The 144,179-nt window shown below is 39.4% G+C and overlaps 6 protein-coding genes and 1 long non-coding RNA gene across 11 annotated transcripts in view; 4 read left to right on the forward strand and 3 right to left on the reverse strand.

Annotated features, from left to right (window-relative positions):
* The window catches only part of LOC311294794 (uncharacterized protein), a gene marked incomplete at its 3' end in the record, with an annotated part of 1,456 nt that extends 578 nt beyond the window's left edge, over positions 1-878 (forward strand). Inside the window, exons 2-4 of the mRNA XM_084415822.1 lie at positions 1-60; positions 297-599; positions 754-878. The exon at positions 1-60 is cut by the window's left edge and continues 273 nt beyond it. Coding sequence (XP_084271948.1) covers positions 1-60; positions 297-599; positions 754-878 — 488 coding nt within the window. The remainder of the gene's footprint in view (positions 61-296; positions 600-753) is intronic.
* A 12,925-nt stretch (positions 879-13,803) lies between these two features.
* On the reverse strand, positions 13,804-78,349 carry LOC311296046 (uncharacterized protein). Of its 2 annotated transcripts, XM_084417707.1 has the most exons (7): positions 78,213-78,349; positions 76,048-76,157; positions 35,765-35,880; positions 16,032-16,340; positions 15,356-15,658; positions 14,846-14,962; positions 13,804-14,748 (listed from the first exon to the last, which is right to left on the reverse strand). In XM_084417707.1, exons 3-7 carry the CDS (start codon positions 35,844-35,846, stop codon positions 14,669-14,671), a joined length of 891 nt encoding a protein of 296 aa, XP_084273833.1. In that variant the 5' UTR covers positions 35,847-35,880; positions 76,048-76,157; positions 78,213-78,349; the 3' UTR covers positions 13,804-14,668. The 2 variants fall into 2 exon arrangements, with proteins under 2 accessions (XP_084273833.1, XP_084273834.1); XM_084417708.1 differs by lacking the exons at positions 35,765-35,880; positions 76,048-76,157; positions 78,213-78,349 and adding an exon at positions 17,807-18,026.
* On the forward strand, positions 76,663-78,688 carry LOC311296047 (uncharacterized protein). 2 transcript variants are annotated; one of them, XM_084417710.1, is made up of 6 exons: positions 76,663-76,779; positions 77,005-77,331; positions 77,416-77,457; positions 77,488-77,574; positions 78,039-78,148; positions 78,229-78,688. In XM_084417710.1, the coding sequence occupies exons 1-6, from the start codon at positions 76,758-76,760 to the stop codon at positions 78,316-78,318; spliced, it is 678 nt and encodes a 225-aa protein (XP_084273836.1). In that variant the 5' UTR covers positions 76,663-76,757; the 3' UTR covers positions 78,319-78,688. The 2 variants fall into 2 exon arrangements, with proteins under 2 accessions (XP_084273836.1, XP_084273835.1); XM_084417709.1 differs by having other exon boundaries at positions 77,416-77,574.
* Positions 78,689-86,793: 8,105 nt separating this feature from the next.
* LOC311295404 (uncharacterized protein) lies at positions 86,794-88,738 on the forward strand. The gene is made up of 4 exons (XM_084416765.1): positions 86,794-86,948; positions 87,174-87,500; positions 87,585-87,743; positions 88,203-88,738. The coding sequence occupies exons 1-4, from the start codon at positions 86,927-86,929 to the stop codon at positions 88,283-88,285; spliced, it is 591 nt and encodes a 196-aa protein (XP_084272891.1). The 5' UTR covers positions 86,794-86,926; the 3' UTR covers positions 88,286-88,738.
* A 17,305-nt stretch (positions 88,739-106,043) lies between these two features.
* LOC311296048 (V-set domain-containing T-cell activation inhibitor 1-like) lies at positions 106,044-110,650 on the reverse strand. The gene is made up of 6 exons (XM_084417711.1): positions 110,519-110,650; positions 110,189-110,339; positions 108,095-108,141; positions 107,663-107,989; positions 107,443-107,547; positions 106,044-107,344 (listed from the first exon to the last, which is right to left on the reverse strand). Coding segments are annotated over exons 2-6 (510 nt in total). The 5' UTR covers positions 110,218-110,339; positions 110,519-110,650; the 3' UTR covers positions 106,044-107,342.
* A 3,181-nt stretch (positions 110,651-113,831) lies between these two features.
* LOC311295819 lies at positions 113,832-115,215 on the forward strand. Its single transcript, XR_014628392.1, has 4 exons — positions 113,832-113,938; positions 114,026-114,358; positions 114,758-114,904; positions 115,042-115,215. It is a non-coding gene; the product is annotated as an uncharacterized lncRNA (long non-coding RNA).
* Positions 115,216-122,398: 7,183 nt separating this feature from the next.
* LOC311295351 (semaphorin-3D) overlaps positions 122,399-144,179 on the reverse strand; it is a 56,115-nt gene continuing 34,334 nt past the window's right edge. For all 3 annotated transcript variants that reach the window (XM_084416683.1, XM_084416682.1, XM_084416684.1), the window contains 16 exons: positions 135,846-136,006; positions 133,361-133,423; positions 132,914-133,033; positions 132,628-132,721; positions 131,890-132,018; positions 130,146-130,288; positions 129,277-129,391; positions 129,111-129,180; positions 128,520-128,664; positions 127,437-127,659; positions 126,706-126,794; positions 125,753-125,794; positions 125,463-125,620; positions 125,228-125,292; positions 123,964-124,097; positions 122,399-123,849 (listed from right to left, as the gene is read on the reverse strand). In XM_084416683.1, coding sequence (XP_084272809.1) covers positions 123,436-123,849; positions 123,964-124,097; positions 125,228-125,292; positions 125,463-125,620; positions 125,753-125,794; positions 126,706-126,794; positions 127,437-127,659; positions 128,520-128,664; positions 129,111-129,180; positions 129,277-129,391; positions 130,146-130,288; positions 131,890-132,018; positions 132,628-132,721; positions 132,914-133,033; positions 133,361-133,423; positions 135,846-136,006 — 2,165 coding nt within the window. In that variant the 3' untranslated portion in view covers positions 122,399-123,435. The remainder of the gene's footprint in view (positions 123,850-123,963; positions 124,098-125,227; positions 125,293-125,462; positions 125,621-125,752; positions 125,795-126,705; positions 126,795-127,436; positions 127,660-128,519; positions 128,665-129,110; positions 129,181-129,276; positions 129,392-130,145; positions 130,289-131,889; positions 132,019-132,627; positions 132,722-132,913; positions 133,034-133,360; positions 133,424-135,845; positions 136,007-144,179) is intronic.

A 144,179-nucleotide genomic window follows, 5' to 3' on the forward strand; every position in this document is an offset into this window, starting at 1 on the left:
ATAAACTAGACATAATCACAAATACAGTAGTAGTCAAAATGTTCAGAGTTACAGTCTATGGTAAGTACAGCAGTAGAATTGGGTCTGTTCTTTCCAAATTTGATTTTGACATGATCAATCTTTGTCACATTAACTCACAGAATTAAAAATACTGTATATTTAAGCGAATTAGATATAGTGAAAAAGTGTTAGTAATGTATCCCACTTTGTGTGTTGACTAAGCTTTGACTGAGAATATAAATATATATATTTTTGATTTGATTTACTCTGATTTCTTTTGTTCCTCATATATCCAGCTTTTCTCCCCATTCCTGTCATCATCAGACACACGTCACAATGTTCTTCATCATCTGAAAGTTCATCAGTCTCTAAATGTGTGCTGCAGTGTTCAGTGGTGAATGTGAGTGATGTGACTCTCTCCTGGTACAGAGGAATCAGTGTATTGTCCAGCATCAGTGTGTCTGATCTCAGCATCAGTCTCTCTCTACCTCTGGAGGTGGAAAATCAGGATAACAACACATACAGCTGTGTGTTGAACAATCCCATCAGCAACCAGACCACGCATCTGGACATCACTCAACTCTGTCCGCCTTGTACAGGTACATCAGTGATATTTGTGTTTATTTCTTGAGCCACTCTGTTGATCGTGTTCAGGTGTGTGATGTAAGCAGTGATTGGACGCAGTGTAAATCCTTATGATATGTGCCCTTGAAAGACTGGCCGATACAGTTACACTAATGACTGTCTCTTCAGGCATTACAAATCACATAGTGCTGATACCTGCTGCTGCTGGAACTCTGTTGATTGTGGCTGCAGTTGCAGTGTTCTGGATCTGCAGGAAATGCAGAAAAACAGATCAAGAAGGCAAGTGTAACTAAAGTGCAGTTAATACATCTGTAAAAATTTTTTTTTGAAAAATACATGAAGAAACATAATTTTACACATCTGTCATCACTGTTAAAGTAGTCCAGGCCCCTGAAAAAGAGATAACTTATGCTGAGCCAACATTCTGTAAAAGAAATGCACAAAGAACGGTAAGAAAAAAAAACATTTACATGTCTTTCTGCCTTATTTCTAGTGAGTTTGTTTTGTGTTTATAGAGATATTACTTACACAGCAAACTCTACAACAAATGTATTTTGGACTTTTTTTTTTTTTGCCAACTGCTGTAAGTCTAGGTGGCCACTGGCCAGATATTTATGCTATGATACTGAGTGTTGCAATTGGAGGATTTAAAAAATATATATTATTTAACTTTAAAAAAAAGTTAATTCATAATTATTTTATGTAATATCTGTATTCAACACTACATGTCAGCATTGTACAATGCAACATATTTGTGCACTATAGAGGTCGATTACATCACCAGTTGAGACCATGTGACTTTTTAGCAGATTCACAGCAGTTTCCTGTCTGTTAGTGGTAGCTTTTCTGTGTTAAAGGTGAACTAAGTAACTTTTTTACCTTAACTGAACAGCTTCGGAGTCATTGGAATGGTTATATTACTTATTTCGGGTTGAATGGTGGTCGTTTCGCACCCCCCTGGTGCCCGTGAGCGGAAAATACGCACTTGCAACTTTGAGGCGGCGGGCCGCCGCGGCAGGAAGTCTCGCGTGATATCAGGTCTCGCGATGTAAACAATTGCTTTACGGCCAAAAGAAATCTGCTAAAATGCCGTCATTATTGCGCTCCCTCACGCTGTTTGAACCCGAATGAAGAAGACGTTTTAAAGCATGTCCCATCTGCTTTGATGTCGTTGATCTGCTAGCCTCTGGTGTCTGAGAATCACCAACGAGTTTTTACAACAGTGTTGTCAAATATCTATTCCGAAGCTGTGGGGGGAGCTCTAGAGAGAAACCTGCGAGCAAAAAGCGAGAATACAGCGAAGAAATCCCGAAGTTACTGAGCCCCGCTTTAAAGGACTTGGCAATAATGCTTGTCTGCTTGACCAGGGCAAGTGAATTTTTGAAAGAGAATTTTACTCGCCCGACCAAACTAGTAGCCTGATTATAATGTATACTGAAAAAATAACTAGAAACAAGTTGACCAACAAAATTTTAGATTTAGCATTAACATTAAATTTAAATGTAAACTGCAACTGATGCTTAAAGTTAAGGTACTGCATGTAAGACTCTGTAGAGAAATCAAAACAAAAGAGAAAGTTTAAATCCCGTCTGGCTAGTGCTCTTTCCATAATGTTTACACATTAGGTCAGTAGGCGGAGAGTAAATGGTCTTTTGCGGCTGTTTGAACACATTTCACCACATGACCTCCGGAAGTGGTCGAAAGTGGACAAGATCAAAACATTTTAGAACCCGTTTACACCTGTATTTAGCGTCGTCCAGTTGTGATCCGATCGCGACGAAATTCTGCTATTGTCAGAAGTCAGCATATCAGTTTCCGGTTTACGACTGTCTTCATCGGCATCCGCTATAAACAAACAAGATGAGTGCTGCTGTTGTACGAAAAAAAGAGATATAATCTGCGTGACACATCTAAGTTTCTAAGAACTGTAGGTGGATCTAACGCCCGTTTCACACATCTCCATGTGCAGTGTGTGTGCAGTGCAAGAGCAGCACGCGCTATAGTGCTTCACATATGATGCGTTTGCAGTAAATAACTGATTCACGGCTCTACCACAAACACTTACTTACTATTTTTATTTAAAATCCAGAAGTTATGCTCCAACTTTTATTTAACATTTTTTTGGTCAGCATTGCAATTCTCTTTGTACACATATACACTCTTTAATGGACGCATGCACGTTTAAACACAATGTAAACAACGTAGGGTGATTATTCCATGCATTACTTATAGGCTACTTATATTAAGTTGCTCAAGCAAGTGGTCAAATATTTAACTGTAAATTGACAAAAACAGCCGACTCTAATGCCTTTTCTTTTGCATTTAAATTTTAATAAAATAAATCTTGCATGTCACAAAGAACTTGTTTTTCCACCTCCACGAATGAGACGAGTGTTGATCATTATGTCGCCTTGTTAAAGTAAATTGTAGTTTTCCTTGCTTTACCCCGGTCTTCTAAAAGTAAAAAGATGACTGTGAAAAATAGTAGTATATAATTAAATGCATTTATGGTGAGATTATTACATTTTATTTAATTAAATGCATTTATGGTGAAATTACTACATTTTCAGGCCAATCTTTGTTCATTTTGACCACGAAACATGCGCTGTCACTTTTTAATTCAGCGTTTGCAGCACAGCAAAAATAGACAATATTAACAATCTCTGGATCGACGGACTGCAACCGCGTGCATTGTGAAAGCTCTAACCTGTTAACATGGGTACGTAAGGAGCACTACTCTGTGCCACTTTGCTCTGCTTCAACAAGTCGCTAACAGCCATTTGAGCTTCAATTTCGCTGCACGAAATAGACATTTTGGGCGACGCGCAAGTAAACTGGAAACAGATATGCCGACTTCTGGCTACAGTGGAAGTTCGTTACTACGCTTGTGCACAGAGGCTATTGAACAAAGCACATCCTTATACCAGATGTAAACAGGGCCTGTGTGGTTAGTTGGATGACTTATGGTATATATATATATTTTTTTTTTCTGTCTGGACAAGGCCCATTTACATCATGGACGATAACTACAGTCTCACGATAAAGATAAAGACATAGTTTTAAATATCATTCTCATTCTCAATATTAAAGAATAGCAGAGTCCACACCACAACTATAATGATAACGGCAATCCGAATCCATTCTTGAGCATTTAAAGCAGCAGAAGACAAAACTGCAGCATGCGCTTAGAATAAACAGAACATTATTGTGCGTTAGTGTGGATGCTAATATAGTTATTATATTGACATCTTTAAAGTAAGCGTTCTTGGTGTGAACAAGCCCTAACTTTTTTACTCTTTATAGCATTCTATTATGGAAATGACATTATAAAAGAAAGTTTTGATGTAATACAAATTTCATAGCTAGCATGTTATGTATACAATTACTTTCTTTAGACTTTTATTTTGACAAAATTACAGAATGATTGAAAAAGACACTATAAAACCTATACTACCTTGATTTCTCAGATAACACCTATTTAATCTCAGTACTCTTCACATGTTGTCTTCTTGACAAACAAATACACTATAAAAAACTTTATTTGTTGAAGAATTACAGTTGATTAATTAATCTGTAATTTGTCAAAATTATACCATTTTCTGTTGCTATTTTTGTGTGAAATTGTTTTATTTTTCTTTCAGAGAGTTAAACAAGAGGATGAGGTGGTGTACGCAGGTGTCGTGAGATGATCACATTCTGATTCCTGAAATTGTTTTGATCATACATCATATGTTTTTGTCAGTATTATTTTTATTTCAAATATGCTTTTATTTGAGTTTTGTGATATTTAAATATTTACTTTGGGGTGGAGGGGTGATAAGTGAAGCTCAAGTGAAGTAACATTTTACATATATGCTGGGTATGATTAATGGTATAAGTTTTTATCATCTCATATATCTATTTTGTAACTATTTTTAAGTGTAACCATAACCATATATTGTCATTAAACCCTTTTAATTACAAATGATGTGCTAACTAGTTTTGGTTTGGTATTAACATTAATGTGCTACCTATTGCAATACAATATCGTCACACTATAGCAACGCTCTCCCACATATTTTGCTATTATAACTGCTTATTTGTGTCGTTGGTAGAAGTACAAGTGGTAGGAACCACTGTAGGAATGTAATTTCCTACAGCAACTGTAGGGAAAATTCTTAACTTACTGAAAAAGTAAGTTTTTTAAATGGCTGTCAAGCAATTATAAAAACATGATCATGATTGATCGCATGACTTTGTGTTATTGCAAATAATCACATCATAGAGCAACTCACTTGAAGGCCAGAGTGGCGGACATTCAATGAGCAGTTTGAACCGGTCTGCCTGGGGGTATTTTAGAAAGAATGCAACATTCCTGGGTAAATTTACGGATAGGTAAACAGATAACCTCAAATTTCCATCCATCCATCTTCTACCGCTTATCCGGGGCCGGGTCGCGGGGGCAGCAGTCTAAGCAGGGATGCCCAGACTTCCCTCTCCCTAGACACTTCCTCCAGCTCTTCCGGGGGGACACCGAGGCGTTCCCAGGCCAGCCGGGAGACATAGTCTCTCCAGCGTGTCCTAGGTCTTCCCCGGGGTCTCCTCCCGGTGGGACATGCCCGGAACGCCTTCCCGGGAAGGCGTCCAGGAGGCATCCGGAAAAGATGCCCGAGCCACCTCAACTGACCCCTCTCGATGTGGAGGAGCAGCGGCTCTACTCTGAGCTCCTCCCGAGTGACCGAGCTTCTCACCCTATCTCTAAGGGATCGCCCAGCCACCCTGCGGAGAAAGCTCATTTCGGCCGCTTGTATCCGGGATCTTGTCCTTTCGGTCATGACCCACAGCTCATGACCATAGGTGAGAGTAGGAACGTAGATTGACTGGTAAATCGAGAGCTTCGCCTTGCGGCTCAGCTCCTTCTTCACCACGACATACCGGTACAGGGACCGCATTACTGCAGAAGCTGCACCGATCCGTCTGTCAATCTCCCGTTCCATCCTTCCCTCACTCGTGAACAAGACCCCAAGATACTTGAACTCCTCCACTTGAGGCAGGAGCTCTCCACCAACCTGAAGCGGGCAAACCACCCTTTTCCGACTGAGAACCATGGCCTCGGATTTGGAGGTGCTGATTTTCATCCCAGCCGCTTCACACTCGGCTGCAAACCGTCCCAGTGCATGCTGGAGGTCCTAGTTTGATGAGGCCAACACGACAACATCATCCGCAAAGAGCAGAGATGAAATCGTGTGGTCCCCAAACCTGACCCCCTCCGGCCCCTGGTTGCGCCTAGAAATTCTGTCCATAAAAATTATGAACAGAACCGGCGACAAAGGGCAGCCCTGCCGGAGTCCAACACGCACCGGGAACAAGTCTGACTTACTGCTGGCAATACGAACCAAGCTCCTGCTCCGGTCGTACAGGGACCGGATAGCCCTTAGCAAAGGGCCCCGGACCCCATACTCCCGAGCACCCTCCACAGGCCGCCGCGAGGGACACAGTCGAATGCCTTCTCCAAATCCACAAAGCACATGTGGATTGGTTGGGCAAACTCCCATGAGCCCTCCAGCACCCTGTAGAGGGTATAGAGCTGGTCCAGTGTTCCACGACCGGGACGAAAACCACACTGTTCCTCCTGAATCCGAGGTTCTACTATCGGCCGGATTCTCCTCTCCAGTACCCTGGCATAGACTTTCCCAGGGAGGCTGAGAAGTGTGATCCCCCTATAGTTGGAGCACACCCTCCGATCCCCCTTCTTGAAAAGAGGGACCGGACTCTGGTCAGACTCTGGACTCTGGTCAAATTTCATTTTCAAAAATGTAAGTAACTTTCAGGGTATGTACTGTATATAGCCATACCAACTTACTCTCTGAATACAACCTGCTGCTGAGCTGGGTTAGTTTACTACAGGTACACGACCTCTTAGCTTCACAGCAATTCAGCGCAAGTGTATGCTTTTGGTAAGGCTCCAGTGGGCTTGACGGCACACATTATGGATATAATGATTTTAGAATTATAAATGTTATAACTTTATAATATATGTAGTGGGATTGCTGTGTTTTTCATGTCAAATGGGGTAAAGTGTGCATGGCGTGGTGCAGCGTGAGATGCGAACCTGACACCAAGAAACAACATTGACAAAATATTTTAAATATTAGTTTAATGGCATCTATTAACTGAGCACTATGAATGAAGGCCATTATCACTGATACCAATACTGATCCTGTCAGAATGGGACTCAGACACAGAGTCTGCAGGCACCAAAAAATAAAAATAAATATTGAGAATAATTTAAACACAACACAAAAGCCTGTCAATAATACCTTCTGGTATGGCCCAAAGAACCTGGGCGCTAAATAGGCCATCCGGAGAGGTAGGTCTTTGGTAGACAGCCATACCTTCTGACCACATATGTAGCGGGGAGCAGGAGTTGACGGTCCAGTGACGGTCGGCAGCTGCCTTGGTTTGTCTGGAAGCCCGGGCCAAGGCTTCCCCAGCCTTCTTTCCAGGTGTAACGACACCAGCGGATGAAGGCTAAGGCATATGGAACAGCGGCATCGAGCTCCTGTGAGGGGAACAAAGTAAGTTGAAACACAAATGAGGCCTTTGGTCTCATTAATCTATAGTTTGTTCCATGGCAAATCGTTTTGGCAAAGTGAAGTTTCACAACTTTATATATTTATATATTTAGGACGGAGTGCGCATACTGGACAGAGCAGTGCCAAGGCTGGGTCTGCCTCCTCCAAGGGCAGCGCTTGCAGGTTCACTACCTGGTCTCGAAAGGGAGTGGTAGGAACCTTGGGCACATATCCAGGCCAGGGTCTCAGGATCACGTGAGAGTTAGCCGACCCGAATTCCAGGCACGCTTCGTCAACCGAAAATGCCTGCGGGTCCCCTACCCTCTTGATGGAGGCCAATGCAACCAGGAGCGCTGTCTTAATTGATAGGAACTTAAGCTCCACTGATTGCAGAGGCTCAAAGGGAGCACTCTGCAGGGCAGTTAGTACCACTGAGAGGTCCCAAGAGGGAACGAGAGGAGGGCGAGGAGGATTCAGTCTCCTTGCTCCTCTCAGGAACCTGATGATCAGGTCGTGCTTTCCCAGAGACTTACCATCAACTGCGTCGTGATGTGCGGCAATGGCGGCAACATACACTTTCAGGGTGGAGGGAGACAGCCTTCGCTCCAATCCTTCTTGCAGGAAGGAAAGCACGACACTGATCGGGCATTTCGTGGGTTCTTGATGTTTAGAAGAACACCAGTTGACGAAGAGGTTCCACTTCAACGCATAGGCATGTCTCGTGGACGATGCTCTAGCGGAAGTGATGGTAGCCACCACCGCTGGTGGTAGGGTACTCAAACCTGCCTCGTCCCATCCAGGAGCCACACGTGGAGGCTCCAAAGATCAAGACGAGGGTGCCAGAAGGTGCCCCGTCCCTGAGAAAGAAGGTCCTTCCTCAGAGGGATTGGCCAGGGAGGTGCTGTCGCGAGGAGTATAAGTTCTGGGAACCAGGTGCGGTTGGGCCAATACGGGGCAACCAAAATGACCTGCTCCTCGTCCTCCCTGATCTTGCGCAAGGTCTGCGTTGAACCATCTGGGGATGGAGTCTCCATTCTCCAGAGAGAGGCCGAAGCCGAGACAGCTCGTCGGCTGCACGGTTCAGGTCTCCCGGGATATAAATGGCTCGAAGCGACCTCAGATGCTTCTGACTCCATATGTGGAGGTGGCGGACGAGTTTCGACATACGTCGAGAGCGCAGACCACCTTGACGGTTGATCAGATAAGCAGGGCACGCTACTGTCGCGGTATTGTCTGATCGGACTAGTACGTGCTGGCCCCTGAGCAACGCATGGAAGCGGTGCAGGGCGAGACCTACGGCCAGCAACTCGAGGCAATTGACATGCCAAAGGCGCTGGGGTCCTGTCCAGGAGCCCGCGGCAGCATGTCCATTGCACATGGCGCCCCAGCCCGTGGTGGAGGCATCTGTTGATACAACAACATGCCTGGAGAAGAGGACACCTGTCAGCAGCGGGCCGTCGGGGGCAGGACATGTTTTAAAGCCTCAGTCTGCTTCTGGGCAGTCGAGAACTGCTGGGCAAAGTCCTCGACTGCCCCGCCTAAGAGGCCAGCCTGGGATATGGGGGTGTTGAGGAAACGGGTTCGCTTGGCCTCCCTCATATCGGCCAGGTTTAGCCACAGGTGTCGCTCCTGGACCACACATGTGGACATCACCTGACCCATGGAGCATGCGGACACCTTCGTCGCCCGGAGAGCGAGGTCGGTGGCGGCACGCAGCTCATCGAAGAGCCCAGGGTCAGTCCTCCCCTCGTGCATGTCCCTGAGCATCTGGGCCTGGTAGACCTGCAGAGTGGCCATGGCATGCAGTGAGGAGGCTGCCAGCCCCGCAGCTCTGTAGGCCTTCGCCACAAGCGTGGAGGAGAACCTACAGGCCTTGGAGGGGTGCTTTGGGTCGCCGCGGGAAGAAGCACTCTGAGGACACAGTTGCATCGCAACAGAGCGTTCAACCTGGGAAACCCCAGTGTACCCATTGGCAGCCGCCCCATCGAGAGGAGGCAAGGCGGAGGAGGTCGCCGAGCGATCGAGGGAAGACAGGGGTGCCTTCCAGGACCTCATGACCTCCTCATGCACATCCGGGAAGAAAGGAATTGGGGTTGGACGCTGACGTGGATCAGCGGCCGCACCCAAAAACCAATCATCTAACCGCGAACGCACTGGCCCGGGTGGAGGAGACCACTCGAGACCAATGACCGCGGCTGCCCGGGACAGCATGGCCGTCAGCTCGGGATCAGACTGGGACAATGCTGGCACACCTGAGGGTGGCAGCACAGCCGAGTCCTCACTTCCCGAGGACTCACGCCCACCTTGTGATGCCGCGATCGACATCTCATCTTCCTCTGGGGCGCCGAAAGAGACCCACGGCACACCGAAAGACGAAACCGGGGGCTCAGTCGGCGCACTCACGGGTTGCATTGTGCTAGAGGGGGGTGTGGAGCGTGGAATAGTCGGCGCTTTATTCCACACCGTAACCCTCAGGTCACCCTGGCCGCCAGCCGAAGTACAAGCTCTCGTGGAGCTCGTAGATCGGGGTGCGGATGAGGGGACTCTCCCTCGAACGAGATCATTGAGTCTAGACCGCAACAATGCGATGGTCATGTTCCCGCAATGGGAACATGACTCATCCACAAACGCTGCCTTAGTGTGGTCAACACCCAAACACGCAAGACAGCGATTGTGCCCATCAGAGTCAGATAAAAAGCGACCGCAACCAGAAGTGCACGGGCGAGACATCTTTAAAAAGACGTGCCACGCGCAAGCTCTATTTGTGAAAGGAGATTTTCTCTGCAGAGTGTTGAAGCGACGAGATGAACACACAAACACTGGCAAATCACTGCACAGATAAGCAGGGAATGTGCACTCGCTGGAACTCGCTGTCACACCAACACCTGGAGAGAAGGCTCGTCTCGAAGAGATACAGAGATGAACTCAGATTTGGCTGTGGAGTGAAGTAATCTAACACTTGGCTCCGAAGCGAAAACATATCTGCATGTTGCCGGCGTACTTCCTTATATACCCCCAGGGTGGGGCGGAGATACGCTATGCAAATTCCGCAGACCCATGGCATTTCTTTGCCATTGGCTCGTTTTCTATACTCGAAGGTGATAGGCTTTCTAAGCGAAACCCCATTCGTCGTCATCCAACGTAACTCGGAGTGACTACGAAAGGGCACTATCTTGTTTTCTTCCACACAGCTCTAATATCAGCTGAACATGTCAACACATCAGTGCCACCTAGTGGACATTAATATTATAGCAATGCAATGGAGAAGAGAACACAACATCTTCCCCTTTTCAGAAAGAATACAGCTGTATGTATATCACAACAGAAATGAACAAAATAACAAGAATAAACAAGTATTTTGAAACAACTTGTGTCTTTTTCATTCAAATATTAACTCCGTTATCTCAAGTTCTTCATTTCCTTACATATCTAAAACATAGTCCTTGGTCCAGAAGTGTTTTTGTCTAACTCTAACAGACCTATTCAACGGACTTGATGTTGTTCCATGTTGTACCTCAGTAGTAGTAACACTTTCACTTGATTTCGGCATTTCAGCAAGACGTGAGGCATTCCACACCTTACTATCATCAAGCAGGTGAGAATCTTCACCTTCCTTCTGTACAACAGCTTTTGGTTGTGTGAACTTCCGATCGCCCTTCTTTACCATCCAAGGTTTCTTAACTCGAACTAGATCACCAGGTCGGAATCTTGAAGGCAATGTCAATGGAGACCTTTTCCCATGCAACAGAAGGCAATTCAACAGGGTTGAGAGGAGCATTATGTGTCACAGCAGACTTGTCATTTTGTTTGAGTGTCTGACAGTTGCATATCAGGGCTTCAGTCTGGTTGTCCATCTTTGGCCACCAGTACAATTGCCTAAGTTTGTGCTAAGTCTGTCCATGGAGGAGTCAGAAAATATCCTAATTTGTGTTCCAAAGATGAACGAAGGGCTGACGTGTTTGGAGTGAGGGTGGGTTTTTGGGTAAACTATCCCTTTAATTTGTTCTACGAGTTTAGACAGACTGCAAAATGTGTAAAATTCATTGTTCTTACGTTTATTTGGATTAAACATTCCTTTTCAATGTTATAGGTTATTGATGGGTTAGAATAAAAACGTCAAATTTACCACAGTACTTTACAATAATTTTAAGTGTAAATTTACATCACATTACTGGCTACTGAGTTGCATTACTATGTACACATGTCATGTAATTTTTGCTTAACCTCAGTCATGTTACTTTCAGTCCTATTAGGCTACTCATGAAAAATAACAGGACTGAGCAAAAGTAACATGAGTGAGTAGAGTCCTCTGGCTTGTTGATTTAATATTAATTGATATTGTACTATTCACATGATTTATCATGACTTTTACAGTTGTAATCACTTAAATTGTAGACATTTTAGGATTATTTTACAATGCGAGTACCATACTTACAGGTAGCCAGTCCACCACAGAGTAACTTCAACTTTTTGTCTTTCTTATCTTTTGTAGATAGTGGACAGAACCCATACTATGCAGGTGCCAGCTGCAAGGGAAGGAGCGAGACACCTGCAACCCTCTCTTTTCCCACCTTTTTGTCTTTTCTTCCCCCTCTCTCTCTCTCTCTCTCTCTCTCTCTCGTCTTTCTCCTTCTTTCTCTTTTCAGCTCCTACGTTGTGAAGTACTATCATATAGTAAACACATGCACACACATATTGACAGACATTCATGTTACCCAGTGTTAATTCATTCATGTTATTAAAATGTATTTTTCTTCTAAAAAATAAAAGGTAAACCATTGTTTTTATCAGTTTTGTTTGGTCCATCATTTATGCTAAATCACAGTAATGTATAGACATTCAGTACTAAATACAGTAATTCTACAGCAGCTTACTGCTAAATCACAGTAATATGACAGCATAATTATTGTGAAGTCACAGTAAACAGCTGTCATTTCACTATTATTTACTGTAAAAAAGTACTGTGGAAGTCATGCAACTGGTAACCTGCAATTTATTGTAAATTTACAGTCAAATAATTAACAGTGTAGTTATACAATTTTTAAGATAAGACGTAGACATACAGGTATAAAAATATGATCATTAAAACTACCATAACTTTGATGCATGCTAATTAAGATCCCAAGCTAAATGGGATAATTTTAACCATGTTATTAAAGTCTATTATGAAAAGCCAAGCACCCATAGGCTAAAGTCAAGTCAAGTCAAGTTTATTTATATAGCGCTTTTCACAATGCAGATTGTATCAAAGCAGCTTCACAGTATTAAATTAAAATAATACATCAATGTTTATTTCTGGAAAACGTCCACGTTTGGTAATGCTGATCAATAGTATTGTTGATTGATTAATTAAATTAAATATCCCCAAATATCCCCAATATTTTTGTCTTATTTTCTAAACCTAAACCACTATTCCATTATAGTGTAAACATGTCCATAAGTTTAAAAGTAAAAGCTTATTGTAAAAACTGTACTGTACAAAATTCCCTGCAAGACACTTAATGGTATTTTGTTTAATGAATTTTTTGGTGGTGTTGTGTATTTGTGTGTATGACTCTGTGCACCTTCTATATATTAGTATTTATATCTGTATAACTAATGTATTTTTTCCAGACTTGTTTTCAGTTATTTTCCCCAACCCTCCCCATTAATTCGGGCTTGGGACCGGCATGGCAGAAGAATCAACTATATGGCTGGGTTAAATAAAAAATATGGGGATGCAGGATTTGATGGAATGACTGCAGAATAACTAAAAACCAGTGCTAGTCAGTGTCATTGAAGCCTTGTACCAAAAAAACATTAATCCAGACAGGACTTCCTTATTCTGGGATGGCAGAATTAAATGCGATATCAAGCAGCTTGCATTTTTGTCTTATTTTCTTTTTAACCTGAGACGGGGGATAAGTCATATTAAATAAAATCCATAATTCAGAGTCCAAACTAATTAATCAATATCTGTTCAAGTGTCCCGCAGCTGCATTGCAATGCATTTGGTAACACTTTACAATAAGGTAACAGCAATACATTTTATACAATTATAATATTTAAAATAATTTGTTAACATTAGTTAATGCATTAACCAACATGAACTAACAATGAGCAATGTTGTCACAATTATGTTCTGTCTTGTCTGCACCTGTTCTCGTTGTCCCTGATTAGTTAACCTTCATCCACCTGTGTCTAGTTTGTTCCCTCGTTTACTCTGTGTATATAGTCTCCCTGTTCAGTCCAGTCTCTTGTCGGTTATTGTTCATGTTTTGTGGATACGCTGTTACATTCTGTTATGCCTGCTTGTTACATTAACTTATCGCCGTTGGAAATTACCTTCATCTGGCAAGCTGTGACAAATATATTTTTACAGCTTTTATTAACCTTTGTGAATGTTATATAATAAAATATTCATTTTAGTTCATAATGCATTAATAATTATTGTTAACAGATACCAATTTTGATTTTAAAAATGTATTCGTTGAGATTAACATTAAGATTAATAAATGCTGTAGAATTGTTGTATATTTTTAGTTCATGTTAACTATGTAATTAATGTTACAAATCAGAAAAAAAAGATCTGCACATAAAGAAAGTGTCCAAAAGCTTACAAAAATGTACTGTCCTGAGGACACAAATAAAGTGCAAAAGTGCAAAAAGTGCTTCTTTTTTTTTTGTGGCAAATTTGTGTGCAGATTTTTTGGGATCTACGCACCACAAGAAGTTGGCTCATTCTTCCGTTTTGGACTAGTGTTTGGCACTACGCATTTCCGTTCTCTGTAAACTAATGTTAAAAAAATTAAACCTTATTGTAAAGTGTTGCCGGGAATACTGTTGTAAAGTAAGCAGGGATGGATGAAATTAAAGTTTCTATGTTTAATGAAATTTTTATGCTGCCTTCACATGCTATCAAAATTATCATAAATATGAGTTTCCTAGTTAAAACTTAGACATGAACACCCTCTCAAATCATATTTACCACTGGGAAGCTCGGGAATCATTTTTATACAGTTAGCGAGTTAGGCGTACCATAAACTTTAAACATGGCAGAGGGGAGAACGATTGCTGCTGACTGTGACTGCTGTTCTTCGGTTTTCCACAAAAGTTACATTGCCTTGTCTTATTAAAGTAGTTCATATTTACATATATGAATAATGATTTGAAGAGTATTGTATATTTTATACACAGCGAAAAAAGCCTGTATATTTGACCGAAATTCCAGAATCTTCAGCAAGCTCACTAGAATATTTATATGGTTGTCAATGGATGGGCTGCTACATTTTATTCAAAACTACATATCTTCAATACATTTATTTTGACTTTAATAAGATTTCCTTAAGAAATTTAGTGTCCTCCATGATTTACTATTCTTTGGGACAACAAAGCAGTTGAAAGCGACAAGCTCATAATCACGATCAGAAGTGGGAACTAACATTTCTCATAGCATGTGAAAGCAGCATTAAACTACTACCGGTATATTACTGAATATAATATGCACATAATGACTTTAAGAGAGATTATTCAGGCATGCGTTTGCATCTTCAGACTTGCTCCTGGATTTTATGTCCTCTTTCTTTGGTCTTCAGAAATGTTTCAGCATGCCCAAATTTCATCAAGTTGGCTGAAAAGCAGAATAAAGCATAAAAATGTTTCCATTTTCACTCATTATGATGAGGAGAAAGTCATGAAAATGATTTTGTTTTCTGTATAAGACCTGCCTTTTTGATATCCTCCTCTTTTTGTTTTGAAGAACATCACTCCGACTATTAATAGGATTACTGCAAAGAATGCCACTGGAATCAAACACACTGGAAGAATTATGGGTCCATAGCGATCTAAAAAGACAAATAAAGACAAAAACTACTATCAAATACATTTAAGGACCTAAAAGTATAGTGGCCATTAGGGCTGGGATTGGTCACTGATTGGACTCAGCTGATAAATACTTCAGGTTACAGGTTTTAAGGTGATGTTACAGTGTAATTACAAAAATAAGTACTCAGTAAAATGAAGTACGAAAAGAATAATTGAAATTATTCTAGCAACAGCTATCATACCTTATATTCAGTTAACAGTGATGAGCTTAATCTGATCTTGATCAGAAACATCCCTTGTAGACATATAGCAATTTTAAACCTTTGCCATGCTAATCAATCAATGAGTTCTGATCAATTATAATGAATTATATAAAGACATGACTGAGAGATACATGAATATCACTGACGTACCTGTACAAGGCGGACAGAGTTGAGTGATGTCCAGATGCGTGGTCTGGTTGCTGATGGGATTGTTCAACACACAGCTGTATGTGTTTTTATCCTGATTTTCCACCTCCAGAGGTAAAGAGAGACTGATGCTGAGATCAGACACACTGATGCTGGACAATACACTGATTCCTCTGTACCAGGAGAGAGTCACATCACTCACATTCACCACTGAACACTGCAGCACACATTTAGAGACTGATGAACTTTCAGATGATGAAGAACATTGTGACGTGTGTCTGATGATGACAGGAACGGGGAGATTGTCTGAAAAACAGAAGAGAAAAAAGATTGTCTCCCCAATTTGTATTTTAGACTGCAAACAGATAGTAAAACAGAAACAACTGGAATCTTTCAGTGTATCGCTTTCTATATGTAGAAATACTTTTCTTATTCAGAAAAAAAGAAGCAGTTGCGGACAAGTTACATTATTGAAACCAAAAATTAATCAAAGACTAAAGTTTCTGAATCTTTCCATTTCAATAAACTAATTTGACGGATTTAAATATTTTTTTCATTGTGTTTGCTGCATGAAAGAGCCTTTATATACTGTTAGTAGGAATTATGACAGTAGGTTCATGCAGAGCTGCTGCCCCCTAAAAGTGTAATGTATCAAGGTTGCTGAATTTAGAATACTCACCATAGACTGTAACACTGAATCTCTTGTATGAAACTCTTTTTTTGCTGGTGATCTTAAGATTATAAAGTCCAGAATCTGCGGTTGTGATGTTTAGGATAGTGAGAGACCCGTCATTATCTAGCTGCATTTTCCTAAAACTCTCATGAATTATGATGCTATTGGCCTTTCCATTGATTTGGGCAACAAGAGTGTTGGCAGGTCCAAAATACCACACTATCAGATCATCATTCTGTTTATTAACACCTGTTTGTAGAGTGACAGAACTCCCCTCCATCACTGCCATTCCTTCTGTCTCAACACCAAACACACCTAGAGAAAAAAATACTATTATTTTTTTACTCACACTATTCCCAGTACTCTCATTATTGTCAAATAACATTAACATAATGTTTCAACTACGGATAAAGACTAACAATGGACATAAAAACAAGTGTTCAAGAATGTCAGTTTGCTGGACATTGAAAATTCACATGTCGTCTGTGTTTTGGTTCTTTGAATTTAGTTTTTTGGCCTGTGTTTAGTTCCTGTGTCTATGGTTGCTTATTAGTTGATTGATCAATCCAACCTGTGCCTTCTTTTAAATGAAAATGAAATGAGGCATTTATGTAACGCTACCACTGTACACCCAAAGCACTTTTTGTTTTACCACTTATTATTTTGTGTAATTATAGTCCCTTGTCTGGTTCAGTTCTTTGTCTCTTCTCTTCAGTGTTTTGTGGTTTGGTGTTCTGTTACCCATTGCATTCTACATTTTAGAGCATTTACTTTAGTTCAAAATAAATATTACTGCAACTAAATCCTCTCCTCAAGTTTTTATTAAATTTTTTATTTAACCTTTATTTAACCAGGAAAGTCCCAAGTTGTGGCAACACACACACCCACATGACAAATAGCATCCTCACCCAGTAAAACAAAAGAACCTGCTTTCCTGCTCTGGTTTGTAGGTATTCTGAGAAATGTTTAAACTGTCCACATCCCTAAACCACCCACCACAGAAAACGTTCTGCACTTTTACAAGCTGTTTTCAAACATAATTTATAAGCTGATTTATAAGCCGTTTTCCTCATTGGGACAAAGCAAGTTGTTAATTGTAATAAAGTAGGGTTTACCAGGACCACACACAAACATATTCAAAACAGATGATATAGAGGAAGAGCAAAAAAATGTAATCTAGACTAAATAGTCTAACATTTTTAAAAAAAGGAAAGAGGGTTTGAAAAAGAAGTCCACATTTCACTCTGCTTATGCAGTTTATGCAAGTATTTTGTTTGAAAACATTTCAGTCATATTGTTGTTGCTTTATATGTTTTGTTTTAAAAAAGAATATGTCATTTTCATAAATTTAGAGTGTTTTGAGCAGTCACAAGTTAGAAGTTCAATGAATTGAATTAAATCATTGAAATCAATGGAGTTCATATTGGTAATTATCATATTGTATGTTCTTATACATTTAATATAATGATATATTCAAATAAAATTTCTCATAAATATCGATGAAAATAAACATTGTGCATTCACTCATTAATGAGAAGTCACTGATCGGACATGATATGGCTTTAATTTAAAAATATTAAGACGAAATAAACAACTATGAAAGTGACATTGAAGTCACTTTAACAACTATTTCACTGTACAATGACAGAAATTGTATTTGTCTCAGTGGCGGTTCTAGCTCATATGGTGCCCTAGGCGAACCACCCTTTCTGTACCAACCCAACTTTTAAATCTACTGACAGAATGATCAAAACTGAAATGATGAAGCTATAAAAACATACCATTTGTGAGCAGTAACGATAAAGAAAGAAACTTGAAGTATCTTTTCATATTCCCAAGACAATGAAGCCGAACCATGAAGCTGAAAATGATGTGGCAGTAGTTCCTGTTTTAAGTCAGGTGTTTATCTGCATAGATGTATTGTGAGTTTGGAGCAGCTGGTGGCATTGTGAGTGGAAAGGAGAACAGACTCCTTTTGTAAGAACAGAAATTGAAACACCTTTTCATACTGTACGTGTTGGGGATTGCCCCACTGAAAACAGGTCAGGCAGTGCCGTTTATTGCACAAGAGTGACCATATACACATAATAGTGTACTTCAGGTAGTTTCTGAAATAAATAATATAACAGAAATAAATATTCACTGTCTAAACTTATTCAACAACTTAAGAGATTGCAAACTCAAATATAAACATCTCTGTAAAGTGTACTGAGACATGAAATATAAATCGAGAAATATATTAGTATGAGTCTGTAATTGTAACGATGAGGTAGGAACGAAGCGGAGAGAGAATCCACATGCAACCACTACTTTAATAAAACAAACAGGTAATCCAGGCCAAATAACAGAACAACGGAACTCAGGACAGGAACAAGAAACAGGAAACAGCTACAGCAAACAGTAATAACAAAGTGCATAATGCAATTGACAAAAACACCAAAATAAGGATTATATAAGTTGGACTGTCTCATTAGGCAGTAATAAATGACAACCAGTGAAAGATAGGCTATTATCTACGGAGAAAGGCACTTCAAGGTAATATCTAATATTACACTGATATTACACTATTATTAATATCAAAGTAATATTACACTTAGAAAGATCGCTAAACATCAACTACACCACAAACATGCTCTAAATTAACGCAGTTGGGATACAGTGTGACAATCTGTGTTATTAACAATATACATAGAAGGAAAACTTACTTTGTCACAAACTTTCTCTTGCACATAAACACTGCACATGTATGCTTGCACGCGATATGATGAGTCCGTACGTGCTGAGAACGCTTCCATTCAGCTTGTTTTTAAGCTAACAATGAATATCCTTCATGCTATTTGTTTTTAACTCACATGCACTTTGCACTTTTTCCACAATGCAATTTATTAAAAATATATATAAATAAATTGTAGACTTTTCCAGTCTTGAGTGGGTCAGTGTGTGGTCAGCCACCCTTTTTGTTCATTCTATGCAAATGCACAAAAATTCCAACCAGCACGCAATGTGCTCTGCTTAAGTAAAACATTTTTGTAAAAAGATGAAGCACTTCAAAAGCTTTTAGGGTGGGGACATAAAAACAGTAAGTCAGGAACAATGTACTATTTTAACACAAGCAGAGTTACTATATACATATATACATTTATGGTAGGAAATTTACAACATATCTTCATGGAACATGATTTTTGGCATGAAAGAAAAATCGATAATTTTGACCCATACAATGTATTGTTGGCTATTGCCACATATACCCGTGCGACTTGTGACTGGTTTTGTGGTCCAGGATCACATTTTAGGTACAGTACAAAAAAATTATTTTAAGTCTCTCTCAACTACTGCTGTAAATTATAGGCCTACAGACCTTACTGTCATTCGGAACATTACTGTAATTTTAAAGGTTAAAATAAATTTTTTTGTATACAAACCTTTAAAATCACAGTAAGTTTTATAATAATAACAACGCTTTAAATCACAGTTATGTTTCTACTCTGTTATGGATTTTTTTTTTTATTAATCATAACTAGCATTTCTTAAAAAAAAAACTTGGACCAAAGGGTGTCTGAATCATGTCCGTGTCATGTGTTATGAATCATCATAACAAGAGGAAATGAAACTAGACAGTCATCTAAATATATAAATCCGTGACTTTGAATAACAAAGTGAAGTAATTCAGATTTGCTGAATTAAACTAGTCGATCTCCGAATGCGAATGAACTGACTCTGAATTTCAGTATTGTTTCTTATATGAGGATCCTTTTTCAAATACAAGGTCAATATTGATTTTCACTAACAACAAAACATCAAAATATCCGTGAATTTATATGGAACTAAGCTTTAGGGGCTTTCCATCTTTACTCTCTATATTTTATTTTCAATTTTACATAGTGTACATGTTACACTTTTAGGAATGAAGCGATGTCACTTCCTGGGGCAACACATTTATTTATCTGTATAAAACACATAGAAAACACTGTTCAAACAAGGAGCACATTTCTCTGCACTTGCGCGCTTCATCTCGTGCTGAATACTACTTCTATGCTCTTATGCTGTGATACCTTTACAAATTATCATAAACAATCACATGTCTGATAGTGCAAATGTCTAAGCTGGTACGTAACACTAGGCGCATTACTCTTTATACAATACTCATTTCTCAAGAAATACATGCTCTAAATACATAAACATTAACATAGATCTAAACATGTGCCGTGCCTGCTATAAAACGACATAAAAGGAAAGGTCTGACGAATACCATCATTAAAGTATTACAAACTCTCTTTTTAAAATGAATACAAGTGAATCATTAAACAGAACCATGAAAATAGCATTTGGAATTAGTAAACAGTAGATATTCAGATCTCAGTAATAGTTAGTCTACATTCACATTACTCTAGCATTGATAACTGCACACATATTTTAATACTCTTTCATATCACTGTTTAAATGATCTTTTAATCCGTTTTACTCCTTCATGAAATATGCTAATGAACTGACTATATCATGAACTATGTTTCAACCGTTTAACAGTTACTGTGTTCTCACTATAAACTCACAAAATGATTAATAAAAGTGTTTTACCTCTGAATCTGACTGGAGTTCTTATTTAACAGTACTGAAATCGTTTTTTACATGTAATGGCTGACAAAGTAATGCTAAATGAGGGTATCAGGTCTATGTGCGTGGACTAAGAACAGACACGTGTGCCTCGTTAACTCAGACTGCCCAGACACGTCTCTACACACGACTTAATAATGTTCGTACACGTCTATTTGGTTAATTATCCCTCGTCTCACACTCACGTCGAGTATATATCTTTTTAAGCCTTTATTCCTCCGTTTTGTTCACGTTAAAAGTTACTAATTTTCCTGTTGAGTTAACACTATCGTCCGCCATTTCACGCACGACACTCGTAATCACAGTCAAAACTCAACTTTTCTTCACGTCTCAGGCACGAACTACAACTCTATAAGAATACAATACTGTTATGAATTTACTAGTATAAAGATTATTGTCAGCTTACCTGTATAAAACACATAGAAAACACTGTTCAAACAAGGAGCACATTTCTCTGCACTTGCGCGCTTCATCTCGTGCTGAATACTACTTCTATGCTGTCTAGCTAGTCAGCCACTCATGCGCCGCGCAACTCCCGGGTGCCCCCTGCTGACGACTCCGAGTTTCACCAAATTGAACACAATGCAATAAAGTAATACAAGTAACTAACAATAACTTTAATAATTCGAAATTTAAAGGGGGGTGCACTGATATCTGTCCTGTTTTACACTCTTAGTGCTACACTCTCCCCCACAAAATTAAATGTCTCCTGACATTTCTGGGAACAAGTGAACATTTCTTTAGAACACCTCAGCCATCCAAGGCCTCCAGTAACCCTTAGTTTGTGTTACCTGACTCTCTGTTACCTTACAGTCTCTTTTAACCAAGGACGGTTGACCCAATGTATCATAACTCAGTACAACAGGCTGATGTCTCAGTCTCTGGGGTCGCGGTCCTACCGCCTGTCGCTCTCCTAGCGTCCGAACCAGCGGGTCGGCCTCTGATTCAACATTCTCAGACCTGTCAGAACTCACATCAGGTCTCTGAGATTGTAGTGGCACATCCTCTTCGCTTTGTAGTGGCACATCCTCTTCGCTATGTAGTGGCACATCCTCTTCGCAATGTAGTGGCACATCCTCTTCGCTTTGTAGTGGCACATCCTCTTCGCTTTGTAGTGGCACATCCTCTTCGTGACGCTGAGGACTCTGCTGAGGCTGGAAAGGCTCTGCTAGAGGATTCAGTGAACCCTGTCTTTGCCGTCTCCCTCGGCCAGGTCTGAGATGCCACTGGTAGTTGCCACTGTATTCGTCACTGGAGGTGTCACTCTGCTCTAGCTGTTGCCGATGCTGTCGTTCTGGCTTGGTTCTTTCCTTTGGAAAACTCTGGGAGTCCTTCTGTGGCTGACGAATCTCTGCTGGTGGCTGGTCAAGGGGAAGGAAATCACAGGGCAGCAGAAGATTTCTGTGAACCACTTTGTCTCTTCCTTTACCATTTTCTGGACTGATCTCATAAACTGGACTGCCATCGGCTTTTCTCTCCTTCACCTTGTACACTTGGCCCTCCCAGTAGGACTGGATCTTTCCAGGACCCCCTCTGGGAGTGAGGTTTCTGAGGAGAACTCTGTCGCCGGGGTGAAGGTCTCTCCCCTGGACTTTTCTGTCATAGAGGACTTTTCCCCGAACCGCCCCCTTGACAGCTGTTTTTGCCGCAATCTGGTATGCCTCTTGCATTCTCGTCTTCCAATGACTCACGTAGTCATCATAGGTGTCATGGGCCTCATCTCTTTCCAGATTGAATAAAAGATCAATAGGCAGGCGAGGAGAACGTCCAAAGGTAAGGAAATAAGGCGCGTAACCCGTTGCCTCATTCTTTGTGCAGTTGTACGCGTGGACAACTTTCGCGAGGGACTCCTTCCAATCCTCCTTCTCCTCGTCCTCCAAGGTACGCAGCATGGACAACAGGGTACGGTTAAACCTCTCCACCTGCCCGTTACCCTGGGGGTGGTATGGTGTCGTGTGTGAGCCCTGGATGCCAGAGAGTTTTTTCAAGCTAGCCATCAGTCTGTTCTCAAACTCTTTGCCCATGTCGTGATGTAGTCTGCTTGGGAACCCGAACTTGAGTGCAAAGTCGTTGAAAATCTTGTCAGCTACTGTTTTGGACGATTTATTCCTTGTCGCGTAGGCCTGCGCAAACCTCGTAAAATGGTCCATGACCACTAATATATACTCATAGCCATGCTTGCATTTCTCCAAATGCAGGAAGTCTATGGAGACGAGCTGGAAGGGATAAGTGGTCTGGATGGGCACCAGAGGTGCACGGCTCTGCTTACTCGGTTTCTTCTTCTTGAGACATTCGCACACATTACTGACAAAATGTTCAACATCTTTGCTCATCTGTGGCCAGTAAAACCGTTCTCGTATCAGGTCAAGTGTCCTTTCGACCCCCAAGTGACCCATGTCCTGGTGCAGTTCTTTAAAGACCAGCGGATGATAAGCTTTGGGGAGCAGCAGTTGTTCTCGACGGGAAGTTCTGCGGCGCAAGACACCATCTGGACCAACTTGAACCTTGAGCCATTGTTTCAGCAGTACGGCCACTGCAGGGTTCTCTGCTTTCACTTCAGTTCTACTTGGCCTCCTGCTCTGTGACTTGTACCAAAGGACTCTCGACAGGATTTCATCCTCCTCCTGTGCTTTGCGGATTTGATCTGTGGTGAGAGGTTGGCTGGTTCCACTGTCCTTCACCATGCTCAAAGCACTGACCTGAATCAACCCCACACCCCGGCAAGGGTTTCTCCTTTCCGTTATGACCCTCTCCATGGATGCACTGATTACATCTTGACTGGCCTCAGCCGTACAGCAACTCATGTAGTCCTCAATATCCAAGGGCATCCGTGACAACCCATCTGCATCGGAGTTGTTCTTGCCTGGGCGGTACCGGATGGTAAAGTTATAATCGGCCAACTCCGCCACCCATCTGTGTCCTGTTGCGTTGAGTTTTGCGGTGGTGAGTACGTATGTTAGTGGGTTATTATCTGTATATACCACAAACGATGGGGCATGGTAAAGATAATCCCGGAAACGTTCGCAGATGGCCCACTTCAACGCTAAAAACTCTAGCTTTCCAGAGTGCAGATGGTACCTCTTCTCTGCTGGACTCAGGGTGCGGGAGCCATAGGCGATCACTCTCATCTTCCCCTGCTGTCTCTGGTATAACACCGCGCCCAGACCAACTTGGGATGCGTCACAATGTAATACGAATGCCTGGGTGAAATCCGGATATCCAAGGACAGGGGGCTTCGTGAGTACATCTATTAACTGGTTCAACACTTCCTGGTGAGAGTTGGTCCACTGTACAGGTGTCTGCGATGGTAAGTGACCCTTGTTTTTCTTTCCTGTTTTACGGGGCTTCTTCACAGTCGGGTCTGGAGTGCACTTCTCGGGGTTGGGGACACTGAGTAAGTTATACAGCGGGTGGGCCACACAGGAGAAATTGGGGATGAAGGGTCTGTAGTAGGAGAGGAACCCAAGGATCTGGCGCACATCACCCACTGTGGCAGGGGTCTTCTCTTTTAACGCCTGCACCGGAGCCATCTCTGCAGGGTCCATTGTGTAACCCTCTCCTGTCACCAACTTGCCAAGAAACCTCACACTCGATCTAAACAGCTCACATTTCTTTGGGGTCAGCTTCACACCATGTTCCTTGTAACGCTGGAGAACAAGACGGATGTGCTCCAAGTGCTCCTTGAAGCTCCTACTGTGTACCAGGTTGTCATCAAGGTACGGGAGGCAAATTGTGTCCCTCAGGTCTGCCAAACAGTGCTCCATACTCCTCTGAAACTCTGCGGGTGCCGAGCTCAGGCCAAAGGGTATGCGCACCCATTCATAAAGCCCCCAGGGTGTGATGAAAGCTGTGAGAGGGCGGCTCTCCTCATCCAGATAACCCTGGTGGTACGCTTTACCCTGGTCTAAGACCGAGAACCATGAGCTCCCACCCAAAGCATCCAACATATCCTGAATCCTCGGTATCGGATGGCGGTCGGGGACTGACTTACGGTTGAGTTCTCTGAAGTCAACACAGAGACGAAGACTGCCGTCTTTCTTGCGGACACACACCACCGGTGACGAATAAGGGGATCGAGAGTGTGTGATCCACCCTCTTCTCAGGAGATCCTGCAAGTACTCCTTAACCTCATTGTGAAGAGGCTTTGGAACGGACATGTAGGTCTTTTGGACAGGGCTGGTATCTTGGAGGGTTATATGCATCTTGAGGGATGGTATACAGCCCACATCATCACTGTCAAAGGAAAAGGCTTCACATTCCTCCCTCAACACCCTCCTTACCGCCTCCTGCTGTCCTTCTGGGAGATGACAGAGATCTACAGGGGGGTCCCATGACATTGGTCTTCCTGCTTGCTTGTTATCTGGCTGTGTTCTACTTGCTTCGCTAGACTTTGTCTCTCTGTTGTCCTTCATTACGACTGTCGTCTCATTCGCTTTCGTTCGCACCGGTGCTGTGTATACGGTCTTGATGGGCTCCAGGTGACCAACCACTCTGTGACGGTCGAGATAGATGGTGCGATCCGTAGTGTTGGTCACGGAGATGGGTATGTATGGCACTCTTTTTTCTGGGATCTGCACCAGTACATCATTGTATATCACGCCTTCTGGTGGAGGATTAAGCATGTCAGGTGAAAAGAACATCTGTTGGCCTTGGGCTCGTGAACTTACATGCGCTCTTATATAGACGGTGGTGACTTGTTTTGCTGGTATGGGTACTCTTTTTCCGCCAGTACGAACTACTCCAGTCTCTGAACCAGCGTTCTGCATCAACTTCACCACACGATGAGCAGTCTTCACTGTTATCGCAAAAGCTTTACTCACTTTGTGTGCCAGCTGCTTCCTTTCACCTTCAGTGCCTTCCTCTTTTCTGTTGAGGATGGCCTCAATGACGTTGTAACCGATAATGGGGTCACTGGCAACTGCTGGGTCGCTTGACACTAGTACTGGCACTTGTAAATCATTTGTCTTGGTGTGGTCACTGCCTATTCTGAAACTGACTTCAATCCAGCCGATATATGGAATGGGTGTGTCATTAGCAGCAAAGACTGTCAGTGTCTCATCCCCCAATAACTCTGAAATGGGTTTGACAACAGTGTGGGGTAGGTGGTTCAGTCGCCAGAGGTCATTCACAATGCTGGATTGTGCTCCCGTGTCCCACAGGGCTCTAACTGGGCAATTGTCCATAACGCAATCCACAATGCATCGGCTACCCACAAGGCTTATCAACTGTGGCTGGTGTCGAGGCGGTATGTAGTTAATCACACTTACAGCTGATGAGGCTCCAGCTGCTCTCTTTTCAAAGGCTGTTGTTGGTTGCATGACTGGGCTGGGTGGTGGCTGCTCGTTTCGGGGCAATTGGCTTTGGACTACTGCTGGCCCCACCTCAGTAGTCCCTGCCCGTTTCCCGATGTGGTTCTGCACCCGCGAGAGAAGTGGCCCTCCTGCCCACATTTGAAACAATGCGAACAGTTCTCACCTGTTCCTTCCTCCTTGCACTTTTTGCAGCCTCTCCCTCCCGGCTTCAGTCCAAGAGGGCGGGGACTTGCCTCCATTACAGCCCGAAACATCTGCTGCATTTCCTTGCGAAGCTCTTCCATCATCTGCTGCGCGTTTATGCTGTCAGGCTTAGTCTCATTCCGCTTTACTGTTTTAATTGACGCTGTTGAGTCGGACTCCATGTGTTTAGAGGGACTCTGGCCAGGCGTGGATTTTACCTGAGATTCTGCTTGAAGCTCTTGTACTTTGGGAGTTTTACTAGCAGTGGATCTTTTTCGTTTCTCTTGTCTCTCACTTTCGACTTTGGCCGCCTCATCCACTTGCTGTATCAGTTCCTCATCTGTTATGCTCACATCGCTGAGGTGGGGTAGAATTTGGAACTTTACAGAATCGCTCAGCAGTCCAGTTTCGATCGAGCGGAGGAACTTGCGCTGAATGACGGCTCTGCTGTACTGCTCATCGGTGTCTTCGTTCGCGGCTTTCCATAACAGTTTCTCTTTCAGCTCGATCGCACGGAATACAAAGTTCAGGGCAGTCTCTTTGGGCTCTTGGGAGATGTTAAGAAGCTGGTGGTAAAGCTCTGTCGAACTGTCTACTCGATAGTGGCCCTTCAGGATGGTGAGGAGTGCATTGAGGGTCAGCCCACGCTTGATCTCTAACATGTCTCTCAACGGCAGTCCTGGACTGACAGCCCTGATTACAGCCTCAACCACTTCAGTCTGTGTGTGCCCCTTTTGTATTCCCAACTCAATCTGGCGGACTAAACTGAGATACGACAATTTGTCCCTCTGCCCACTCTCTCCAATTTGCCCACAAATTTTAAACTCCCTTCGCATCGTTACCTCCGGCAATGGGCTAACTGGCTCTAGCCGGCTCTCGAATGGTGAATCAGTCTTTAAAAGAGAGGTGTGTGGTGAGAAATCTTTTTTTAGTTCTTCTTTTGTAGCCGGCTTCTCTGATGGGTACACTTTATCTGACTGACTACGCCCCCTACTTTGTCTTTCAATGAATGATAATAAATCAACACAGTACTGTTCACCTTCATCACCATCTAGTTTCTCCTCAAGCTCATCCAATTGACACTCGGCCATCCTGATGAGCGCCCTCCGTGTCCTGCTGCGGGACTCTCCACTGTCCAGGCTATCACATTTCAGGTACCTGCAGACGTCAACGAGAGAATCTTCCCCTAGCTGCCACAGAGCTGCACTCACTTTATCACGTACGTTCTGACTGGCGTCCATTTTGTTCAAGGTTCGACTCGTTGGGAAGGAGGGGGTTAATGGTGCTGGTCACTCTGTCGCCTCCTCCTGGCTGGCTCGCCAAAATATGTTACACTTTTAGGAATGAAGCGATGTCACTTCCTGGGGCAACACATTTATTTATCTGTATAAAACACATAGAAAACACTGTTCAAACAAGGAGCACATTTCTCTGCACTTGCGCGCTTCATCTCGTGCTGAATACTACTTCTATGCTCTTATGCTGTGATACCTTTACAAATTATCATAAACAATCACATGTCTGATAGTGCAAATGTCTAAGCTGGTACGTAACACTAGGCGCATTACTCTTTATACAATACTCATTTCTCAAGAAATACATGCTCTAAATACATAAACATTAACATAGATCTAAACATGTGCCGTGCCTGCTATAAAACGACATAAAAGGAAAGGTCTGACGAATACCATCATTAAAGTATTACAAACTCTCTTTTTAAAATGAATACAAGTGAATCATTAAACATAACCATGAAAATAGCATTTGGAATTAGTAAACAGTAGATATTCAGATCTCAGTAATAGTTAGTCTACATTCACATTACTCTAGCATTGATAACTGCACACATATTTTAATACTCTTTCATATCACTGTTTAAATGATCTTTTAATCCGTTTTACTCCTTCATGAAATATGCTAATGAACTGACTATATCATGAACTATGTTTCAACCGTTTAACAGTTACTGTGTTCTCACTATAAACTCACAAAATGATTAATAAAAGTGTTTTACCTCTGAATCTGACTGGAGTTCTTATTTAACAGTACTGAAATCGTTTTTTACATGTAATGGCTGACAAAGTAATGCTAAATGAGGGTATCAGGTCTATGTGCGTGGACTAAGAACAGACACGTGTGCCTCGTTAACTCAGACTGCCCAGACACGTCTCTACACACGACTTAATAATGTTCGTACACGTCTATTTGGTTAATTATCCCTCGTCTCACACTCACGTCGAGTATATATCTTTTTAAGCCTTTATTCCTCCGTTTTGTTCACGTTAAAAGTTACTAATTTTCCTGTTGAGTTAACACTATCGTCCGCCATTTCACGCACGACACTCGTAATCACAGTCAAAACTCAACTTTTCTTCACGTCTCAGGCACGAACTACAACTCTATAAGAATACAATACTGTTATGAATTTACTAGTATAAAGATTATTGTCAGCTTACCTGTATAAAACACATAGAAAACACTGTTCAAACAAGGAGCACATTTCTCTGCACTTGCGCGCTTCATCTCGTGCTGAATACTACTTCTATGCTGTCTAGCTAGTCAGCCACTCATGCGCCGCGCAACTCCCGGGTGCCCCCTGCTGACGACTCCGAGTTTCACCAAATTGAACACAATGCAATAAAGTAATACAAGTAACTAACAATAACTTTAATAATTCGAAATTTAAAGGGGGGTGCACTGATATCTGTCCTGTTTTACACTCTTAGTGCTACATACAAATTTAAGAATACAAGGAAAACAAAACAATACAACCATAACAAAACAAAACAAAACAAAACAAAACAAAACCAAGGGGAGTTGGACTAACATAGACCAGACTTAATCCTAGATGAATTATTACAGTGAGAACAATAAATATACACTATTCCGACTTGAGGAAATCTACGAAGGGCTGCCATATAGTTTGAAATTGGCGATGAGATTGGGACTCCAAGGAACGTAACCTCTCCAGTTGTATGACATGAAACAATTCACATAACCAAGCTTTGAACGATGGAGAGTCTGAAGATTTCCAGTTTAAAAGTATTCTTTTTTTCGCAAGAGTCATGCCCATCAATAGAGGTCGTTGCTGCGATCTGGGAAGAGTATTCAATGTCTCAGAGGATCCAAGAATTGCAAGACCATGGTCTGGCCTAACCTCCTTTTGAAAAACTTTTGAAAAAAAATCTAATATATCAGTCCAAAAATTAAACAGTTTGTGACAAAACCAAAACATGTGTGACAAAGAACCCTCCTCTATTTTACATCTGTCGCAAACTGGAGAAATAGAATTGTATATTTTACTCAACTTCGTTTTGGAATAATACAATCTATGCACCACTTTAAACTGAATCAACCTGTGTCTCACATTTATTGAGCAATCTTGGATCTTTTTGAGACTGTCATTCCAGGTTTCATCGGACACTTCTTCATCAAAATCCCTAGTCCAGGCTTCTTTTATATGATTGGTGTTCACAGGCAGTTGGAAAGAATTAACACAGCGTGACACCAGATGTCTAGAGCTTGGATTTACCAAAAAAAGTGTGCTCAAATGTGTTAAACTCTGGTTTGTCAATAAATTGTGGAATAACCATTTGAACATAATGTCTCACTTGTAGATATCGAAAAAAAAGGACCTTGGGAGATTAAATGCATATTGCAGTTGGCTAAAAGATGCAAATTTACCATCTATATAAAGATCCCCAATAGACATCAGACCTTTACTTTTCCATTCAATAAAACCTCGGTCTAGCTGAGAGGGTCTAAACATCTGATTGTTAGCAATGGGTGTGAGGATCGAGACGTCAGGTGATTTAAGATGTTTCCTTATTTGATTTAATATTCGTATTGAATTTTTAACAATTAAATTAGTACCAATTAGTTTTGTTGAAGGAGAGACTTTTGAGAAAAGTAAAACTGGGAGACAAGATGTTGTAAGATAAAATGTCTCTATCCTAAGCCATAGAGGATCAGCCACAGAGAAAGTTTCACTAGGAATACCCCTCTGCCAATATGATAAAGCCCTGGCATTTGCTGCCCAATAGTAATATTTAAACACTGGGAGCCCCAGGCCTCCCATCTGAGTGGGTTTCTGTAAGTGCGCTTTTGCAATTCGGGGAGTCTTGTAAGCCCAAATAAACGGTAGGATAACTGAATCCAAAAGATAAAAAGAAAAAGTGAAACAGGTATATAAATAGGCAAATTTTGAAAAAGGTAGAGGAACTGTGGTAAAGTGACCATTTTAATTGCATTAATTATGCCTATCATAGAAAGCGGAAGGAGCCTCCATCGCTCTATATTATCTTTTAATTTGTCCATCTTAGCCAAAAAGTTTAATTTAAATATTTGCTTGGGGTTCTTAGGTACCACAATGCCAAGATATGTAAAGTGGTCTTCGACTATTTTGAAAGGCGAGGGACCAACCTGGCTGGAATTTGTGTGTCTAGTGAGTGACATAAACTCACTTTTGGACCAGTTAATAGAATACACGGAGATTTTACCGAAAGCATTAATATAATCAAGCAAATAGGGAACTGATTTGGCTGGATAAGAAAGATATATTAATAGATCATCAGCATATAGACTAACCAAAGCTTCATCCTTTCCCATCTTTATTCCATGTATATGTGGGTGACTTATAATCCCTACTGCTAGTGGTTCCAACGCAATATCAAAAAGAAGAGGGGAAAGAGGATCTCCTTGCCTAACTCCTCGATGCAACTCAAAAGGGTTAGATTTGTTAGAGTTTGTAAGAATGGATGAACGAGGACATAAATATAGAATTTTTACCCACTTGATAAAACGACTCCCAAACCCAAAGTGTTCCAGCGTTTTTAGCATAAATGGCCACTCTATTTGATCAAATGCTTTTTGGGCATCTAGTGAGATGATTGCTCCTGAGGCTTCCTTACCATTGCAAAAGGAGAAACGACCTGGTATAAACCCACTTTGGTCTGGGTGTACTATTGTTGAGATATGCTTTCCAAGTCTGTTTGCTAACACTTTTGTTATCACCTTCTGATCAAAGTTAAGAAGCGATATAGGTCTATAATTGGCTGGGTCCGTGTCGTCTTTTCCTTTCTTTAGTAGAACACAAATATTGGCCTCATATAATGAATTTGAGAGTCTGCCATTTTCATATGAGTCATTGATCATTCTCAATAAGTAAGGGGCTAGTTTTAAAGAGAAGGCTTTATAAAATTCACATCTAAAACCGCCTGGACCTGGTGCTTTGCCCAACGGAAAAGACTTGATGGCCTCTAAGATGGCCGCTTCAGAAAATGTGATTTCTAGATCTTCTTTAGCAATTTTATCTAACTGGGGAAGACTATCAAAAAAAGATTCATAATCCTCTTGACTGACATTGCATTTTGAGGAATAAAGATCAGAGTAAAAATCCCTAAAGAATTCATTAATTTCTTCTGGATTGGTTACAATCTCAGCTGTGTTTGACTTTATTTGATGAATTGTTTGCTTTGCTTGCTCGCCCCTTAACTGTCTCGCTAATAAAGTTTCTGGTTTATCGCCTAATTCAAAGTGTTTTTGTTTCAGTTTAAGTAAGAGATTCTCAATTCTTTTGCTCAAGATCGAATTATATTCATATTTTAAATTCAGTATCTTATTATAATCTTGTTGTAATCCGGAGATTCTATATGCCTGTTCTAATGTTGTGAGTAAATTTTCAATTATCAAAAGCCTACTATTGCTATTTCTCTTAAGCCGCTTTTCCACCGAAATTACCCGGAACAATTTGTCCCAGGAACTTTTTTCCCAGGAACCTTTTTTGCCCCAGACCGGTTGCTTTCTGCGTTTACACCGCGGTCTAAAGTACCGGGAAGGTAAACTGCGCGCAACTGCTCCTCCCAGTCTGCGACGGACAGTAATCAGTTTTGAGCGCCACATTTATAAGTATGGAGGAGATTCAAACTGTGCTGCAGTTATTGGTTTACTAACGAGGTAATTAACATAACAAAATAGACGAGCACTGATACTAAAGCGTGTTCAGAAAGCTCGTATGCGTATCAAATTAGACAAGGTATGTTGTGAGATGACTGGGACGAACGCGCAAAAATTTCCTTTTGCGCAAATACGCTTAAAAAAAAGCCTGAACCCCGTCTATCAATCATAAATAGTGACAGTCTTGTAGCTAAATAGTTGTTTGTTACCAACCTCAATGCGCTATTTCAATCCTGTTATAGTAAATTTGTAACATGGTTTGCCTTGCAAAAGATGACAATGTGTAAACATAATGACTTAATATTAAAAGCTGTGGCAGAAAAGAGACGAGCACTGATAAAGCGTGTTCAGAGCTCGTAATGTTCAGAGCTAACGTTAGATATAAAATTGTATGTTATCAGCTATTGCGGACATTGGCCGTGAGATGGCTGTGACGAACGCGCAGAAAGTTTCCTCTTCCACAAATACCCAAATAATAAAGCCTGAAACTCGTCGCCAGTCCCCCAGTTTTTTTTATTAAATTCCATATTTGCAGACAGACAACTTTACTGCATGAAGCCACTTTTTAAAAGGGAGGTTAAAAATAAAGAAAATGCTGCGTGGAGTCATCCAACCAAAATGCGGCGTGAACACAACCAATCAGCTTGTGCAGCGCACAAGTCCCACCCCTGAAAGTTCCAGGACTTTGAAAAAGTACTACCTCATGAGCAGGGACTATCGGAGGGGGAAATATTTACCCGGAACTTCATTTAGACCCTGGTTCCTGCGGTGTAAACACATCGAGTACCAGCCCAAAGTTCCTAGTTCCTGGGGAAAGTTCCTGCGGTGGAAACGCGGCTTTATTAGCAGTTTCAAAAGCAATAATATGACCCCTTATGACTGCCTTAAGAGTATCCCATAAAATTGAATCAGAGACTTGGCCATTGTCATTATTCATAAAGAAATCATCCAATTTAGCGTTAATGTAGCTTTCAAAAGCTGGGTCTTTAAGTAGGTAAGGGTTGAATCGCCAATAATAACTTTGTCGTGGCAGGATTTGATTAATCTGAAGTGAGATGGGGCTATGGTCTGATATCAGCATGTTATGGTACCGTGTACCAGTTATTCTGTGTATCAGTTCAGAAGTGACCAAAAAACGGTCAATCCTAGTATAAGATTTATGAACATGCGAGTAAAATTAACCGTTGGAATGTTGACGGTGCGTTGCGCATTACGAACGCCATAACAGAATACTTCAAGAAATCATCAGGGGTGACAAAAGCTGAAATCTCCGATGCCTGAGAAGTAAGGGGAACTTGCCAGTAACCCTTCAGGAGATCTAATTTTGTAACAAACTTTGCAGGTCCAACTCGGTCTATGCAGTCCTCCATACGTAGAAGTGAAAAGGAATCAAGTTTAGTCACTGCATTGCGATAGTCAGTTCAGAAACGAACTGAGGAGTCAGCCTTAGGAACTAATAAATAAGGCAAACTCCACGCACTCTGACTAGGACTTGCAAAATTATTCCGGCGTAGAGACTCCACCTCAGCTTTCATCAGCTCACGTTTCCTCGGGTTGAGCCGATAAGGATGCTGTTTTATGGGTCGCGCATCCCCAAGATCGATATTATGCTTAAGTACTGTAGTCTGTGACGGAATCACAAAAGAGCGAGCGATGATTTTTAATTAACTCGACGAGATCTTCCTTTTGATTTGGAGTTAAATTAAAGAGTTCATCAGACGACCACAGGGTACAGAGAAATCCTGGTCAGCAACGTCATCTGCCACAGACGACGCAACAACGACTTTTGGCTTAGCACTATCGAGAACAGATTCATCTCTTACATAAGACTTTAACATATTAATATGAACCATTCCAGACTTCCTCCTACAGTCAGGCGTTGAAATCAAATAGTTTGTGTCAGTCAATTTCTTTGTCACTGTGTAAGGACCTGATAATTTTGGCTGCAGAGCAGAATCTGGTGCGGGCATTAACACCAATGCAGAATCACCCAGCTGGAAAGAACAAGTGAAACTTTTATGGTCATAATACTCCATCTCAGCCTGTGACTCAGCTAAATTCATCCACGCTCTCTCACATGCATCGCGACGTTCACAAATAGAAGTAACATAATCGGACACAGATACCAGCGGTGTATTGTCAGCAACCAATTGTTCGCCTAATAATTTTAATGGGCCTTGGATCATATGTCCAAAAGTGAGCTCTGCAGGACTGTAACCTAGTGATTCTTGAATAGTTTCTCTTATCGCAAATAAGAGCAAAGGGAGATCATCAGCCCAGTCCTCACCCGCTTCAACACAGTGCACTCTCATCATCGATTTGAGCTTTTTGCTTTGATATTACACAATGCTTTTGCCCCCGGGAAACGTGTCGCCGCACACATTAGCGTCAAAATATATTGATAACCCACTCTCGACTTTGGTAGGGGACCAACACAGTCTTAAAAGAAAGGCGCTCGATTGGTTCTCCCATTACTGGAATAGGCTGCAAGGGAGCCGGATGAATTATTTGATTGGGTTTGCCAGCGAGTTGTGTGACAGGCACGTCAATACTTTGACTCAGAAAATCTTAACTCAGGCCAAAAATAATACTTAGCCACTCGAGTGAACGTTTTAGTGCTGCCTAAACGACCAGATAATGGATGGTCATGAGCAAATTTAAGAACTGCCATTCAATAATCAGAAGGTAATGCAATCTGATAATCTGGGCATAATCCGGTAGGCTATCTTTATCATTATGAGATAACCACTTGCACATTAAAACGCCTCGGTCCTAGAAGTATTGCACCCCATCAACATTACCTTCTTTACACTCCACGGCCTCCACACAGCGCGTCAAAGAAAGGTCAGATCTTTGGGCTTTACAAAGTTGCTCTCTCCTCATTGTCAAACAAGGTTCTTCACCAGTGACTTCACCATCTGTTTTAACCACACTGGGATGTACAGATAATCTTAACTCAGTGACACGAGTGACTGCACATGTTGAAAGTGTTAAAGGGAATTTACTGCCAAGCTCCGCTTCGTCAACCGGAGTCTCTACTACCACTGGGGGAGAAAAACCTTACCAACAGCCAGGTCATTTCCCAAAATTAAACTCACATCCTCTACAGGCTCAACTCAATTCCCCTGAACCAGAACATCGGTTCCTGTATAAGTTTCACTTGAAAAGTTACTTTCAAGGATAAACGATTGAACTGCTCCTGTGTCTCTCAACATACAGATGGATTTTACAGTGGAATCAGAAGAAATTGACACATTACCCTTAAACATAAAGGGAGTAAAAACAGAGACATCTGAAAAACTTTGCTCCTCAACATTAGTCACTGGTTCAAAAACAACATTAGGCAAATTTTTAGGTTTTGATACAATATTCAGTTTTCCCCCCAAGCGTCACAGTCAGCAATAAAAGGATTAGGGTCTAAGCAATAAAAGCAGACTCTCTTATTCTCAACGCTCTTACCCTCCTCATTACGCTGCACTGTATGTGTCACGGGCATTGAGCGAGTAAACACCAAAGGTTTCTCAGTACTTGAAAGCGTTAACATACTGTAATTCAGGGCAGCAGCAGAAGCAAATGCAGTCTTATGGGTAAGATGATATTCATCTGCTAACACTGCAGCAGCTGAAAGGGAATTTACCTTTTGTTCATTAAGGTACATTAATAGCCTGTCTGACAAACCGTTCTTGAAGTCCTCTAACAAAATCAGCTCTTGTAACTGATCGAACATAGTTGTCTTAAATGCAGCTGCAATCACTCCCATCGCCAATCAGATCCATCCTCGTCAACAGCTCCACCTGTGAGCAGTTATAGCAAAGAGACAAGAGATTGGGACACAAATGGAAAAGTACACACACACAATATACACCTTTCCAAACAACCCTCAAGTATATAACCTTTTGTAACACCTCCCCACCAAAAAGATGGGATCTAAAAGTTTAGAGTATTGTAAGTGCCAACTAATTTATTTTTTGCACAAAAAAAAAAGAAAAAAGTTTTGTTATTGAATGAAAGTGTCTGAAATCTCCTAATTTCTGTCCGTTAGCATCACACTACTGTAAATGCTAAAAAAGGTGTGATGATCTGCAGAAAGGAGCATGTGGAGTTGCTTGAGGAAAGCCACAAAATGTTTAAATCCTCTTGATTGTTAATCTATGGAGTTAAAGTAATATCATAACCTCCTGTTTAAAAAGCTCACAATACAATACACATATCCACAAATGTCATTTTGTACCTGTACTTATTTTCATTTAAAGATTTGCATTGCAGTAAATAAACAATTCAATATCAGGTATAAATAATGACTGGCAAGGCTTTGGATACACAGAGGTACACAGAACAGATATATCAATGTAGAGTTTGTCTTCCTAAAGTACATTTCAACATTTGTTCTGAGAGTAGTGCTGTAACATAGGAGCGCGGGGCACAACCTAACGCGGGGCTAGTTGTAACGCACTTGTTTTAAATACTTCCGCACATGCTTGGATGATGAAACTTTGTGTATTTACTAGTTGCCATATCAACACTATATAGAAAAAAAAATCCGCAATTTTTTTTTTTTTTTTGTGGAAGATATCCATAGACATTTATTAAACCATAGCAAAAGTAAATTTCTTACTTAAGTAAATTTTTCATCTCTATTTTTTGTGTTTATTTAAAATAAGACAAATCTGATATTATTTTAATCTCCAAGATGTTATTTAACAGTTGAGATAGTTATTTAATGCTTCGCTAACTAGCAGAAGACACTAGCAGGGTTTAAATCCCAGTTGTGCAGGCGGGGGCATGTTGTAACACTGCGTTACAATGTGCCCCTATTAGAAATATGCTATTCTATTCTATACTTTTATTAATTTTATTAAGAAAACGTGAGAAAAAGGTAAATAAAGACTGAGAGTCAATGTTCAGAAATGACTAATTATTTATTTGTTTTGAACTATGTTGTATAGCTGTGTTTTCATTTGTTCGTAGTCCAAACTCAAAAATGAGTTTATATTTAATTATTAAAAATTGCCATTATTTTATATGAAAAAGTTTTTTAATTGTATTTTATTTAGAAAATATTTTAGTTTGTTTTGTGTATTTTTTTTATTAGATCAGATAACATTTTAAGCTGTCATATGGTCATGTTACAATATGCCCCTCGACATGTTACAATGGACCCCACCTATGGGGCATGTTGTCACATTCCACTTCCATTCTTTCGGGGTATATCAAGAAAAAAGTATATACTGTATTAATAAAACAAAAACACATAATTGTAGTAGACATGTGGGAAATTAATGTGGGAAAAAATAAATACTCTGAACCATAAGTAGATTTACACAAACTGAGAAAGTCAAAAAGCGTTACTTTGTGCCCCGCTCTCCCCTACAGTACGAATAAAAAAACAAACACATTTGTACATAACCATTTCCACAGGCCTATAGATAAAAAGAGTGCTCCCCCTACAGGTTCCTGCACCAATAACATTCACGAGCACTCTGCTCAAAGAGGAAGTAACAAAGTGCAAACCACATTTAATAACTGATAACATCCTGAATGAGACCACAGTCAAACTCTGGTGATTGGAGATTGTTCCACCTGCTCTCCGTCACACACACATTCAATAAAAATAAGATAAATGAGTAGAGACTTACAGCGATCAGGCACAACATTATGAACACTGACAGGTGAAGTGAATAACGCTGATTATCTCTTCATCACGGCACTTGTTAGTGGGTGGGATGTATTAGGCAGCAAGTGAACATTTTGTCCTCAAAGTTGGCAAGCGTAAATGGGAAGCATAAGGACTTGAGCGAGGGACAAATTGTGATGGCTAGACGACAGGGTCAGAGCATCTCCAAAACTGCAGCTCTTGTGGGTTGTTCCCAGTCTGCAGTGGTCAGTATCTATCAAAAGGGGTCCAAGGATGGAACAGTGGTGAACCGGCGACAGGGTCATGGGTGGCCAAGGCTCACTGATGCACGTGGGGAGTGAAGGCTGGCCTGTGTGGTCCCTGTAGCCCCATATGGCTCAAGAAGTAAATGCTGATAGAAAGGTGTCAGAATACAGAGTGTATCGCAGTTTGTTGCATATGGGGCTGCATAGCCGTAGACTAGTCAGGGTGCCCACCGCCGAAAGCACCAACAGTGGACACGTGAGCATCAGAACTGGACCACGGAGCAATGGAGTGGCCTGGTCTGATGAATCACGTTTTCTTTGACAAGCCCCACCTGGCACCTAACAGGACTTAAAGGATCTGCTGCTAATGTCTTGGTGCCAGAGACCACAGCACACCTTCAAGGGTCTAGTGGAGTCCATGCCTCGACGTGTCAGGGCTGTTTTGGCAGCAAAAGGGGGACCAACACAATATTAGGAAGGTGGTCATAATGTTATGCCTGAACGGTGTAACAGAGAACATTGAGAAAGTTTTAAATAATATACTGCATAACGCATGTGTTGGATCATGAGCACTGCAGACAAAGAAAAAAAAAAAAGATTCAGCCTGAGATTCCTGATGGCAACAGCAATGCACTCCTATCCTAATGTACACTGTAAAAAGTCAAATAAAATAAAAAAACACTAAAAATGCTACTTAATAATTTTACTGTAAAACATGCATATTACCATAAAAGGTAAATCTATATAACACTGTTAGAGCCAGTCTTACTGGACCTTAATCTTTGTAATTTTTTTTTGTGATATCCAAAATACTCAATACTTCATTCATTCTTCCAGCCAAAAGAACATAATCCTGTGATGTTAAAAACCATGAAATGGAGACATTCCCTTATATCTGTTATCACAACACTGCATAGCTTTGAATATATGATTATTGGACTGTGGAATAGTTCAGTGCTTATTTTAGTTATCGATTATGCACATAAGTGTTGATGTTGTTTTTTCTTCATTATTTTAGTGTCGTGTCATGTGTTACCTTGTTTTGTCTTTGTATGATCCTGTAGCTAAAACAAGTATACTGTCGATTTCTTACGGACATTTATGATGAACTATGGTTGAAACTGGTGGTTATCAGTGGAGTACATTGGTACATTTACATTATATTACTTTGTAGCAAAGTTCGTCGTTATCGGAAGAAGGAGGCGGGAACAGGCGAATGTTCAACAGACTTTTAATAAATAAATAAATCAACAAATACAAAAACTAAAGTAGGGGCAGCAGTCCCTCATGGACATTGACATTGGTCCAAACTGATAAACGGTGCGTGAAGCACAAAATAACGAGTAGCGCAGTTTTGTTTCGCTTTCATTACGTTTGCAATACGAATACATGTATCGTTACACCCCTACTTGTAGACCTACTTGTAGACTGAAGACTGATGTAATGATGCAAAAAAAATCAGCTTTGTTATTATCACAGGATTAAATCACATGTTAAATTCATTCAAATAGAAAATAGTTCTTCTAAATTGTGTAATAACTTTTCACAATATTACTGTTTTTTTGTTCACATTATCCAGCCTTGCTGAGCATAAGAGAGACATTTAAAACAAACTAAATTACTCCAATATTTGTATCTCTTTTAGATTATATCATATAGCTGTTAATAAATATATTAACATATCAAATGTTACTCAACTGCCTTACACTGCCATCCAGTGGTGAAGATTACATCATTATTATTATACACAGTTGAACGGTAAACACTTCTGATATAAGTGTGCACATAACCTTATGGGTAATGTATAATTTGTTTAATTTGTTTTACTGAGGCCACTAAACTCACTAATATTTATTTATTCTTTCTCATACTGAAAATGTCCAAAATCATGAGTAGGCTACATCATTGATAGCTCCACCAACCATATTTATCCAGCACTTGATCTATTTGTAGAGATTTGTTATTAAACTAAACTGTGAAAGTTTTCACAAATCAGAATGGGACATTTAAACACTCAGGGAAGGTTTAATTGACCCAAACTGCACTGTGAAAGTTTTCACAAATCAAGCTCAATATAAAACAAGCGTTTTTGTAATCCAGCGATCTGTGTGTTTATTATAAATTGATGTTAAACGTGAAGAACGGCTATTTACCAAATTCCTGTCTAGCGGACTTACCAAACGGTTTACGGACAAGAGCTTTGCTGTGAACAAAATTCACAAATCAAGCAGGTCAAGATGAAACTGGGTTCACTCTTCTAAGTGACCGACTTTTGGAGCTATACGCAACTTAAAAATAAAAGTCAGTATAAAAAAAATCGGACCGGAGGACCGCGTCACACAAATTCACAAATCATGAATAACGAAATGAGATATTATTTGCATGTCTACGACACCGCACGGCGGGACAACAGCCAAAAAAATACACAATATCAAACCGCAAAACTGTGTTTTCAGTACGAAACGACCATTTAGTTTGGGGTGGGAAAACAGTCTAGCCTACGGATGTGTTCCAGGTGTGTTTGGTATTGAGACTGGGGAAATGAAGACTTTGTCCGTGATGGAGGGAGATTCTGTCACTCTACACGCTGATGTGTCTGACATACAGGGAAATAATACAGTGATAGAGTGGATATTTGGAGCTGAAAACACAGTTCTCTTACGAGAGGTTCTCTCGTACTGCGTAATATCTTACGCTATGGGGAAATCTCTTTTCCACGAGATATTGAAGCCAAAAATTATCCTTAATTTTGAAATAATGTAAAACGCATTGCTTCAGCATGCAGACATAGGCAAGACGGCTCGCGTGCCTATTGGCTGTCCTGTGGCAAATGCAGCAGCCTATCGAGACAGGCCCCCGTGGCGTGGCCTGGGCTTATAAATACGGGTCGATGGGCTGGTATACTTAGATTTTTCATCTCTTCAGCGAAGCGCACGCATCGCTGGATCCAGAGAGGAAGAAGCCGCACCGTCTGAGAAAGCCTTCTGCGGGACGAGCCTTTGCATCTGAAGCCGCTGGCCAAAAACTCGCCGCCTTCAGTCGCCGTACCTGCTACCCTATCCGGCGTACTAAAAATATCCTTTTTCTCTGCCAGTGTGTGTGTTTGCCGCAGCGACTCACACCCTCACAAAAGAGCGGGCGTCTTTTTCAAGATGTCTCTAACCTTCTGTGGCTCGTGCCGAGCCCCACTCAGCGACGGGGACCGCCATGTCATCTGCGTTTCCTGCCTGGGTGAGAAACATGTAGCTCTCGCGCTCGCCGACGGCGGCTGCCCTCACTGCGAGCTGATGCCCATGGTGACTCTGAGGACTCGCCTGGCATCTTTCGCCGAGACTGCACCTCCGCCCGCTGTGGTGCCGCGCTGTATTCAGCGGGTCCCAGAACCTCCTCCAACCCGTAAAAGCTCGCCGGTTCGCCCGCCAGCTTCACCGCCTGCTTCGCTCGAGTCTCTCAATGACGGACAGCGGCCAATGACAATGAAGAAGCCGCGTTTATGGAGGATAACAGCTGCTCTATCCTGGCGTCGAGCAGTAAGGAATGGTCGTCCCTCTCCCTCTGTTCGAGCCACGCAAACTGCGCCGCTCACAGTGATGTCAGAAGCGGACGTCACGCGGCTAGTTTTCCTTACGTCATAGGAAAGCTTCCCCGCCCTCGCGCTCAGTTCGCACCGGCGAAAGGAGAAAAGAGTGTTTTAATCCCACCGAGGCCGGACCAACCTCCATTTCTCACACATTTCTCAGTCCCCTCTTAAGTTCAGGCGACTGGAAATATCAACATTGCAGTATACGAGCCTGTTATAATACATGCACGCCTGCAAACTAATGCTGACGCAAAACATGATGACTCTCTCTGGCTACTCGCCCCTTTTCCCGCTCTCTCTCTTTCTCTCTTTGCTTGTGCCGTGCAAACTGCGCCGTTCACAAGGGATGTCAGAAGCGGACGGTCACGCGGTTAGCTTTTCTTTACGTTACAAGAAAGCTACCCCGCCCTCGCGCCCCGTGTGCGCGCAAAATCTTCCTAGCCCGCCTAGGAAAATGATGGTGTTCAAGTCCCGCTGCGGCCAGACTTCCACCAAAACTTCCCGCTCGTTCAGTTCCAGAAAATGTGACTGTTCCAGTGTATTTTGCAGAAAACAAGCCGGTACTACAGCCCATTTGCCTGCACACAAACGCCGTTTCTACGGCGACCCAGATAAAGCTCATAATGTATTTCTGGTGTTCCGGCCACGGCCGATGGTGTTATGAGTGTATCAAAATGCCCACTACCCAGTGTTCATTCCTACACACAAGCACAGCCCGCCACATTCCAGGGCTCGCACACATAAAATCGACTCATGTCGATTGTCATAATGCGCATGCGTCGCGACTGAGCGCGTTGTTTGAGTTTGGAGCTCTGTCGAATTGATTCATAATCCTTGATTTTCTTCTTTACACTCATTTACAAACGAACATTTTCTATTTTTACAACGTGTGAACATATCTCCGATACTATTCTCTATAAAAAACAATCGGACTGCTTTGATATCGCTACTTATATCCAACTTTCCGAACTTCCGCTACTAGCCTTAGCCCGCTAGCATTGCACGCGTGGTCACGCCTATCGATCATCTTATTTACACCCGTATCACTGAAAGCTATAATTCGCCATTATAGCACATCTGCTATAATGGCGAATATATCGGATGTGTGTCTAACGTTACCTTTGAGTGCAGGTGAGGACACGTTCGAGCTGCATTCTGTGCAGTTGGAGTTGGAGTCGGTGGACAAGCAGATCCACGACCTACTAGAGAGACAAGCCGAGCTGAGAGATCGGCGATCAGCGCTTGAAACATCACGCGCCGATGCTCACAAGTCAGTGGTTAGTAACCTTTTGACTCCGACCTCATCTACTCTGTGTGTTTCTCTGCACAGGACCCGAGCACCCAGGACGCGATCATCCCTGGTTTCATTCACTCCGGCACCGACACAACACCATGGACCCTGGGTGATTCCACAGCGGAAGACGCGAGCCAGGACCAGAGCTAGGACCTCTCCGCCCCTCCCGTTCTTCGAGATCTCCACCCGGAACCGCTTCTCCCCTCTACGCGAGACGGAACGCGGCGCTGTGATCATCGGCAGTTCCATCGTCCGGCATGTCCACGCTACCTCAGGTAAAGGTAAGGTGCGCACTCACTGCTTTCCTGGTGCTCGTGTTCTCGATGACGCTGTGCAGGTTCCCGGGATCCTAAACGGTGACGAGCGCGTCGGAGCTGTCGTGCTGCACGCGGGAACGAACGACATCAGGCTGCGCCAGACTGAGGTTCTGAAGAAGGACTACAGGAGCCTGATCGAGACGGTACGCAGCACATCGCCTGAAACAACGATCATCGTGTCTGGACCGCTTCCCACGTACCGACTAGGACATGAAAGGTTCAGTAGATTATTTGCTCTAAATGAATGGCTAATGTCATGGTGTAATGAACAGAAGCTGCTCTTTGTAAATAATTGGAATCTGTTCTGGGAGCGACCTAGGCTCTTCCATGCTGATGGCCTTCACCCAGCAGAATCGGAGCGGCTCTTCTGTCGGACAACATCTTCAAGACGTTACACACCATATGACTAGTAAGTCAAAGTCCAAATCACAGTCTTTGCTGTCCCAACTTAATTGATATAAGTACCAATGTAGAACATTATATAGAAACTGTGACTATTCCGCGTTTAGTGAGGTCAAACATTAAATCTACTGTAGGATCTAGGAAAAATCTAATTGTGATTAAACCAGAAAATCTCAATATTAGTGAACAAAAACTATTTCTAAAGCTAGGTCATCTAAACATTAGATCGCTCACACCTAAGGCGGTTATTGTAAATGAAATGGTCACAGATAATAGTTTCGATGTACTTTGCCTTACTGAAACCTGTCTTAAACCAAATGATTATTTCGGTCTTAATGAGTCTACTCCACCAGGATACTGTTATAAGCATGAGCCCCGTCTGATTGGTCGTGGCGGCGGTGTTGCAACAATCTATAGAGATATTCTTAATGTTACTCAGAAAACAGGTCACAGGTTTAATTCGTTTGAAGAACTTGTGCTAAATATTATGCTCTTAGATGTAAGAAATAAATTCCTATTATCTCTAGCTTTGGCTACTGTATATAGACCTCCAGGGCCCTATGCTGATTTCCTAAAAGAGTTTGCAGACTCTCTCTCAGATCTACTGGTCAATGTCGATAAAGCATTAATTGTTGGAGATTTTAACATACACGTAGATAACACAAATGATACGTTAGGGGCTGCGTTTACAGATTTATTAAACTCCTTTGGGGTCAAGCAAAACGTCACTGGTCCCACTCATCATCTTAATCATACACTAGATTTAATTATATCACATGGAACCAATCCAACTGTTATAGATATTATACCGCAAAGTGATGATGTCACTGACCATTACATAGTAATGCATACTACGTACTGCTGAAATTTGTCATGTTGCGCCACGCTATCAACCAGGCAGAACAACCCTTCCAACCACTATAGATAGATTCTCAAATAGCTTACCTGATCTATCTCAACTGCTCAGTGAACCCAAACAAACAGATGAACAAGAGGAAATGACTAGCACTATGAGCACCATTTTCTCTAGTACATTAGACATTGTTGCACCAATTAGATTAAAAAGGTTAGAGAGAAAACTAAAGCACCATGGTACAACAGTGCTACGCATGTTATCAAGAGAGAAACCCGTAATTTAGAGCGTAAATGGAAACAAACTAATTTAGAGGTCTTTAGAATCGCGTGGAAAGACAGTATGTCACATTATAAAAAGGCCCTAAAAGCAGCCAGGGCTGAGCATCTCTGCAAACTAATAGAAAATAACCAAAATAATCCAAGGTTTTTATTTAACACCGTGGCTAGACTAACAAATAAACAGACATCACCTGAGCAAAATATTCCGTTACAGTTTAGAAGTAATGATTTTATGAATTTCTTCACTGAGAAAATAGAAAGCATTAGAAACACAATTGTAAATGTACAATCTTTAATGGTGTCTTATGATTCAGCCTCAATTAACACCCCTCAAGAACAACTACAGCGCTTTACAACTATAGGACAGGAAGAGCTAAATAAACTTATCATTGCATCTAAACCGACAACATGTTTATTAGATACAATACCCACTAAACTACTGAAAGAAGTGTTACCTGTAGTGGAAGCGCCACTTCTCAATATTATAAACCCGTCTGTATCTTTAGGCCATGTTCCAAGAATATTCAAGTTGGCAGTTATAAAACCTCTCATTAAGAAACCACAATTAGATTATAATAACCTAGCAAATTACAGACCCATTTCAAATCTTCCAATTATGTCTAAAATACTAGAAAAAGTTGTGTCCGCTCAATTGTGCTCTTTCTTGTAAGAAAATGATATCAATGAAAAATTTCAGTCAGGATTCAGGCTGCATCATAGCACAGAAACTGCGCTCGTTAAAATTACAAATGATTTACTTCTAGCTTCTGACCAAGTCTGTATCTCAGTACTAGTTTTACTCGATCTTAGCGCTGCGTTCGACACTATAGATCACAAAATACTCTTAGATCGACTACAAAATTACACTGGTGTTCAGGGACAGGCATTAAACTGGTTTAGATCGTACCTATCAGACCGCTACCATTTTGTCTGTTTAAATGGGGAAAAATCGAAGATAACGTCAGTAAACTATGGAGTGCCGCAAGGATCTGTGTTAGGCCCTCTGCTATTCTCAATATATATGCTGCCACCTGGTAATATTATAAGAAAACATGGAATTAATTTCAACTGTTATGCTGATGACACTCAATTATATATTTCATCACGACCAGATGAAAACACTAAATTATCTAAATTGACAGAGTGTGTTAAAGATATAAAATACTGGATGATGTGTAATTTTCTTCTATTAAATTCAGATAAAATGGAGTTATTACTTATTGGTCCAAAAAACTGGGTAACACTTTATATTACGACCCGCAAACAACTGCGTAAGTAAACCGAAATTACGGTGTACGTTTCTGTAATTATAGTATACTTCCGTGTAGGTATAAGGGAACAATATGTTAAGTTTTGGGTAATAAAGGGGTAACAAGCAAATATACAACCTGCAAAGAACTTCGTAAGTAAACCGAAATTACGGTGTATGTTTCTGTAATTATAGTGTACCTCCGTGTAGGTATAAGGGAACAATATGTTAAGTTTTGGGTAATAAAGGGGTAACAAGCAAATATACAACCTGCAAAGAACTTCGTAAGTAAACCGAAATTACGGTGTACGTTTCTGTAATTATAGTGTACCTCCGTGTAGGTATAAGGGAACAATATGTTAAGTTTTGGGTGATAAAGGGGTACAACCAGATATACAAGCAAATTATTTATAATGTAATTATTTTAAAACGAACAGGTACCTATTCTGTTAATATATTCCAGGCAAAAATTGTACGTCTGTTGTATATAAAAGTTGTTATCACATTTCTGGCAAAATATGTTCTTATGCAATGTAGTTACAGGGTAATTTTGACATCTGTGGGTTGTAAATTAAACATATATATATATATATATATATATATGGCTGTATGTAAGCACAGTATGATAAAAATTTAATCTGAAACAATTTTATAAACAGCTGATCACACTTCCGGCTCAGCTACTGTTCGGACGCTCTTGCTTACTGCTCCGCGCTTTGCTCTATCGCTTTTACATTTTATCTCCTATTTTTTCTATATTTGATTTCCTTTATTTTATTTCCTTTTATCACCTAATTTTAACTTCAGCAAATCAGCACAGTGCTCATACGACAAAGTTTGGATTACTACAAAAACTGAGAATTCTTTTACCCGACCAGCTTACATACCGGGAAAGGAAAACACAACTGCCTACAAGGATAAGAGAAAATGCCTCTTCTGGAATCTACTTGCTGCACTAACTGCCACAGACTTTTACAAAGGATTGCAGTTCTAGAAACAAAGTTATTTACGGGACCACCAAACCAGACGGAGCACACAACAGAGCTTCGTCATGGACACCCACAGCATACCGGTGAGTCCCATGAAACTAGTACTCCTCGACAGGTAGAGAAACAAGCCGATCGACTTACTAATCGATGGCACAAACAGGGAGCTAAACCCAAAGGCACTCGAGACATCAGATTGTCACGAGCATCACATATTACCGCAGTAGCATCCTCTACCCCAGATACAGCTCTGACAAGGATTGCAAACACTGGCCTCCTACCACCGCCTATACATCTTGAGAACAGATTTGAAGTACTAATGAATGTAAATGAGGAATCCACAAATGTGATGAATGTGATCGAACACAGACTGAATGGGCCAGTAGCTAACACTGATGCTAACTGGCGCTCAAGGTCGAGCAGACAGCGGCACTCAGCTCAGAGCGCAGCCGAGCCCAGGACTCTGATAGTGGGGGACTCCATAATCAGAAACATTAGCAACAGGGATACAACTACGTGCTGCCTTCCACAAGCAACAACTTCTGATATAAACAGGGAACTTCAGAACATTCTGATGAAACATAAGACTGCAAATCGACTTATCATACATGTGGGGAAGAATGATATTCATAAAGAGCAGTCAGAACTCCTTAAGAAGGATTTCAATGAACTTTTTGAAACACTTAAAAGACTGAAAGTTCAAACATTCATCAGTGGACCTCTCCCAGCAAGAGGAACAAACAGGTTTTCACGGTTGCTTGGGCTAAATACATGGCTGCAAAAAACCTGCAATATAAAAGCAGTGAACTTCATTGACAATTTCAATCTTTTCTGGAGTCAACGACAACTGTTTCATCGGGACGGCCATCACCCAAACAAACTTGGTTCAAGAGTGTTAAAGGACAATATCTACTTCTCCCTAAATCATCCTTCTGCGGTTTGTGCCAATCCACTCAATCTGAATGGCACACACACACCTGGACACAGTATGAATGACCACGGGACTTCATTTCAGCAGCAAAATGGACATGATAACACCACTCCGCCACAACAACCTCTGCTCACGGACACAATCTCAGCTGAGCCCTGCCCACAGAGCTCACCACAGACAGCCATATCAGAACTGCTTGAAGATTCAGCACCCAAGGACGACTTCCTGGAAAACAGCCAGGGAAGCCAGGACAGCATATTACAGCCTCCTATAACACCAGAGCAACAGCCCCTTTCACCAGACACTTTCTCCCTCTCGCCTGCAACGCCATTACTCTGCTTCTCACAGAAAATGGAAGAACTGGTGCATGCTGGAACCAGACTATCCCACTCTTTTGCTGCAAGCCCCCAGATACCAACTAAAAAAAGACAGGCACCACTACCACCAAAGCCTGCGGGCCCAGCTCGCCCTCCCCCTCCTCCTGTGAGAGCTCTTCGGCCTCTGCCACAACGCCAGGGCCCACACCCTCCTCCTTCTGCTCGAGGTGAACCAAAAACAACTGATACCAGCTCTCAGTGATATGTGTCGGGTGCCCGCTCTGATAACAGTAACTTTCTCAAATGTTTACAAAACAAGCGGGAACCCAGTGTGCCTGTATCTTTCTCTATTGCTGTTCTATTACATGATAGAAAGTCTAAGGCCTTCAATAGCCGTACAGCAAACCCAACTAATCTGGTGCCTATTACACGTCAAACTAATATTGCTGTGGGGAAAAGTAAGTCTGTTAAGTTAGCTCTTTTAAACATTCGCTCACTTAAAAATAAATCACTTCTAGTCAACGACTTAATAACCACAAACAACCTGGATTTTATGCTTCTAAATGAAACCTGGCTAGAAGACAGCTACAGTGCAACAATCCTCAATGAAGCAGCCCCTCCTAACTTTACTTTTATGAGTGTCTGCAGAGCTGTTAAGAGAGGTGGGGGTCTAGCTGCTCTTTTTAAAGATATCTATCAATGTAAGCAAATATCATTTGGGAATTACTTGTCTTTCGAATATCTGGGTATTGTGTTAAAAGGTGCTCCACGCATTTTACTTTTCATTATTTACAGGCCTCCAAAATACTCTCCAGCCTTTGCTGAGGACTTTACAGAACTGTTATCAACAATTACCTCAGAGTTTGACTGTTTTGCCATTGCTGGAGATTTTAACATCCATATAGATAATGGAGAAAACAATATGGCAAAAGAAATCAAAACTGTTTTAAAAACTTTTGATCTGACTCAGCATGTACATGGACCCACACACAATCGTGGACACACTTTAGATTTACTTATCAGTAAGGGTCTAAACATTTCATCGATTGTTATTAAGGATGTAGCACTGTCTGATCATTTCTGTATTTTCTTTGATATATTGATCTCTCCTGCCACTGAAGCGAGATCTGTGTCTGTCAAGAAGAGATGCTTAAATGAGAACACTAGTGTCCTATTTATGAAGGCTATATCCTTAACACCAAGCATATCTGCAGACTCTGTTGATTTTCTCCTTGATTCTTTTAACTCAAAAGTTAAAGGTGTAATTGATGATATTGCTCCTGTTAAAGTCAGGAAGAAGAGTGGCAGACAAAAAGCACCTTGGAGAAACTCAACAGCAGTGCAAAATATGAAAAGACAATGCAGAAAAGTAGAGCGCATGTGGCGGAAGACAAAACTTGTAGTCCATTATAACATCTACAAAGACAGCCTTCATGCTTTCAATATGGAACTAGGCAAAGCTAGACAGACTTTCTTCTCAAATATTATAAACAGCAATTTAAACAACACACGCACTCTTTTTGCTACTGTAGAGAGACTGACAAACCCCCCAAGCCAGATTCCCAGTGAAATGCTCTCAGACAGCAAGTGCAGTGAGTTTGCTTCTTTCTTCTCTGAGAAAATCAATAATATCAGAAAGGTGATCAGCACATCCTTGAGTTGCGCTGGGGTCAGACAGATCAAACCACCTGAGAAAGTAGTTACTATGTCTGATTTCAAAGAAATTGATGGCAAAATTTTGGAAGAAACCGTACAGCACCTTAAAACATCAACCTGCGCTCTTGACACACTTCCCACATCGTTTTTCAAAAGTGTGTTAAACAGTTTAGAAGCAGATCTTCTAGAAGTGGTAAATGCTTCACTTCTCTCTGGGAGTTTTCCAAACTCCCTAAAAACTGCAGTTGTCAAGCCCCTCCTGAAAAAGAGCAATCTGGATAAGACCATATTAAGCAACTATAGACCGATCTCAAATCTTCCCTTCATAGGCAAGGTCATTGAAAAAGTTGTCTTCAATCAGCTGAACAAATTCTTATGCTCGAATGGATACTTTGACAATTTTCAATCTGGTTTCCGACCACACCACAGCACAGAGACAGCGCTCATAAAGATAATAAACGATATTCGCTTAAATACTGACTCAGGCAAATTATCAGTGCTGGTACTACTCGACCTCAGTGCTGCATTTGACACTGTCGATCATAACATACTTCTTGACAGGCTGGAAAACTGGGTGGGGCTTTCTGGGATAGTCCTAAAATGGTTCAGGTCATACTTAGATGGGAGAGGTTATTATGTGAGTATAGGAGACCATAAGTCTGAGTGGACATCCATGACATGCGGAGTCCCTCAAGGCTCAATTCTTGCACCACTCCTGTTCAACCTGTATATGCTCCCAATGAGCCAAATAATGAGAAAGAACCAAATTGCTTACCACAGCTATGCAGACGACACACAGCTCTACTTAGCCCTATCGCCTAACGATTACAGCCCCATTGACTCCCTGTGCCAATGCATTGATGAAGTCAACAGTTGGATGTGTCAAAACTTTCTTCAGTTAAACAAAGACAAAACTGAAGTCATTGCGTTTGGAAACAAAGATGAAGTTCTCAAGGTGAACGCATACCTTCACTCTAGGGGTCAAACAACTAAACATCAAGTCAGGAATCTTGGTGTGACACTAGAGTCAGACCTTAGTTTCAGTAGTCATGTCAAAGCAATAACTAAATCAGCATACTATCATCTGAAAAATATAGCAAGAATAAGATGCTTTGTTTCCAGACAAGACTTAGAGAAACTTGTTCATGCTTTCATCACCAGCAGGGTGGATTATTGTAATGGACTCCTCACTGGCCTTCCCAAAAAGACCATAAGACAGTTGCAGCTCATACAGAACGCTGCCGCCAGGATTCTGAGCAGAACCAGAAAATATGAACATATCACACCAGTCCTCAGGTCTTTACACTGGCTCCCAGTTAAATTTAGGATTGATTTTAAAGTATTATTACTGGTATATAAATCATTCAATGGCCTAGGACCTCAATACATTGCAGATATGCTCACTGAATATAAACCCAACAGATCACTCAGATCATTAGGATCATATCAGCTAGAAATACCAAGGGTTCACTCTAAGCATGGCGAGTCCGCTTTTAGCTATTATGCCAGCCGCAGCTGGAACCAGCTTCCAGAGGAGATCAGATGTGCTCCTACTGTAGTCACATTCAAATCCAGACTCAAAACACATCTGTTTAGCTATGCATTTACTGAATGAGCACTGTGCCAATGTTCGTCCGACTGTTTGTACTGTATTTTATTTTGTATTCTTCTAAACTGTTTTAACTATTCTTATTTCTTTTTATTATTTTAATTTCTTCTATGTAAAGCACTTTGAATTGCCATTGTGTATGAAATATGCTATATAAATAAACTTGCCTTGCCTTGCCTTGATTTCGAAAAACATTGGCAATGCTATTTATTGGCTTTTTTTTACTAAACTACTTAACGTTAAGCCAAGTAAGTATTGCAATGACACTTAAATGTCAGGGCAAATATACTGTGTAATTAAAAGGTTTTTTTTTTTTTTTTTTTTTTTAATAAGAGTACCTTTCTCTGTAATTACTGTGCAAATAGTGTTGTTTCGTATTGTTACATAGTAAGTAGTGTTTGTTACCCGTTTCAACTGTGTATTTACAGGATAAGTGTAACTCCTGCGGGCTGTAAATTAAAGTGGAGCTTGTTACTCCCTTGTTCTGTGTAGTTACAGGGTAAGTGTAACTCCTGCGGGCTGTAAATTAAAGTGGCGCTTGTTACCCCCTTGTTCTGTGTAGTTACAGGGTAAGTGCAGTAAATATACAATAAAGGATCCCATTTCATTTCTGACTTTTATTTTACAAAAAAATGTCAAAACACTTTTTCATCTTAATAAAGCATTGTCTTTTCTACAGTATACTCAAACAACAAAGTTTAATTTACAACCCACAGATGTCAAAATTACCCTGTAACTACATTGCACAAGAACATTTTTTGCCAGAAATGTGATAAAAAACTTTTATATACAACAGACGTACAATTTTTGCCTGGAATATATTAACAGAATAGGTACCATTTTAAAAAAAATTACATTATAAATAATTTTCTTGTATATCTGGTTGTACCCCTTTATCACCCAAAACTTAACATATTGTTCCCTTATACCAACACGGAGGTACACTATAATTACAGAAACATACACCGTAATTTCGGTTTACTTACGAAGTTCTTTGCAGGTTGTATATCTGCTTGTTACCCCTTTATTACTCAAAACTTAACATATTGTTCCCTTGTACTTACACGGAAGTACACTATAATTACAGAAACGTACACCGTAATTTCGGTTTACTTACGAAGTTGTTTGCGGGTCGTAATATAAAGTGTTACCAAAAACTGCCCACAAAACCTCTTGCATTACAACTTTAATTTAGAAGGATGTCCTGTTACTTTATCCACTACAGTAAAAGACCTGGGTGTTATACTAGACCGCAACTTGTCTTTCGAAAATCATATTTCATATGTTACAAGAACAGCCTTTTTCCACCTTAGAAACATTGCTAAGCTACGTAACATGCTATCTGTTTCTGATGCAGAAAAGTTAGTTCATGCATTCATATGACCTCGAGACTAGATTACTGTAATGCTTTATTAGCTGGTTGTCCTGCATCCTCAATAAACAAGCTACAGTTAGTCCAAAATGCAGCTGCTAGAGTTCTTACTAGGTCAAGAAAATATGATCATATAACACCAATTCTATCATCTCTACACTGGTTACCTATTAAGTTCCGTATCAATTACAAAGTATTGCTACTGACCTATAAAGCCCTAAATGGTTTAGCTCCAGTGTATTTAACGGATCTTCTATCACCCTACAATCCATCGCGCTCTTTAAGATCACTAAATCCGAGGCTTCTGGTCATTCCTAGGATATCTAAGTCCACTAAAGGAGGGAGGGCGTTTTCACATTTAGCTCCTAAACTCTGGAATAGTCTTCCTGATATTGTTCGAGGCTCAGACTCGCTGTCCCAGTTTAAAACTAGATTAAAGACGCATTTCTTTAGCCAAGCATTCACATAATACTTACCTTTTATACTACAGTTAAATCGGATCAAATGCAGTAATATTATGAACAGCAGCTATGCTAATTATTTCCCATCTGCTTTTCTGTTGTCATCTCGGGACGCTAGTCCAGTTTGTATCCAGCCTCTCATGGAGACTTCAGATGCCCCAACACCCGTGAAGAGACGACTCGACGCCTGTGAAGAGACGACTCGACGCCCGCGAAGAGACGACTCGACGCCTGTGAAGAGATGACTCAACACCAGCGATGTTATGCCCTAAATTCATACATGATTAACTAACTTTATTTTTCTATGTACATTTCTGAAATGCACTTTCTGTAAAGCTGCTTTGAAACAATATGTATTGTGAAAAGCGCTATACAAATAAGATCCAAGAGAGATAACAGAACTTTCTCCTGCCACAGACATTCCAACACACACACAAACACACAAGCTTTGAACGTTAAAGTCATCATATAAAGACATTACCAAACGTATATGATATACTGTACACTCACCTAAAGGATTATTAGGAACACCTGTTCAATTTTCATTAATGCAATTATCTAATCAACCAATCACATGGCAGTTGCTTCAATGCATTTAGGGGTGTGGTCCTGGTCAAGACAATCTCCTGAACTCCAAACAGAATGGGAAAGAAAGGTGATTTAAGCAATTTTGAGCGTGGCATGGTTGTTGGTGCCAGACGGGCCGGTCTGAGTATTTCACAATCTGCTCAATTACTGGGATTTTCACGCACAACCATTTCTAGGGTACCCACCGGGTATCACTCATCTCCACTACAAATAGGAAAAAGAGGCTACAATTTGCACAAGCTCACCACAATTGGACAGTTGAAGACTGGAAAAATGTTGCCTGGTCTGATGAGTCTCGATTTCTGTTGAGACGTTCAGATGGTAGAGTCAGAATTTGGCGTAAACAGAATGAGAACATGGATCCATCATGCCTTGTTACCACTGTGCAGGCTGGTGGTGGTGGTGTAATGGTGTGGAGGATGTTTTCTTGGCACACTTTAGGCCCCTTAGTGCCAATTGGGCATCGTTTAAATGCCACGGCCTACCTGAGCATTGTTTCTGACCATGTCAATCCTTTTATGACCACCATGTACCCATCCTCTGATGGCTACTTCCAGCAGGATAATGCACCATGTCACAAAGCTCGAATCATTTCAAATTAGTTTCTTGAACATGACAATGAGTTCACTGTACTAAAATGGCCCCCACAGTCACCAGATCTCAACCCAATAGAGCATCTTTGGGATGTGGTGGAACGGGAGCTTCCTGCCCTGGATGTGCGTCCCACAAATCTCCATCAACTGCAAGATGCTATCCTATCAATATGGGCCAACATTTCTAAAGAATGCTTTCAGCACCTTGTTGAATCAATGCCACGTAGAATTAAGGCAGTTCTGAAGGCGAAAGGGGGTCAAACACAGTATAAGTATGGTGTTCCTAATAATCCTTTAGGTGAGTGTATTTCTGTGTTGCATTTTATATGCCCATGTCATTTTGATGTAAGCTATCTACAATTTTATTGTATGTTAATCAAACCCTAAACGTGTATAATTATACATATTAATGTAGCTCTGTGTCACTGTCTTGCAAAAATGTCATGTGTGGTGTCCTTGTAATCGTAAAGACCCGATGGTGTCGAATCTCGACGACAAATTTCAAGAAAATGTATTATTCTGTGTGTACCAGCTTTCTGGAGTAAAAATGACGAATTCTAAACAGCGTCATAAACTATGCAGATGAACCATCCGACAGGACAAAGAGAATCTTCCCGCTCAGAGATCTTTGGACGTTCATTGGTCGTTCACGCGACTAGAGGCGTGAACCCATCTTTTCCATAAAGATGGATCCAGAAGACACACCTTTGCACTTGGTCAGTGAGAGGTTTCCTGTTACACGACTCCTTAACCCTCTGGGGACCAAAAACGCGCCCGCGTTATCCTTTCTCAAGTGTTAATGTGGAATAACGTTATGGAATAACGTTAGGCCTATGTAAACAAAAAGATGAATCGCGTTTCTATAATATGAATCGCGTTTCTGTGAGATGAATGAAGGGTACATATTTGTAAAGACTGTTTAGCCTAAATATGAATCGCGTTTCTGTGAGATGAATGAAGGGTACATATTTGTAAAGACTGTTTAGCCTAAATATGAATCGCGCGTCTGTGTGTGAAAGAATAAACTGCTTTGCTATAGCCTACTGAGATGAGTAAAAATCGACTGAAATATGTTGAAATAAAATGTATTTGTATAAGCAACGTATTAAACTGCAAATTAACATTTATAGGCTATGCCCTAATATTTCATAAAAACAACGTTACAGTCAGGCGAAGTATGAAAGACAACATTTTGTTGACTAGATTTGGGTACAGTTTTTACTGTAGAATAGACTGTCACATCAAATAAGCTTTTCTGCTCATATATATATATATATATATATATATATATATATATATAAAATACTATTTTGTCAAAAATAAAGTCATAGACTAAGATGTTCCAATGTTGGCTATATTCAAACTAATGAATACATATGATAAAATGTAGGCCTATAATCTTTTTTTTTTTTTACAAAGAAAGAGTACTTTTTTGCAGAAATATTGCTGAAATTGTAATTATTGTTGTAATTGTAACCTTTTTAATAAAATAGCAAAACATATTTACAAGATAGATGTAAGCAAAATCTTAAATGGTCAATATAAGTCCTCTTCAAAATATATATTTTGTCCTTGCATTGTGGCTCAGTCAGTGTCACACCTGAATGAATGGCTAATTATGCAGAGTCATTATGCAGAGTGGGTGGGACTGGGTAATCTAAGGTGTAAACTACTCCTCCCCCTCGCATATTGGCTTTCCAAGCAAAACCTGTTTTACACCATTTAAATCAATGTATTTTTTTGTGAACGATAAAGCAAGACTATTTTCACATAATTTTGAAGCTAGAACTCGAAGAGACAACATCCATTAGTCAAAAGTCTTGTGGGCACATATTTTGCATGAGTTTTGTGGTCTTATTTCAGCAACTTTCATTTTTATTTTTTTAAATAACCACGCATAAACATTATTCTCTTAAAAATACAAACATCTACATACATGTTGCTCGCATATTATGGTAGGCCTGTTTGTGCTATATAGAGTGAATTTACACCTTTGCCATTAACATGTTTATAAATAACTGAAAAAAGCACAAATGTCAGAGCATGTCAGAACATCTCAAGGGCCCCAAAAACAGCTTGGTCCCCAGAGGGTTAAGGAGTTCTCTCCGTTTTTCTTTTCTTTCTTTAATTTTTGTTTTCTTTCTTTAATCTTTCTTCATTTTAGTCTTCGGACATTTCCTGCGTTCAGTGAAGTGAACGTAGTCGGCAACTCTAACTTTAAGACCCTTTTTAAACTCCCCGCGAACTTCATTTGCTTCGGAAGCACGAGAAGCACGCCAGCTCTGAGGGACCGACACACACGCCTTTCCTCTTCAGCAACACAGAGAACAATCTGCAAGTATTCGTTATATCAAGCTGGTGAATGCATTAAGATTATCTGCCCCTGCTTAGGGCGATGTGATTCCTTGTTGTCCGCTCAAAGGGTTACTTTGTTTGAAATTTGCCATCCTAAGATGCTCTCTCTCTCTCTCTCTCTCTCTCTCTCTCTCTCTCTCTGTCTCTCTCTCTCTCTCTCATTCTCTGATCACTCCCTATTCCTCTCCCCCAGCTGTTATCCGTTTGTTTGTATTGTACTGTTTGTATTGCCATATACGCATATTTACCCTGTGTGAATAGTAGCCTAGTTATGTGTCACCGGGTGATTAAAAAGAAAGAAAATGAGCGGCAGGTGTGGAGGGGGAGGAGCTAGAGCGCTGATTGGGGCACATGCTCCCAAAGTTGGGTATAAAAGTCCATTTGGAGGAGAGAGAGGGGACGAGGAGAGAGAGGGGACGAGGAGATGTGAGGCACGCAGCGCGTGAGCGGCTGTGGCCGCTGATGCGGAGGGAGGCCGCGAGAGAGAGAGCAAGAGAGAGACAGAGAAAACTTCGGCTGGATTGCGGGCGGAAGCTTTGGGTGCACCGTGAGTCTGTCGAATTGCAGTTTTATTGTGGAAATGAGCACGAGTGAAACCTTACAGTGTGTGGTGGAAATGTGAGTGTGGGAATTATTTTTGCTGTTCACTCGCAGTCACAGCTGTCCATTCCTCTCTCTACTCTAAGTCCAGTGAAGAACCTGCTAACGCTGTGAGTTACACGTATCCATTCCTCTCTCTGCCTGAGTCCAGTGAAGAGCCGGCTAATGCTGTGAGTTATACATATTCTCCTCTCTCTGCCTGAGTTCAATGAAGAGCCTGCTAATGCTGGAAGGGCCTGCTACTGCTAGTGAAGAGCCTGCTAATGCTGTGAGTTATACGTATTCTCCACTCTCTGCCTGAGGCTAGTGAAGAGCCTGCTAATGCTGGAAGAGCCTGCTAATGCTGGAAGGGCCTGCTAATGCTAGTGAAGAGCCTGCTAATGCTGTGAGTTATACGTATTATCCACTCTCTGTCTGGGGCTAGTGAAGAGCCTGCTAATGCTGAAAGGGCCTGCTAATGCTAGTGAAGAGCCTGCTAATGCTGTGCTAATGCTGTGAGTTATACATATTCTCCTCTCTCTGCCTGAGTTCAATGAAGAGCCTGCTAATGCTGGAAGAGCCTGCTAATGCTGGAAGGGCCTGCTAATGCTAGTGAAGAGCCTGCTAATGCTGTGAGTTATACGTATTATCCACTCTCTGTCTGGGGCTAGTGAAGAGCCTGCTAATGCTGAAAGGGCCTGCTAATGCTAGTGAAGAGCCTGCTAATGCTGTGAGTTACACGTATCCTCCACTCTCTGCCTGAGTCCAATGAAGAGCCTGCTAATGCTGGAAGAGCCTGCTAATGCTGGAAGGGCCTGCTACTGCTAGTGAAGAGCCTGCTAATGCTGTGAGTTATACGTATTCTCCACTCTCTGTTTGGGGCTAGTGAAGAGCCTGCTAATGCTGTGAGTTACACGTATCCCCCACTCTCTGTCTGAGTCCAGAAGAGCCTGCTAATGCTGGAAGGGCCGGCTAATGCTAGTGAAGAGCCTGCTAATGCTGTGAGTTATATGTTTCCTCCACTCTCCGAGTCCAGTGACGAGCCCGCTAGTGCTGTGAGAAGAACCTGTTAGTGCTGTGAGATATACGTTTCCTCCACTCTCTGAGTCCAGTGAAGAACCTGCTCTCCAAAAGAAGAGAATGTTGAAGAGACTTTTTAAGATTTTGTTTTTATTATTTAATAAAGAGTATATTTATTTTGAATTCTGTGTCTGTCTCCTTCGTGTCCACGGTCAGCTCCTCAGGGGCGGCACGCAAGCGAAGGGGTGGGCGGCCCGCTGGCGCTCCACCCCGACCTGTGACATATGTATTCCTTAGTTTGCTTTTATTAAACCCAATAATCTTTTGAGTTGAATCTGCTTTATTGCTCACCAAATCGAAGTCCCTGAAAAGGACGATCCAAGATACAAAGCTTTTATTATTTACTACGTTGAGTAGTTTAATTTTATAAACACGGGAAGATTAATGTTCACGGCCAGAAAATTTATCTTTCTTGGAGTTTGTAAGAAGGGTACTTTTATTGATGTTTGATAAGGAAGTCTTATATAAATTTTGCGGGACAAACAGTATATTTAGATAACTAAAATTAATTCTGGTAAAGGTTACCCTTACAAATTGATCATATATTCCTTTTTTGGGTAATTTAATTTATGTAGACAATAAGAAAATCATATTCATAAACTCATGAATATCACCTTCATTTGAGTTAATTATTCCCCAGAAGTGATTTTCGCTACACAGGCTTGGTTTCCAGTTATGATGCAGCTGACAAGCACTGCCCCATGGCCGATACCAGTGAGGAAGGACCTCCTCTCTCAGGCCAAGGACTCGATCTGGCATCCTCGCCCAGAGCTGTGGTCCCTACATGCGTGGGCCATCAGTGGGTACCCACTAACCTCCCTGTAGGAGTGCTGAAATCGATCATGCAGGCTAGGGCTCCGTCTACTAGACGGCTCTACTCCTCAAAATGGTCTGTGTTTTCTAGCTGGTGCACAGCTCGTGGCATATCGCCACCAGACTGCGGGGTGACGGAGGTTCTCTCCTTCCTGCAAGAGCTATTGGATAAGGGCAGAAACCCATCCACGCTCAAGGTTTACGTGGCGGCTATAGCGGCGTTTACTAAACCAACGCTTGGCCAGTCACTTGGGAGAAACGATCTGGTCGTCCGCTTCCTTAGAGGAGCTAGGAGACTGAATCCTCCCAGACCCCCCTCAGTCCCCATATGGGACCTTTCTACGGTTTTGGAAGCCATGAAAGGTGCCCCATTCGAGCCAATCCATTCTATAGATATCAAACACTTGTCTTTCAAGACAGTGTTTCTTATGGCTCTCGCTTCGGTGAAGCGTATAGGGGACTTGCAAGCGCTCTCTGTGAGCGCGAAGTGTATGGAATTGGGGCCGAATGACTCGAAAGTCATACTTAAACCAAGACACGGGTACGTTCCAAAGTCCCTCAACACACAATTCAGGGCCCAGGTCATTTCCATGTCAGCCCTGCCGGTTGATAACGAGGAGAAGGACGCAAGCTTCCTTTGCCCGGTCAGGGCATTAAGGGCTTATGTGTCTCGCTCGACTGTCTTCAGACAGACAGAACAGCTCTTTGTTTCTTTGTTACGTTCCTAAGTCCCTCAACACACCGTTCAGGGCCCAGGTCATTTCCATGTCAGCCCTGCCGGTTGATAACGAGGAGAAGGACGCGAGCTTCCTTTGCCCGGTCAGGGCATTAAGGGCTTATGTGTCTCGCTCGACTGTCTTCAGACGGACAGAACAGCTCTTTGTTTCGTTCAGCGGACATTCTAAGTGACTAGCCGCATCGAAGCAGACTCTATCCAGGTGGATAGTTGACGCTATAGCGCTGGCTTACACTTCTAAGGGCCTGCAGTGCCCGTTAGGTATCAGAGCGCATATGGGATTAATATCCTGCCATGATTCAAAACTGAAAATAAAGTTCTGAAAGGTTGAAACTAAGTGTTCGAAAACTCAAAATCTTACAATAAATTTTTTTGCAAGATCGAAAAATAAGATTTGCAAGTTTGCAAAATGTAAAAAAAATAAAAATATCTCTGCAAACATTATGTTATTTTTGAGATTTCCTTCTTCAGAACTGCAACTTTTTTTTTACGATGTTGCGGAAACAATTTTCCAGAGTTTCAAATTTGTCAGTGTTCTCCCACTGTATTAGTTTGGTTTCCAGGTTTGAAACCTTGTAAATGGTGATCTGAAAACTGGTGTGCGAATGTGTGAAAAAAAGTTTTGAAACTCTGAAAAAAGAGTTTTGCAGGCTTGCAAAGTGGTAAAAAAAAAAAATCTCTGCAAACATAATTTTGTTTTTGAGTTTTCCTCCTTCAGAAGTGCAACCCTCTTTTTTACGGTGTTGTGCAATCATTTTTTCAGAGTTTCGAATTTGTCAGTGTTCTCCCAGTGTATTAGTTTACTTTCCAGATTTGAAACCTTGTAAATGGTGATCTGAAAACTGGTGTGCGAATAGGTGAAAAAAAGTTTTGAAACTCTGAAAACTGAGGTTCGAAAGGGCGAAACTTACTACAGATGGTGGACAACCAGAATGAGACTTTTACCGCCGCCGTTCCCGCGGCGGCAAAATTGGGATGTGTATTTGCTGCCTTTTACCGCTGAGTGGCGCTGTAATCACAGACTTTGAAAAGTGTCAGTTTATTCTCTTTATGCCGTAATCTGCCGCGGCAGTAATCTGAGCTGAGAGGCCACAGATAAATTCAAGATAAATATTGTGGTTAAACGAATTCAAATTCATTAAATTTAAACAAAGTAGACACGTTAAAAGTGTGTGCCCAGTTTTTCTATAATTTAGAAAGGCTATGTCAATAGGTTACTTGTCATTTACTTACATAAAATTAAAACATTTTCAGGACTTGCAGTTACTAACCGATGTTAGTCGGTTTAAGCATTCTTTGTTATATTCAGAATTAAATAGGCTTACATGTTGTTATGATTATCAATTGAATTATTTAATAAATAATCAACCACAATGCCTATTACTGCCGCAGCAAAAATAAACCAGTCGAATTTCAAAGTCGAAGCGAAATGACTAGGCTATACCGGGTGCCGCAAGTGACAGGGCAAAACAGCAGCAACTGCGGCATTTTAAAAGGTAAGTTTCCTATCTGTTTATTTAAAAAAAAAATTGAAAAAATAAATAAATAGGCTAAACATGGCGCAAGATCTTGTAAAAAAAAAAAAAAAAAAAAAAAAATTCATTATTTGAACAAAAATGAGACTGATTGAATATGTAAAAATATAAACAAACAAAGTAGAGAATAAAACAAACTTTTAGGGAAAAAATATAGGCCTATTATGCTACAACAGAATTGGTTAACAAATCGGTTAACCGAATTCAAATCGGTTCAAATACCGAACAAACAGTAGTAGACCTAGGGTATTCAGACCATAGCTCTGTGGTCAATGCATTAACATAGCCTCTCGGAGCTTCAAACGATCTGAGATCGAATCTCAGTGTAGATGACAGTGTTTATGTTTTTCCGTTCTTGATGCGTAAAAATGCATCTGTTTATTAAAGTCAATCGTCTTGTTTAATTATCAATTGTACATTACAACATAAATTTGCAACATTCCAGTTGTGCCGCTGCAAAGACGACACATCTGATGAAGGAAGACTGTCAGCCGATTGCACCAGAAAATGAAGATGATGAAGCTCGTCTTTAATCTGCTAAATTATTTTTTTTGTGTGTGTGAATCATTCACGAGATTGAGATGACTGACAGTGATACCCGGCCATAGCAACGGAAGACATTATTCAAAACAGATCGAAAAAATCAGAAAAATACTTTCAATACAGTATTACTTTCAATTAAAAAATAAACTGAAAATGTAAAAGAAAAAGAAAATAAATTAAGTTTGAAAACCCATCGCACATTTCAAGGTATGAATAAAGTGTCGGGACAGTTTATTTATTTAAACAGGGTTGCATCGATAGAGTTTATTCCCTTTGTGATGCAAAATAAGAAACACAGAATCTTATTCTTGCAACATTTTAAATTTCTATTGTCAAAGAAATTGCAGCTAAATAAAAAAATCAAAACGGTACAAAACGAAAAAAGTTCAAAGCAACAAATTAAGAACAGGCGTTTTTCTTTGCCTCTCTCGCGCTGGATATTTTTTTACTAAGTTTGGTCTCCCTCACTGCGCGCGGCGGGTCTTTCTTGAAATTAAGCATTAATAATACAGCTGATAATACTGTATATGTCGATGTGTGTCATCCACACAAATCACGAAAGAAAAAATCGAAAAAATGTGTTAATTTAATTTGTAGAGGATTTTTTTTTAACTCAAACATTAACACTGAAATAAATGAAACTAAATTATTGTAATTTTTTTGGCACACCACGACGAGTGGCGCTATGCATAGTTCTAAAGCCAGGTTTTATTCTAGCATGTTGAATTAGTGTTGGACAAACGCGGCGGCGCGTTCATTTGAATGAAGAGCGTTTGAGCGAACACACACTGGAACGTTAGGCCATGTCGCAACGAGTGAATCGTGGACGAGTGGTTGAACTTACGTTACGATCATATAGATGACACCGGTTCGAATCCCGAACTAACTTGGACTACTGATATTTTTATATTAGCCTATTAATGCGTTTAAACGACAAACAATAAAATCAGAACCAGTATTCTGTTGCGTTCATGGTTTCAGTGGCAGTAACAAATAGCTTTTGTTCCTTCAAAGATACAACATGCCTTGCTGAATTCACCTTACAATAAAACGAGGTGGGTCGCGAATTAAAGAGCTCTGTATCTGCTAAATTGAAATTGTGTGTGGAAAACCTTTAAATACAATCAATAAAACTACAATATATAATTTAATAAGATATAGGGCCTACTGTACATAGGCTATGGACTTTTGGAGATTTTGAGATTAATCCTTAAAAGAATTTAGCCTTTGCCTGCTCATCAGGCTGGCTCCGACACTCTCCATATGAAAGACGGAACATTAACACCTCTGTCCTGCACCCCCACGATAAAGCAACTATTGCCTTCTCCAAACCCCCCACAGGCTAGCTGAGTTTGCAAAACAAAACAAAGAGTTTGCCACTCGTTGTGGTGTGCCAAAACACTTAATTATAAACTTAAATATTTCATTCAAAACAATCTCAAAACGCTTTGTGACATTTTGAAAAGCCGTGGATGCATTACTGTCACTGAAACCATGAACGCAACAGAATACTGGTTCTGATTTTATTGTTTGTTGTTTAAACGCATTAATGCATTAATAGGCTAATATAAAAATATCAGTAGTCCAAGTTAGTTCGGGATTCGAACCCGTGTCATCTAAATGATCGTAACGTAAGTTCAACCACTCGGCCACGATTCACTCGTTGCGACATGGCCTAACGTTCCAGTGTGTGTTCGCTCAAACGCTCTTCATTCAAATGAACGCGCCGCCGTGTTTGTCGAACACTAATTCAACATGCCAGAATAAAACCTGGCTTTAGAACAATGCATAGCGCCACTCGTCGTGGTGTGCCAAAAAATTTACAATAATTTAGTTTCATTTATTTCAGTGTTAATGTTTGAGTTAAAAAAAATCCTCTACAAATTAAATTAACACAAAGTCGGCTATAAGAGTCCTTTATAGGCTACGTAAAAAAGCAAAGGGCTTACAGTCTTAACATTTAGGCTACTTTGCTTAAATTCGATACATTTATTTTCAGTAGGGCCTAATAAATTTGTAGGGATGTAATTTCAGTATGCTTTACCAACGCTATTTATTCAGTTAAAGTTCCAAGAGGTCTGGTCTCTATATTTCCTTCCCAGCTGACACTAATATGCAAGTGCACAGCAAAATTCTATTCTAAAAAAAAAAAAGTCTATAGGCCTACTATACTGTTGTAGCCATTAAATAATCTCATTTAGTATCATATTTGTTAAAATATTATAATGTTATTTTTTTCCATCTATGTTGAATATGAAAAGTGAACAGCACGAGTAAGATATAGGGTGACCACCCGTCCCGCGTAGCGCGTGCGCGCACAGCGTTTGAAGCCCAATTCACGCGTCACGCAAATTGAGACCGTGTCACGCATAATCTATGCTTGCTCAAAAAAAAGTTGGTCGCTCTATATACTCGAGCCCCAAGCAGACAAACGAACATTACTTGACATTTCAGCACGCTATTGTTGCCACACAAACCCCTCAGTTGAACTGCTGACTAGGTTGTCAACTTTTTCGTTGTTGTCATGACAGCGCACGCACGCGCATACCAGACACACTGGGAAGGAAGGAACTTAGATGCGCGCTTTCCAATTCGAAAAATTCGAGAAAGAGACTGTCTGAGAGGCAACGCCATCATCAATTAAAAAGAGAAGGTGTGAGTACAAGAAACAAGAGGGGGGAAATGAATATTTGTGGCTGAAAGGTGTTGAGGGGGATACCGAGAGGGCTTTTTGTGACCTTTGCAAAACGTCCTTCTCAATCGGACATGGAGGGAGGGGAATACGAGGTCAATCGTATTTTTTAAATACTTTTTTTAATTGTTCCTGTGGTGTTGAGCAACTACAATTCCTGTTAATCCTATACATTTATATTATAATTTATTAATTTATTTAAAGTAAATAAATTGTATTGAAAAATAAATCAAATTAAATAGTAAATCTTAAGTGGAAGTACATCTGTCAATTCATTGAATGTTCAAAATATTATGAGTCTTTATTTAGAAAAAAAAACACACATTGGTTGGCCTATTCATGAGCATACATCAAAAATTACACATTTAGGAGAATAGGGCATTATTAATACTATGCAAGGTGGTATGTGCTAGAAATGGGTAAACCACTATCAGTGAGTCTGCCAGTGGGGCACCGCCGCGCCAGGCAGTGTCCCACATTGTCCCTCAGAAACATACCCATTGTCCCCCCTTGGGCTTAGTAACAGGTGGTCACCCTAGTAAGATAGGATGCATTATATCGAGAGATGGATATGGAGTGGGTCAGACATGATTTTGACCACTTCATTACGTTTTGTTTAGTAGAAAACCTTTCTTTAAAGTGAATTTCGTTTTCTATAAATTGTATCTTAATTTTAATCAATTTTTCATCAACCAATTGCCTGTATTTAAATAAGTAAGAGAAGCAAATATAACAGACACTAATCATGGAGGCGCCCGCGCGGTCACTTGCATTGCACGTCAGCTGGAGCGCATTTCATCCTCCTAACTTAACGAAACTCAGCGTATGCCTCACACAGACATGATAAATACATCAAATACACAAAGCTTGAAATGTCTTCAAACGAAATAATTCAAAACGAAAAGAAAAAGGCTACTCTCTGACTATGTCTAAATGTGCATTCCTCTCTAGGTGCGTTCACTACAAATATGGCGATCGTCAACTTCATCTTTGTAGTCGACACTGTCAGAAAACACTAGTTTATTGATAAAAATCAATGCACGCATCACCGGATTTACAAATAGGCTACACATCTTGCTTGTTGCACGCACACATTATGTCGAAAAAACGAAATATTATGTTGAAATAACATTATTATTAATAATACATCTTTTAGAATATTTGATTAAATGCTGATTGTTGCGCTTGTTCAATTTAATAAAATTAAAACTTTAATTGTGATAATTAAAATAATTGAAAATTAAATATTTAGTGGCCAAGTTTTGCTAATTTATTATATAGGCTATTATATGCCTATTGCCTATATTAGGTCATATTAAGACAAGGCATATATTAGTTATTTTAGCTGTTATGAGAAAAATAAATCTAACGAAATCTAAAATCTAAATCTAATAAATCAAAATATATATATATATATAGGCTATATATATATAACGCCAGTTCAACATGCCAGAATAAAACCTGATTTTTGAACAATGCGTAACGCCACTCGGCCTGGTGTGCCAAAACACTACATTTTAAACTTCAATGTTTAATTCAAAACAATCTCAAAACGCGTTGTGACATTTTTTTAAAGCAGTAGCCAAGCCTATATACATTAAAGGGATACTCCACTTTTTTCGGAAATATGCTCATTTTACATCTCCCCCAGAGTTAAACAGTTGAGTTTTACCGTTTTAGAATCCATTCAGCCGAACTCCGGGTCTGACGGTACCACTTTTAGCATAGCTTAGCACAGATCATTGATTCTGATTAGTCCAGTAGCATTTCTTTCAAAATGACCAAAGAGTTTCAATATTTTTCCTATTTAAAACTTGACTCTTCTGTAGTTAAACCGTGTACTAAGATCGACGGAAAATGAAAAGTTGCGATTTTCTAAGCCTATATGACTAGGAACTACTCTCATTCCGGCGTAATAATCAAGGAACTGTGCGGCTGTACCATGAGTGCAGCAGGCGTAGTGATATGACGCAGCGCCTGAAAATAGGTCTAATAGGTTAGACAAACTTAGTCCCGGTCACGTTGGAAGAAGTTACCGAGCTGGGGACTATTTTCAGGCGCTGCGTCATATCATTACGCCTGCTGCACCCATGGTACAGACACACAGTTCCTTGATTATTACGCTGGAATGAGAGTAGTTCCTAGCCATATCAGCCTAGAAAATCGCAACTTTTCATTTTCCGTCGATCTTAGTACACGGTTTAACTACAGAAGAGTCAAGTTTTAAATAGGAAAAATATTGAAACTTTTTGGTCATTTTGAAAGAAATGCTACTGGACTAATCAGAATCAATGATCTGTGCTAAGCTATGCTAAAAGTGGTACCGTCAGAACCGGAGTTCGGCTGAATGGATTCTAAAACGGTAAAACTCAACTGTTTAACTCTGGGGGAGATGTAAAATGAGCTTATTTCCGAAAAAAGTGGAGTATCCCTTTAAGGGCATTGAAACCAGGATCTTAACTAAAACGCGTTCCGAGTAATCTCTCAAAAATTATGCCACACTACTCCATGTATTTTTTTTTTAAGGACTGCTTTTGAAATCACTATAAATTACTATGCAATTGTATCGCTCACGAGAGCTCTTCATTTATCTAATTCCTCAATAGAATAGTAAAAATATTCTGCGTCATTGCTCCTAATATCGTCTCTATTTTTAACTTTTGATTCTATTTTTTCAGTTCTAAAATTTATTCTATATTTGGTTCTATTCTGCTGTAGCCTAATAGGCCTATTTATATATATGAAAATTATGCCTATTAGGCTTAGGGTTTTATATTTAACCCACTTACATTTTAAAATGCGGCAATTGCTGCTGTTTTGCACAATGTCCCTTTGCGCCACCTGGCGGTCATTTCGGGAACGACTTTGAAATGCGGCTGGTTTATTTTCGCCGCGGTGATTTCGCCGCGGCAGCTGGCGCGGCGGTAATAGGCATTTTGGTTGTCCACCATCTGTACATTACATTGCATTTGCACTCCCATTGCAGACTATTTTTTCAGAGCTGAGTTTACAACACCCACTTTGCGGAGATATGCACACACAGTTGCGAGCTTGCGACTCACGTGATTTGTGGCAGCGTTGTCACGCAGCTCTGCTCTGAAACTCTGAAACTCAGACTGAGCGAAAATGAAGCTTCGCAACTTCGCAACTTAAAAAAGCCTGGAGGGAGGGCCTTCTGCTCCTGGCCAATGCTTTGCTGTCTGCTGACGTACAGTCCAATCACAACTCGTATTTACTGGAAAGGTGGGATTGACCGACTGCTCCGCCAATGACGAAAGAGCACAGGATACACAAACAGGATGCACAGCTTTTTTAAAAGTTTATTTGATAAATTATCTTTAAAATAGAATATTCTGAAAATGTGACATTTTTGCTGATTCACATTGGTATCAAAATAGGTAAAACACATTTCAAAGTTACATACACCATTATGTTTTTGTAAAGATCACATTAGTTAACTGTAGGCCTATTTTCATGTTGTTTTTCTCTATCAGATTATAACAGATTATTATTTGATAACACCATTCAAAAGAATATTCAACATGAATGCCCCATTATGTTTTATGATTATTTTTTGTTTTTTAACTCCAATTGTATTCATACAACTCCAATTTTATTGGCTTTTTTATTGGCCAGCAGCAGTCATTAAACAAACATAAGATACACATAATATACACAAAATATTATTTTTTATTTTTGCCTCATGCATTCATGTTGAATATTTGATACCAAAGCAATGTTTTTTTTGTTTTTTTATGCTTGTTTTGCATATTAAACTTTTTATAAATGCCACCTCTGATGCAGTTTTCTCTGCAGTGGGAAAAAAACGTTTTTGTTTATACTAGTCAATTTGATTGGTAAAAGCAATATAGTGACTTAAAATGTATAGAATTTGACTTGAAAGATGACAGTTAGGGGGAAATTGCCTTTATAAATAATAATAAAAAAAAATTCCAATGGGAATCAATTTAAGATTATTGGTTCAGAATAAATTATTTTTACAACACAAAATTGAACAGTTTACTGAAGTTAGTTATTGCACCAATACAGTACTTGAGATTTTATTATAATATTAGGCCAATGTACATGACTGAGTCGCTCGCTGCGTGAGGAGAATGAGTCGCTCGCTGAGGAAAGTGAGTCGCCATCTGAGGAGAGTGAGTCGCCAGCTGATGAAAGTGAGTCGCCAGCTGATGAAAGTGAGTCGCCAGCTGATGAAAGTGAGTCGCTCGCTATGTGAGAAGAGTGGGTCGCCATCAGAGGAGAGTGAGTCGCCAGCTGATGAAAGTGAGTTGCTCGCTGTGTGAGGTGAGTGAGAGTGAGTCGCCAGCTTAGGAAAGTGAGTCGCTCGCTGTGTGAGGAGAGCGAGTATGAGAATTTCGAGAGTGAGAATTTCGTCATTGGCGGAGCTGTCGGTCAATCCCACCTTTCCAGTAAATACGAGTTGTGATTGGACTGTACGTCAGCAGACAGCAAAGCATTGGCCAGGAGCAGAAGGCCCTCCCTCCAGGCTTTTTTTAAGTTGCGAAGTTGCGAAGCTTCATTTTCGCTCAGTCTGAGTTTCAGAGTTTCAGAGCAGAGCTGCGTGACAACGCTGCCACAAATCACGTGAGTCGCAAGCTCGCAACTGTGTGTGCATATCTCCGCAAAGTGGGTGTTGTAAACTCAGCTCTGAAAAAAATAGTCTGCAATGGGAGTGCAAATGCAATGTAATGTAGTAAGTTTCGCCCTTTCGAACCTCAGTTTTCAGAGTTTCAAAACTTTTTTTCACCTATTCGCACACCAGTTTTCAGATCACCATTTACAAGGTTTCAAATCTGGAAAGTAAACTAATACACTGGGAGAACACTGACAAATTCGAAACTCTGAAAAAATGATTGCACAACACCGTAAAAAAGAGGGTTGCACTTCTGAAGGAGGAAAACTCAAAAACAAAATTATGTTTGCAGAGATTTTTTTTTTTTTATCACTTTGCAAGCCTGCAAAACTCTTTTTTCAGAGTTTCAAAACTTTTTTTCACACATTCGCACACCAGTTTTCAGATCACCATTTACAAGGTTTCAAACCTGGAAAACAAACTAATACAGTGGGAGAACACTGACAAATTTGAAACTCTGGAAAATTGTTTCCGCAACATCGTAAAAAAAAAGTTGCAGTTCTGAAGAAGGAAATCTCAAAAATAACATAATGTTTGCAGAGATATTTTTATTTTTTTTTACATTTTGCAAACTTGCAAATCTTATTTTTCGATCTTGCAAAAAATTTTATTGTAAGATTTTGAGTTTTCGAACACTTAGTTTCAACCTTTCAGAACTTTATTTTCAGTTTTGAATCATGGCAGGATATTAATCCCATAAGCGCACTCGTCGTGGGCTTGGTCTAGTGGGATTGCCTTGCAGGATATTTGTATGGCGGCAGGCTGGGCCTCCCCGTCTACATTTATAAGGTTTTATAACCTAGAGGTTCCCGCCTTGCAGGCTAAGCTGCTTTCGATCTAACAAATCAGTAGTATCTGCCCCGATGCTATCGGCCCAGAACACTGAAACCGCTGAGCATCGCTCGCTGATCGATTAAATAACTCTATGGGCAGGGTGTAAGACCCATAATATTCCTCAGTCCAGGCTGAGTTTCCGCCCTGACTGTGTGTAACACTATCTTTATGACTAGCTCCTTAGGATGCTACTTACTATGGGAATAATGCTATTCTATGAGAGAAAATTGGGATTTCTCGGACCTACATATGTGCATTTTAAGGTGTTTGAAGGCCAAAAAAAAAAAATGGATAACAATAGCTTTAAAAGCATGTCAGTGGGCAGTAGCATAAATTATTTGTTAAGCAGTTGACAGGTGAAATATTCAAACACATTCGAGGACCATACAAATATAACTTATATACAGGCCTAACTTATAAATATATATTTATACTTATGAATTTTGCTTATAGTTTCTGTAATTAGCAACGGACATTTGTGTTAAATAGGAATACATTGTAATAATGTTAATCAAGCTGACTAAATCTGAGTTTTATATTCTGACATATACCGTGACAACATCTCATCTGACAGAGGATTGTGCGGCGCTGCTGACTTTATAAAAAAATAAATAAAATTGCTGTGAGATTGTTTGTTGGATCCTGGAGATATTCTAGGCTGAAATCACTCACGTGGTGCGTCAATGTGTGAGACAGATTTCAACAATCACCAGTCAGAGACAGCAGCAAAGCCAAAGCACAATGAAAATAAGGCAACTTATGATTTGCATGGTTTACATAGGCTATTGTCCGGTTTCATATTTGTCTGTCAACTTCTCAAAATACATTCCGGGGCTACACTCAAAACATTCGGGGCTGAAGCCCCGGCAAAATCGGCTGGCGCCGCCCCTGAGTCTAGGTGGCCACTGGCCAGATATTTCTGCTATGATACAGAGTGTTGCAATTGGAGGATTTAAAAAATATATATTATTTAACTTAAAAAAAAAGTTAATTCATAATTATTGTATGTAATATCTGTATTCAACACTACATGTCAGCATTGTACAATGCGACATATTTGTGCACTATAGAGGTCGATTACATCACCAGTTGAGACCATGTGACTTTTTGGCAGCTTCACAGCAGTTTCCTGTCTGTTAGTGGTAGCTTTTCTGTGTCAAAGGACTTGGCAATAATGCTTGTCTGCTTGACCAGGGCAAGTGAATTTTTGAAAGAGAATTTTACTCGCCCGACCAAACTAGTAGCCTGATTATAATGTAAGTAATGAAAAAATAACTAGAAACAAGTTTACCACCAACAATTTTAGATTTAGCATTAACATTAAATTTAAATGTAAACTGCAACTGATACTTAAAGTTAAGGTACTGCATGTAAGACTCTGTAGAGAGATCAAAACAAAAGAGAAAGTTTAAATCCCGTCTGGCTAGTGCTCTTCCCATAATGTTTACACATTAGGTCAGTAGGCGGAGAGTAAATGGTCTTTTGCGGTTGTTTGAACACATTTCACCACATGACCTCCGGAAGTGGTCGAAAGTGGACAAGATCAAAACATTTTAGAACTCGTTTACACCTGTATTTAGCGTCGTCCATTTGTGATCCGACTGAACAAAGCACATCCTTATACAAGATGTAAACAGAGTGTTACGTTCCACGTGTACTTGTGTATTGTTCTATCTTAATTGCGCTGTTGTGTGTGTTTCCATTCATTCCCGTAGCAGTGTTGCCAGATTGGAAACGTCCAAGGATCGTACCAGAAGCTCCAAATTATCGTATTTGGAAGAAAATTATCGTACAGGAGTCAAACCTGTACAGAATACAGCTATTTATTGACCAACAACTTTTTGAAACGACATCGGTTCTGATTAATTCGGTTCGGGAGTATAGATAAAAGCCCGCCCGCACTTACAATTGATTGGTAGGGTCCTTACATGCGCTTCGTGAGGCACACTAGCACACACACGCAAGTTCTCTCTCTCGCTCTCTCTTCACGTTCTTCTCGCGGTAGACGTAGAATTCACAGCTAGATCAATGAGTATAGAAGCCCTATGATTACAACGACCATCATTTGAAGTGTCACACAGCTCTGAAATTATCGTACATTGTAGGATTTTTTTTTCATTATTGATCGTACATCGTACAGAGGTCAAAATTATCGTACAAATACGATAATCGTTGTACGTCTGGCAACACTGACCCGTAGGTTGTGATCATTGGCTGTTAAGTAGTAGGTGACATCACTACGCTACGCGTCGGAGCTGACGTTCCACCAATCCACTGACGCTCCGCCGGGTTAAAAAGGCCCGTTCACAAGGAGAATGGAGATCCTCTCCAGATCTCAGCTAACTCGCGTGCATTGAGCTGTTCCTTCCGAAGCCATCATGAACGTGTTATCGTTATAGTTTGTGAGATGCCTAGTTTATGTGACTTCTAACACTCCTTCGGGTTTGTTAATTTTGATGCTGCATTTGTTTGTGCGTGTGACTGATCCTTGTCAGACCGAACGTGTTAATGCAGTATTAACTTGTCTAGAGCATTTAGATTTGCTTTTTGAGTTTGTTTACTGATTGTGGACCATTACATCTAAAACCAACGGTAGACAGAATATTTCTCTGTTAGATAGTCGAAGAGTAATTGTCACTATTGTGTTTTTGTTTTTACTTAGAGTAGGTTATTTACGGCGGCGAATCCGCTGAAGATTTCGTGTTTATTTCTACATTTTTCTTTGACAGGTAGTTTTAGAGGTTTTGGGTAAACTAGCTATGTCAGTTATGGTTTGATTATTTCCTTGATTTGGCAACACTCTTGTATTTGATTCTTTACTATTTTTTTTTTTTTTTTTTACATTTATAATGCTTCTTTGTCACGGTAACTCTTCATAATTAAACGTTTTCAACGTTAAGTCTGGTATTCCTGGTTGTCTTTGCTACTCGCACACATGACAACAGTATCTATTGGGTTCAGGTCTGGAGACTGGCTAGGCCACTCCAGGACCTTGAGATGCTTCTTACGGAGCCACTCCTTAGTTGCCCTGGCTGTGTGTTTCGGGTCGTTGTCATGCTGGAAGACCCAACCACGACCCATCTTCAATGCTCTTGAGGGAAGAAGGTTGTTGGCCAAGATCTCGCGATACATGGCCCCATCCATCCTCCCCTCAATACGGTGCAGTCGTCCTGTCCCCTTTGCAGAAAAGCATCCCCAAAGAATGATGTTTCCACCTCCATGCTTCACGGTTGGGATGGTGTTCTTGGGGTTGTTATTAATGGGAGCGGCGTGGAGATCCGACCATCTGCATAAATCTTTGGCTGAATCTGAAATCACCCCCTTTTCAGCCATTTGTAGTGTTGTCCGAAACCATAGTGGATGTTCTTGAATGTAGCCTACTTATTCAACCCCGCACTGCACCGCAATAATGAGTAATATGTACGCTCAATGGCTGTCTGAATTCTCTCACTCGTTTTGGCTTGTTTCACTCTCATATTTTAGATCTGATGAACTGCTGTGTGTTACAGCAATTTAATATTACTCACTACTTCAGTCTCTTTCTCTCCAATAATATTAATGTAATATTCCATACTGTCCCAATTTTACTCATTATTTCCTGTCCACCTTTCCTCTTGAAATCCTCTTGAAAAGTAAAATTTGTCTTTACACACTGTAGTGGCTTTCCTTTAATCCAGGGAATGGTGGTAAGATATTCTTCACTCATAGTTTGTTATAAACAAATAAACAACATCCACACAGCAATATCCTTTCCAATGCTTTGTTGTCCGTTTGATGAAAAATATAACCCTCCTGATAACATATGTTAAATTGATATGTTCAATTTATTGTTCAAATTCATATGCTATATAAAGGGTTAGTTCACCCAAAAATGAAAATTCTGTCAGTAATTACTCACCCTCATGTTGTTCCAACCATGTAAGTCTTTCGTTCATCTTCGGAACACAAATTAAGATATTTTTGATGAAATCTGAGTGCTTTCTGACTCCTCCATAGGCTTTCAGAGGGACCCAAACTCGCCGGCCCAGAATAGTTATTAAAAACATTGTTAAAATAGTCCGTGACTACAGTGGCTCTACATTAAGTTTATCATGCGAAGACAAAACTTTTTGTGCGGAAAAACAACAAAAATAACGACTTTATCCAACTATTAGTGTTCTTCAATGTGGGCCTCTGACGAGAGTTCACGGGAGTGCCAGGACGCATGCGCGAGAACTGAGATTACGGCGTTCTTCTTCTACTACTACTTGTTACTGGCTGCTCACTCCTTGGGAGTATTACCGCCATCTACTGTACAAGATGATATAAATATCCAACTGTGTCGGGTGCGGGTCGGACACGGGGGAAACACGGGTCTAAAACAATCACATGCAAACGTAAAAATATATGCATATTTTTAGGAACACGTCTACAAAAATATTCCTGTATTTCAAGTTGATAAAATAATTTAAAATCCACATCAGTTTATTTGTGCCCACACGCCACGCCCTACCAGGAATCTATAACGTTACCTACTTTCAGTTTTAAAAATTCATCATAACCGCGCGCGCGATCTGCTTGCACTGCAGTCGTCGAGATGGATGCTGAGGAGTTGAAGAAAAGAATAGCTAGTGGAGATTGTAAAGTTGTCGACAATACGTCATCAAAAGTCAAGTCCAGTGTGTGGGAGAAATTTGGAGTTATCTGAAGAAAACAAAGGCTTTGCTGCATGCATTTTCGTGTTGGATTATAACCGCAAATGTGGAACTTCGTCGCTGAGGAAGCGCGCAGATAACTGTGGTAACAAAGCAAGCAGTTCTGTTTAACAGTATTTTTCAAATTTAACACTAAGTATGTGTGGTGTGCAATGCGTGTTTTGAACCCAAAATTGTCTGATGTAGGGTAGACGAAACTGCGTGGCAGATATAGTGTTGTAGCCGCGTCTGTTAGGTTACTCAGTTTTGTGGTACTTATGTATGACCTGGCAATAATTGTAATTGTGTCTATAATGTGATTGGCTAAAATGATTTTATTTTGGGTGCGGGTTGGGTGTCGGTTCTATTTTAAGCGGGTCGGGTGCGGATTTTAATTAGTGCTGTTGACGGAAAACGGGTTGAATGCGGTTTGAAGCACTGCGGGTACAGGCGGCTGCGGATTTACAAAATCGGACCCGTGCAGGACTCTGGTCCCGACATCATCGAGACCTAAATCACAATAAGTGTCGAATTCAATAGCTTACATACAGCGCGCGTCTTCCTCTGCTTATAAACAGACCGTTTTGCGCTTCCGGCAATGTCGGGGCGTCATCTTGTACAGTAGATGGCGGTAATACTCCCAAGGAGTGAGCAGCCAGTAACAAGTAGTAGAAGAAGAAGAACGCCGTAATCTCAGTTCTCGCGCATGCGTCCTGGCGCTCCCGTGAACTCTCGTCAGAGGCCCACATTGAAGAACACTAATAGTTGGATAAAGTCGTTATTTTTGTTGTTTTTCCACACAAAAAGTTTTGTCGTCGCATGATAAACTTAATGTAGAGCCACTGTAGTCACGGACTATTTTAACGATGTTTTTAATAACTATTCTGGGCCGGCGAGTTTGGGTCCCTCTGAAAGCCTATGGAGGAGTCAGAAAGCACTCGGATTTCATCAAAAATATCTTAATTTGTGTTCCGAAGATGAACGAAAGACTTACATGGTTGGAACAACATGAGGGTGAGTAATTACTGACAGAATTTTCATTTTTGGGTGAACTAACCCTTTAACATATATTAAATAATATGAACAGGTACCTACCACACCACTGGTGCACACGGCCATCTAGTGGTTGAGCAATCATTACATTCGGCTCCTGCACACTCAATATTTCAGCATGTTGCATCATTTGCAGATAGCACACAAGTCATCTTTAGAAAAAAAAAAACATTTGTTTTATACAGACATCTGATAATCAACTGTTTATAATATGCAAAACAAACAGTTTTACATACATTTTAAATCAAACATTTTAAGGACATTTAAAATCTAAATGTATATTTGTGCCAGGAAGAGTCTCAGACATACTGGAGATGGGCAAATGCTCAAAAAAATACATCTTCCATATGAAAATAAGCTCATCTTCAGGGGTTGGATGACTTAATATTAACTGCAATATTTTATTAATTCTTTGTCTCAATTCAAGTTGTTTTTTTTTCCTGATCCCACAAAAATACATTTTGCTCCCCAATGTTTTTCTATAAATATCTAGGCTTATACAATGTAATATCTCCACTCAGTCACTTATGAAATGCAGATGATGGGTGAAATCAAGATATTTTGACTTGTCATGTTAATATGCATTGTCCTTGTAATAATAAACTAAAACTAAACTTTAAAAAAAAATGCAGAAAAAAGTGGTCAGAGGAAATCTGACTTCCTGTGCTTGACGTGGTTGAACTTTTCCTCTCTTTGCTCTGTGTCTCGAGGGACCCGGGTTTCATATTCAAGTGTTTATTTACAACTACAACATGATTATTCAGCTTTATCTCTGTAAGTATCTTTGAGTACTTTGAACAGCTTTTCATGTGCTTTATTCCTGTAACTTTATTTCACGTATTCAGTCAAATGTTTGGACACACTGCACTATATTAATTTCTCTTGATACATAAAAACTTGGTTGCATAATAATGATAAAGAATTAAAATATGTGTGACAGCGTTTTAAGAGGATACTTATAAATGAACATGATTCTTTGATTTTTTTTTTGTCTTGTAGATCTGCTCATATGGTGTGAAGCTGCAGAGACTTTAACAGATCAACTAACAGATTTGGGGCAAAATGTGACCATAAACTGTGATCTTGATGAAAAAGAGGTTTATTGGTTTTTACTAAAACTTCAAGATTCTGCGGTTTTGATAATGCGCTCTGTTCAAAAATCACCTTCATTTTACTTCAATAAAAGATTCAGCCACAAATATTCAGTGAACTCTAAACATCATCTGTTCATAAATAATGTCACTATTGATGAGTTAGGAGTTTATAACTGTATGAGCACAGACTCAGATCCAAAATTCAGCAATCCCACCAGACTACACATCATTGGTGAGTACACTTTTAGTCATATTGTTCTGTACAGTGATTATTTAGAGATTATTAACACATCATAGCTTAATTCATTCTTTACAGAACCAACTCCAGTAACCGAGTGCCATAATCATACAGTCGTACAGTATATTCAGCAGAACCAGACGGTGTTGAAGTATATTCAGCAGAACCAGACGTCATGGCAGACTCTTACTCTCATATCTGCTCTGTTCAATGCTGTTTTGGTCATTGTGGTTATAGGTGAGTTTTCATCAGTGTAAGTAAAACTACACCAATAATTGCACCGATACCGATAAACTGGTAATTATTTCCTGTTATGGCTGATAACCGATAAATGGCCCACATTAAAATTCCACCATATTTAAATTTCAGTCATTTTTACATTTAAAAGTGAATGTAGGCATCTCAACATTATAATTGATTTTGAGATTTGCTATAGATCACTTTTGACAGTGAACATAAATTATAAGTGTTTTTAAAGATTAACGTTAAGTGAGAGCTGGATGATGGCTTAAATAAATATAGAGGAAATAAGCAAGCACAATAAAAATATCAACAGATATGAAACATTACAGCCAATACAGTGTAGGCCTAGGGGTTGCATCTGTGAAAAGATCAACATACAGTAATGCTGTAAGTGTTTAATTGTTTAGACATACAGTACATTATTTCATTGTATTTCATTTATTTTATTCCATTCTCAGGACTTTTGAAGGTTTGTGCTGTTAGAAGGTCTGCAGAACAACAACTTCATAATACTGATGTACAACCAACACCAGATTTACAACAGCATCTAGATCCAAATCAATTACAGGTACATTATGTGATGTATCCATCCATCCATCCATCCATCTATCCATCCATCTAATACTCTTTACCTCTTTGTTCTTTCAGCATGCTGAGGTGGACAGTTCCATGCTGTGTACAAATATTCATCCCGTTCCAGTCGACAGCACCTATGTTACATTACAGCTGCCAAAATAATACACACAAGCGTACAGCTGACCTCATACTTACTTCATAGCGGTAGATCAAGCACAGAACAAATAGCTGAAGCTCTGGTGTTGTAGAGCACATGATATTAGGTGTGCCGTGTGGTTTGGTCTGCCTCAGAAGAAGTGTTGCATCTAGACCAGTGGTCTGCACTTTAACCCAGTGAAGAGTTTTTCCACGAGTTTAGATGTTAACATTTGTGTGGGCTATCGGTGTTCTCAACAAGTGTGTGATATTTTATAATATGCTATATATGCTAATGCTAATATTTCACAGTAACCTGAAAGCCATAAATATTTCAGCTTATATGCCATGTTCAGCCATGTTTCTTATTGAATTAAAGTGTCATGCAATCCCCTGATTTCTGTATCATTTCTGAAGTTATCTTCACACTTCTGCAAAATGCTTTAAAATAGAAGCGTGACAGTTTGCAGAAAGGAACATGTGGAGGACGTGACAGCCACAAAATGTCTAGATCTAAGGAGAGCTGAGTAAGCTGGAACTGTGGAAGACATGAGGCACAGACAAATACAACAACACCAAAAACAACACTAAGCTACCAACTAATATTGATAGTTGTTCTGAACATCATGTGAGTTTTAAAACAGCCACAGTGCTGCTATATCTTTAATTCAGCAATAGTATTTCAATTTAAAGGCCCACTGAAGTGCCTTGAAATGCGCAGCATTATTCAATGTGTTGATGTCATTTCCACTGAAACAGGAAGACGGGGCGGGACGTATCGATCAGCCCCTCCCCTTTTTTAAAATGGCCAATAGCGTTTAGTTTACATCACAGTTCGGCCAGAGCTGTTGAGCTCAGCTCAGTAAAGCCGCAGTTTCCTTCTAATCTCTAACCGTTTCTCCTCATAATCTCCTCCATATCGCTTTAAAATATATCATTCTGTGCAGAATTCAAATGGATCCGATAAGTTTTCTGGTCTGCGGCGACTCGATCATGTTATTTCATTGCTTTAAATAAACAATTGAATGCAGTATCTTAACATTTTGCTCATTGTGCCCTCAGGAGACAAGCTGAGCGTTTCTTTAACACTTGTTTAATCTTCATATAATGTATAAGAAAGATATTTGTTTAAATTTTATTTTGTGTTTGACTGTTAAAACTAATGTAGCAGATTGGGTATTTCCCTCCGTTACTCCCCCTGGTGGAGAATGGGAATAATCTCCCCATAGACTCAGCTGTGTTAGAAACCGGCTGGTTACTCATTATCATGATTGCACTTATAATAAAAGCAAGACACCCATAGCAGAGTTTGTTTAGCTGTTTCTGGTTACTCTCTTGCTGTCCCTTTTTCTGCCTTTTCCTGATGGAGTCGTGTAGTTTGGGTCGCTTATTTGTACAATCTCAGTTGCTACAGTGCAGTGAGGGCATGTTGCAGCATGCAGTCATTTTATATACATCGTCCTGATGCAGTTGGGGGGGCGTGCCTAGTGATGGCAAAATGAGGCTTCCTGAACCACTGAGACCTCGCAGCCCATTGCTTCAGCCAAAGGTTCATTACTCGAAGCTTCATTCAGCATTGCTCACTAGTGACACCTAGCTACTGTGCAAAGAAATAGCAGACAAATTAATTCATTCTGAACCAGTGTCGCGCCCCCCTCCCCTCGACACACGCTCCGACGCCTCGGTTCAAATGTCACATCACTAGGCGTGCCTAACGGCGTGCTTCCAGCTCAGAGCCGTGTAAGTGCATCTGTAATCAGCAGGATACACGGACCCCAAACTACGCTGCTGTTTTTGTCTCCCTTATAAATTTGTTTTGGTTATCTATTTTTATGGAATCTGTAACTTAAGTGGGTACTCTCTGGGACATCTGAACGGGGGTAATTTGGCCCACCTCCATTTGGGGTGCAGTGTTAAACACACTTGAGTGTGGATTTGTTTCATTGCCTTTGTTGTGTGGGACACTAACGTGTGGGTGTAGTGAGTGATTACTTACAAGGTGGGTCAGAGATTCTTTCTCCTGTTAGTGTCTTCGAATTAACTCCCAGTTTTTTTTTTCTTTTTTTTTCTTTCTTTATTTTATTTTAATTTAATTGTAATTTAAATGCCTTCCTTTTGTACTAACATGTAGGTCATTAAGAGGTAAATGTTTGGAAGGTATTTATTAGTGAATGTGTTTTTTCAATGTGAGAAGATTTTGTAATAAATTGTTGTGTTTTTAATTGTCAGAACCGTCTCAGTCCTCTTTGCCAAAGAAACGAACCTGTGTTGTCTGAGTATATCCTTGGGCGAAAGTCCCAAGGTGGCGTAGTTGGCTACATTGAAAATCTTATCAGTTTATTTAATGCTAACTTCCTTGCTGTCTAGCTTTGCTCTTTTAGCCCCCACTCTGCCACACTAAGATTATTTGTTGTCTGATTATTTTTTTAGCCGTGTCGTCCAGCCCCAGTCTCACCCTACAGTTTTTCTTGTTCAAGAAGCCATTTCACTCAGATATACGTCACAATCAGTGGCGGCTGCTGGTCTTTCAAAGAGGGGAAGCTCATTTTCGGCCTACATCATAAAAATTATTCATTTATTTATACGTAAATTCTACGTTCCTTTTCAAGAAAATGCTCTGTGAAAAATGCATGTAATAATATAATAAAGGTATAAATAATAATAATATAATGAAGTATAATAATAATGATACTAATAATAAGATATATTTTTTTATTATTTTTAAATTATTACTACTACTAATAATATATAATAAGTAAATAAAATATAATAAGTAATAATATAATAAAGGTATAAATGTATAATTGTGTGAAATGTATTATAAAAATTGGCTAGCAATTTCGACAAGCAAATACCAAGAAATAGGTTGCAGCAGTTTGTCTTTGAGAAATCCGCGATGGGACTGAGCTCGAACAGCTTCAACATCAGCGACTTTATATTGTATGAAATCGCTGTCAATCAAAAGGAGACACAGCCTTTCGACAGACCCTCCAATCACCACGCGGAAGCCCGGAGTCCAGGCCAGCCCACTCCCCGCTCACCCCCAGAGAAGCTGAGCTTCCATGGGCGGGACATAATCGCAGCATTTATCCAATGACCGTCTAGTTTCAAAGCGCTGAAAGCAACTGTTCGAAGCAGCCCCATTGAAGTCACTGACGCTGGGCTTCGACAGGGAAACGCACTGTGACGCTACGGGAATGTATGAGAAGGAAATCGAGTCAGCCGACCTGCTGTATGTAACTGATTCTGAACGAACTTGTCTTTGAGATGAACGTTTTCTAACGCATTTTAGTCAATAAAATGTTAATACATATTTGACCATTTTTTTGACATTAGGCCTATAGGGGAAGCCGAGCTTCCCTTGCAGTCTTAAAGAAATCGCCACTGGTCACAATGGGGCAGAAAATACTATCGCAACTTTTGTTTCATGTCGACTTTGAAGTAACAGATCATGTCTTTTCAGGCACCCTGCCGCAGAGATGGAAATAAAAAAGATCAAACACAGAACAAATAACTGAAGCTCTGGTGTTGTAGTGCACATGATAATAGGTGTGCCGTGTGGTTTGGTCTGCCTCAGAAGAAGTGTTGCATCTAGACCAGTGGTTTGCACTTTAACCCAGTGAAGAGTTTTTCCTCTTTGTCTTCTGTGACGTTAACATTTGCGTATAGGCTATCGGTGTTCTCAACAAGTGTGTGATATTTGATATGCTAAGAATTATATATTTCAATGGGCAAAGATGAACAGACTCTGTGTGCCTACCAAACTACACTGCATCATTAATGCCCACATATCCTTTGGCCATTTGAGTTTGCCAGCAATTTATTCAAACGCAATAAAATAAGCATCAACCTCTGACTCTCGAAAAGGAGGCACAAGATTAATATGCTTACTAGGATCAAATAAAGTCACATATAAGTTAACCTTTCTGCAGAGTGATTAGATGAAGGCATGGCAGTTTGTGCATGCTCTCTTTCTTTCTCTTTATGCACCATCTCCAACTCACGCAAATACACTCTATTTTCTTGCTTTTGACGCTTTTTTCCCCACAACGCATTAAATTGCTGTATATTGGGTTTAGAAAGAAATGCTTCAATGTCAAACTCCATATTTAACATTTTCCTTTTAAGAACAGCAAGATTTTTAGGAATAATTGCTACCCACCGAAAAAACAGACAACGGTACACTCATTAGACATTTGTAAAAAAATATATAATAATAAAATCACAAAAAAAAAAAAAAAAAAAAAAAAACACACGAACGGACGAGCCTAATTTGTTATGAATTAATTAAATCCCTACTCAAAGAGAATGAAATTAGCATAACAATTAACAGGGATCATTCTAAAAAGATCACTGAGTCCCCGCTCTCACTCCCAAAATACTTTTACAACCACAAAACACTTTTAAAGTGCAGAAAAAGAGGAATTTATTAACAAGAAATAAGGAACAACATAAACTTCAGGAATGCTAACTAATGATTAGTAGGCTATGGAAACCCCGAACCGCAAGGTGAAAAAAGAAAAAAATAGAAATCTTATCTCTATTTCGAGATATTAAGTCGTTATTTCGGCATAAATATCTCGTTATTTAGACATAATATCTCGTTATTTAGACATAAATATCTCGTTATTTAGACATAATATCTCGTTATTTCGACATAAATATCTGGTTATTTCGACATAATATCTCGTTATTTCGACATAAGTCGTTTCTAATCTAAAGATTATCTGATGGAATTTTGGTTCCTGTTGGGGACATTTAATATTCAACGGCTATGATCTGCCTTACTTAAGGTGGACGATGACGCAATTTTCTTCTAGAAACAAACTTTGTTGTATTATTTTCATGTTATCACTGTGAAGCTGCTACAATCTGTAGGCCTATTGTAAAAAGCACTGTATAAATAAAGGTGACTTGACTTGACTAGACTTATAGGCTAACAGGACAATTGCATATTTTCCACAACAGTATTTTCATGCGTCCTCTGTAGGCTACTTGCGTTCTTGAGTAGGCTATTGGAACTGAACTTCGGCAGTTGATTACGGCGTTGAACGAGAACACAAGGACGTAGGATCGCATAAGAAAGCTTACTGAGAAACGGTCAACAAGAGAGCTCAAACCACTTACGCTGGATTACAGACGATACTGAGGCGCACGGGAACGGCATATGGAGATCCGACCTTCTGCATAAATCTTAGGCTGAATCTGAAATCGCCCCCTATTCAGACATTTGTAGTGTTGTCTGAAACCATAGTGTACGTTATTGAATGTAGCCTACTCATTCAACCCCTCAATAATGAGTGTAGCCTACAACCTCTCATATTTTAGATGTGTGTGTTACAGCAATTTAATATTACTCACTGCTTCAGTCTGTTTCTCTCCAATAATATTAATGTAATATTCCATAGGCTACTGTCCCAGTTTTACTAATTATTTCCTTTCCTCTTGAAATCCTCAAGTAAAATGTGTCTTTACACACTGTAGTGGCTTTCCTTTAATCCAGGGAACGGTGGTAAAATATTCTTCACTCATAGTTTGGAATTAATAAATAAACAACGTCCACACGGCAATATCATTTTCAATGCTTTGTTGTCCATTTGATGAAAAATATAACTTGTTTTTAAAACAAGCACACCTGTCCCTCCCGATAACATATATGTTAAATTGATATGTTCAATTTATTGTTAAAGGAACACTCCACCGTTTTTTGAAATAGGGCTTATTCACCTTCTTTCCTACATTTAGATAGTTGGGCAAATGCATTTTTATCTCAGTGCATGCGTTGTTTTAGTTTGACAGGGTCGGCACTAGCTTAGCTTAGCACAATGAATGGAATCCTTTGTTGCCAGCTAGCATGGCCCGAGTAAAAGTGAAAAAAAATAAAACATAAAACCCACCTAATTACTTCTTGTGGCCTGCGTATTCACAACAAGTACAAATAGCGATGCAGATTAACACTTGGTAGATTTCCTAGGCAGATATAGACTTGGGACTATATTAGGGGGAAGCACAGGCGAATCACTGCTGCTTAGGCGAAGCACTGCTACTTGGGCGCAGAGATATCACGCAACACATGAAATGTCAACATACCGGCGTGAATAGTAGCTGGCTATTTTTCCTAGAGTACATGAATGGCAATGAACATGGCTAATTTTGTGAGAGACGAAGAGGGTGACTTCTCAGACAGTCAAGAGCCTGGTGGTGTGAATCTGGGGGAATATGCCAATCTATCCCGACTGAAATAGTGTCTGTGCTGTAGAGAGTGGGACAAGTTTCTGCCATCCATTGATGACCAGGCTCAGCGCGTCAGATCAAGATGAGCGCGCCTGCAGTTGTGTCACAGCTACCGAGGATTTCACGGCGGTGATCCATCCTGCAGTAACTTTTACTCTATTTTTTTTCCCGGTGTGATAAAGTGAACTGGAAAAAAAGCCCCACGCCGAATGGATCAAATGGACAACTGTCCACAGAGTAAGTGATTATTTTAAACGTGACGCATGTATAGATCGAAAAGTAAATGTGGATATGAGCAGGCTTCACTCAATGTGTACACTTGTCAATTTTAAGAGTGCTGGCCTAGATAATTATAATACATGAAGTGGGAGAGAGGCCGCACTATGCTTAAATATATTTTTATTTTTATTTGCACAGACGCGCCGAAACGCGTCTGTGCAAATAAAAATAAAAATATATATAAGCATAGTGCGGCCTCTCTCCCACTTCATGCATGATCGACCCATACCTGTATTCACATTAACATATTATACCACATATTCACATTTCATGTGTTGCGTGATATATCTGCACCCAAGTAGCAGTGCTTCCCCCAAGTAGCAGTGCTTCGCCTGTGCTTCGCCTGTGCTTCCCCATAATATAGTCCCAAGTCTATATCTGCCTAGGAAATTGCCAAGTGTTAATCTGCATCGCTATTTGTACTCGTTGTGAATACGCAGGCCACAAGAAGTAATTAGGTGGGTTTTTAAAAAAATTTTTTATCACTTTTACTCAGGCCATGCTAGCTGGCAACAAAGGATTCCATTCATTGTGCTAAGCTAAGCTAGCGCCGACCCTGTCAAACTAAAACAACGCATGCACTGAGACAAAAATGCATTTGCCCAACTATCTAAATGTAGGAAAGAAGGTGAATAAGCCCTATTTCAAAAAACGGTGGAGTGTTCCTTTAAAGGGATACTCCACTTTTTTCGGAAATATGCTCATTTTACATCTCCCCCAGAGTTAAACAGTTGAGTTTTACCGTTTTAGAATCCATTTAGCCGAACTCCGGGTCTGACGGTACCACTTTTAGCATAGCTTAGCACAGATCATTGATTCTGATGAGTCCAGTAGCATTTCTTTCAAAATGACTAAAGAGTTTCAATATTTTTCCTATATAAAACTTGACTCTTCTGTAGTTAAACCGTGTACTAAGATCGACGGAAAATGAAAAGTTGCGATTTTCTAAGCCTATATGGCTAGGAACTACTCTCATTCCGGCGTAATAATCAAGGAACTGTGCGGCTGTACCATGAGTGCAGCAGGCGTTATGATATGACGCAGCGCCTGAAAATAGGTCTAATAGGTTAGACAAACTTAGTCCCGGTCACGTTGGAAGAAGTTACCGAGCTGGGGACTATTTTCAGGCGCTGCGTCATATCATTACGCCTGCTGCACCCATGGTACAGCCGCACAGTTCCTTGATTATTACGCCGGAATGAGAGTAGTTCCTAGCCATATAGGCTTAGAAAATCGCAACTTTTCATTTTCCGTCGATCTTAGTATACGGTTTAACTACAGAAGAGTCAAGTTTTAAATAGGAAAAATATTGAAACTCTTTGGTCATTTTGAAAGAAATGCTACTGGACTCATCAGAATCAATGATCTGTGCTAAGCTATGCTAAAAGTGGTACCGTCAGACCCGGAGTTCGGCTGAATGGATTCTAAAACGGTAAAACTCAACTGTTTAACTCTGGGGGAGTTGTAAAATGAGCTTATTTCCGAAAAAAGTGGAGTATCCCTTTAAATAACATGAACAGTTACCTACACCACTGGTGCACACCGCCATCTAGTGGTTGAACAATCATTACATTTGGCTCCTGCACACTCTATATTTCAGCATGTTGCACCATTTGCAGATAGCACACGTCATATTTTAGATTAAAAAAAATGTGTTATATACAGACATCTGATAATCATGTTTATAATATGCAAAACAAACAGTTTTACATTCATTTTAAATCAAACATTTTAAGGACATTTAAAATCCAAATGTATTTGTGACAGGAAAAGTCTCAAATGCTCAAAAAAATACATCTTCCAGATGAAAATATGCTCATTTTCAGGGGGTTGGATGCCTTAATATTAACTGCAATGTTTTATTAATTATTTGTCTCAATTCAAGTTTTTTTTTTATGATCCCACAAAAAAAAACACATTTTGCTCCCCAATGTTTTACTATAAATATCTAGGTTTATACTATGTAATATCTCCACTCAGTCACTTATGAAATGCAGAACAAAGTGGTCAGAGGAAATCTGACTTCCTGTGCTTGACGTGGTTGAACTTTTCCTCTCTTTGCTCTGTGCGCTGTCTCGAGGGACCCGGGTTTCATATTCAAGTGTTTATTTACAACTACAACATGATTATTCAGCTTTATCTCTGTAAGTATCTTTGAGTATTTTGAACAGCTTTTCATGTGCTTTATTCCTGTTACTATATTTAAAGTATTCAGACAAATCTGTTTGGACACACTGTGCTATATTAATTTCTCTTGATACATAAAAACTTGGTTGCATAATAATGATAAAGAATTAAAATATATGTGACAGCGTTTTAAGAGGATACTTATAAATGAACATGATTCTTTGATTTTTTTTATCTTGTAGATCTGCTCATATGGTGTGAAGCTGCAGAGACTTTAACAGATCAACTAACAGATTTGGGGCAAAATGTGACCATAAACTGTGATCTTGATGAAGAAGAGGTTTATTGGTTTTTACTAAAACTTCAAGATTCTGCAGTTTTGATAATGCGCTCTTTTAAAACAAATTCTCAGTTTTTCTTCAATAAAAGAATCATCCACAAATATTCAGTGAACTCTAAACATCATCTGTTCATAAATAATGTCACTATTGATGAGTTAGGAGTTTATTACTGTATGGGCATAGACTCAGATCCAAAATTCAGCAATCCCACCAGACTGCACATCATTGGTGAGTACACTTTTAGTCATATTGTTCTGTACAGTGATTATTTAGAGATTATTAACACATCGTAGCTTAATTCATTCTTTACAGAACCAACTCCAGTAACCGAGTGCCAGAATCATACAGTCGTACAGTATATTCAGCAGAACCAGACGGTGTTGAAGTATATTCAGCAGAACCAGACGTCATGGCAGACTCTTACTCTCATATCTGCTCTGTTCAATGCTGTTTTGGTCATTGTGGTTATAGGTGAGTTTTCATCAGTGTAAGTAAAACTACACCAATAATTGCACCAATACCGATAAACTGGTGATTATTTGCTGTTATGGCTGTTAACCGATAAATGGCCCACATTCAAATTCCACTATATTTAAATTTCAATCATTTTTACATTTAAAAGTGAATGTAGGCATCTCAACATTATAATTCATTTTGAGATTTGCTATAGATCACTTTTGACAGTGAACATAAATTTTAAGTGTTTTTAAAGATTAACGTTAAGTGAGAGCTGGATGATGGCTTAAATAAATATACAGGAAATAAGCAAGCACAATAAAAATATCAACAGATATGAAACATTACAGCCAATACAGTGTAGGCCTAGGGGTTGCATCTGTGAAAAGATCAACATAATGCTGTAAGTGTTTAATTGTTTAGACATACAGTACATTATTTCATTGTATTTCATTTATTTTATTCCATTCTCAGGACTTTTGAAGGTTTGTGCTGTTAGAAGGTCTGCAGAACAACAACTTCATAATACTGCACAGCCGATTTACAACAACATATAGATCCAAATCAATTACAGGTACATTATGTGATGTATCCATCCATCCATCCATCCATCCATCCATCCATCCATCCATCTAATACTCTTTACTCGCTGACCTCATACTTACTTCATAGCGGTAGATCAAGCACAGAACAAATAGCTGAAGCTCTGGTGTTGTAGAGCACATGATAATAGGTGTGCCGTGTGGTTTGGTCTGCCTCAGAAGAAGTGTTGCATCTAGACCAGTGGTCTGCACTTTAACCCAGTGAAGAGTTTTTCCTAGAGTTTAGTTGTTAACATTTGTGTGGGCTATCGGTGTTCTCAACAAGTGTGTGATATTTTATAATATGCTATATATGCTAATGCTAATATGCTAATATTTCACAGCAACCTGAAAGCCATAAATATTTCAACTAATATGCCATGTTCAACCATGTTTCTTATTGAATTAAAGTGTCATGCAATCCCCTGATTTCTGTATCATTTCTGGAGTTATCTTCACACTTCTGCAAAATGCTTTAAAATAGAGGTGTGACAGTTTGCAGAAAGGAACATGTGTAGGAGGTGACAGCCACAAAATGTCTAGATCTAAGGAGAGCTGAGTAAGCTGGAACTGTGGAAGACATGAGGCACAGACAAATACAACAACACCAAAAACAACACTAAGCTACCAACTAATATTGATAGTTGTTCTGAACATCATGTGAGTTTTAAAACAGCCACAGTGCTGCTATATCTTTAATTCAGCAATAGTATTTTAATTTAAAGGCCCACTGAAGTGCCTTGAAATGCGCAGCATTATTCAATGTGTTGATGTCATTTCCACTGAAACAGGAAGACGGGGCGGGACGTATCGATCAGCTCCTCCCCCTTTTTTAAATGGCCAATAGCGTTTAGTTTATATCACAGTTTGGCCAGAGCTGTTGAGCTCAGCTCAGTAAAGCCGCAGTTTCCTCCTAATCTCTAACCGTTTCTCCTCATAATCTCCTCCATATCGCTTTAAAATATATCATTCTGTGCAGAATTCAAATGGATCCGATAAGTTTTCTGGTCTGCGGCGACTCGATCATGTTATTTCATTGCTTGAAATAAACAATTTAATGCAGTATCTTAACATTTTGCTCATTGTGCCCTCTTGTGCCCTCAGGAGACAAGCTGAGCGTTTCTTTAACACTTATTTAATCTTCATATAATGTATAAGAAAGATATTTGTTTAAATTTTATTTTGTGTTTGACTGTTAAAACTAATATTATTTGTTGTTTGATTATTTTTGTAGCTGTATCGTCCAGCCCCAGTCTCACCCTACAGTTTTTCTTGTTCAAGAAGCCGTTTCACTCAGATATACGTCACAATGGGGCAGAAAATACTATCTCAGCTTTTGTTTCATGTCGACTTTGAAGTAACAGATCATGTCTTTTCAGGCACCCTGCTGCAGAGATAAAAGAAATAAAAAAGAAATAAAAAATAAGATCAAACACAGAACAAGTAACTGAAGCTCTGGTGTTGTAGTGCACATGATGATAGGTGTGCCGTATGGTTTGGTCTGCTTCAGAAAAAGTGTTGCATCTAGACAAGTGGTCTGCACTTTAACCCAGTGAAGAGGTTTTCCTCTTTGTCGTCTGTGATGTTAACATTTGCGTATAGGCTATCGGTGTTCTCAACAAGTGTGTGATATTTTATGATATGCTAAGAATTATATATTTCACAGTAACCTGAAAGCCATAAATATTTAAGCTTATATGCCATGTTCAACCATTTTTCTTATTGAATTAAAATGTCATGCAATCCCCTGATTTCTGTATCATTTCTGTAGATATCTTCACACTTTAAAATAGAGGTGTGACAATTCGCAGAAAGGAACGTGTAGGAGGTGACAGCCACAAAATGTCTAGATCTAAGTGTTACGACTCTGGCTCAAGGGAGGCAACATAGAGGAGTCACAAACGTCTATTATGACCAAAATAAGGTTTATTGCAAACAAAGTTAAACAGACAAAGAATAATGGTGGCTGCTGCTAACAATGCTACTGCTCCAGGCTGCAGTGTGTGAGAGAGAGAGTGGGTGGAGCTAGACAGGGGCTTTTAAAGGGGCTTTTTCTTTCTCTATAGTAGAATAATACTTCTGATGTACGTTAAACTTCTTAGAAAAATAGCATACATGATTCTTAACTCCCTCTGAATCCTCTTGGAATAAGACACACCAACATCACTAGCATCAACAGCTAGTTTAAAAGGCCTATCAAAATCAGGGGCAGCAAGAACAGGAGCACTTACTAACAGTGCTTTCAAGTTCTCGAATGCAGATTGACACAAGCTGGACCAAACAAACGGGACCTTTGGGCTAAGAAGGTTAGTCAAGGGAGCAGCAACGGTAGCAAAGTTCTTACAAAAGCTCCTATAATAGCCTGCCATCCCAAGAAAACGTGGCCTGTCCAAATTCACATTTGGCAAGGTTCAAAGTCAAATTTGCAGCAACTAGCCTATGGCATCCCAAAAGCCATAACCCGATACTGGCAAAAATCATCTGGTGTTACAAAAGCAGATATTTCACAGGCTCCAACTTTGTAACAAATGCTGCAGATCCTACTCTGTCAATACAGTCATCTAATCTTGGAAGAGGGTAACAATCAGGCTTGGTGACAAAATTGACTTTGCGAAAGTCAGTGCAAAAACGAGGTGTATGATCTGACTTAGATCTCCATGAACAGAGTGGGAAATATTGAACAGCTCCTCCCCTTTTTTAAAATGGCCAATAGCGTTTAGTTTATTTCACAGCTCAACCAGAGCTGTTGAGCTCAGTAAAGACACAGTTTCTTTTTAATCTCTAACCGTTTCTCCTCCAAATTCCCTCCATATCACTTTGTAATATAGCATTCTGTGCAGAAGTCCGATATGTTTTCTGTTCTGCGGCGACATGCGCATGAGATCCGCTCTGTGTTGTCATGTCTCTAGACTGGAGAAGACTGTGTGCACTGTGGCGGTTCGTGTGACAATAACATGAAACCAGACTTCATTTACCCCAATGGAAAGCATATTTACACTGTCTGAATTGTTCCCTATCCCCTATATAGTGCACTATGTGCCATTCACCATGTAGAAAATAGTGAATGTGTGAACAAGTGACCGATTTCAGCCGCAGCTTCAGCGTCTATTTATAATGTAGGGGGCGGGGCTTCAGATTCCAGAGAGCATTTGATTGGACAGAAAATCTGATGAGAAGCTGAAGTGCAGAGTGATGTCATCAAAATCACCGATCCATATTGGCGGAAGTGAGAGACTGTAAGTTTTGAATGCTTATATCTTCTCAATGTGAATTTCGTCATTGTTTTGGGGCACACTAGCTTATAGATAAACAGTAAGGCTAACATATTCATACTAAAAGATCAATCAAAATGGACAATTCTAGTTTTTTTTGTTTTGGAATATTGCAGTTTTTATTATAAATTGTTTATCTGTTCACATCATTATTTTTATTTTATTTGGAGCCGGCACCAGCCACGAACCAGTTCTTTGTGTTTCGACAGCCAAAGAACCGGTTCTCGGCCAGGAAAATTGGTTCCAAAGCGGCACCAACTCTTTGCTGGACTAGAACCGTTCTTTTACCGCGTCATGCTTACATCAGGGGCTGGGGGCGGGGTTATTGTCGTAACCTCCGTCTATAGTAATCCAGACGAGCAGCACAAATGTGTTCTCAACGTCTTCTTCTGACCCCAAAATAGGATCGCAATGCCAGGAGAAACATTTGCAGAAAGACAGTGTAGTCCGCCATTGTAATTGTTATGCTTGAAGTTGGCGCAAGCATTTCTGGGAAAGCTAAGACGTATGGCACCGTACACAGTGATGTAACGACATCGTTCGCTGGACTTTCTAGTCAGTGGAAAAACAAACAGGTTCGCAAGTTGAACCAACTTTGAACCAGCACCAGTTCCGAACCAGTTCTTTTTTGGTGGAAAAGGGGTATCTGATGACGTTTACTAGTACAAGGGCGGGACAACCTGTCAAGCAAACCACAACCATCCAACAATCCAATCAATTCTCCATGGACAAAATCAAGTCATTAGCAATCTCCTTAGGCTGCGTTCCAATCCACTTTTAGACATGCACTTGCAAACTTCCCTAAGCACTTCCCCTCAGGGGAATCCCCGCCGCCATTTTGAAGTGTTCCACTTCGTGAAGTAGATGATGGAAGTTTATATGGACAGACCCTCGTTCCCTCGATTTTGACAGAGGGAGCGAGTCTACTTCATATGTACACTTCAGGCACCTATATGTCCCACAATGCAGTACGACTGTGACGTCACCACATATCTCGTCTAATCACCACCACAACAAACAACTCTATGATATATTAATTATATATTTTTTTTATTTAAAACAACCCAAACACACCTATATACATTTGGATGCTGCATTAAACAAATTCTTAAAGGGAAAAAAAAGAAAAATAATAAATAAACTCCATAGCTGATTCCAAGTGATCAAGGGCTTAGGACGTTCCAGTTCAGCCCGCCGCAGTTTCCGCCAGTAGTGGGCACTCATGCAACGTAAGCAATGACGTACATCTGAGTGAACGAGATGGATGGAAGTTAGCGAGTGAAGGGCATGACAATTTTGGACTGGAACGCAGCCTTAGTAATCACGCCACCGCCCTTGCTCCATTCCCACGGCTCTCGGCCTGGTCCTGCTTGCCACAGTTGAATTCTACAAAGCCCCTCCTTCCAAAAAGCATAGTGTGCTCTGATTGGCCAGCTGACCCAGTGCGTTGTGATTGCCCGAGCGTGCGTTGGAGATGTAACGCCCCTTACTACAATGGCAAGCTTCAGCTTCCAAAGCAATTATAAACACTTTTTTTTACCATAATGACTAAAGACAGTTTTACCATAGCCTATCAGTTCGAGCCCGGGTCGGATTCTGAAAATGCAGATGACCAAGCCGGTCGATCGGAACCTGATACTTCGGTTATACCTGATTATGGTCCATGAAGATATTTTGTAAATTTCCTACTGTAAATATATAAAACATTTATTTTTGTGAGTGAATGCAGCAAAATCGCGAACATAAATGGACAACTTTAAATGCGATTTTCTCAATGTTTCGAATTGTTTGCACCCTCAGATTCCAGATTTTCAAATAGTTGTATCTCGGCCAAATATTGTACTATCATAACAAACCATACATCAATGGAAAGCTTATTTGTATAAGAATAATTATTCTGATGTATGAATCAATTTAAAAAAATGTCAAGAAATTGACCCATGTTGACTGGCTTTGTGGTCCAGGGTCACAAATAATAAAACATACTTACAGGCTCTGATTCAGAAGTGCCAGATTGTCCTAGCAAAGTTGGAATTACCCCATTTTGGGGTGTGCGCTGCACACACATGAGTGTTTGGTTTGTACTGTTCTGGAACAGTGTGTAAGGCAAAGTTGAGATGTTGCCCAGAGAGAAAAAAAAAGTGTGGTTTTGGAGGCGTATAAAGGTGTATTTAATAAAATGACTTGAACGTCACACTCATCCACATTCATGGGGAGTGAATGAGTGAGAAAAAGAAACAGTACAAAAGTCAGTAGAGCGGTTATCTCTTCTCCTGCTCACCTTTCACATTTATTACAGACACACTCTCTACGCAGCAGTTCTCACTGTACCTTCAGTTACTGTAAATGCTCTAAGTGAGCATTACAAGTGTTGTAAGGGCAAGGCAAGGCAAGGCAAGTTTATTTATATAGCACATTTCATACACAATGGCAATTCAAAGTGCTTTACATAGAATAAATTAAAATAATAAAAGAAATAAGAATAATTAAAACAGTTTAGAAAAATAAAATAAAAAACAGTACAGTACAAACAGTCGGACGAGCATTGGCACAGTGCTCATTCAGTTAAATGCATAGCTAAACAGATGTGTTTTGAGTCTGGATTTGAATGTGATTACTGTAGGAGCACGTCTGATCTCCTCTGGAAGCTGGTTCCAGCTGCGACTGGCATAATAGCTAAAAGCAGATTCGCCATGCTTAGAGTGAACCCTTGGTATTTCTAGCTGATATGATCCTAATGATCTGAGTGATCTGTTGGGTTTATATTCAGTGAGCATACCTGCAATGTATTGAGGTCCTAGGCCATTGAATGATTTATATACCAGTAATAATACTTTAAAATCAATCCTAAATCTAACTGGGAGCCAGTGTAAAGACCTGAGGACTGGTGTGATATGTTCATATTTTCTGGTTCTGCTCAGAATCCTGGCGGCAGCGTTCTGTATGAGCTGCAACTGTCTTATGGTCTTTTTGGGAAGTCCAGTGAGGAGTCCATTACAGTAATCCACCCTGCTGGTGATGAAAGCATGGACAAGTTTCTCTAAGTCTTGTCTGGAAACAAAGCATCTTATTCTTGCAATATTTTTCAGATGATAGTATGCTGATTTAGTTATTGCTTTGACATGACTACTGAAACTAAGGTCTGACTCCAGTGTCACACCAAGATTCCTGACTTGATTTTTGGTTGTTTGACCCCTGAAGTGAAGGTATGCGTTCACCTTGAGAACTTCATCTTTGTTTCCAAACGCAATGACTTCAGATTTGTCTTTGTTTAATTGAAGAAAGTTTTGACACATCCAACTGTTTACTTCATCAATGCATTGGCACAGGGAGTCAATGGGGCTGTAATCGTTAGGCGATAGGGCTAAGTAGAGCTGTGTGTCGTCTGCATAGCTGTGGTAAGAGATTTGGTTCTTTCTCATTATTTGGCTCATTGGGAGCATATACAGGTTGAACAGGAGTGGCGCAAGAATTGAGCCTTGAGGGACTCCGCATGTCATGGATGTCCACTCAGACTTATGGTCTCCTATACTCACATAATAACCTCTCCCATCTAAGTATGACCTGAACCATTTTAGGATTATCCCAGAAAGCCCCACCCAGTTTTCCAGCCTGTCAAGAAGTATGTTATGATCGACAGTGTCAAATGCAGCACTGAGGTCGAGTAGCACCAGCACTGATAATTTGCCTGAGTCAGTATTTAAGCGAATATCGTTTATTATCTTTATGAGCGCTGTCTCTGTGCTGTGGTGCGGTCGGAAACCAGATTGAAAATTGTCAAAGGATCCATTCAAGCTCAAGAATTTGTTCAGCTGATTGAAGACAACTTTCTCAATGATCTTGCCTATGAAAGGAAGATTTGAGATCGGTCTATAGTTGCTTAATATGGTCTTATCCAGATTGCTCTTTTTCAGGAGGGGCTTGACAACTGCAGTTTTCAGGGAGTTTGGAAAACTCCCAGAGAGAAGTGAAGCATTTACCACTTCTAGAAGATCTGCTTCTAAACTGTTTAACACACTTTTGAAAAAAGATATGGGAAGTGTGTCAAGAGCGCAGGTTGATGTTTTAAGGTGCTGTACGGTTTCTTCCAAAATGTTGCCATTAATTTCTTTGAAGTCAGACATAGTAACTACTTTCTCAGGTGGTCTGGTCTGTCTGACCCCAGTGCAACTCAAGGATGTGCTGATCACCTTTCTGATATTATTGATTTTCTCAGAGAAGAAAGAAGAAAACTCACTGCACTTGTTGTCTGAGAGCATTGTAAATAAATCTTAACCATTGATTTATTACTGCGTCCACTTTCTGAAGGCCAAATAAAAGTGCTGCTTTTGCTTTCGTATAGAAACACACAGCGTCTCACAACATGGCGGCCACAACACTACTACTATAACTGAAGCCACGCCTTCTTCCTTTGCGTATGCATTTGGGCGGCATTATGCAAATATTTCCACCTAGTGACGTGGGTATGTGAGGGAGAATTCAATCGAGGTGTTTTAGCCAGGTCTGGATCTGCCATCTCTTCTAGATAGAATAGGTGACTTTGAGCTTTGCAGATCTTCTACATGCACAAACAGCTACATAAAGAAAAACGAACATGAAAACACATCATATATTCCCCTTTAATGTTTTGTTAGTCTATCTAGTCGCGAGACTTTGTGGGGATTTTATTTAATTCCACTGCATTTCATATGTTTTTAAATGCAATCTGTGTGATCGGCGCTTCGGCTCTTTGTACTAAGCTATACATAAATACATGATGCTGTTTTGGTCATAGTTGTTTATGCAATTTATGAAATTATATTTGATTTAATAATGTTAGTTTAAATGTTTTTTTTTTTTTTTTTTTTTTACAGACAGTCCTGTTATTTCATTGCTTTAAATAAACAATTTAATGTAGTATCTTAATATTTTGCTCATTGTGCCCTCTTGTGGCCTCAGAAGACAAGCCATGTGTGACTGTTAAAACTAAGATTATTTGTTGTTTGCCTTAAAGGGATAGTTATATGACTGACAGACAAGAACGGTTTGACCTAAAAATATAAAAATTGAAACTACTGCGGAAACAAAGACACCTACATCTTGGATGGCCTTGAGGTAAGCTAAAACATACCAAAATTTTATTTCAAAGTGAACTATCCCTTTAATAAATTGGGTCAATTAAAAATACAGTAGTTAAATTCAAACCTTTTTTTCAACTGGCCTTTGTTTAAAAAAGGTTATTTTTTTAGCCGTGTAGTCCAGCTCTAGTCTCACCCTACAGTTTTTCTTGTTCAAGAAGCCGTTTCACTCAGATACGTCACAATGGGGCAGAAAATACTATCACAACTTTTGTTTCATGTCGACTTTGAAGTAACAGATCATGTCTTTTCAGGCACCCTGCTGCAGAGATGGTGGTGATAGATTTGAGTGGAAGATCGTCATCTGACTTCAGATATTTCATGGCCTTTTATTCGGCAAGTGTTTTGACATTAAAAGACAGAGCATGTCAAACTTGCTGCAACACAAAGTGATTTTAAGGAGGTCAAAGAGCTATCTGTTAAAATTTTCCTTCATCTTTGTCCACATAATGGTGTAGTTATGACATCTACCAGCAGAGTCTGCCAAAGCTTAAAAACCAAACCCTCATTAAAGGGACAGTTCACCACAAAATTTAAATTCTGTCATCATTTACTCAACCCTGTATGAGTTTCTTTCTAGAAGATATGTAGAAGGTTACCAGACAGTTGACGTAGCATTGACTTAAATGTAAATTTTCATTTTTGGGTGAACTATCACTTTAAGAGATTTATGTGTTATGTGTTACATTGTATATTGTGTTAGGCAGCAAGTCATCATGACTTTATGGACAGGATGGACTGAAATTGGTCTGAAAAATAAATAAATAATAATAATACTAATAATAATAATACAGACCACCTGTAAAATTACACTTTTTTAACTGTAGGTTTAGTCAGAATAAAAAACCTTTACAGTATTGTGAATAATAATATGAGTAAATAAATACATTTATAAGAATATGGCACAAAAAAGTGGGGTATTGCGCTTGGAATGCATAGAACGGTTCAAGAGGGGAATAGCCTTTGGGAAGAAACTGTTCCTGTGCCTATAGTGATCTGACGCACCGTCCGGACAGCAACAGTTCGAGTGGAGTCTGTGATGATTTTACTTGCCCTCTTCTTCACTCTGGAAGCGTACAGGTCCTGGAGGCTGGGCAGGGGAACACCAATAACCCTCTCTGCAGTCCGGACTGTTGTAGTCTCCTTCTGTCTGATTTGGTGGCTGAACCAAACCACACAGTTATAGAAGAACACTGGACAGACTCAATGACTGCAGAGTAGAACTGTATCGGTAGCTCCTATGGCAGGTTGATCTTCCTCAGCTGGGCAAAGGAAGTACAACATATCCTGGGCCTTTTTTACAATGGAATATACACTCACCTAAAGGATTATTAGGAACACCATACTAATACTGTGTTTGACCCCCTTTCACCTTCAGAACTGCCTTAATTCTACGTTGCATTGATTCAACAAGGTGCTGAAAGCATTCTTTAGAAATGTTGGCCCATATTGATAGGATAGCATCTTGCAGTTGATGGAGATTTGTGGGATGCACATCCAGGGCACGAAGCTCCCGTTCCACCACATCCCAAAGATGCTCTATTGGGTTGAGATCTGGTGACTGTGGGGGCCATTTTAGTACAGTGAACTCATTGTCATGTTTAAGAAACCAATTTGAAATGATTCGAGCTTTGTGACATGGTGCATTATCCTGCTGGAAGTAGTCATCAGAGGATGGGTACATGGTGGTCATAAAGGGATGGACATGGTCAGAAACAATGCTCAGGTAGGCCGTGGCATTTAAACGATGCCCAATTGGCACTAAGGGGCCTAAAGTGTGCCAAGAAAACATCCCCCACACCATTACACCACCACCACCAGCCTGCACAGAGGTAACAAGGCATGATGGATCCATGTTCTCATTCTGTTTACGCCAAATTCTGACTCTACCATCTGAATGTCTCAACAGAAATCGAGACTCATCAGACCAGGCAACATTTTTCCAGTCTTCAACTGTCCAATTTTGGTGAGCTCGTGCAAATTGTAGCCTCTTTTTCCTATTTGTATTGGAGATGAGTGGTCCCCGTTGGGGTCTTCTGCTGTTGTAGCCCATCCGCCTCAAGGTTGTGTGTGTTGTGGCTTCACAAATGCTTTGCTGCATACCTCGGTTGTAACGAGTGGTTATTTCAGTCAAAGTTGCTCTTCTATCAGCTTGAATCAGTCGGCCCATTCTCCTCTGACCTCTAGCATCAACAAGGCATTTTCGCCCACAGGACTGCCGCATACTGGATGTTTTTCCCTTTTCACACCATTCTTTGTAAACCCTAGAAATGGTTGTGCGTGAAAATCCCAGTAACTGAGCAGATTGTGAAATACTCAGACTGGCCCGTCTGGTAGTGATGTTACATATGACACTGAAGCTTCGATGCGCGTATCACATAAGCGACACAATTTGTAGTGAAGCCCCGTATCGAGGCGTGTGTTGGTTTACTAGAGTCACGTGATCGATGACAAACGAAGCCTCACTTTCTGACCAGTCACGTGCGCGTTTCGCTTTGGGTGTCAGAAGGCTCGAACTTCAGATCGTATTTAACGAGTCATTGTTGCCTCAGTCTGGTTGATATTTACAATTATTGATATTGACATTTAATAACAGACGATCCTATCAGACAATGTCCTTATTCATTGTGTGTGTGTGTGTGTGTGTGTGTGTAGAAAGAGAGAGAGAGAGACACAGAGAGAGAGAGTAGGCCTACATTAAATCTTATTGAATCATACGCTTATAAGCTATTATATTTTATTGTCACACTTTAATGGGAAAATGAATTTATTCAATGAACAAATCAAACACAAACATGTAAGGCATTTATTTGTACACATAACATTGAAACTATGGAGTGTGTTGTGGTTGCTTCATCTGCCAGAGCTTCTAACACAGGCTTCTGGCTGCTTTATTTTAAATAAGCACCAGATGGCGCTGTTCTCGACACTCTCGAAGCTTTGAATCTTTTCCCGGAACAGTCAGGGGAAAGCCTCAGTGATACATGAGGCTTCATTTCCCCATCCCTACCGTCTGGCACCAACAACCATGCCACGCTCAAAATTGCTTAAATCACCTTTCTTTCCCATTCTGACATTCAGTTTGGAGTTCAGGAGATTGTCTTGACCAGGACCATACCCCTTAAATGCATTGAAGCAACTGCCATGTGATTGGTTGATTAGATAATTGCATTAATGAGAAATTGAACAGGTGTTCCTAATAATCCTTTAGGTGAGTGTATGTGGAACTTCCACTTCAGGTCCTGAGAGATGGTGTTGCCCAGGAACATGAATGACTCCAGTGCCGAAGGGGTGTTTCTCCTGAAGACCACAATCATCTCCACTGTTTTGAGCGTGTTCATCTCCAGGTTGTTATGATTACATATCTATCTATCTATCTATCTATCTATCTATCTATCTATCTATCTATCTATCTATCTATCTATCTATCTATCTATCTATCTATCTATCTATCTATCTATCTATCTATCTATCTAAGGAATTTTCCATATTGGGTTTTTACAGGTGGTTTACCTGTATTTTCAATTACGCATTACATTAGATTGTGTTTTAAGGGTTAACATAAATTTCCGTAAAGTTACTGGATAATGTCCTGGCAAAAAATTGATCAGTACATTTCCCATTTGTATTTTTTTACCGTGCTGCAGATGCACTTGATTTCATAACCTCAGTGCCACATTTGACAGCCTGTAATACAGCCTTCACTTTTGATAGTGTTTGTAGTTCACCTTGTCATTACATACCACAATTCACTCTCTTATATTGTTCCTTTGAAAATCTAAACCAGTTATACGAACTGACAGCCTGAGAAAGACCTTCAGTTTGATGATAAATCAGTAGAGGTTAGAAAAAAATATTTTTCGATGATGGCAGGAATTTAAAAGCAAAAAGTGTCCATTTTAGTTGTACAACATGCTAGATGGATACCTGATCATTTTTTAAATAGTCCCTCAGCTAATTGAAATAGATTGGACAGAAGCTAAGCTTAGTTATCTGTAACACCATTTCTCATTCCTGGACAGATTAGGACAATGCATATAAATTGTGGCACACTAGAGTCAACAGAATTTAATGTCAGTTTTCCCCCCAAAAATTATATAATTAGAAATAATACAAACAGATTTTGAGCAATTAATGTCTTTTGCTTTTTTCACGATGGAATTAACAGCCCAAATAGTTGCGGATTCGTCAAATCTGTGGATGTTACAGCAACACTGCAGTAAAGGTCAACAGGTTATCTGTCTGTTACATTTTCTGTGTATAAGCTTGTAATGAGATTTTATACTTTGCTTTAATTGAGAGAGTTTCAGCCAGACTGATTTCGAAAATAAAAGTAGCACTGAACAATTGACACTAATGTTATTTGTGAATAAATCAATCCTGTATAAAACTGAAACAGAAAGAGATTATACAATTATGAATGGTATGAATGGAAAAGCAGGAATTCAATATAGCTGCAAGCAGTGATGACGGGCCCAAGCCCCGTCAGGGTAACGGTGCACGCCGGGCAATATGCATTTAAAGCCTGGCAAATGTAAAAGAGCTATGTCAAAGTCGATTGAATATGCCATATTCACTGCAGCCAGCTGGTGCCACTATGACTGTGAACCAGAACAACCACATCCATGAGATCATTTGAATTTCATGTCATAGGTCAATAAAAAAGAGTGTGAAGTTCATTTGCAGTGCAATTGATATTTATTTGTTTGTTTGTTTTTTCAAGATTTCTATAAATACAGCGATAATTGTGTAGTGAAAACACTGATATTGTGGAGACTTATTGGAGGGATTAATGTCATGTGTATTCTGTGTTTTTGACCAGAGACTCTTATTTAAATTTTATCCATGGACTCTTAGTTTCTGTTAGGTTGCTTTGTATCGGTGTTCTCATTCCCAGTGGTTCTTTTCCTGTTTATATTTATTTCTGTAGTTAATGATCATGCACAGCTGCTTTCAATCTTGTAATCTTAGTCTCTCTATATACACTCTGAGGTATTTTCAACTAAAAACGGAAAACATTTTGTTTTGGACATTAATTTACCCATCTTCTCCCTCTGGTCATGAGCATTTGTTTTCAAAGAAGCCGGCGAACGCACGGAGCCATGTCCACTGAGGTATGTACATAGACAGTAAAAGAAATGGACACAGCGACCCCATTGGATTCAACGGAGAAAAGTGAAGTCAGTTAGAAGCACTCACTTCCTGATGGCTGACCGTACTGCGCAGACTCAAACTGAGCTTGGCGATGTAGATGTGACGTGAGCAAACCGTCCAAGTGCCAAGAGAAATCTGAATCATTCCCTTCCGAATCTTGCAGAGACGGAGAGTGTGAGTAGGAGGTGTCCATGAGCTAGGAGCAGGAGCAACTTTTGCTAAGCATTCTGATTAATTATTTTGTCATTTTGCCTCCACGTCCCCCCGATTGACTGAGAGCTTCTCCTCCTGTCCATACGGTAATTTCCAAAGAGTCGCGTGGTTATGACGCAATTGACCCTTCGCTAAGCCCCGCCCTCCTTAGTTACTGTTGCTACGCCAGTCAAGCTTTTGCGCCTGGCACGTCTATTACAGTATGTATGCACCGGTTTCAGACATTCCCAAGGAGATAATTAGTCATTTCTGGTGAACAGGTGAAAATCTGAGAGAGCAAGACAAAAGGGACTGCAGTATGCATTCGAGGGATATATCCACAACATGATATGCAAACGATTAGAGAATAATTTCATCAAAATTGAAGCTAAAGCCTATAACGTTAGGTCCCAGCGCAAGCAGCAGCCGCCTCATACGCTGACCATTCAAATGGGAAACACACAAATTGAGGAACAGCTATGTTCATGCACAGCAGGGTGGGTGAAATTTGAAAATATTCTAATATTTATAAATCAAACAGCTTATCCATAAGTATTGTGGAATAAACACAAGACATTAGCCTGACCACTTTGCAATGATAACATTCTCCCGCTTATATTTTTAGTGCGCCAGGCTACTGCTCACACGTCGTGGGTCACATAAGTGACTACTGTTAGGAACTGATTAAGTTTGCATACCAACCGTTTCCTTGGAGATCTCCGGCAAGCCCCCTGGTTTACTTTTACTAGAACTAACACCGGGAGAGTCGCGATCGGATTGGGGTAACGTTACTAGTTTGGCCGTCGATTAACAAAGTGCTGAAATATATTTTTAAGTAACGTTAAGTTATGTCAGTGAGCCTCCGTCTTGCCTTTAATCACACTGCTTGATCCACGAGCTGGACAATAACTTTATTCTAGAGCTGCTATAAAGTCAAAACACTTTACTTTTAATTTCCTATTATCAATGTAAAGCTGCTTTGGAACAATCTACATTGTTAAAAGCGCTATATAAATGAAGATGACGCCAGGCATTTCTCCCCTTGGGTTTTAGGTTTCGGGAAAGGAACAAAATCCACCACCCCATCCAAACTTTTAGGATACCGGGTATCAGATTTGCACAATCCATACGCACAACGCTTCAGCATGTTTCCCTCGCTCGAAAGCTTGCCAGACCTCCCGCGCCTAGTTACGGTTGCTAAGCCACGATTGGCCTGTGGCGGTTTTCGGGCGTGGCTTAGCGAAGGGTCAATTGTTAGCCTATTTTTACAAAAACTGCTTCTACGGGGCCATAACGTAAGATACAAGGTAATGGAGCCTTTTATACATTTTCGTGTTTCTTTAGAAATAAATAATGGACAAATGGAGTCTTTAAACGCCTCAGATGTAAAGTTATTCGCTGTCAAAGTTACGCCAAAATGAATGGGAGTCAATGGAATGCTAACAGCAGGGGATGGTCTTCTAATTAATGGCGGCCCCCGGGGAAGCTTCAGTTTCCGGCTGAAAGATTACCCCCTTGGGTATGTATGATACACAGAAGGCTAGCATATAAATGTATGTGTGCAGTGCCGTAAAGCATTTCGTCACATCGCGAGACCTGATATCACACGATACTTCCTGAAAGTTGCAAGGGGTTTTCCCGCTCACAGGCACTAGGGGAAAGCGAGACGGCCACCATTCAATCCGAAAAAAGTCATATAACCATTCCAATGACTCCAAAGCTGTTCAATTAAGGTAAATTAAGCTAAAAACCCCAGCATAGTTCCCCTTTAAGAAAATGGTGATATCATGCGCATGTGTATTACATATTCAGTCTATAGACCTTATGCGCCAGAGAAACAAGTGCGCGGCCATCTTTAGAATAATGTCTTTTAACTTCCGTTTTTGCGGTCGCTCTGTATATCTCTATGACATCGCTGTCGAGGAGTAATTAGCTGGTGAAGTGGATTTACTTATTGTAAAGTTAACGAAAGTTATCTTGAGCATTGTAATGTTTAAAGCAGATGTATTAACAAATGTAAAAAAATTAGCCGTTCATCCATAAATACGTAATATCGCTGTGAAAATACAGACTGGAAGACAAAAGACAACGAGCGCAGCGCTGAAAAGGGGCAGGGCTACATAAGGTCCATAGCCGCATAGTGTTTCTTTACAGAGTGATATCGCCATCTACTGGCCTGGCATGAATAATAGTGTTTTAATCGTTTTCGCGGATCCGTGTGAACAGTTTTCCGTTTTTAGTACATCGTTGTCATGTAAACGTACTCTGAATCTTTCTGTTTGTTGTCAGTTCTTGTTTTAATGCAGCCATCTTGTTTTAAGTTGTAGCGTTTTGCTTTTCCTTTGGCTGTAATCTTGTTCTCTTCTGTTTATCTTGTATATCTTTCACATGCTTAATAAAGCTGCAATTAGATCACGTCTCCTACTCTTTTCCCTGAGGTTTATATAGTATTGTAAGTGCAACTAATAATTTTTTTTACAAAATAAACCATGTTTTGTTATTGAATGAAAGTGTCTGAAATCTGCTGATTTCTGTCCGTTAGCATCACACTTCTGTAAATGCTAAAAAATGTGTGATGATCTGCAGAAAGGAGCATGTGGAGTTTAGATCTTCTTGATTGTTAATCTATGAAGTTAAAGGTACAATATGCAAGATTTTCTGCCGCTAGAGGGCGCTACATTCCAAACAACAACAACGGCGTAGCTTGATGACGATGTGAAGAAGCGTGGAATGATGGGAACTGTCGTTTTCAACTCCACCGTGGATGTAAATCAGTCAGATGGGAATCAAAAAATCATGTTCATGGATGAGGTTAAGTTCTATTTTTATAAATGTTGCGTTTAATGACATGCTTTCTGTGGCGAGGGGGGCGTGGTTCAGCGCGGTCTGTAACGGGAGAGAGTGAAACGAAAGTAGGTCAAGTGCAAATGACAAACACCTGTGTCTTATTGCAGTATTATTGGCGTGGAGAGACCGCTTATAAGCCGCGCTGGAACGAGAGAAAGAGAGAGAGAGATGGACTGAGGACTCGTACGAGAGACTGGGAGAGAAAATTGGATGCAGAGAAAGAAAACCGGTGGATCCGAGCTCTCATTTTTTAACTGTGTTGTGCCGTCGCGGTTGCCACGGTGAATGCGCGTTGTGCACGACTTTTGTTTGTTTTGTTTTATTTTAATAAAGTACGAGTCCCAGTCACGCCGACCCCTGTCCTTCCTGACTCTTGAACCTCATCACACTTTTATTTCATTAAAATGAATTAACCGCATGAAAAGTAAGGTTTAATACTAAATTGGTTATCATAGATGTTACTGTATTTGTCGAATTTATTGTTGTGATAACGCGGCGCAGTTTTACGTGTTCTAAACAATTGTTGTAAAAGTACATTCGAACATACCCACATCATTTGCCAAAATACTGATTAATCTTTATGTATAACACATATGCTATATTTATCTACATGGCCATAAACACCAGACGTGATAAACAATGTCAATAAACTAAACACAAATCTAAAGCAATAATACTTCCCTTACATAAACATAACTATTACAGAATGCTACATTTGGAAAATATCAAATTAAGCATGCTTTGTCGACAGAACCAGCCGCAATCCGTAAAGAATAATTGTGTTCCATAACGACTGCAAGAAGCAAGCTATAACGTTTGTTGCTTGATAGACGCTACAACTACAACTTCCGCATTTGTCCAGGACTCCACGCAGTACGAGCGGAAACCGAGGGTAACGCGGATATGACGCAATTGACTGGCGACTCCCAGCTCAACGCCCCGTTTCCTTGGTTAAAATCGCAATTTTCTCACAATTTAAAAATAGTTGGAAACATTTGGGATATTGTAAGTAATCAACTTAACAAAATATATAACACTGGCCTCGAGATTTTGGGATATTTTAATGCAAAAATCTTACATATTGTACCTTTAAAGTAATATCATAACCCCCTGTTTAAAAAGCTCACAATGCAATACACAGATCCACAAATGTCATGTTGTACCTCTATTTATTTTCATTTTTAAATATTTGCATTGCAGTAAATAAACAATTCAATTTTAGTTAACAAATAATGACTGGTAAGAATGAATGAATGAATGAATGAATGATGGCTGGTAAGGCTTTGGATACACAGCTTTATCACTCTGTGACAGAGAGGTACACAGAACAGATATATCAATGTAGAATTTGTCTTCCTAAAGTACATTTCAACATTTGTTCTCTGAGTAGTGCTGTACTATACAGAAAAAAAACGCACATTTGTACATAACCATTTCCATAGGCCTATAGATAAGAGGAGCGCTCCCCCTACAGGTTTCTGCACCAATAACATTCAGGAAGTATAAAAGTGCAAACCACAGTCTGATTGTTCCACACAAACATTCAATAAAAATAAGATAAATGAGTAGAGACTTACAGAGATAAAAAATACTGCATAAGGCATGTGTTGAATCTTGAACACTGTAGACAAAAAAAAAAAAGAATAAAAATAAACAAGATTCAGCCTCAGACTCTTTTTTTTTTTTTTTTTTTTTTACAAGAAAACACTAAAAATGCTACTTTATAATTTTACTGTAAAATGTGCATATACAAAGGAAATCTACAGTATATAACACTGTTAGAGCCAGTCTTGCTGGACCTTAATCTTTGTAAAAACAAACAAAAAAAAAACATCCAAAATACACAGAGAGAATCATAACATAATCCTGTGATGTTAAAAACCATGAAATGGGAGACATTCCCTTATATCTGAATCATTTATCACAACACTGCATAGCTTTGAATATATGATTATTAAGGAATTAGTAAATATAGAGAGATAATGAGAGATATAATGGTGAAAACTGGTGGTTATCAGTAGAGTACATTGGTATACACATTATATCACTTGCAACATAACAGTGCATCACATGTGGCCTGGGAATTGGTTCACATTAAACATTGTATTGGCCTTTCAAATTGTGATCTAAGTTGTAATTTTGTACAAATTCGAGACAAGCGAAGTAAGTGAACTTTGGATATGTAGAGACAGGCCGTCTCGATTATGTTAACCAACACAATCGTCACAATACCGTCACTCGGATCTACCTTTAACAAGACGTGCACTATAAGAGGTCTTTCACACATTCAATTCATGCTGGTGTTTGCACAACTACACAAAATGTTTATATGGGCTAAGACATAACAGAGTAATATCTACTGAAGCCATCCAGCTGTTTCCAGGAATCTGTCAGTTCACGTTGAGTCATGCGAACAGGAAGTCAGTAATGGAAAGAAACTCCTGTTGGGTGTTCTGTAAAACATTGTTACGACATTTAATTAGAGGTTGTCACCTACTTACAATATGAAGTACATGTTGATCACGCTGTTAACATTGCTAAATGTACTTACAGCTCAAATAAAATATAATGCCAATACACAGAGTGGAAATGATCATTACAATCGTCTCTGGTTTTTGGTTTGATCCTTCATTTGTACGGTGTATTTTTTGTCTCTCTGAAAGACAAAATTACAAAAGTTCAGTGATAAACACACAGGTGTATCCTTTTATGTTTCTATGGTAGAATGCAGGTTGTGTGATCATTTTTGCCAATCATTTGGTTTTACACACCTTCAATCAAAAGCTCGATGGATTTCACCACTGGTTTCTGTGTGGTCATGTAGCACTTGTACTTTCCTGAGTCATTGTGTTGAAGATTGTTGAGTTTGAGTGAGAAGTTTCCATTCAGATACTCCTCAGGGAAGGTTTCAGTTCTGTTCTTGTATGATTGATCCTGTGCTTCTACAGAGTCTTTACCCTTAATAATGTCATATACACTCAGGCTGTTGTGTCTCCAATGCACAGTGATGTCTTCAAGTTTAAGCTGATGTTTTTCAGACAAACACGGTAAAACAGCAGAGCCTCCGATAAAACCCTCAACGGACTCCTGCAGAGACTCTGAAAACAGAGAGAGGTTATAAAAAAAGAAAGAAAGAAATATCATTTAGCCGACAAGAATGGTATAAATTTGCCTCTGAAATAATTGTTCATGTAAGCACTCACCTTCATTTATTAAAAGAAACACAAGCAGGACATAAAATAACCCCCGTCTGTAAACACAGAAAAAAGATTTTAAATACAGACGACATTAAATACAGGTGTAAACGGTCTAAAATGTTTTCAAAATGCTTTCAAACAGCCATAAAAAAATATTTAAATGTAGAAAAAAATGGACCCTTTGAACGTTCAGAGAACATTCAAAAATAAAATTTTCATGACTTATTGGAAACGTAAGCAAAACATTCTTAGAACGTATTTCTGATAGCTGGGTACTCGTGTTGTCACTGACCTAACACCTGAGTGTTGTCTTTTGAGAAAGTGCAACAAAACGATCAATTCAAATTTAGCTATGTTGTGCAAAAACACACAGATTACGATCTTTCCATTAAAGCTACACTGTGTAACTTTTTAAGTTTATTCTTAGCAAAAAACAATTTGTTCTGTCAAAAGTATATGTGCTCATTCATGTGTAATTACTTCCACCAACTAATCAAGTATTCTCGTAAGCGTAAAATCTGCCATTTAGAATACATACGAGCGAGTCGCTCGAATGGCGGCAGCCATGTTGCGCCTCCATCTTGAATATACATTCGCCAAAGAGGGAGATACCTGGAAATTCAAGCTTCGCCTTTTCGTGTTTTACACACAGTGGCACCGCAGATTTGAAAGATTGCTGAAGATGGAGGATAACTCCTATTTTCGAGGACATGTAGCAGAGTCGCCAAGGAAGCGAAAGAGAGAATTAAAACGTCAACGCGACAGGCAAATCAGCCAGACCAAAGTCAATACTGGAGTAACTTTTCCCAGATGGAAAGAGCTCATGAGGAGCAAAGATTTTAAAACGGACACCGAAGTTGCCTGCTTTCTTCTCGACAGGTAATCCAGCCTATTTGTGGAAATTCGAAGTTTTATAGTTGCTTCTCTAACCATAGCATGGTTGTTCATAACGCCAGAACGACCTCTAGAATAACTTGCGTTACTTTTCCTCGCGTAAATGGTGAAAATTATTGTTTACCTTGTAACATAAATCTGTGCTGCGACGGATCACAGGTGATGAATAGTTTTAAAGCGGGGCTCAGTAGTTTCGGGATTTCTTCGCTGTATTCTCGCTTTTTGCTCGCAGGTTTCTCTCTAGAGCTCCCCCCACAGCTTCGGAATAGATATTTGACAACACTGTTGTAAAAACTCTTTGGTGATTCTCAGACACCAGAGGCTAGTAGATCAACGACATCAAAGCAGATGGGATATTCTTTAAAACGTCTTCTTCATTCGGGTTCGAACAGCGTGAGGGAGCGCAATAATGACAGCATTTTAGCAGATTTCTTTTGGCCGTAAAGCAATTGTTTACATCGCGAGACCTGATATCACGCGAGACTTCCTGACGCGGCGGCCCGCCGGCTCAAAGTTGCAAGTGCGGATTTTCCGGTCACGGGCACCAGGGGGGTGCGAAACGACCACCATTCAACCCGAAATAAGTAATATAACCATTCCAATGACTCCGAAGCTGTTCAGTTAAGGTAAAAAAGTTACTCAGTTCACCTTTAAAGGCGCAATTTTTGGAATAATACGGCCACCGTAGGAGTTAAAACGCCCTCGGAATTGAAAGGAAAAGAAACTAATATTCACTGGGTAGTCATATACAATTTCACCGCTAGATGGGGGAAAATATCACACAGTGTTGCTTTAAGTTCCATTTCCACACGCGCATTAGGCCCTACTGTACGTAAAGTCTAGCATGGCTTCATTCTTTCGTCACTCTGTCTCGGTTGACCCCACTTGTGATCGGAACAATGAAAACCCATCTCAACACATGTATGATGTCCAAGTAAACTAAAAGAAAACCGCATTCACAATCCATGTGTAGCCTACTGTAACACCAGCTGTTTTGTCCAAATTATCATATTATTACTTATCAAGACACAAAAGCTTCAGTAAGCGCTTGGCTTGTTGTTCTAATTCATCTAAAAAATAAAAGATATTATAAAGAAAGTATTTTTTGGGGGATAAATGTTATTAATATTTACACTCATGTAATACAGTATGTTTTGTAAAGTGTAGATTAGTTGGCCTATGTAGAAACAAAATATGTTAGCCTACCTCCTGACATTTCCAGTTCGGAGTTCCATGCTGGAAACAATGAATTTCTGTTTGTAAGACAGGATGTATCACAGACTCTCAGAAATATCTTCAACCTCCAAAACCAGTTGGCGTAGCGTAGCCCATTTTGAAGCGGTCATCTCACATCACACTGCAATATCACACAATAATTCGACATAATTAGACCAACTTTATAATATATATAGGCTACATATAGCGTTCCTGTGGCACATGTAAAAAGCATTTGACATTTTTAAAAAGAAAAGATTTTAGCCTATAGGCTATATTTTATAGGACAAAAAATACAAATACAGAAAAAAAGCGACAAACCTTTACATTGTCCACCGAGCGATTCTGTTAAAGGTCAGCTTTCCCACTCATTAGTTCTCCTCATCCAGCTCCTGCACAGCTCCTCCTAATCTCTCTCATTCAGTTTCTCAAGTGACGCCTTCACACTTCCGTAAACCGAAAAAAAAAAAAAACTTCCCGTAAACCGCGAGACACTCAGCTGCAGCCCCGCAGCCCCGTTTCAGGACACCCGATCCAGACCACACGTTTCAGGAAGTGATGGCGAACCATACGTGGTTAAGAGCGGGTTTATTAGTTTATTAGAGCGCCACATATACCGTTTTTTAGCTCTTTTGTTCGATGTATAATACGAGCTATTTGATTGATGGATATATCACGGATTTCATAAGATTTATATATGTAGATAATCCATATATAATCAATAATCAATAGGCTACCTTAATTACTAAAAATACATGATCTGATTATTGATACTCATTTTAAACAATGTAGTTAACTAATGTAATATTATAGTGTTTTTGACTGTAGGCTATTGAGAATATTCACTTAATGTTTATTTTGAATCAAATACTTATAGCCTACTTTTTAAACATATAAAAAAAGCGCAACATGTAGCTACTTCTCATTTAAAAAGACACTGTTAACACTTTACAGTATGGTTTCATTTGTTAACTACATTACTTAAAAGGATAGTTCACCCAAAATTGAAAATTCTGTCATCATTTACTCGCCCTCAAGTTGTTCTGACTAAACCTGTATGTTTCTTTTTTTTCTGTTGAACACACACACACACACACATACACACACACACACAAAGTTATTGTGAAGAATGATGGTTAGCAAACCATGCATTTCCTACTATGGAAGTCAATGGGGACCAGCAACTGTTTGGTTAACAAAATTCTTCAAAATAACTTATTTTGTGTTCAACAGAAGAGAGAAACTCATAGGCCTACAGGTTAGTCAGAAGAACAACTTGAGGAGAGTTAATGACAGAATTTTATTTTTGGTTGAACTATCCCTTTAACGAGAACTAAAGAGCAATACTTCTACATGATTTATTAACCCTTTCATGCATGAATTATGATAACCTCAGTCAGGATTTTTTCCCTATGTGTTTTTATTGCTCTTAGGGCATGAAAAACAAGAATTTATTTTTATGTTATTTTTTTTTACACATTTTTCAAAGAGATCTTCAGATGTCCACTTGAGTGGACAGCATGCGGTTATGGTAAGATATACTGTATTAAATATAAGACAATAATCAAACAGATAAAGTATGTGAATTTAACAAACTAATCAATATAATTATATCAAATCATGTGAAAACTATCAAATATATACAAAAAAATTAAATGCGAAATATTGCAAAGGCTTCATACAACTTCATACAAGTTGCACATCGATATCTGTGATATCAGAACATGAGGACGTGATTCCATCAGAATTTTCTACAGCCTGTCAAGGTACAACTGTGGAAACCACTCAGATGCTCCCTCCAGAGCACCAGAGTATGGAGATTTACCCTTATTAGCTGATAATTATGATTATGTTCAAGATGGACATGCACATTTCTATCATAGCCCTCCTCTGAGAAAACCTAGCGATACGTTTTTTCAATCTCATCTGAAATGATCAGTGTTGGGGGTAACGCACTACAAGTAACATGCATAACCCATTCAGATTACTTTTTTGATGTTACAAGTAAAGTAATGTGTTACAAGTAACATGCATTACCTAATCAGATTTGTTTTTGATGTTGAGTAAAGAAACGCATTACAAGTAACATGCATTACGTAATCAGATTACTTTTTGATGTTATGAGTAAAGAAACACATTACAATAACGCGCATTACATAATCAGATTACTTTTTGATGTTATGGGTAAGGAAACGCATTACAAGTAACATGCATTACGAAATCAGATTACTTTTTGATCTAACAAGTAAAGTAATGCATTACAAGTGTCATACATTATGTAATCACATGACTTTTTTCGATGTCAATGAAAATGACATTTTAATAATACAAATACATTTATTTACCGTAAAAAAAAAGTCACTGCAGATTAAGTTTTTACGTTTTAAGTTTCAAAAACAATATTCACATTATAATTATGAATTGTAGCTGAAATAGCCATTGATACATGACGTCCACTACAGTGGACATGTGATTAATCAGAGTTTTCTCTCAATCTAAAATCAAAACTAGGAAAATTTTACTGTGATATGACTCATTAGATATTGCTTGATGCTGCAATATTTTTATACAAGAGTCTCCTAGGATAGAAGGAATGGGTGGATATTCAGGAGCAACTTGGCATGTCTGACTGACCCTTGGCCATCTTGGTTTGGAGGGGGGAAAAATCGAAACACAACGGCTTGCCAATTGGTTGCAATGTATAGGATGATGCACCAGGGTCCAATGAAGAGGCTGATGTGCAACTTTGCCATAAAATCCCGTGCAAATTCAAGAAAATGCTTTTTTAATAGCTGTCCACTGTAGTGACCACTATGCGTGAAAGGGTTAATCTTAGCTAACCTCAACATTTACTAATACACATTTGTTAATTACAAACATTAGTTAATACACTGAACTAACATGAATATAAACATTTTCATTAACAAAGGCTAATCATATATATTGTTCATTGTTAATTTATGTTAATGCATTAACTAATGTAAACAAATGAAACCTTACTACCAAGACATTTCAACAACAAATATTAGAACAAAATTATAATAAAAACATTGTACACATGTATAATTGTAATATAATAATAAATAGGACATTTATCAACTTAAAGGTATAATGGAGGATTTTTTACTTCCGGGTGGATCACCTATACTATTGGTCCTCCTAATTGTCAATCATTCTGGTGAATCAATCAAACTTATTCAAAAAGTGGAGAGGGCGGGTCTTATCTAAAATTCGGAAAGATCCTCCACTATACCTTTAACACTCTTGAAAAACAGTTTACTTTTCAGTCCCATTATTTATTTGCATTCTTCCAAAAAAGACTTCATGTCATCCCTATAAATGCTCTTTGGAATCATTCAACTGGTTCATGAGATTTCAGAAGGCCATTTCCTTGTCCTCCTCTTCCATTTTGAGGAAAGGAAGCTCTTCCACGGGGCCCCTACTGTATATATATATATATATATATATATATATATATATATATATATATATATTTGCCGTTGTTGTTAATTTAACATTTTAATTTCTTGCAAATGCTCCCTGACCTTTTTGTGTGTGTGTGTCATTTACAATATTGCCACCTACTGGACTGTTGTTCAGTTTATTTATTTAGAGTGTTGGCTTTGACTTCCTCAGCTTGATGTGGTTAAAAGAACCCTCCTAAAAACCCTGGGGTCCGGCTTCACCTAAAGCAGTGTGAACCAGACCACATCATGTTGAGGATCCTAAAGCTGCACCTCTGTGAGTTTATTATACATGAAAATCGATGTATTTGTTATAATGAACAAATTTTAAGTGAAATACACCTAAATATTTTTCTCCTCGTAGATCTGTTCATATTGTGTCGAGCTGCTGAAACTTTAACTGATCGGGTAACAGATTTGGGTCAAAATGTGACGATAAACTGTGATCTTGATGATGCAAAAGAGGTGACTTGGCTGTTGCTGAATCTACCAAAACCTCCGGTTGTGATTTTACACTCCTTCTTAAACCCACCAACAGAATTTTACTACAAAAATACCTTCAGGCACAAATATTCAGTGAAATCTGCACATCATCTGTTCATAAATAGCATCACCGTTGAAGAGTTAGGAGTTTATTACTGCATGGACACAGAAACAACTGTGAAATTCAGCAATGGCACCAGACTACACATCATCTGTAAGTGAATGTATCCTACACACTACATGTAAAAATATATATATTTAATATATTTATATTAAGGTAACATTTGAAGTGGATCAAAACCTTTCATCAAAGTTATACATGAATTTTGCACAATACCCGTTCTTGTCTTAAGACAACTTTGATGAACTTTTTTGATCCACTTCAAATGTTGACTACTCTATACATATGATATTGCAACTAACATTATAATAATACACATTTGCATATTCACAAACATTTGTATATATTGACAGGGGAGCGTAAAAATGTTTTAGGTTGGGTGTGCTGTTTTTTTGTTTTTTTGGTCACCCCATTTTAAATAAGAAACATATCAAAACTATAAAACACCCCTACTTCCCGCTCGCTTGATATTTGAACACTTTTTCTTTCCAGACCCGACTCAACCCACCGAATCTACAGTAAACCCACAGTGTCAGAATCGCATAGTAGTGGCGCAGCATGATGATGAGCCGACGGGGTGGCAGATTGTTACCGTCATATTTGGTCTGATCAGTGCTATTCTAGTCATTGGGGTGATAGGTGAGTATGTTTTCGAAAATATTAGAATTAAATGTTAAATTTGTAAGAATAATGAACATAGGCATATAATGTTCTTTTCCAGTAGGCTAGTTCTTAATGTGCGATTTATTTATTTATTTATTTTATTTATTTTTTAGCGTTATTGGTAATGATAAAGTGTTTTTGCTGATGGAAGCAACAAACGAGCTCATGAAATGGACCTACGGCAGTTTCAAGTGTCCAGACGTCCCTGTTTCACGACGTGTGACCCGGTGTCGGGACAACTCTCTACAAAAATAAATGTCACTATCACGGACTTTCTTTACCATTGCAAGTTGGCTGCTGTTACTCATTGTTCGCCTGTGTTAAGCAGCCACAACAACAGACTCGCGTTTTGCTTTCACGATAAGAGTTCCCTTTCGAGAACGGTCTCTCGTATTGCGTAGCTATAGGCCTACGCTATGGGAAAACTCCTTTTCTCGAGAATATATTGAAGCCTTTATTAAAACGCAGTGCAGCTTGTAACGGCCACCTAGTGTTAAGTAGTGTTCATGACATGAATGTTGATGTGCCTTTAAAGGGATACTCCACTTTTTTGGGAAATAGGCTCATTTTACAACTCCCCTAGAGTTAAGTTTTACCGTTTTCGAATCCATTCAGCCGAAAATAGTCCCCAGCTCGGTAGACTATGTCGACTATTTTCAGGCGCTGCGTCATATCATTACGCCTGCTGGACTCATGGTACGGCAGCAAAGTTTCTTGATTATTACGCAGGAATGAGAGTATAGTTCCTAGCCATATCAGCCTAGAAAATCGCAACTTTTCATTTTCCGTCGGTCTTAGTACACGATGTAACTACAGAACAGTCAAGTTTTAAATAGGAAAAATATCGAAACTCGTTGGTCATTTTTTTTAGAGAGATGCTAATGGTCTTGTCCGATTCAATGATCTATGCTAAGCTATGCTAAAAGTGGTACCGCCAGAACCGGAGATCGGCTGAATGGATTCGAAAATGGTAAAACTCAACTGTTTAACTCTGCGGGAGTTGTAAAATGAGCCTATTTCCAAAAAGAGTGGAGTATCCCTTTAAGATAACTTCTATGGCGTACGTTATTGTATGCGTGCTGTTGAGCGCGCACGAACAGTGAGAGTGAGATTGCTCGCGCAAAGAGGAAGATGACCGCTCTACTGCTGACCGTTGTTTTATTATAATGTGTTTACTTCCACTTTGATTTGTAGCGTGTTTCAGTGTTTTCTTTTCCCTTTTAACATTCGCTCTTCGACATGTATGTGAAGAGTATGCTTAAAGGGTTAGTTCACCCAAAAATGAAAATTCTGTCAGTAATTACTCACCCTCATGTCGTTCCAACCATGTAAGTCTTTCGTTCATCTTCGGATCACAAATTAAGATATTTTTGATGAAATCTGACAGCTGTCTCACTCCTCCATAGGCTTTCAGAGGGACCGAAACTCGCCGGCCCAGAATAGTTATTAAAAACATCGTTAAAATAGTCCAAGTGACTACAGTGGCTATACATTAAGTTTATCATGTGACGACAATACTTTTTGTGCGGAAAAACAACAAAAATAACGACTTTATCCAACTATTAGTGTTCTTCAATGTGGGCCTCTGACGAGAGTTCACGGGAGCGCCAGGACGCATGCGCGAGAACTGAGATTACGGCGTTCTTCTTCTACTACTAACTTACTTGTTACTGGCTGCTCACTCCTTGGGAGTATTACCGCCATCTACTGTACAAGATGACGTCCCAACATCATCGAGACCTAAATCACAATAAGTGTCGAAAACACGTTTTGCGCTTCCGGCAATGTCGGGACGTCATCTTGTACAGTAGATGGCGGTAATACTCCCAAGGAGTGAGCAGCCAGTAACAAGTAGTAGTAGAAGAAGAACGCCGTAATCTCAGTTCTCGCGCATGCGTCCTGGCGCTCCCGTGAACTCTCGTCAGAGGCCCACATTGAAGAACACTAATAGTTGGATAAAGTCGTTATTTTTGTTGTTTTTCCGCACAAAAAGTTTTGTCGTCGCATGATAAACTTAATGTATAGCCACTGTAGTCACTTGGACTATTTTAACGATGTTTTTAATAACTATTCTGGGCCGGCAAGTTTCGGTCCCTCTGAAAGCCTATGGAGGAGTGATCCAGCTCTCAGATTTCATCAAAAATATCTTAATTTGTGATCCGAAGATGAACGAAAGACTTACATGGTTGGAACAACATGAGGGAGAGTAATTACTGACAGAATTTTCATTTTTGGGTGAACTAACCCTTTAACTGAGAGGAAACATCTATAAAAGTCTCGTGGAGCTACCAGTTCGTTTGCACTGTTTTGTATTCTTCATCTGGGCAGACTTCAAACTCTCTGACAGACGTTGCAAGCTGCACAGCGAGCGCTTCAGTTAGGGCTATGAAGAATTGCCATTTGCCATGCCATTAAGCTTCCGCCAACGTCATCATAATAAAATCGCTTGAATATTACATATGGCTTTGCGTTTTGTTTCAGGTTTCATCATGAACATTTTGTTGAAATAAACTGAACACAAAGACTTAAAAGTCATCTGCTGTAAAAAATGATGTTTTACTCTAGCTGGGTTAGAAATCACAGGCTTTTACAGACCCATGACACAATATTTGTTTCAGAGAAGTCACACAATATTGATTTGCAACATATAATACCCGCGACTAACATTTCTTTGGAGTAGCTTGTCATAAAGTGTTGAGGCAAGCTCAATGCATTGTTCCACTGGCTTTGCACTATGCAAACAACAAACTGTCATCTTTATCAAGGCAGGATGTCAAGACTCAATTAATTGTTTGTGCTTTTATATTCTCTCTTTTTACTCATCATCCCATTAAGTTGATTTAAGAGTAGGCTACATTGTCAGAGACCAATATAGTCTGACCACATTCAGACCTCTTTGACCAATGAGAAATGTTGTGTGCAACCCCTACTTTAAAAAAAATCTTTACTCTTTCAAATTTAATTTAGAGATGAACTAGACATAACTTAAAGTCAACATAAAATGATGACAAAATGCATGTTATAGATCCTATTGTGAAAAATTCTAAATAATATTTAATTTAAAAAAAAAAAAAAAATTTTTGACCTCATAATGTTTAATCAAAATGCCATGACAAGACTTTCCAGTGGAAATGTTTTATGCAGGACACTGATGTACGCAGAACTTTTCCAATCATTTAGTTTTTAGTTTTCCGATCATTTTCATTTGAGAAGCCAAACACCTTGCCTTCACTGTACATTTAAAACATTTTTTTTAAAATCAACAGTCACTTACTGGCAACAAACAGTAGGCTTATATTTTCCCAGAATGCATTGAAAATCTACAATAACACACTGTAAACAGCTTAAAAATACAGTAATAATTATGTGAAAATGACTAAATCTACAGTAACATACTGTACTCAGATTCTACAGTAGGGAATTGTTGAGAATACATTTTACATTTATGCATTTGGCAGACACTTTTTATCCAAAGCGACTTACATTGCATTTAAAGGTACACATTTACATTCTTATATTACTGTATACGGTAATATTACTGTGGACTGTATCAGTAATATTACTGTGAAAACAACAGAAATCATTTACAGTGTTACAAAAATCGGTTGTCGCGGGTCCTGTACTATTCTTATAACTACTAACATCGTCTCTGGCCGGTGGTTTATTAACAGCCACCAGAATTTTGACTCATTCTGTACTGTGAGGATAGAACCAAAGAATAAAAATATACAGATCAAATGAGGAACTGAACAACAAACTTAAGCATACTCTGGAACCAAGGAAACCAAACCACAGGAAATGTTGAAATGAATTTAAGAATAGAAGTTCTTAAATAAACACAGACACCATGGGCGCTTTTTGAAACACGGCTTCATGAAACATTGATGAATATTTCATTTTGAATCGGTGCTTGTATCAAACTTGCTAAGTCATCACGTCATACCACTTTAAACTATGGTTTGAATTATAAATCAATCAATAAATAGATGCTATTGATCTGGTGAATCCATAAACGAGTGTCCTGACCTATTGTTGGGAAACACTGATGTAGGCAACAATATTTTTTTCTTGCCGCTACAAATATTTTGGAAGGGAAAAGACAAAATATAAATGGAATCAGTACATAAAATGAGTACGTAAAAGCGTGTATAAAAAAATTAATAAAATCCTGCTGTAACGGATAAACGCGCTTAGAGTAAACAGAACAATCACCTTCGTATTTAATGGTATTTAATTATTTGTAGATTACATTTTAAAAATTACATTTTCATGAAAACATTTGCAATAGGCTTGTAAAAGGCAATTTGTATGCATTATAGGGGAGAGTGGGGTAAGATGAGCCAAAAAAATTTTTTTTACTCATGTGATCATGAGTGCCTTCCACTCCTCCCATGAGCTTCTCCTTTTCACAGTCTGGCAGAAATGATGGGTGGTTCCAAAATATATGGTCACATGACGATAAAAGTATACAGTTGCCGAGATGGTGAGTCAACTAACCAACTGGCTCATCTTACCCCACTCTCCCCTATACATGTTTGGGCTGAGATTTCGTTGCATTACACTGTTCTGACCAGCAGGTGCCGCCAGCGTGTTGTGTTTCGAGCGCTTTGAAACAGTCTATCATTTTTACGTATTGGTTCAATTGATTCAGTGCTTCATTTTCATTTATCAACAAGCAGCAAAACAGTTATAACCTGTATACCAGAAAAAGCCCAAATTTTGTCAAGGTAATTGAGACCACTCTGAAAAATAATGTGCAAGCAGTAACAGGTCTGTGCAAGAGTAAAAAAGGATGCGTGAGATTTTTTATTCCAGAGTTGGTTTATTTTTAAAGTAAATTTCTAGAATATTAATAATACATATACCAATGTTGGTATGCAGTACAAAGATTAGCTATTACAAAATGATTACGCATAAACAAATTATACTGTAGTTAGCAAACATGTAACATTCATGTAAAATATTCAGAAAAAATAACTCATATAGGAATAACAACATGTATATGAAGATGCAGTAGGCTATATGAACAAAAGTGATGAATGTCTTCATTGCTCAATAGCTTCACTACTGAAGAGTACACTATGTGTTCAGTTTGTGGAATTCTCCACACACTTGAGTCTGCCGACAACAGGACAAATGGAAGAGTGAAAGAAGTTTCACTTTGAGGCGTCCGGTTTGAACAACTGGTTTGTGTCTCTGTACAGAATTCAGAAGGATCCCTGCGTCGGAAACAAGTGGATGGTTTATTTTAATGGCGTCCCGGATCACGTCTGAGGATTATATGTTTGTTCGGAGCATTTTATTTTGTAAACGAGGCACTGTGTAATGAAGAGTTTGCAAAGAAACTTTTGTTGATTAATGAAGCAGCCGACTGTATTGGATCTGACAGCAGCTGCATCACAAACCGTAAGTAAATGATTTCATAATGCTTTGTCTGTAAATACATAGTTCAGGCAATGAAACTCCAACCGAACGCTGATTGGTTCTTTCAACGCTGTGGCACCTGTACTTCCAAATTCACCTAACCATATCCCTCCTCCTCCCCAGCACCACCTGTAGAGATCTGCTAAAAATCCATGACACGATGACACCTTTAAAATATAATGCTGTCCAGTTATTTGTTGCTTTTTTTGTGTTGATTCAGATTTTTTTTTTCAGGCCTAGCAAAAGTTTTTGTTGATTGCAGAAACGAACATCCACAACCACCTCAAGACATGGACCTACAGCAGTTTCAGATTATGGATCCTGAACAGCCCCAAGAGTCCAGGCTCAACCCAAACACTGATACTGTACATTATGTCAAAGCGTGATTAATACTTGTGTTATTAAAGCAGAACTCCGCAACTCTAGCGAACTCTAGTCACTTCTTCGCTTATTTTCCCTTTTGTTGTCGCATGTTTTCCCCACGAGCTCCCCCTACAGCTGGGGGGGGGGGGGGGGGGGGGGTATATTTCACAACACGGTCGTAAAAAACTCACTTGCGGCGGCCTCCTCCCCCTCTCTACCGCTGCTCATGTGCGTTTGTTTTGATCGGAGGAAGCCAACTGTATCGTGTGGAGCTATGTCTACCGAGGTGGGTAATCTGGTAATACATCATATGCGTGTGTGTTTATGTCAAATTGCCGTAAAGCAATTTGTGTTTCGCGCTCGTTCTCGCTTCTCACGAGACTTCCAATGACGGTAGTCCCCAAGTTGCAAGGTTGGTTTTCCGCCTGGGAACGCTGGGGGGAGCGGGGAAAGTCACCAATATCACCAGAACAGGTTGTTTAACCATCCAAATGATTTCTAGACAGTTTTATTAAGTTAAAAAAGTTACCAAGTTCTGCTTTAATTTCTAAACATTACATTTCAGTTGTGCACCTTATTTGTCTCTTGAGCGAATGTGTTACATGTTTTGCCACAGTTGCTAACACCAATTCTTGTGTCCCCATCACTCTTTCAGTATGCAGAGTTAGGTAAATATAAGGTTTGTAGAAACCATTACTATATATTAAGAAATTAATCTGATGGCTTATTTGTTTCAGATAACTGGCTAAATAACTTAATATCTGTGATCTTCAATACTTGTGGTGTGCCTAACGTTTCTTTATAATTAAAGTTGAGGCAAGCTCAGTAAAATGTTTCACTTGCTTTGCACCACAAACAATGAACCACAAAGTCTCACCCACAGCAGGATGTGGAAGTAACCAAATGTTTCACCATTTTCTTCACCTCAAAAAAAAAAGAAAAAATGTTGCAGGGGTTTAAAAATAGTTTCTGTATGAAGTATTTCATAGATGATCATAGATATTAATACCTTGAGGCCACATACGCAGTTGCTGGTAACTGCCATCATATTGATATATACACATACATATCCGTTCAAAAGTAAAAATAAATACTGTTACTGACATTAAACAAAAATACACTGTTAAAAATGGGTATATACTTGGGTCAGTATATTGTGCTCACTAAAGTGGCATTTATTTGATCAAAAATACAGTAAAATAGTAATGTTGTGAAATATTATTCAATTTTTTAAATCTATTTGAATATATTTAAAATTGTAATTTATTTCTATGATAATTTTCAGCATCATTACTCCAGTCTTCAGTGTCACATGATCCTTCAGAAATAACTCTAATATGATGATTTGATCCTCATCAAACATTTATTACTATTATTATCAGTGTTGAAACAGTTGTGCTGCTTAATGTTTTCTGTGGAAACCTTGTGATACATTAGAAATGAAAAAATTCAAAAGAACAGCATTTATTGGAAATATAGAATTCTTTTAAAACTTTTGATTCTGAAGAAAAGTATTAATGAACTAATTAAACCCAAACTTTTGAATAGTAGAGTGTACAGTTATTAAATCATGTATTAGGAATTTAAATATATAGCAACCACTATCACAGAAATACACTTTTGTGCTCAATAAAATCTAGAGATAAAAATTCAGAGATAAAAAAAGGGTTCTTCTGATAGGTGTATAGCCAGAAAATATATTCTCAATACATATATGACCATTTTTATGACAATACAATACAACGAACATGAAAACATTTAGCTTTAACTAACTCACCACTTTAACCAATCAACAATGAACCTATTTTTAGTTTCCACCATGAGCCAATGACATCTTTTCATTCAGATGTGAAAGGCCTGAGGATCCTGGAAGTCATTTTCATGGGCAGTCAAAAGAATTAAAAAAGCCCTTTGATGAATCCATGGAGGTCATCATCTATTTACCATTCCCAGATGCTCCGACACACGAACACATTTTAGACAACTGTACACACAAGCTGTTGTGGAGAGCTTTTCTTTACAAAATGACATGCATAGAAGTCACAAAACAAACACAATATTTACTCATGGATGTTCTCAGGAAAGAGCAGAAGAGATTGTTCATGAAAAGGAAGGAAACTTGAAGGGTTCATCCTGGGCAAACTTCCTCTGAACATGGAGGCACCTGTTGTTGTCAGAACAAACTACACATTTGTACATTTGACTATCAAGAGTCCAAATATAATAGCAATACAGTGATATACAGATCTATTTAATCTACATGCCTAGTGAAAGCAAGAGAAGTCAGTTCATCTTTGCACTGCCGTTAGGGCAGCGTGTTAGATTGTCCATTTTCAGTATTAGCTTTCCAAGCATACCTAGCATTTAGCATAGATGCTTGTCTTTCAAGAAAGTTGACAAACAACAGAAATACAATGAAAATATTACAGAAAATGAATGGAAAATGTGTTTAGGTCGATGCCAGATTGCACAAATTCATAGTTGCACAGCTACTGGCTGTTTGGTTATACTGTGTTAAAGCTACATGCTAACACTAGCACAGGCTACAAAATTTAACTTAAGAGAGGACTTAATGAAGAATAATACAGTTCTCAAGGTCTGTAGCCCTTTGTTGTTGTGCTAGTAGCAATTGGTGGTTGCAGCTAGTTGGAAGTAGCCTTTGTAGCCATTAAGCTACAAACAAGATGCTAATTGTCCAGATAAAGACACTCTCCTTTTCATCAAAAGTCTGCAGTTTCACCTCCGTCTAGAGCCTCGTAGGGTGGATTTTGTCGCCTTACTCGTGCTTTACGGTTTTCAGACACCTGCTTCCACTTTAGCGTGCGAAGTTTTTGCTGTCGCCGTTTTTCACGGTACCAAAGATGTTCACAGTAGTCGTCAGCCGTTAGCCCGCTAACTCCCATTAGATGTAGTTCCTTTAAGCTTCGCGGTGAGGCTGCGTAATTTCCGGCTTGGGTGTTCTGCGCTCTCGACATGTTGTTCTGGGGGATGACGTGTAGCTCGTAGCGGGCTAGCGTGCGGGAGAACGAGTGTTCGTAGGCTTCGCAGAGGTACAGGCCAGCGTTAGCAGACGTTAGCTGCTGGATGAGAAGCCCACGTTGCATGTGGATGAGGTTTTCTTCACCTGGAAACAACTGAGATACAGAAAGGGGTTTGTGTTAGTGTAGAAGTGAGTTAAGTGTGTATCCACTTATCAGTTTACAGATGTTTACGATGAAATCTTCTCTAATAACAGGATGTGGACTGACCTCTTTTCTGTTCTGGTTGTTGTTTGGCTGAAGTATCCACTTGATTGCGGCTTGTGGTGAACGTGGGACACATTCCAGGAAGGTTGAGTTCGTCTCCACGCCGTATACCGTCTTAAGTTCAGGCTGCTCTGAACCTGCAGAGAGGAATGGACACTTTTAAAGGCAGGGTAGGCAATTTCGGAGAGGCTAGCAATAGTGAGCTAGCTTTGAAAGCAAAAGATCCCTCCCTCCTTTCGGAGCATCTCCAAAGCCACGCCTCCTTCAAAACTCATGAACGCACACAGCAAAGTCTGCAAAGCGTCACAAGACGAGAGATGCTAAACTATCTCATGTCTCAAAGCACATTAGAGTACAATAATAATGAAAGTAAACAAATTACAGGCAAAGTTGTACCACCTGACTGCTGCAGATTAATTTCAGCATTGATAGTGTTGACAGAAACGTATAAATCCGAGTCTGAGGATGTGAACAGCTCTGAGTAGAACGTCACGGGTTGCCATCTCGTAATTACGGTTATGGCATGACATGAACGCAGCAAAAGCTCGTTGTTTTGGTTCAGGAGGAACAGTTCAGGAGAAACTGTCAAAGGCATTCGGACCGAATGCAATGATTGGACGAAAATATTTTGGTCCTGAGACTTCCACAGATTATATATGTTTTCATTTTTAGACCACTTCTATTATTATTTGCTATCAGGATGTGAAGAGAGTTTCAACCAACATAACAAAAAGTGTTTATGAAAAATTTGTAAGGCCTGATATACTTACAGCGAAATTAAAGAGTAAACTGGGGTGACATCATTTCGAACAAAATCAGGCCAAATGAAAGTTTGTTTGGCCAAAGCGAACTTTCCCAAAAGTTTCACCTTTTTTGACGTGGAGATGTAAACATTCCCTGTAATTTATGTTGCATTTATTTTGTTATTGAGAGGAAAGCGTGCAGCATATTTACATATTCATCTAAACACCAGTGAAGAAAATCTTCACTGTGAGTATATCAGGGTATTAAGCTTCATAAAATATTTTTTATTTTTTATTTCTTTGAAACATGTTTTAATAATTTGTCACAGCAACAGCAAAAACTTGCATTAAGAAAGTAAACCGAATCAGTTTGTATTTCATATTGAACTGGTGCACACATCTTAGCATGTGTTAGTATCCATTATGCACACTAGAGGGAGTAGTGTGCATTCTTTTTTCCAGGACTGGGCAATATCATATTCAACCTGATGGTGAAGAGTCGTGAACACAGTGTGATTTATTACCGTCTCTCATGTCCTGACACTGGCTCCAGGGGTCTCCATACCTCACATCCTGTCTCCGGGCGCGCCTGCGGACCACAAGAGGATATTAGCCGCCTTAGGACCAACCCTCAGATGCATTATTTCAAAGGTAAAATATTATTTTTTAGGTCAATAATAAATAAGCTTTCACTTTATTCAACTAGACACAACTGTAAATACTTAGTAACTACATATCAACTAGTAGAATAAGCTGTACCTTTTGTTGCTGGGGAAGTAGTTAGTACATGAGGAGCCGTCCCAAGCGCAGTATGGGTCTCGAGCTAAACAGCAGTCTACACATGCTTTACCATAGAGATCACATCTCTGCACCGGAAGCTGGACGATACCTTCATCACTGCTTACAAACAGCACTTGCTAGAGAAGAAATCAAATAAAAAATGAGGATACGTGGCAGGTTTGAAAGCAGAATCATGAAGCTCATAATGTTGTTAAAGCTAAGTCCTTATAGCATTATTTAGTGATCACCCACCAAACACGTCCACTTACCCTCTTGGTGGAGAGCTCCATGCTCAGTATTGGGGTCGGAGTCTACAGAACGAAAAAAGAGAGGAAGAAAAATGTCAACACACAAAATGAATCAACTCCCGAACAAAGTGGGGGACGACACGCATTGTTGGCGCTGAATAAGAGCAGCTCATCATAACAGGCCCTTGTGAATGTTTTAAAGCTTTCTGCTCCATTGGTTCGTTTCTCTTTCATATACAGCAGCAAATGAGCCTTGACTCTTAAAACGACTCTGGCTCTCCAAATGGCTGGTGGGATGCTGGTGGGCAATGTCTGCTATCATATGTCTCCTGACAGGTTTGACTGATACTTGACATACTAGCTATTCATAATGTACATACCAATTCTTTGTGTTTTGGTCAAAAACAAATTGAGATTTGAGGGATGCAGTGGTATTCAGTGAATCGTTTAAATTGTAAATTCCTCACACAAAGTTATTGTCTGACTATAGAAGAATTAACATATAGCACATGAGTGGCATGGACTACATATATTTTTAAGAAATGATAACTCTAAGCTAAATGCTATTATAAATCCATCATTATACCACAGGAATACCACTCATATTTAACCAGTTGACTTTTGATTGCTTACATTCCCTCCATCCACAGAGCAAAACTGACACATTCCTTATTGTCTTAAGTTTTAGATAAATCAGTATTCAGTATCAGAATATCAGTATCAATACAAATCAATATTTCTGAGTTGACGTTGCCTCTCCTGTCCCTGGGTTTGGTCACTTAAGTAGACCGCCATGGGAAATCTTAGAGCAATCTGTTTTTCTTCTTTATGAGTTATTTTTGTTTGGGAAGTGCTTGACATGAAAACAACAACCAAATAAGAGCCCAGGGTCAGGGGTCATGAGGGAGTCCAGCAGATGGCATGACAAACCAGCAGACGAGAGAGAGAGAGAGAATTAGATCTTATTCAATTACCTTGAAGACATTCAATTCCTCTAGAATGATTTCTTCAGTTTCCCAGTTCTCTTTAGGGACAGAGACCACCTTTATTACTTTGCCATCATCTGGAGATACAGAAGATTAACTGTGTGAGATTTCACACACAGACAAACAGACAGATAGACAGATAGATAGATAGATGGATAAATAGATATTCACATTAACCTTAACCTTTAAATATATCCCATAATGCACCCTTCCTTAGTTACCATGGTAAGTGAGCACTGGCTTTTGGCGTGTGTATTTATCCAGCCCCCTGAGGGCTGGCAGCTGTTGCACTGTTCTAGTCCTGCACAGTGTAAAATTGCAAGTCTGCTCTCTGTACACACAGGTTAAGCAAATTTGTCCTGAACAGAGTATCTATTTGTCCTACATGATTCACTTAGATGTGGCAGAGTTCAATCACACACCCATCAGTCCAGGAGGACAAATGTTAGACAGGAAAAGAAACACTGGCGCCTCGGAATGTCAGGATGATCCCAGGCAACAAGACCACTGACCAGCATGGGAACATCTTTGATAGCGTTTACCAGATCTGGTAGCCTATCTAGGAGATTTACACATTTGTAGTGCAATTTAGGTCTAACACTGTGTCTACAACTGATGCGAATGGCGCGATGCGAACACGAGGGCTAGTTGTCACACTTTTTACAAGTATAAAAGATTCAGCTCTTTGTACTGTACATGTTAACCACTTTCCAACATACCTGTGCCAAGGTGTAAGACATCATATTGGCCATCCTCTGCATCAACCCTGTCCACCACAAGCTTCTTTAGCTTGTAGGGTGCGTTGATCCGAGTGAAGACGGGATGCTTGTGGATGGGCACCACTGGCTCCCACATCAGCTGATGGGCCCTCATGAAGCTCACAACATCGTCTGGGAAATCCCGGGTGGACTTGTGCAATGGGTCGTAGGTCTCGCTCGGACACTGAAGGGACATAGGACACATAGTTAAGCTCATATTCTGGAACCCTGTGGAGAATTTGGCATAACAGTCACAGACTAAGGTAAAAATAGTCAAAAACATTTGTGCAGATGTGGATTTTGGCCACTGTTTGAGATCATAGTGCAGCAAGCATCATAATTCTTATTTTTCCATATTGAGAAATGCAGTTTTAAAGGAATCTTCTGTTGTCAGTCAGTTTACCCACTAAAGCGAGTCCATCTAAAACCCCAAAGCGGTGTATGTTATACAGTAAGTGTTAACATGAAACTAGTATGATAAACTTGCTTACTAACCTTGCCTGTGCAAAGTTAAATCTAATATTACAACCTCTGAACCTAAAGTAGGTTCCTTCAGTTTCAACATGATCTTAACTGCACCTTCTAGTCATTAAACCCCATAATTTGAAAGGGTTAATCTGTCTACTCAAGAGTTCAGCTCAACTCTGTGGTTGTGACTTTGACAATTAATGGAGCAGAATTCACAGCCCTGATAATTGACTTCCTTCTGGAGACCTCACCACTAAAAGTCCACACTCCAGCCACTTCACAAACTGCCCAGACACGTGACCCCTAGAGTGCTTGACGACACTTTTACGGTCCCCTTGAGCCAGTGCAGTTAGTGCGAGGAGTGACTGGCCGCATGGTTTCCAAGCTGCTCCAACACTTCTGCAATCCAGAACTAATCATAGATCTAAAATATTGCGTGCACTTGTGATAGCAGCATCAAGGTAACAGTTAGACTCTACCCAAAGTCGTTCAAGTTGTCAACAGAAAGCAAAAAGAAGCATCCCTCCAAATGAAATATCATCTTCTCTACATAATTCCACCCTGTTGAGAACTCACCGTCCCTGGTCGTGGATAAGGGATTCTCCCCTTGTACTCCATCCAGCGATAATCGGGCCCCTCCTTATGCGCAAAAGGCCCGTTGAAGGCGGCTCGGATGGATGCCATGGAATAGACACAAACGGCTGAACCTCTGAAGACGGAGCTTTTGAAAAGGAAACGTATTAGTCAGATGCCAGGTTAGAATAACAGAGTTCTTCAAGTTTGGTGACCTTTCACCCCCCCTTATGGCCTCAAGCTATCCATTCCTCGGGTGGGAGCACCGAGACGGATTGTTCTAGATGGATCGGGCGGGACGGAGACCATCCTGTGACCAGACTGTTGATTTTAGGGGCGTTTTGATACTGATGTCAGTTCACAAGATAAACTGAGATAATCAGATTTAGGTTGTTGGAACGAACAAGGGAGGTCTGAGAACCTGAAGGGTTTGTTAAATGAGAATGAGTGTGACGGATTGGCTGATTTGGATGGAGCCAATGCAGAAATTGAAGTAAACAAATATAACATTGACAGGAATGTCGTTCTAAAAAGTTAAGAGGATTATGGGGTGGTGACCCAATGAATGACAGATTTTCCAAGTAATGAACCTACCTGGAAGTGGAGAAGACACCATAGATGACTGGATTCTGTGGATCTTTGGTCTCCAAAAGAAATATGTCCTCTAAAAATAAAAAAAATGGGCAGAAAGTATAACTAGGGTGAATTTTTAAGTTCATGTTGACTATAACAGATGGGTGATTCGAGTGTGTAAATATACCCAGCTCGTCAAAGTGTGTGTCCATGCCTCCAGGTCCTGATACTGAGCACACCAGCCTGGCCTTCAGGAAGGTGCTCCAGCGATTAATCAAGCTTCGTTTTCCTCCTATGTCATTCTTATGAACACAAAGAGCTTGATTTTAAAACACTAGGCATCATACACTTGATGACATCATAAATGGTTACAGAGGAAAAACTGGGCGTAATACACTAAATGACTAAGGATCACACACTACCAGGCATTTAAGCCTTTCCGAACACACCAAACTCACACAGAAACATCTTGTGCCTCATTATAGGAGATGCATGACAAATGAAACACAATATGTGTTCTAAAATCGACTCAAATGTTTGATGGAATCATAGTCTTAAGCTAAAAACATTGGGTTTTTGTCTGTGCCCAACATACACTACACGATTTTCTTTGAAAAATCCCCAAAATCAGACTTTTGGCAACTAGCCAAACTATCCTAAAATTGGTGCAAAAATCATGTAGTGTATTCAAGCCTTAAGCAATGACATTATCTCAAAAGAAAATATCTAACACATTACATTTTCATACATTACAAACAAATACAGCGTAAACTATCTGAAATATTTAAAGCACTTCAAGAATGCTCTGATAAGATAACCCTGAACTGAAAACCTAGTTTGCAAGATTTGTTGCTAGATTGGTGTTTAATTACTCTCAAACAAACACCTCATTCTTCCATTATTAGATACATCACTGTGCAACAGATGATACCGAGGCCTACACGTCCATTCATTAATGCCTACAAAAGACTCATTGATTCTGCATACCAAACAAAGGTCTTTTGGATCTATTTCATGTTTTTATTGGCTCATTACGGTGCTGGACTTGGCACTCACCTTGCAGACACGGGCCACCCGACTGTAGACACGCTTGTCGAGCTGGTTGGACTCTACGGAGGTCTCTTTAAAGAAGAAGTAGACTTTTTCATCATCCAAGCTGTGAGTGTCAGGGATGGAATATGATCCCACAAACTCTGGCTCTGTGAAAAGAATTTGGCATCAGAGTGAGGGTGGAGGAAGTCACACAAGTTAATTAGGCAGCTCCAGCTCCCCAAAACAGTGAATTGCAAACTTTTCAGAACATTCAGAACATACGCCTTCTTATTCACTGCCAAACATTTCTATACCAGTATTATTTCTTGTATTTCAGAAGAAATCACTACACATCCTTAAAACCTGACACTTTTTTTGAGATATTAAGACTTGATATATATTACAGTATAAGCAGTGTTGGGGTAACTTAACGTAATCGGATTACTTTTTTCAAGTAACTAGTAAAGTATCGCATTATCACATTACATTACTTTTTTAAATATAAAATGCATGCTACTTTGTTTTCCCAATTACTGACTGATAGCTCTCCTGTTCCCATGTTGAGAGGTTTAGTATCCCTCAAAATGAATAAAAACAGTGAAATGCAAGCTCAGAATATTACGCAAACCTGCAAAACGTTAAATAACACAAATATGCTTTATGCATTTAATCTCACTTTATTAACTAATGTCTTTGCTAGTGACCTTTGATGATCCAGTTCAACTATACAAGCAAAAATGACTTTAGATGAACATCACATTTATGTTTAATTTTTCTTTTTAATGCTGAAGAAAGAGTGTTAAACTTTCTCCTCCTGTGTCCTCTTCTTCTGTGATCCAGAATAGCAGCACAGCTGGAAGGTTTGAGCAGCGCCCTCTACTGTACAGGTGTGAATTTGCATTTCCTTCAGCCTGAGGCTTATTCATTTCACTTTTGGTGTCAAATGGCCTTTACAGTTGCCAAAAATAGTTTTTGTTATTATTGTAAAGAAACAAGCAGACCAGCCCAGGTGAGAAAAAGTAGCGCAAAAGTAACATAACACATTACTTTACAAAAAAAAGTAACTAATGCAATTACTTTATTTGCAAACAACACTAATCAGTCACATGACATACCACAGGCGATTGGCTTAAAAAACTCTTCTCTTGTTAGCTGTTTATATATTTCTTTTAGATAATCAAAATAGCATTTTCAGTTATTCTTTTGTAGCAGTGGTATCTAAGCTAGCAGTCTATTTGAATGCTACTCAGACTAATATTAGCTGAATGCTAAGCTAAGATGCTAATTAATAACAGTATGCTAAAGCTAATCAGTTAAATATACACTAATCTAACAGTCTAATTTGCTGGCAGTATCCAAAAAGTTAGTTAACTGTTAGCTAACTAAATAAATTAGTAATTCAAATGTGCAGTATATGTAGTATATGTTTTTTTGTAGATTTCGTATGAAAAAATAAACATGGCAGCATCCAGGTAAGGTAGCCTACTTCTGGGGTGCATTTGGCAGCTGAGGAACTACCATTGAGATGAATGGAAATCCAAAACAATGCTGTCTCCAGGTACATTAGAACATTATGCATGCTTGTTAGCTTTCACAAAATATTGTTTATAATTGTGATATGAACAACATTTTTATTGTGTTCAGTTGTTGTTTATTTGTCAATGAAATATAAACTAGATCACTTTCTCTACCATCCCAGTTTGGGAACCAAGTTCATGCAGTTTGCATACACAATAAAAAACAATGAATGTTGTATTTCACTTCTCACCATTTAGCCAGTGGTCCTGGTAAGCTTCAGTGCGGATATAGTGTTGATTGCTGCTATGCACAGATGTGCGAAAAATGGCGGCATTCGTTCCCATGAAGTCTACGGACGTCCCAGCGTACAGGTCCCCATCTAAGGTGAGTATATACACAAAATCACATTTAGAATGACAAATGATTTTCTAGCTCATTTTTAATGATTCTACCCTCTGACTTCAGATCCTTAGTCAAAATACTCTGTTTTACAGCAGCTTGTGTGAAAAGGAAATTTCGATTATTCCAGAGGCATCATTAAATGGTCAGAAAGGTCTCCAGTTGCAGTAATAGCCTTTAATTAGGTAGCATATGGTTTATGCATTATGACCATCTGGGGTGTACATGCTTTAGAAAAAAAAATCTAAATATATTATACATTTTTTGCAGCTGAGTTTCTTTTCCTGACCACACTGTAAATGGGCAATTTTTTTTACTTATGTTTTTTTGGTTGAATTGCTGCCTATTACCATAAGTGTCCATTGGAGACAAATATGGGTGACAAATCTGTTTACTGGGGGAACTTCCAAATTGCCCCGTGCAAACTAACATCTGGTCCGGAGCTATACAGATTAATTTATCAGTGACTCACATGGGAGTATGTCTAACAAATGTAGAGTTTTGTGCATTTTTCCTTTTACCGCCTACAAAGGGGTGATGGGTTGTTTTTGAGGACAATGTGTTTAGGGTGTAGGGTCAGGAAACTCACCTGTCAGATGGGCGGTAAATGTCTCATGCGGACTGAAGGGACATTTTCCTCTCCCGGATTCTCCAACATGGCTGAGAAGCCGGAAAGTTGGTTTCTAGGACACAGAGACAAGACTGTCACTTTGTTTGCACCATTACCCTCAGTATTAGTTCAGCTATGATGGTCAATAAGCCTCTGTTGGGTCCAATTCACCCTGTCGGTGCTCATATGTACAAGATAACAAGCTAAAAAAATGTGTTTACTGCATTTCACACTGGTTAAAGGCCTAAAAAGATTGACTGCTCACCTCAAGATTGTGTCCCAGGTCAATGTAGGTGCATTGTGGGTGGAACGCGCCGGTTCCACATACATAGACATGCGTTTTATTGAAGGGCTGTAGCAGTCTCACGTAGTTGGCACAGTCCATCTGAGAGATACATGTGGTATGTGATTAAAAGCCTGATTTTAAAGAGTATTTGTAAGGATAGGTGGATGTGAAGCAGTTTAAATCACACAGTAATGCACCTACAGATTTTTTGCCTGTTATTGCAGGGGGGAATTATGTTAAAACTTCAGACTTGCCCTCCCTTAAGACTTTTCAACTTGAAATATTCCTCCCATAGAGCTATAAATATGATTTTTTTCAGCTTTTATTCTTATCTCGGTCTGTGAGATCACTTTATTAAAAAGGCATCTATGGGTCCTTGAACGCTTTTTTCTCCATTTGTGCCCTTTTAAAGTGGTAGCGTCTTACCGATAGATTCTTTCCTGCATATTTGCAGCGTTCGATGTGTTCCTGTCCAGCTGGCCAGTGAATCTATAAATAAAAGAGATAAAAGAGAGTTTCCCCAAGGAATTCTTTAAAGTTAAAAGAGAGTTTTTCCAAAGAACAGAAAATAATGCATAACGAAACAACACATTATAGTTGTAAGTTAGGGCTGTTTGTAAAGCAGAGAAATTCTTAAACACTCAACAATATATTAATATACTGTATGTACTATAAACAGTTTAATAATACTATAAGTTTGAATAATGGTTTAATATTTAAAGGAAAAAATATATTCTTAAATCCGGGGCCCAGTAATAATTATTACTAAAATCTCATACACCCCTTTTTTAATTGATTACTTAAAAAAAAAGAAAATTGTGCATCACATTAAAGTTCTTGTAAAAAATGTGAGCAACAAGTATTGAGTTGATTAACTCTCCTTGGCGCAATACCATCATCGCTCAACAATCTACATGCCTCTCAAACTGTAATCATTTCCATGTGGTGTTGACCTAATCATTAGCCGGCAATCAGCACACTGTACATAATGATATAATTGGAAGATCGAGAACCTGCCGTGCTTTAGTTCTTATGAAGATCACGTATGAATGACTGTGCCATGACCTTACATTTAACCTCACAATTTCTTACAGGCATCTTTTGGTATTTCACTATTATAAAAGACAAAATCAATTAATATTGAACCAAATGTAATATTTATTTAGCTGTGATGATGTGTAGTGGAGAAATTAGGCATGAAGTATGTAAATGCAGATACGAATGCCTTGTCAACATATTGCAAGCACTTTACTTAGCGTACAAACCCCCGTACTCAAGGGGGCGATAGAGATACCTTCAAATATCTGTGTTATTAAACTGGACATGCTAGTTGACCTGAAAACTGTAGAAAAAGACGCTACGCTAATGCATATCTACTAGAGCCTGCATCAGTGTTGACATTTCAATGCATATTTCAGTTGACGAAATCGGTTGGCGTACATACAGTAGCGTTTGTGTTCAGTTAAACTTGTGTCGATCACCTCAGAAAATAATTTCAAACTTGTCCCTCCGTTTGTAAAAACTAACAAAAAGTGTGTTTACAATAGTTAACTATAAAAGTTGAGTTCAAAGATTGGATATAAATATAAATAGAAAGGCCTGTTCACACCAAGGACTATAATTATAACGATAAAGATATTTAAAAATCATTCTAAATATAAACGAATAGCAGAGTCCACACCACAACTATAACGATAACTTCACAGAGAAGCTGATTTTTATTTTATTTTATTTTTTTGAAGTGGATAAATGATAAAAACATTGACAGCCAATCAGAATTTATCCAGCTTTAAAGAGCTTGAGCATTTAAAGTGGCGGACGACAAAACTGCAGTGTGCGCTTGTAAATAAACATACCGATATAGTCCGCTGGTGTGGACGCTTATATAGTTTTTTATGTATAAAGAACATTTATTCGTGGTTATGTGAACGTTAGAGGAATATTCCATTCTACCATTTTTAAAACGTCATGAGAACGTTATATTTGAATGTTCGCTCAACGTTTAAAACACGATTAACAACGTTTTCTTCTCAACATTACGAGATATAATATAATGTTACAAGAACGTTTCATTATTTTAAGAATGTTTTGTCCTAACATTTACAAAACCTTTAAAAAACATAATGGGAACATTCCATATTAGCTGGGAATATACTAATGAAACAAACATACAGTAATAACAGTTAAGCATTATAGCCTTGATTTGCGGTGTTGCTAGCAAGTTTTTAAATTTGACGCTGAAAAAAATGATTGTTGGTTTAACTTAAAAAAGTAAGTAACCTGGTTGCCTTAAAATTTTGAGTTAATTGAAATAAAAAACAAAGGAGATTGGTTTAGTCAACAAAACTCAAAATATTATGTTATTTGAACCCCATGAATTATCTTAGTTGACCTGACAAAAGAAAAAAAAACTTTTTTACAGTGTATTTGTATATTTATTCACAATACACATTGTTTCAAAGAAGCTTTACAGAAAATGTTGATGTTAATGCTTAGAATATCATACTATCTTTATGCCTTATAGTCACATTTAGAGCTGTGCGATAATATACTTTACATTTTGTGATGATATGAACAATCAAGCAGTTGTAATTTGCTATATAGTATATATTGCTTTATGTAAATATATTGTATGTATATCCAAATTTATATATAGAGCAGTGCGATAAAATAGTTTACATTTTGTTGAGTTTACCATTGTAAATATACTAGTAAATGCATTTTCATACACTTTTACTGAGGGACAAGTCATTTTCTGTGCAGTTTTTAGACGAAACCCTGTAACTTCATAAGATTCATGTGAACAGTAATGCATTGTAATCACGCTCTGTTTTCACTTTCGTGACCCTTATCCTCTCGGCCTATAAATGACATCATGCGCTGTCAGATTGAGGTATTTGCGTGCGCTGACCTTGCGTGTCGGTTGTGTGAGGCTGTCAGAGTTCAGCATGTAGATGTGGTCTCGGCCTCCGACCAGCAACCATCCGCGGTCCTCATCCAGCAATAAGGCCTGGTACGCTCCCGCCTCGCCACCGTCCCAGAACACCGCAGAGCCGTTCCTCGACCTCAGTTCTGACAAACAACAAAAAAAAAGGTTTGTTTAGCTGTTCTGAACTCCCAAATGTTCTGGTACCACATGAGAATATCGAATATCGAAAGCTACACACTTAAAAATAATGATCTAAAAGGGTTTTTTCACAGCGATGCCATAGAAGAACCATTTTTGGTTCCCCAAAGAACCTTTCAGTGAACAGTTCTTAAAAGAACCATTTTTTCCTTAACGTGAAGAACTTTCAAAATCGAAGAACCTTTTTCCACTTTAAAGAACCGTTAAAGATTCCATGTTAAAGTTTTTCATGGAACCATCAATCCCAATAAAGAACCTTTATTTTGTATATGTGTGTGACTTGTTTTAGAAGGATTGTGTTGCAGTTTGAAACTTGTCAGATTGACGTCATTGCTAAGTGGTTCTGATCTTTGATAGATGTCAAATAAATATGCCAATCATATGCAGAAATGGTTTTGGCATGCTCACATTCCAGGTTACAAATATCAATATTCCCCTACAGTGACATTCACACATAATTATACATGATGCATTCTCATACAGACACATTCAGACACGTCCACATCTCTGCAAACCCCCCCTCGCTGATGCTTAAGCAGGGAAAAACAACCCTTCCAATTAAAGCCAATTAACCCTGAACACGTTCCTTGACAGCTGCACTCCTGCTACCCACAATTCCAGTGGGACGAGGGGCCTTACACATGTGGCATAAGTGTGCATAATTACACGTCGACAAGCAGTTTGAGTTAGCAGAACGTCCAGCTTTTGGAGGTGCCGGGCATTAGAGGAGGATTGTGGTAATAAACTTTGACAGGTGTTTTCTTAGCCGCACACCCTGCCGATGAAAGGGAGTTGAGATGTTGCACAGGAAATAGCTCAAGGTCTAGAGACTGCATTCTTTACTTGGTCCAGTTACACCAAGGTGAAGGTTAAATGGTGCATCTGGATGTTGTTTTCCTGTTTTTTCTTTTCTTTTCTGAGATAAATAGGGCCTATTATGCCCTTTCACAAAGTCTTGGTTTTGTTTTTAGGCTATACTAGAATAGGTTTTCATGCTTCAATGTTCAAAAACACAATATTTTTCACATATTTGACATTGTTGCGGCACCTCTCTTCCCAGTCTGTCAGTAACGCTCTGGGTTAAGTTGGACTTAGAGAACATTGGTAACAATGGCTCTACGATACTTAGAGCAGAGTTTCCCAAATGCATCATAGGCCTGTTTAGTTGCTGTCTCTATAAAGCCCCTCCTTCTGAAAAGCACAATGTGCTCTGATTGGTTGGCTGAACCAGTGTGTTGTGATTGGTCAAGTGCTTCGAGTGTGTTTTGGAGATGCCAAGTGCTTTACCCTAACCACGAGTTTCAGCACACTACTGACTAACTCAACCAGGCCTTGCACCTATTTTAAAATTAATGCAATACTATTATATTGTTTTAACTTAAACATTACTATATTAACAAATTGTTTTTTATTTGAAAGAAAACAATTAAGAAATGGGAATATCTAGGCCAAAAATCATCTTGTTTAAATTAGCATTGCCTAATACTTAATATATAACTCACACTATACTTTTTATAAAAAAAAACTCAAACATGTTCTGTTGTTGTTATGTTTATGAAAACAATATACTATGAAATGTCCTCGTTTAGACAAATTGTGTGTGTGTGTGTATTAACTGACATGAAGAGGCCATGATAAAGTTCCACCTGTGTGAGGAAATTCCACTGCTTGCTAATGAGGTTGTAACATTTATAAAAAATAAAGCCTATTTCTGTGAAAAACGCTGCCTTTAACAAAGAAACATATCCAGTAACATGATCCATAAAAATACATAAAGTTAATTACTGAATCGCCCACATATGTAATGCAAATGAATGCAATTAGGATCTGTGATTAATGCAAGCCAAATGTCTTTCTGGATTATATTTCACATCTCTTCCTGCTTCAGTTTTCTTTTTTAGTTTTCATACTTCATTAAAGCAGCACATTGCATGGCTCACCTTTAAAGGAATTCTTAGATGACACAAGGTGATTTCTCACTGACAAGTCAAATAAATCTCATAATTGGGGCATGTTGATGCTATTCATCATGAAACCCATTTAGCACGAAGGCCAACACACAAGTCACAGCACCTGCAGGAATCCTTTCCACAGCGGCTTCCAGCGCTCGGTTAGAGTGTTTCCGGAAGGAATCTGTCCTTTGGGGAATTTGGCTCATTTCATATGGAGAGTTCACATTTAGGTGACTATTACTGGTCTCTTGATTTAATTTTTTCACTCTCAATACAAAAAAATCAAAAAGGATGTTTTCAAACTTGACTCCTTTTAAAAGAACCACACTTTGACCAATTTAAGTGAATCAAAAAGCGAACAACAAGTGAAAAACAAACCAGTTCTCGTTGCATTCACACTGTTCCTGGCCTTAAAAACAGTAGTGTTTTAGACCCCGTTTACACCTATTTAGCGTCTTCCACTTGTGATCCGATCAACCAGAACACATCTTAATACCAACAGGGCCTGAGTATTTTACATAGTTTTCTAATACGCCCCTCATTCAGTTAAATCCAAAACGCTAGAAGCTCATCTGCTCCTCTCCTGTGATCTTTTGTTCGCAATAGGGGTCTGAGATCATTTAGAGTGTTCACAGTTTGCATAACGCAATCTTACTAGACATCTTTATTTTATTGTCGACAAAAGAAACAGCCTTTGTATGAGATCATGGCTATTGAGAGTCTAGCATGTGTTGCTCGTGTGTCATGCGCTGGATCAGGAACAATTCCCACAAATTTCTGATAAATGATAAATGAAATCCCCCTTTCCCACCCACTTCCTAAACACACAACTTCTCATTACTACAGTCTTAAAAACAAGCATGGCCACAAAAGACTCCATTCCTTATATCTCTTTCAAAGACACATCTGGTCGAGACTCCACCCTGTCCACTGGGTCCAGTTATCAGCTGGATGGACAGACTTTTCCAGGCTGTTAAGATGCTGTGCCAGTGTACAGGTTCACATCAAGTCTAATGAATGCACAAAAGAGTTTTGCAGGTCTAGCCAGAATCTGTTAGGAAACGGTTTGCTTTAATGTGTCCCAATCATAAAACACCCAAGCGCTGACCCAAGTCAATGACGTTTGCTCATAATATGATGGTTTGGAACAGTTAGTAAATCATATCTGAACATGTGACCGGAAACAATGACGTTGTGCTAGCAACTAAGCATGCTAATTGACTGATCTGTGATTGATGAAATGATTAGGGATAAAAGACGTTCAGGCTTGAGATCTTCAACACAGAGCGGCTCTGATCAAGACTGACATGCACATCTGGTCGACATGATACAGCTGGATCTTCTGAACGATCCATTCATGCTGAAAGTCATTTTGTACTCGCAGTAATACAATGCATTTTATTATTACTTAATGTTGAGTGTTTAATGAGTTGCTGAGTTGTTTATTTTCAAGATATTTAGCCATTGTTTCCAGGCATTTAACTTCAACCACTCAAGTGGACATCAGCTGTTTAAAGTTGTGCATTATATTGTTTGTTTTATCCATTAATGTGTTTAGCTTGCTGTCAATCATTTCGGATATTTATTTAATTGTTCAGAACATCATGTCATTGCAACAAACTGGTTTAAAATCTTTTTTTAAGAAAATAAATTTGTTTTCTTCTTCAACAAAAGGCCAGTGAACTTTAAGAGCTTAAAATTCAGAAAAAAGCTGCTTGTTTAAAAGTTTACATGTGTATATGTGTGTGTGTGTGTGTTTATATTGTTATATATATTTAGTATATAAGTTTAACTTACTTTTATAAAATATATTTGCCTTTTTTTCCACCCTCACTGTAATAGTTTTTTTTTTTTTTTTTTTTTTTGCTGCCTTAATTTAAGTACAATCAACTTGGATGTTTAGGTCGTTTCAACTTAAATGACATTAAACTGATGTTAAAAAATGTGTTGAATCTTGCATAACATAAAAACGTTGAAAATTGCTTAACTTATGAGCTAAAGCAATGTAAAAACACCTTGTCATAACTCATTGATCATATATTGTTGTACCGTGCTGTTACTAATATTCAGGACGTTTAGAAAAAAACGTGCTTTTTTGTGCTTTTTGTTACAAAAAAAATAATTCATACAATTCGTCATCTTCAAAAAAGCAACAACATCAGAATTGATAACAGGTTTGCAAATGTAGCCTAAATTAAGCTGTCACTTAGCAGCAGTGTCATTATAGTATTATTTAAAGGATTATAGTATTTATTCATATTTTAAATTAGCATTTTCACATTTATGTTTTAGTAATTTATCATTTTTTAGTACTAAATTTGTCATTTCACTTTTTTTTAATGCTTCATCTTTAGTACTCAACTTTTGTTGTTTAACTTTTTCATCTATTTTATTGATTTTATTTGACCCTTATTTCAATTACCAATCAATTACTCAATAATCATTTTAGTCAACAATAACAACACTGCTTGCCAGCGACAAACTAGTTAACTAGGACAAAATATTGAATTGTAGTTATAGATATATATATTACTTGGATTACAGGGTTGAACGGTCAAGGTTAATGAATACAGTCAATACTACAATTGTGTAAAAAACTGGACTGTTTTTTTATTTATTATTGTCTTCCTGTCATGCTGTACAAAGGGTCTAAATTATGTACTTTTCTGGGCGCCAGATTTTTATTTGTTATTTTATTGTAGGGTTGCACAAAAAATATGGAACATAGCTACATGTTTTTGGTTTTCAAATAATTACTGAATTTCCAGTCAAGAATGGGAAGACCTCAGAAGTGGGACTGATATTTAAAGTGGTTTGCGTTATGTGGAGCTTAAAAAAAAAGTAATGGGCAACCAACTTGTCCACTGTCAGATACTGTTCCGTCTTTCAGTACATCAGCTATCTGACATTGATGCACCTTTTGTTCAGCCTCAGTTAAGTGTTTCAAAGGCCAAGTTGCCGAAACCTTAAAGATTTAAGGGGTCAAAGGTGATGTCTTGATTACCATTCCTCTTTACGTACTGAAACTTGTGGATTAGGCTTGGAAATGCAATTAGGCCACCCAGAATTCTATTCCGCTTTGAGCTCTTCGACAAAGTATCTTTACGAATCCAATATCAATAAAAGCGAAATCCTGATAATCAAGTCCAGAGTTGTTTTGCTTCTTCTACGTTGGAATGGGGTGCTAGCGAGTTCACAGTCTCGAGAGATCATAAAACTCAAGCGCTCTGTCTTGTATCCGACGCAAGACAATTGCGAACATTTGCTTGTAATCCATGGGCACATCAAACAGAAAGGATCGCTGGGACTCTGCCAAACACCTGTAACAAACTTTTCAAAGCAGCCACTTCTGAGAAATTAGGAAGTGTGTCTCTAATGGAAGACAGAAACTCAAGAACTTTAAAGGAACGGTTCACCCAAACATATAATCTGTCATTATTTCATTATCGTCATTATTTATATCATAACAACATTTTGCAACAATGTGCATTTATGATGTTAAAAACACATTTTCAAAACATTAATAAAACATTTTTACAGTGTGGTTCTTTCGGAGTGTACTTTTATGTCTTTTTTTTCCACTTTGATTTGTCATATGAAATAGCCTGTGAGTAAATAATGACAGAATTGTCATTTTTAAGTGAACCGTCCCTTTAAGAAAGATCGGCTTAGCGGTGATTGCTTGCGTGAATGCTTTTAATCAGACTATTCAATTTCTCCATGGGTATGAGCGTTTGAAACAGAGCTCTCATTATAGTAGATGGCTGATTAGCCGGAGGAGGGACTCTATTGACAGATTCTGTCACTCCTCAAGCAGCAGGGAGTCCGTTTCCCTCGTTATCTCGGATTTCATCAAGTGCTGCTGGCTTTTGATTGGGTGTAAAGCTTGAGTGATGGGAAAATCAGAGGAATGCCAAGGGTCAGAAGCTCATTGGAAAGGCAAAAGTCTCAGCTGTAAGGGGAAGATCAAGAGAACATCTCCATGCCATTGCATCTGCGACCACTTGAATAAGCAAACTGTTCAAAATTAGAATCAAAACCAACATGGACCTGAACATGTAGATCTTTTCCATCTGCTAAAGCAAGGGATGCGTGTCTATGCAAAACAACATCAATCTGTCGGAGAATCACGCAAGCTAACTTCTGTTGGCCTACTGTATGGTTATCCGTGCCAAATTTTTCAGGTAGTCTCCTGAAGTGAGAGTGACGTATTAAAAGCTAATAAACTTTACTCAGTTTCCTCTCTGAGGCCCTATATATCCTAAGTGGTGAGGAAAATATAGCTGCTTATGTATTCCTTTTGCTGTTTTGGCTTTCAACGATTGTTTTGATCGCCGTTGGCACATCTGTAATGACTCAAGACCCAAGAATTCTTCCATATAAACTAAATAAAGCTTGACCAGGGAGTAAAAATGCAAACTTAATGAACTAAACATTGTGTATACACTTTAATGTTACAACACCTACTGAGCTCCCTAACTAGGAAGCAATTTAAGGTGGCCTGAAGCATTATGCTTTTGGTATTCAAAGAAGTTGTTCGAATTCATTGTAATGAAGGCAATCCCAGAGTGCAATGCAACAAGGTCAGTGAAAAATGTAATCCAAGATGGCGGATGAGTCAAGAGACAAGTCAATACTGAAAAGCATTGATAAAAAAAAGTTTAAAAGCTCTGTTTACCCGACATTTGTGTGCGTTACATATTTTACTTGTTAGCTTAGCAACATGCTACCATTAAACTCTTGGAATCAATTGTGATTGTACGAGTGTTTCAAATCAGTAACTTCGAAGCACTTAGCACCTAGCGCCATGAGATAAGTCAGTTAGAAATATATTTGTATTAAATTTTAACAGCCTTTGATAAAAAAAGGGCTGATTAAACACTTTATTTAATTTTGCAGTGTTAGGTTTTCGTGTTTAACATTGTTAGCTTAGCGACATGCTAACATCAAACTGAATTGAGTCGAATTCTTTTTGAACTCCACACAGATTTACTGCATATGAGGTGTGTTTCAAATAAGAAACATGTGAGTGACATTTCAGTTAGAATGCCATTAGCGCCTAGCGTCACAACAGTAAGAACGTTTTAAACACATCTCAAGATTCCTGCATTCTGTCGCATTTTGTTGCGCTACATTTTCGTTGTTTTGGAACGCCATAACACACGTGAATGGCCCCTTAGAAGGCAACTGTCTATATAGGCAGTAGGTTTGAGAACAGTCCTTCAGAGACTGAACTGTCCTTGACCTGTAACACATTCTGAACGTCTTGCACAGAACATCTGGAATCTGAGGTAGAGAAAAAGCTGGCTTCACTACAGTTTGGACCAGACGTACCTTTTACTCCACAAATCAGAATTTCACACACCAACCATATCATGCAGATTGTAATCTTTACGCTTTTTCAGAACTAGCTACAATGCAAACATTTTTCATTCACATACATTCAACTTATGTGTAGGTATAGAAGATTTGTTTGTGCACTAAGTGCAGTGAGATTTGATTTGTAGAGAGTAAAGCATATAGGCAGAAATGGATTTCGGGACAGTAAGATGAGTTTCTTGAGTTTGTGGAGAGTATAAGTTAAGATAATGCAACAGCGAATACATAGCTTGCTTAGCAAGATATTTAGAGATAAGAGGTTCGATTAAGAGGAAAAAGGAAACAGTTTGATTGAGATTTTAAGAAGGTCAGGAAAGCATTATGAACTTTAAGTGACCCGTCTGTAAAACTGCAGTCAACAGTTCTGCTAAAAAGAACATAAGAGTCAGTTTCCAAGATAAAGATCAGGTTTTGACTGAAAACTCAATTACTGATGAAAATCAATACTACAAGACTAGACTTTCAACCGTTATTATAAACCACAGATAAAAGTGTAATACCATTAGAATCACTGGAGATTTGATATCGTAGTTTTCTGAAGTCTTTAGGGCAATCAAAGCGTTTATCTTGTGGTAATAGCAGCACAAAGTGTCTGAAAAAGAACGAAACTGGATTGAATGAACCTGGTTTGGATTTGTCACAACGACTTGCAATAAAACAGAACTGGCAAGACAAAGGCTGCGGGCGAGCGCCTAATGATAACTAATAAAACATTAACAGTTCCCCAAGAGCTGTATAAAATATCTCTCCTGACAATTCTGTCTGTTAAGAGACAGTAATGATGATG

Source organism: Rutilus rutilus (genome assembly GCF_951802725.1).
Source record: "Rutilus rutilus genome assembly, chromosome: 8".
Taxonomy (NCBI): domain Eukaryota; kingdom Metazoa; phylum Chordata; class Actinopteri; order Cypriniformes; family Leuciscidae; genus Rutilus; species Rutilus rutilus.

What these genes read in the sequence shown, in the direction of transcription:
- LOC311296047 (XM_084417709.1), top strand. Translation starts at nt 76,758, where the DNA reads ATGATTATTCAGCTTTATCTCT. An exon ending in GATTATTCAGCTTTATCTCT is followed by an intron (nt 76,780 to 77,004) that starts GTAAGTATCTTT and finishes TTTGTCTTGTAG; the next exon opens with ATCTGCTCATATGGTGTGAA. An exon ending in TAGATCCAAATCAATTACAG is followed by an intron (nt 78,149 to 78,228) that starts GTACATTATGTG and finishes TTGTTCTTTCAG; the next exon opens with CATGCTGAGGTGGACAGTTC.
- LOC311295404 (XM_084416765.1), top strand. Translation starts at nt 86,927, where the DNA reads ATGATTATTCAGCTTTATCTCT. An exon ending in GATTATTCAGCTTTATCTCT is followed by an intron (nt 86,949 to 87,173) that starts GTAAGTATCTTT and finishes TTTATCTTGTAG; the next exon opens with ATCTGCTCATATGGTGTGAA. An exon ending in TTTGGTCATTGTGGTTATAG is followed by an intron (nt 87,744 to 88,202) that starts GTGAGTTTTCAT and finishes TTCCATTCTCAG; the next exon opens with GACTTTTGAAGGTTTGTGCT.
- LOC311296048 (XM_084417711.1), bottom strand. Translation starts at nt 110,217, where the DNA reads ATGGAACTCCGAACTGGAAATGTCAGGAG. An exon ending in CGAACTGGAAATGTCAGGAG is followed by an intron (nt 108,142 to 110,188) that starts GTAGGCTAACAT and finishes CTGTGTTTACAG; the next exon opens with ACGGGGGTTATTTTATGTCC. An exon ending in CATCGAGCTTTTGATTGAAG is followed by an intron (nt 107,548 to 107,662) that starts GTGTGTAAAACC and finishes TTTGTCTTTCAG; the next exon opens with AGAGACAAAAAATACACCGT.
- LOC311296046 (XM_084417707.1), bottom strand. Translation starts at nt 35,846, where the DNA reads ATGGGAGTGATTGCAGCTGCATTTAAGACAACTATGTTCGATCAGTTA. An exon ending in GTTAGAGGACTTCAAGAACG is followed by an intron (nt 16,341 to 35,764) that starts GTTTGTCAGACA and finishes TTTTTTCTCTAG; the next exon opens with GTGTGTTTGGTGTTGAGACA. An exon ending in ATTCAGTGTTACAGTCTATG is followed by an intron (nt 15,659 to 16,031) that starts GTGAGTATTCTA and finishes TCTGTTTTTCAG; the next exon opens with ACAATCTCCCCGTTCCTGTC.